The sequence below is a fragment of the Corvus hawaiiensis genome, chromosome 23, assembly GCF_020740725.1.
Source record: "Corvus hawaiiensis isolate bCorHaw1 chromosome 23, bCorHaw1.pri.cur, whole genome shotgun sequence".
In the NCBI taxonomy this organism is placed as follows: Eukaryota; Metazoa; Chordata; class Aves; order Passeriformes; family Corvidae; genus Corvus; species Corvus hawaiiensis.
In genome coordinates this window covers 1,849,986-1,988,994 of record NC_063235.1, presented here as the reverse complement: position 1 = coordinate 1,988,994, position 139,009 = coordinate 1,849,986, and the positions used below count along the sequence as shown (strand labels likewise).

The following is a 139,009-nucleotide window of genomic DNA, read 5'->3' as shown; positions in this document are numbered from 1 at the left end:
CAGGTGTGAAAACTGCTGAGTTTTGGGAGGAGCATGAGGACACCTGGAATAAATGATAAGAAAATATTTCAGGGAAAAGTCTGTGACTGGCCTGTTTCTGCTGGTCCTGGTGATGGCAGTGCAGTGTGCATTTGGCACACACCAGGGCATGGGGGATGTGATAACACCCAGGGCAGGGGGCTCCAGAGGGGCCCTGTGGGCAGCACCCACCCTTGGTGGCAGCTGATGGTCGGGGTTTTACTGGGATCTGGCGCTTTCCTTCTACCCCACTTGCTGGTTCATCCCCTGGGTGTGAGCCCGAGCCAATATACCCGGAAGGAATTACTGAGCTGAGCCTCACTGCTGTCCTCAGCATCTCTAAAAATCCAGTGAGGAATCTCCAGGAGAGAATTGCATTTCTGCCCCGTGTGCCAATCCCCACCATTCCATGGAATCTGCGTCACGTTCCTCTAACAAGAAGCAGTTTTTCTTTATAAAATCCCCCCAAGTCTGTGCTCACCTTGGGGCAGAGGTGTTCTGAGAGTTCGTGGGTTTCCCTGGGGCTCCTGTGCTCTGTCCCTGACTTTGGCTACAGAGGTCCCACGTGGTGGGGTGTACCTGTGCTGTCAATAATCTTGTCTGGCCAAGGTGGGACAGCAGAGCTGATCCCAGGTACTGCACACACAGCTGGGCATGGGGTGGAGCAGCTCCAGTGCCATGAGGTAAATTTTCATGGGATCACTAAGGTAGGAAAAACCTTTAAGATCAACCCAGCACCAACACCACGCTCCCCACCAAAACGTGTGTTTTGAAGCATAGATTTTTGAATTCCTTTCACCTGGTGCAGTTGCACTTCTGTGCTTGGTCTTTGCTGACCTTGGGAGATGTTTTGCAGAGAGCATTTTCCTCAAAATGATGACATTTCCTTCTGGCATGTTGTCATGTGTACCCCAAACACCTCTGCCTGCTGTTCCACTTGGTCAGCCTCTTCAGGAACTGTTGAAAGCCAGTGCTGGAGCAGCTCCCCAACAGCCAGTATTTCACATTCATCAGCATTTTTTCCTTATCAGGACTGTTGGATGCTGCCTCTCAGGTGCTCTGGGCCTGTTGGCTGATGGCTTCCGAGTAAGGGAAAACACAAATTGGCCTCGCCCAGAACTGTAAGTCTGGCTCAAGAACCAGAAGATTTCAACACAACTGATGGAGCACATCCTGCCTTCTTGGGCTGCTTTTATCCATCGCTGTTGCTCAGAGCAGCTGTGGCTGCCCCTGCATCCCTGGAAGTGTCCAAGGCCAGGCTGGATGGAGCTTGGAGCACCCTGGGATGGTGGGAGGTGTTCCTGCCCATGGCAGGGGTGGAACCAGATGATTTTTAAGGTCCAACCCAAGCCTTTCTGTGATTCTGTGATTCCACGATCATCCCATTCCCAATCAGTCCCCAAACCATGTGCCTTGGAAACTTGCGCACTTGAAGGAGCACCAGGGCTCACGTGATGCCGGCAGCAGGGGCTGTGTGAGTGCAGCGTCAGGCATCGCAAGATGCACATGAGATCACCAGATCTGGTCACTCTGCAAGGACTCAGGGCTCGTCTTTGTCCTGCCCAGCCTCCAGCAGGGCATCCCCACGGGATGGGCTCTGCCTCCCAGCAGGTCACTGCCTTGGGCTCCCACCTGCTCCTGGAGCAGCACGCACGGAGGGGTGGCTGTGGGCAGGACCCTGCTGGCTTGGAGCCACCAGGGATGGGTGATCCTTCCCTAATCATCCAGGCACAAGGTGACACAAGTTTCATTTCACACTTGTCAGGTGCTGACCCTCCTCCTGGGACTGGAGTGGCCTCCTGTCCTGACAGGGAGGCAGAGCTAACCAGGCTCAGGGGAGACGGCCTGGAAGAGCGAGGGACCGTGACTGAGGGCCTGCCAGTACATTTCCCTGGTGGCTTTCTATCTGTGACAAGTTAGAAAACAAAATAAAAAGAAGGCAAGCAGTCAGCCAACCCACTTAACTGCAGTTTTCCTCCATCAGGATCTATTTAGTTTTATTCAACCTGACATCTCTCAGAGAGAAGAAGAAATTCTGGGAGCCTAAAGCCAGAGGGAGACCACACAGTGTGTGCTGGCCGTGCTGGGGGAGCTCATCTCCCTTATTGCATCTGACACCAGGCAGGAGGAGCCAGGGTCTGCAGCTGTGGGTGTGAGGAGGCTTTCCAGGGCTGGAGGCAGCCTCCCCCCGCCCGCTGCCCGTGTACACAGCAGGATCCTGATTCCCCTGGCTGCAGAAGCAGCTCCCCAGAGCCTGGTGGACCCTGCACTGCCCTAGACCCCGCATCCCTGGGTCTCCAGCATGCAAGAGGAGGTGGCTTTGGGCACAGCCCTGCTCCAAGATGCTCCAGCTGTCAGCCGGCGAGGATGACGTTAAGCTGATGGCACTGGAATCCACAGCTGGATGTTGTGAGCAGAAGCACATCCGTACTGCTGCTTTCCAGGAAACCCCTTTTTCAGCCCGAGTGGGGAGGATTTGGCAGTCTGGAACACAGAGAAGGGGAAGGAGCAGAGCCACTGGGACCCACTGTTCCCTACAGCACTGCCCTTAGCTGCGGGATTTGTCACACGCCAGTGCCTGGGGGGCGTGGTGACACAGGGCAGGGGGAAGCACTGAAGGCTGCCAGGCCATGGAAGGCAGACAGTTCCCAGTCTGTGGGCAGCACTACACAGGTTGCAGTGTTCCCATCAGATTCCAGCATTTTGGGTATAGCTCCTGCCAAGGCTGGCTCAAGTGATCCCAAGGACCCTGATCCAGGAGAAGGTGCCTGGCTGTGTGGGAGAGGCGATAGCACTGCCAAAGGGATGTTGTGGAGGGCACGTCAGCTTGGAACTCCATAATGATGATGCCAAGGCACCAGCCCATCCTGCCCCACTCCCAGCCAGGTCTGCTCATGCTCCCGGGCTGGAGCAGGCCCTGTGAAGGAGGCACTGCATCACCCGAGGGCCTCTCCCTCTGCCTTGGAGGGAAGCTCAGCCTGTGCCTGTTGACACGACCGCAGGACAAGCAGCTGGCTGAAGAGATGTCTGCACTGCTGATGCCAAATTGTCCCAGGCAGGACAGTCCTGGGGGAGCTCGTCACACCTCTGGCAGCAGCACAGCCCATAACGTAAGAGATTTCCCAGCTCAGCTTCTCCAGGTGTCCTGATCCTCACTCAGGTGAAGTCTCCACCGTTTCCCAGGCTGTACCTTCTGAGAGGGGCACAGATGACCCTAAACCTGAGCTGACCATGTCTGAGAGCTGGCAGAGCCCCCAGACCTGTCAGTCTGGGTCCTTCAGAGCTCCTTCCCTGCTGCCTGCACAGATGCTCTTGCCCAGCTCTCCTTGCTGAGTGATTTTGGTGCAGCAGGGTCACCCCCAGCTGACTTTGCACTGTGATGCTGCATCTCCTGCCCCCCAAAATGCTGCTGCACTCACCCCTGCCCAGCTGATGTTCTCCCTGCATCACACCTCTCTGGTCCTGGTTTCCCTCTTACCCGCATGTCCATCCTCAGATCCTGGGGTCAGTTTTGTGCCCCTCGGGGCAAGACGGACATTGAAATGCTGGAGCATGTCCAGAGAAGGGAACAGAGCTGGGAAGGGTCTGGAGCCCCAAGAGCAGCCGAGGGAGCTGGGAAGGGGCTCAGGCTGGAGCAAAGGAGGCTCAGGGGGGACCTTGTGGCTCTGCACAAGTCCCTGACAGGAGGGGGCAGCTGGGGGGTCGGGCAAGGGGGCAAGAGGAAACGGCCTCAAGTGGCACCTCAGGACATTCAGATTGGATATCAGGAAAAGTTTTTTCACTGAGCAAATGGTCAAGCATTGGAAGGGGCTGCCCAGGGCAGTGGTGGAGTCACCATCCCTGGAAGTGTTCAAAAACCAAGAACTGTGGCACTTCATGATATGGTTCAGTGGGCATGGTGGGATTCAGTCGAAGGTTGGACTTGTTGTTCCTGGAGGTCTTTTCCAACCCCAATGACTCCATGATTCCTAACTACTCACCCCATTCCTGTCCCCCTCTGAATTCCCTGCAGGATCTCCTCTATGCTGGCACCACCCTGAGCACAGAGTGCCTCTAACCCACACCAGCCCTCTTGGAGCAGCACCGTGGCACAACCAGCCTCCCTGGCCCTCTGTCAAATGTCAAAGCCCAGGACACCACCCCCTCACCTGCCCTGATCCCAGGACTTGGTCCAGGCTGGTGCAGGCACAGGGAGGGCTCAGGGAAGAGCAGTGGGAATGGGTAGAGGTGTGCAAGGCCTGACTGACGGGGTGAGATGGAGGGGCTCAGCCTATTTACCTTATCAAGGGGGGTTAAGAGGCAACTTGATCATAGTCTATAAATACTTACAGAGGGAGGAGATTTCTGATAATGGAGGGGTTTTTAATCCAGCAGATAAAAAGCGTAATAAGATTCATTGGCTGGAATCTGAAGCTAGAAAAACCTAAATTGGAAATAAGATGCATCTTTTAAGCAGGGAGTATAATTAACTATTGGAGCAATTTGCTGAGAGATGTGGCGGATTCTCCATCATTTGTGGTCTTTAAATCAAGACTTTCTAAAAGAGATGCTCTCCCCCAGCCAGGTGTCACTGGGTTCCACAGGGCCATTGCTGGGGGAGAACAGTGTCCTGCCCCACAGAGGTCACAGTGGGTGCCCTCAGTGCCCTGTGGCGACACCCAAATCCCTGCTGCCCTCCCAGGCCGGGCTCTCCCTCAGTCACACCCCACGTGCCCAAGGGCAGCAAATTCCTGTACGAGAATGAGAGTGGGTCCCTCTGGGAACTGGGGGACAGACACAGCAGCAGCCAGGCCTTGTGCATCCCTGCACATCTCCTGCCTGCCCAGCTCATGGATCTGGGCTGTGGGTGGGACCGGGAGAGCTCAAGGCACTTGTGGAGAGGATCCAGAGCCGGCTGGTCTCACGCACCCTTGGCATCCATCCCGGGCAGGGGGGCAGGGGGCAGGATCCCTGCTCCATCCCCTGGGAATTCTGAGGGCACCCACCCACCTTGTCACCAGCCCCACTCCTGACCCACAAACACCCCATGAGCTCTCCAGGCTGCAGCACTGAGCCCTGCCCTTGATCTTGGTGCTCGGGGTGGCTGTTCCCAGAAGCCTGGCAGCCTCACGTGCTTCCTCACTGGTGCTGTTACTTCCCTGCCTCTTTTTTCCCCTTGGTTTCTTTCTTGATATTTTTTCCTTGCTGCCCTAATTTTTTTTTCCCCCCCTATAATTTTCTCCATTGACTTTAATTAAGCTCTCCCCAGGCTCGCTCTGTAGGCAGGCTTCCCCGGGTCTAATTAGACTCTCATCATAAGTAATCTACATGGAAAGCAAACATGTGTGTGTGTGAGAGAGCCAGTGAGATTTATAGAGAGCATGCAGGGAGCAGATGGGTGCATAAAACACTACAAATAATTCTGGTACAGATGCAGAAAAGGCAGGCGCTATGGTGAGGACTGGAGCCTTCCCCACATGCTCACATAAGTCAAATCTCTGTCTCACTCTCTCTCTAGGTATCACCACATTTCCCACAATAAAATCAATAGTGCAGATCAGAGTAAATCATCTTTGACTGGGGAAGCAGGGCTCGGTGATAGCAGTGATTCCCAGATGAGACTTAAGGAGATGTCTCACACTGATCTGTTTCTAACCATGTACTTAAGACCCAAGGTGTGTGCTGAGGTAATTACCAGGGGTAGGCTGCCCGTGATGGGAGCTCTGTGCTGTTTGCTCAGGGATGGAGGGTGGTTTATGGTGTGGGGCCAGGAGCTGCTGCCCTCACACCTCCCTGACACGGCGCTGCCAGGAGAAGAAATTGCCCTGAGGGGAAAGAGCTGGGAAACAGGCAGGTTAGAGACAGGAAAAAGAGATTAAAATACCCAGCGGCTGGGAGGCTGGGAGCTGCTCCCTGCCCTGATCCTGCCCCAGGCTGCTTGCTGCCCTGGACCATGCCCTGCCTTGGGATGGGGCTGTGCTTGGGGCAGGAGGGGTCTCGGGATCCCCTGGGCAGCCTGTGGGAGAGGGCAGCCAAGGTCCAGCTCTATCTCTGACCCTTCAGTTCTCCCTGCACTGCTGAGGGCACCTGCTGTGTCCGAGGTGGGGAGGGGCACCCAGCACCCACCATGGGGCTCTGAGCCCCTCGCCTTGGAGCTCCTGGTGCTTCTCTGGCCAGGAGGAGGGGTCTGTCCTCTGCCCATTCCACAGCCTCAGAGAGTTTTGTGCCCCATCCCCCCACCTGGATCAGCACGGGCAACCGTGTGATGCAGAGAGGAAGCCTCCAGGGCTGCCTGAGATGCTCCTCTGTTGGCTGAGTTTGCCAGGGCCTGGCACTGCCCTAGGACGTGGTCTGTGCCCCGTGGGCTGGACTCACCCTTTCCCTCTCTCACTGTGACCCTCCCTTCTTTCTCAGCATCCTCATCCTCCTCGTCGCTGCTGTGGGATAGAACTGGCAGCTGACCATTCCCAGCAGAGTCCCATCACTTCATCCGTGTCCCAGAGGCTGATTGGGAACGCTCTGGTGCCTCTGTAGTCACAGTGACTGTCCCAGGGGAAGGCACATGGCTTCCTAGACTGTGTGCCCAGGACAGGGTGACACCCAGAGCGTCACACACCGGAGCCCTGCAGAGCTCTGCCTGGGTGTGGGGTCACCTCTGCCCTTGGACAACAGAGGCCAAAGTCCCTCAGTGGTGTGCTGGGTGAGCACTGTCCAGAAAGGCAGGGACAACGCTCCCAGGCGTGGCGTGGGATTGTTGGGATTGTCCTGTGCCAGGAGTGGGACTCGATCCTTATCCAACTCAGGATATTCTGTTATTCCCTGATTCCATGGCCTGGGTGTTTCCAAACGGGAGATGAAGAGAGAGGTTGAGATGGGCGAGTACAGGAGTCACACATGGCAAAGGTGTCTGCTCAGCTGTGGCCTCACAGCGTTTGGATGTGTCCCATGTTGGCTTTGCCCCAGGATATTTCTGGCAGGAGCCCCAGCCCTCGTGTGGGTACAGGAAGTTCCTGGTGGCAGCTCCCTGCCCTCTGGCCCTGCAGTGTCCCCCTGTCCATCCCTGGCCCCCTGCATGGAAGGACCGTGTGGGAATGGGTTAACCTGATGGAGGGGCAGTGATGGGTCTGCTCTGCCACACCACAGGGACAGACTGCCCTCTTGGGTGGTCTCTGCTTGCCACTGGCATGGGACCCCCACTTACAGGGTGCAGGGCTGCCCAACTCCAGCCCCTGGGGTGGGTGCCCAGGAGGAGGCTGCAGGCAAGTCCCACTCACAAGGGGAGCAGAGGTTTGGGCTGAGCCTGGCACTGGGATCGTGGCCACTGTGAGCACAACAATGGCCTCAGTTCCTGGGAACAATGACAACCTGGGCCCCAGACGGAAGCACGTGGCTCTTGGGAAGTTGTACTGATGGGACAGCTCTGAGAGAGGAAGGAAGTGCTGCTGGCCGTGGGGCAGGGCCTGTGATTCACTGAGTGAATCCACAGAAGGAACCTTTGGGCCATTGAGATCTGATGGTTTCGGCTTTGCCTGGTGGGAGCCGTCACTGGGCATGTCCTTGGACAGGCAGTTTGAGCAGTTTTGCAGCTTGATCCCGAAGGCTGTAGCTGAAACTCCTTCGGGATGGACTCTCCCCCTTCTGTAGCTAAACTCCCTTGCACTGGGAACAACTGCCTTATTTCCGACAAAACTGGTCCTAGATGAGTGTCCAGGCTGGTCTGGGTTCTGGCCCTGTGGACAAAGATCTCTGCCAGCCATGGGATTTAACCCCTTTCCAATTTATCCTTCCTGTTTAGTTGTGCTTCCTGAATGTCCTCCCACAAGGTGTTTTTTCTGGGTTTTGGATAATTTCTGTGGCTCTTTCCTCAGCACCTGCAAACTTCCCACATCCTCTAGAAAATCCAGACACCAAAGCCACATCCAGCATCCCAGTACCTGCCTCAGCAATGCTTTTCCACGTGGTGTGAAATTAGACTGTGGAACTCATCCCCATGCTGTGTCACGAAGGCCAAAAAGGGCAATGTCTGGGAAGGCAGGTTAGACGAATTCCTGGACAATAGGGCCACCAGTGACTGCCACAGGGCCTGCTGAACTGGCCCAAATGCTATGTGCAGCTCCTGCATCATTCCTGAAGCCAGGAAAAACACTGTGGGAAAGAATGGCTCGGTGCTGGCCTCGCATCTCTGAGCATCTGCTGCTGGTTGGAGATGGCCCAGGGCTTGGATGGAGCTTGGGTCTGGCCCTGTCCAGCCACTCCAGTGTCACTGTGTGGTTTGACCCGATGTTCTTAGAGGTCTTTTCCAACCTAAATAATTCTCTGATTCTCTGATTCTGTGTGTGTGGAAAGAAAGGGATTTCAAATGCTCAAACACCAGCTTCTCCTGTGCGGGTGGATCCCTTGGGCTGCTCAGCCCAGGCTCCCCTGCAGATATTGGAGACAAAAGGGCATTTCCAGGATGGAAATCAGCTGGTCCTGAGCTACTCGTGTGCAATGGGGTGGATAACTCATCCTCTTGCTGCTGACCTGAGATGTGGGAGACACAATTCCCAGGGAAATGCCCTCCTGAACGCCCTTGGGCCTGCACTGCCTTCCAGAAGGGAGGGTGGTGACCTTGCCTCACCCTCTGCAGGGGCCGTGGTCCACCCTGCAAGCTCCTGCTGCAGCTGGAAAGCCTGGGGTAGGCACAGCTCCCATCACCTCCCCACCTCGTGGACCATCCCATGGCCACGCCTGGGATGAACCCAGTGACCTTGAGATGGTTGGGAAAAACAGTCCCAGGCAAACTGGACCTGTCTGCAGACCTCCTCTGGGCCCTCATGGTGTGGGCATTGCCAGAGAGCTCTTCCAGTTGTCTGCAGGGTCTGAAACCACCGAATCCAGCATCAAACCCCTGCTTGAAGGTACCTGTGGCTAGAGGACACAGACATCCACTCAGGCAGTTCAGCCTCAATCTCAGTAACTCATCACTCCTGCAGCTCATGAGCCTCGTCCGTGCTCTTGTGATGCTTGTGGGGTCTGAGCTCTGGACCTGCCCAATATGATGCACCTCATTTCTCTGGTCATAAAATCATTTAGCACTAACTGTGCAGGGCTGCAGAAACCCTCAGCCAGCTCTTTTCAGGCTCTTGACATGTGAAATTGGACTGATTATTGAGATTACTATTATTTTTAGGGTGATTTGAAAATGTTTGTCCCATGTAGATGTTGTTTGACATTCTCCTTAGGTACCGACAGCCTGAAGAGCACTTCATTGTCCTTGCGTGTTGGAAGTGCTTCCTCCCAAACACACAGAACAGAAATGCTCCCTGGTCACGTCTGCCTCTCCTGCCTTGTTATGAGCAATTTTACCATCTCTGTGTAGCAGCACCCTTTGCCATTGCTGGGGTTTCTGTTATTCCTAATAGACTTCTAAAACCTCTTCACTTTGCCAGCCCAGGAGCTTGTCCCAGTCCTTTTGCCACTTGTGATTTGAGGACTGTCACTCTGTGGCCAGGGGAGCAGGCATGGAGAGATGTGAGAGGATGGAGAGCATGAGGAGAGGGATGGAGGGATGGGGCGAGTGCCAGGAGGGTCTGGGAAGGACCAGAGCTGTGACCACAGGTCTGAGCTCCTCCTGGAGGGCAGCTGGAGCCTGCCTGAGGTGAGGGTGTCACCAACCCCACAGCTGGCCCTGGTGGCATGGGCAGACTGAGCACAGAGAGGGGCGAGGCTGGGGTCTGGCAATGTGGGGGCCTTGGGGCTGTGCTGGGGTGGTCACACCCCCGGTTTGTGCTGAGGATGTCTCAGAGCAGCAGAGCGCTGCAGGGCAGGGCACAGCCGCAGCATCCTCACATCAGAGCTCCTGTCACCCTTCTCCTTCTCTCTTGGTGGCACCTGCAGGCTGGAGATTCACAACTGACTGCCAGGGTGGAGGGCAGGAGACATCACCCCTCTCCAGCACGTACTCTGTCCCCTCTTTGGGGTAAATACAATCTCCTTTACAAACTGCCTCCACTCTGGGGGATTGAGAGAGTGGGGGTTGAGAGAATTGGGATTGTTCAGCCCGGAGAAGGTTCTGGGCTGAGCTTATTGTGACCTTTCAGTAGATCCATAGATGCACAGAACCACAGAATCACAGAAGAGTTTGGGCTGGAAGGGACCTTTAAATGTCATCTCATCCTCCCACTCTCCCAGGTTGCTCCAACCTGGCCTTGGACACTTCCAGGGATCCAGGGGCAGCCACAGCTTCTCTGGGCAACCTGTGCCAGGGCCTCAGCACCTCACTGTAGAAAACTTCTTCCTTAGGGCTAATCCAAACTGACCTCTCTGCAGCATAAACCCCTCCCCCACTGTCCTGTCACAACAGGCCCTGATAAAAAGTCAAGGAAGTTTCTCATTCGATTTAGGATTAATCATTTACCTTCAGTTTTGCATTTCAGCCCCCAAATGAAAAGTCACAGGGGTTCTACCTGACCCTGGGATGACTGAGAATTCCCAAAATGCTGGCATTGCCCAGAGGCACCTGTGAGAGGAGGAACACTCCCATTTGCAGCCTCTCTCTGCTCTCAGACTTTGCTGCCTCCATTCCCTGGTGTGGGACAGCCCCTGCCTGGTCCTCACGGAGATGGGGAAGGACACAGAGGGAAGGACACAACCCCAAGCCAGTGTGTTGCTGGTCCCCTTGTCCTGCTGTAGGGTCCCTCCATCCCATCCAGCCCCCACTGCCTCGGTCTGACAAACCACACACTGAGTATTTGTTCCAGATATTTAAATACATCTCAGGGTTCAGATCACAGCTTCTCAACAGCAGTTAAATAAGTAACACATTCATATTTTGTAAACTGTTTCTCACAGCTTGTTTATTTAGGGTTATAACTCGATTTGGGCTCCTTATGGAAGTGTGACTCATTGTTTAATGTGTCAGCTCATTAGCAATACTTGTTTTTGCCTTATATTTCTGTGCTACCACTAATTGCTGAGCCCACTGTGAGCTTCAGCTTCCAATGACACTGTGGAAAATGCAAGAAAATAGATCAGTTACTAGATAAAAGGCAACAGAAATAAACAAACTCATGAACCTGCAGAGGAAGCTTTTTAGCTGCTGTGATTTTACTTCACAAGGAGACCTCCCTCGTTTGGGAAATTGATACCACCAGCTCCTGGGATCTTGTGTCAGGAGGATTTGAGCAAGACCAAGCTAAGGAAAACCACAGGCAAGGTGAATGCATCAGGGTCACATCTTCACATCAGCACAGGTGGGCAGAACACCTGCAGCTTGAAAGCCAGCAGCCTGCCCTCTCTGAGGAGCTGGTGCCCTGAGGAGAAATCAAGGAGCTGGATTTGAGTATCTCCATCGTGTGATGTATTTCTTTGATGCAAGTCCCAGAGGGCTGGGACAGAAGTGCTCAAACCCTTTGGTGAGAAGCCACATCAAGGACTTGCAAATGAGCAAACCTGACCAAAGCATCCCCTCTGGAGAGTCTGCAGGTGAGGCTGGGAGCATCTTCAGCCTCCTGCCACCCAACTGCTGCCAAAGGCACCGTGGCAGGACAGTGGCTTCCCCAGGGCTGCAGGTCTGGGGTCAGCACCTTCTCCTCTTCCATCCTGATCCCTCAGCCTGAAGCAGTCCGTAGGAGAAGTGTCCTGGCCACAGGAGAGGTGGTTTCCACCTTGTGTTTTTCTGCTCAGAGCATGCCACATCTTTAGGAATTGACAGCTGGAGATGGAAGAGCCCATTTTTGTCATTTAGATTTCATGGGCTCTCTGGAACAAGCCTTGAAAGTGCTGATGTTCATGGTCACAGTCTTTGGCAAAGCAATTCTTCTGGACATGTGAATATCAACCTTCCTTGCTTGCGTCCCTGCTGGCTTCCTGGCTTCCTTTATTCTTTATTCTTCCTTTCCTCTGCATCACTTGAACAAGATTTTTTTCTGCTTTGCTGGCATAAGCTTCTTTCTAAGAAGAAAACGGCTGCTTGTTTCCACATAGTTTTATGAGTTTTCATAAGTATTTAAAGGAACAACGGCCACCAAATGAAAAGCGTTTTATGGGAGAGAGAATGAAGGAAAAACCCACAAAACTGGAGGGGTTGGTGATGATGATGAAGAAAGGGGAAGAGAGCCAGACCTGCCTGATTAATGTGTTTAACTTTTTCCTCCTTGCAGAGGCCCCAGGGAGCACTACTGGGAAGGGGTTGCTGGAAGAGGCTGTCAGGTCCATGAAGGAGTCAGGCTGGGAGCCACGCTTTCTGGTCCATCCTCCCACTCCATCCTCTGGCCCCAGCACCTCTGCTCCCTGCCAGCAGAATGGAGCCCCTGCAGGCAGCTCCTTCCCCCTGCCCACAGCACAGCACAAGTGCCAACACTGCCGGTCCCTTCCCTGCCAGGCGCTGTCGGCCCTCGGTGTGTGACAGGGTCCCGGTAGGTCCTGGCTCGTCCTGGATCCCTGTAACTGGGAGCAGGCAGAGGAGACACCAGCACAACGTGACTGGCCTCAAGAGCAGCATTTCGATTCGGAACAGGAAGGCCAGGGAAGGCTAAGCAAACTCAGGCTTTCCAAAGGAGGCTGCAGGAGCCAAAACTCCAGGGTTGCATTTCTGGCCAGAAGTGCTGCAGGTTTGGAAAACATCTCCAGTGGAGCTGGGGAACATCCAGCCCGGGTATGAAACAATTAGAGAGTGTCCAAAGGAGGGACAAGGAGATGGTGAAGGGTCAGGAGGGGCCACAGGAGGAGCAGCTGAGGGCCCTTGGTGTGTCCAGCTGGAGCAGAGGACACTGAGGGCAGAGCTCAGCGGGGCTGCGGCTCCTCCCGAGGGGCAGCTCCGATCTCTGCTCCTGGGACAGGGACAGCACCCAGGGAGCGGCTGGAGCTGCGCCAGGGCAGGCTCAGGCTGGAGAGCAGGGAAAGGTTCTTCCCCCAGAGGCTGCTGGGCACTGCCCAGGCTCCCCAGGGAATGGGCACGGCCCCGAGGCTGCCAGAGCTCCAGGAGCGTTTGGGCAGCGCTGCCAGGGATGCCCAGGGTGGGGTTGTTGGGGTGTCTGTGCAGGGCCTGGGGCGGGACTGGATGATCCCTGTGGGTCCTTTCCAGCTCAGGATGTTCTGTGATTCCGTGACTGATAAGAGGTGCTCCTGGTGGAATCAGATAAAACAGACCCTCTCCTCCGCAAGAGCTGTGCCCAGATATGGGCATCACTCTCCAGCACTCCTTACCTGCTCAGTTTTCCAAGGCAGCCTTTGGGATATGCCAGGGTTGCATGGGATTTCTCAACATCCCTGAAAAAATGGGCTTTTAAATGCAATGTCAAAGCTCTCTGTGACTCTCCCACAGCGAGATCCAGCACAGGGAACTCCATCACATGGGAAGCCTGTTCTAAAACCTGACTGTCCCTCTGTGAGGAGCCACTGCAGCAGGTCCAGTGCTCCTTGAGCTCTGCAGAGGGACACTCACCCCACCTACCCCAGCCCAGTTACAGCCCAAGACACTCTACCTCCATCCCCACTCAGCATCACAGAGAGAAAGCAAAATTCCTTGTCTGGGGGATGTAACAGGGCAGAATTGCGTTTTCCAGTGCTCAGGAGGGCTCTGCAAACAATGGAGATTAAAAATAAATAAAAGCTATAAAAACTGCTCGGCAATGTCCTTTTAAATTATATTTTTTTTCTGAAAATATGCAATAAATCCCATGCAAGAGTCATAAAAGTACCTGAAATGCTCCTAGAAAGATTTATGGGCACCTTACCACTATTCTCAATAAAGTGAATATGCTGGTTCCAAAATAATTTCTCATCACCCATACTTCAAATTCCTGAACTCCTTTCAGTCAGCCTATCCCAAGAATTACTGTAACGTCAGGATGGCAGTATTACATCCCCTCAGAAATAACCCTCCTGCCTGATTTATACACGCTGGGATCTTTCTCCTTCGTCCACGTTGCTGAATCCAGAGATTCTCAGCTTTGACCCTGTGCCAAAGAACTGTCCCTGTAACTTTTCCAGGGAGGTTTGTCATCCCAAAATAATCTCATCATTGCCTCAAAGTAGTTTGGAAACTTGGCTTTTGAGATGAACATTCCTGATATGGAGAAGGAGAGGGGTCCTGACACCTGCAAACAAGATGATGTTGGTCGAGGGAGGTGCCCAGGAGGAGACGGGGGACAGCCTCCCTGTCAGGATGCAAATGGAGACAAAGGTCTTCATTAGGTGGGTCCAACCCAGGCACAAAAAGGGATCCTGTTCCCAGGGCCACCTCGTGAGATCCCTTGGAGCTGAGCAGCCTCTGTGGAGGACAGGGAAGGGCCTGCCTGGCTGGATTTCCCGATGCCACAGCCACCACTGCTCTTCCCTTCTGCGAGTGAGTGCGTGCATGGCTCTGCTGCAGCTGGACTCCACCAGCCAGGGCTTTCCTGGCTTTGCACCAGTCACGGGGCTGTTCCTAACTGCTGCTGTGTGGCTGATGGCCGGGGGCCGTGGCTTTGCCCCACAAACACCTCCCCACTGCTGCCAGCACCGGGCCAGGCTGCGGGGTGGGCTCGTGCCCTCCTGACCCCTCTGTGCCTTCACAGAACCACGGAACAGCTTGGGTTGGAAGGGCCTTTAAAGGGCAGCTGGTCCAGCCCTCATTCTTCTCCACGACTTGCAGCTTTCCTCCCCAAATCACCGCCCTGGGCAAAGCAATGCAGCCTCTGGGATGTTCAGAGACAGCTGCCAGAACCTGGCAGCACCGAGCTCACTCAGGGGTGAAATTTATTGAGGAGAAAGCAATAGCATTGGGGAAGAAATGCCCCAAATGTCTGTGGTTTATGTTCTTTCCCCAGCAGGAAGAATGTCTTTTAATTATTTGATTAAACCAGCCATGACATGGAAGAGATTTGGGCTGTTCATCCTCCTTCTCACCTTCCCCATTTCTTTCATTTCACCACCGGTAACCCCAAAACTGTGATGCCCAGATTTCCCGAGGACTCTGGGTTTATTTTAGCTTTTCATTCTTTGCAGTCCTTTTTACAACTTTTTTAATGTGGAGAAGTTTGCAAAATTGGACATTAGCAAAGGGAAAATTACAAAAAAACCCCAAGGACCAAGGCTGATGCCCTTCATCCTGTGGTAACCAGGGTCTGACAAAAGGATGTGGAAAATAGCAATCTGCTAAAACACCCTGAAAATGGGGAAAGAAAGAAGGAAAATTATCATTTCAACAGCAACAAATGGAAAATTAAAGAAAATCACATCCATGGGGGTTTTGGTGAAATGATGGATTTTTGATAAGGGGAAATTGTTGTAAATTTCTTGGGATAAAAGTGTTGTTCTCAGAAGCACCTGGGGAAAGCGGTACCACAGTCTCCCAGGTGGGTTGTGCCGGGAAGGCAGCAAAGCCTTTTTGGGAAGCTTCTCCCTTGGAGTCTTGGGGTGCATCCCCACCAGGACTGTGCGAATCTCACTGCTGCCTTTGCTGTGGGGTTTGCTGGGGACACAATACAAGGGCGGCAGCACAGAACAGGGAAGGAACCTCAGAAGGGCAATGAATCCATCACTCATCATCCAACAGGTTCTTCACCGGATGGTGAACGACCTTCCTGCCTTGTGAGGTGCTGCTCTCTCACCTCGAGTGCTGGGGGCAGTTTTGGGTGCCTCAATATGAGAAGGATCTAAAACTGTTCATGAGTGTCCAAAGGAGAGACACAGAAATGGTGAATGGTCAGGAGGGGCCACAGGAGGAGCAGCTGAGGGCCCTTGGTGTGTCCAGCTGGAGCAGAGGACACTGAGGGCAGAGCTCAGCGGGGCTGCGGCTCCTCCCGAGGGGCAGCTCCGATCTCTGCTCCTGGGACAGGGACAGCACCCAGGGAGCGGCTGGAGCTGCGCCAGGGCAGGCTCAGGCTGGAGAGCAGGGAAAGGTTCTTCCCCCAGAGGCTGCTGGGCACTGCCCAGGCTCCCCAGGGAATGGGCACGGCCCCGAGGCTGCCAGAGCTCCAGGAGCGTTTGGGCAGCGCTGCCAGGGATGCCCAGGGTGGGGTTGTTGGGGTGTCTGTGCAGGGCCTGGGGCTGGACTGGATGATCCCTGTGGGTCCTTTCCAGCTCAGGAAGGGCCTGATTCTCGTGATTCTTGACCTCTGTCGATTCAAGCACACACACACAGACGTGTTCAGGCACACATGCTGCAGATTTGTCCCTTAAGGTCCCACCAGACAATTTCTGCCACAGCAATGAAGTGCAGGAGTGTGAATTTCCTTGCAGGTGCCTTTGAGCTGCCCAGACCAGAGCTGGGAAGGCAGAGGACTGTGGAGAGCATGGCAGGGTCTTGTCACTGGCAGCACCAGGGGATGAGAATGTCTGCCCTGGTCAGATCAAGCCCAGAATTCCCCATCCTCTGAGTGATTCCTGCTCAGTCCCCCCATCCCTGGGGAGGGCTGGGGCCTGGCAGGGGAGGGGCAGGAGCTGAGTACACCCAAATTCCTCCTGTCGTCACCCTGCAACTGGATTCAGCTCTAGGAAGCTTTGAGGTTTCTCTGCTTTCTTCTGCTGTGCCTGGAAAATCAGCACCCACCAGGAGGACAAATTTCCATGAAACTTAAAAAAACCCAACTGAAACAACAAAACAAAACACCACTAAAACCTCATTGCACTTTCAGATGTATCAGTGCTATTCTCTTTTTAAGTGGTAACTGCAAAGTTGGAAGCTTTGATCTGGAGCCAGGGAAGGATTTGAGGCCTGGGGAAGGGAGAAGGTCCCATCTGGGACAGAATGTGAACCTGTGTCCCAGCAGTGCCTGAGCAGGGGTGAGGGGCACTTGGAGCACAGGGCTGAGCGGCACAAGGGACACAGGTTCATCTCCCGGCTGCCAAAGGCACAAAGATCCTCCTTGCCCAAAAAGCCGATGACAACCTCAGAAATCAGCCTTTTCAGCCCTAACCAAATATCTCTGTGTTGTGAGCACTGAGAAATGTAGCATCCAATTCGGGGCCATTCTCAGATGTCCAGTCAAGCATTTCAGTGGTGGGATTTGGGCGTTTGCTTTTTTGCACTGGCAGATAAATCCTTCCCTACAAACACATTTATTCACCTCCACCAGTGCCTTTGTGAGAGTCCCAGATCTGTCTCTCAGATGCTGCAGGAACCCCCTTGAGTGCCCTGGGCTGTCCAGTCCTGCCCAGGGCGGTCTGCTCTGGTCCAGTGTCTGAACCAGTCCATCCTGTGCTCCCCAGACGTGTCCTGAGGGGATGCAGCCACCCCAGAGCCAGAGCCTGACGTGGACAGGGCTGCCTTGACCTTGAAGCAGTGGTGCCTGATCTGGGGAGCGATTTTCCAGCTGGTCGCCCTTGGCTGCTCCAGTCAGTGCTGGAGTTGACTGCCCTGCTGCACGAGGTGCCAGGCTCATGCCTGGCTGGTGCTTGGAGAGCATAAACACAGAAATAATCAGGGAGGGAGAATCCAGTGTGGAGATGAGAGGAAGGACAGCAGCACATGGCCTCTGTTCTGGTGAGATGGGGAGAAAAGCCAGCATTCAAATACTTCAGCAATTAATTGGTAGTGTGACAGGAAACATGCGCTGACTGTAAAACGCTCCTGCGCGGGGTGGTGTGGCTGGAAGCGCAGGTTGTGAGTGTGTGCCCAGCACTGGGGATGCAATGCTTTCCTGGCATTCCTTGACACTGTGGGGCTTTTCTCTGCAACACTGACCTGCCTTAAGGGAGCTCAGCTGCCCCTCCTGGTCCTCCCTACCTGCCCTCCCAGACCCACTGCTCCAAGAGCATCCTGTGGGCCCTGCCCAGCCCTCAGGGGACTGGCACCTGCTGGCCTCACAGCCCATCCCTCCCAAAGGCAAGTTCTGCCCTCCAGCGTGGAGGCACATGGCATGGAAAGAGCAAGTAAAGTTATTTGGGACGTCTGAGGCTGCACAAAAGGGTGGGTGAGGGCTCGTTGCCCCCTTTCCCTGCATTCCTGCCCCACTCCCCCAGTGAGGGGACGCAGGGCCGCTGCAGCGCCGGGACAGGGAGGATGTGAGTGCTGTGGAGAGGCTCCCGTGTCCGCCCAGGCCCCTCTGGGACCCATGTCTCTAAGAATAAGTGTCTGTGTCTCCATGGCCTCCGGAAAGCCAATCAACAACCCTCGTTAGCTGCCATTTGGGCTCCCAGTGTCTCCAGCCTATAATTCAGTGGCTTGCATGCATTAATTGTCAAGCTTGGAGTGCTACAAAGAAGCCCAGCCTGGCTTTCTTGTGGTTTGCACTGGCGCCTTGCAGCACAGCTCTCCATCCTTCAGCTCAGGGACTTGGCACAGCAGCCTGGGCGCAGGGCTCTGCTCTCTGAGCTACATCCCCGCTCCGAGCTCTGGCCCCAGACAGCTGGGCTGCCCCTGGCCTGCCCCGGGGCTGTTCTCACCCTCCTCACCCCTTTCTCACCCTCCTCACCCCTTTCTCACCCTTCCAAGCAGATCTGCAGGGATTCATCCGTGAGCAGGTCCCCACCCAGGCCCCTTTGAGAGCCCCAAAAGCCTTCACCCTTCCAGTGTCCCTAGGGCTGGGCGCTCCCAGCCGGTGCCCCTGCCCTGGGGACCAAGAGCTGCCCTCAGCCAGGTGCCCTCTCTGGGGGTTTTAGTGCAAGTTGCACCATATTCTTATAGAAACACAGAATCGTGGAATTGTTTAGGTTGGAAGAGACATCTAAGATCGTCAAATCCAAGTATTTGCCTAACGCTGACAACTTCACCACTAACCCATGTCCCCAGGAGCCACAACTCCACGTCTTTCAAAGCCCTCCAGGGACTGGGACTCCACCACTGCCTTGGGCAGCTGTGCCAGGGATTGACAGCCCTTTCAGTGAAGAAATCTTTTCCTAATATCGAACCTAAACCTCCCCTGGCACAGCTTGAGGCCATTTCTTCTTGTCCTGTCCCTTGTTCCCTGTGAGCAGAGCCTGACTTTCCCCTGGCTACACACTCCCCTCATTGTAGAGAACAAGAAGGTCCCCCTGAGCCTCCTTTTCTCCAGGCTTTTCTCTCCTCGTGGCCATTGATACCTGAGTCAGATGATTGTGAGAAGGGAAGGGATTGGACTGCCAGACTTGCAGGGGTGAGTACAAACAGAGCCCTGTGCTGGCTCCAGACCCACCGGGTGTTTCCAGAGCTCAGACCATGCCTGTGGGATTCCCCACCTAAGGAACGGTGTGGCTGCTATTGGGACAGCACAAATGGGTCACAAACCCACCCCCAGCACTCTCAGAGCACAGGGCTCTGCTCCAGGCTGCTCCCAAGCTCTTGGGGCAGGGATTGAATGTCTCAGTGCTCTTTGAAAAGGCTAAAGAACAAAGAACTCAAGTGGTTTGCTAAGTCACTCATCAGTCTCTGTGCCTCCAGAGTGACCAATGTGACAGGAGATCCCGGGCATCCCCCCAGACCCTCACTGTGGGCAGATGTTTGAGCTCTCTGTGCTCAGCATGAGCTGGGACCTGCAAAAACAGCCATGGGTGGGTGCCTGGCAAAAATTGGGCTGTGCAGACGGGAACCTTTTCTGTTGCGCTCTTGGAGCAGCAGCTTCTAGACTTTCTGAGACTGTGGTCACACCTGGGCCACCCTGTGGCACGGATCTGTCATCCCCAGTGTGTCACCACAGTGGTGAAGGCTGAGGTTATACTGGGCTGCACCAGCAGGAGCAAAGCCAGAAGGCTGGGGTGAGGTCCCGCTCCCCTCTGTGGCCCTGAGGGTGACATTTCTGGAGCCCTGGTTTGGACCCTCTGTACAGGAGAGGTGGAGGGAGCGACCAGGATGCTCAGGGGGCTTCAGCACAGAACCCAGGATGGTGGAACACAGAACTTCAAAGGAGTGACCCATCTTCCACTGCTGGGAAGGGACAGTTTGGAGAGGATGGAGCCAGGCTCCCACCAGAGGCGTGCAGGGCGAGGGCCAGAGGCAAGGGCCACATAGTGCAAAAAGGGAAATCCCATGCGGAGGTGAGGAACACGTTCCCCGCCACGAGGGCAGCACAGAGCGGCAGCAGGTGCCCCAGGGAGATGGTGTCTCCATTTTGGAGATTTTTAAAAACTGAGTGGACCAGGCCCCAACCAACCTTCTGTAGCTTTGCAGCTGCCACTGGAGACGGTGGCTGGACCAGAGACCTCCAAATATCCCTTCCAGCCAAAATCTGTCTGTGATCCTGTGTTTCTCTGGTTCCTAATGCCAGTCTCAGCCCAAAGACCATTTTCAATTCCATGGATTGTAGCCATGAATCCCACAGGATGGTTACAGGTGGGTTGGTCTGACCCCATCTGTCTGTGGGGCAATCTCAGCTCCTGCAGTGTGAGAAATACCAATGCTCCCCTCCTGGGGCTGCTGATGGATTTACAGGCTGCTGGCAAACCTCTCATTCACACCTTCCCCAGCCACAGAGAACTTGATTTCTTTCCAGCTGGGTGGAGGTTGTGCATCCCCTCATCCCCAGGCCTGCCTTTGGTGCCCTCCCCGTTAGTGTTTCCCTGTCTGAGGGCAGGGCTTGCTGTGTGTGTCAGCTGCAGGAGGATGTGCTGGGTTCTGTTCTCTGGGCCTTTCCTTCACTTTGCCTTCTGGACCATGGCTGGGTTTTGCGCTGATGGTTTTGCTGCACTCTCTGCCTGCTTCCCTCAGAAACAGGAGGCAATTTAGAGTCATCACAGAATCGTGGGATGGTTTGGGTTGGAAGGGACCTTAAAGCTCCTGTTGTTCCAATTCCCTGCCATGGGCAGAGACACCTTCCACTATCCCAGGTTGCTCCAAGCCCCATCCAACCTGGCCTTGGGCACTTTCAGGGACGGGGCAGACACAACTTCCCCATCCTAGCACACGTTTGTATCCTTTTTCCTTCCCATGTACATTCCTTGTATTCATTGGTGCTGAATTTAACGCAGTTTTATTTCCCAGCAGCTCCTGGTTGTATTCATCCTACAAACACCAGCAGCTCTGTGATCTGTGGCCATCCGGGTTTCCCCACGAGGAGTGGGAGAGCAGCACATCCAAGGCACAGCTCACCTCATCCAGAGGGAAGCGCCTCAGGCAGGGCAGCTGTGCTGCTCCGGGGGCTGAAGGGTCACAACCAGCTCGGGCAGAGGCTGCTCTGGCTGAGGAGCTGGGAAGCAGGCTGGCAACATGCTCTCCTCCTTCTCCTCCTCCTCAGTGAGCAAGGCACGAGGTTCAGGGTGGGTGTGATGGGAGCACAAGAGCTGCAGTGCTGAGAGCAGATTTCCAGCTTTGTGTGCTGAAAATTCACTTCAATAAGCTGATATTGCATCTCCCCCAAGCCTTGCATTCCCCACCAGCCCAGGCCAGGCCCTGCTCTGTCTGCCTGGGTCACCTCCCTGACCTTTTCAGGAGGTGCCAGCTCTGCCCTTCCCACTGCTGTGGTACCATGGGCAGTCACGGCTCAGCAGTTCAGCGGTTTCACCACTGAGCTCCTCGGATCTCCGGAGTGAAACCCACCTGGTCCTGATGATTTGCTCTTGCTTCTGATTGATGTTTCAGTTTGAAATGCTTCCCAGATCCCCATCCCCAAAGAACTGCTCTGGCACTGGGACCTCATGCAGCTCTCCCTGCGAACGATGATGCAGATAATTCATCTGTGTGACCTTTTCCTCACCGAGTGTTTCTCTTACATCTTCACCATCTCTTGGCCCTGCAGACTTTTTGGCAGGCTCTTTGCTTCTGATGTATTTGAAAAAGCTTTTATTACCAGCTTTTACATCATTAGCAAGCTGCTCCTCCAAGTCGTTCCTGGCAGGATCTGCCAGGCTTTAATTTTTAGCTCACTTGCCTTCATGCCATCCCATTACGTGCACATGGAGGGGGGGCTGGTCCCAGCTGAGCTGCCTCCTGGGCCTGCTCTCTCCCCACATCCCCAACCACTGGTGCTCCTGGGGTGAAAAATCTGGACAAAACCTTTTTATTCTGTTGCAACGTTTGGTGCCTTCCTTAAAGCTTCCATTTCTGGAATCAGGTGACTCCCTGGAAAATTCAGCTTTCGCTGTCACTTTTCCCCAGCCCAGAAAGAAGGAAACAGGGAGAGCTGAAAGGTGAGTGTCACAGGAGCTGCCTGGAAGCTGCTGTGGGGACCTGGTGACTGGGAGTAGGGGAGACAGGGATGCTCGTGTGTCCTGGGCTGGGGATCAGAGTTCAGCAGGATTCGGCAGTGGAGGTCCCTGACGGGGGAGCTGGGGTGTGGTATGGGGTCACAGGTGTTGTGGGACCAGCTGCAGCTTCACAGCAGTGGGCAAAATCCAGTTGCTGTGGGATCCCTTCTTCTCTCCAGCCAGGTGATCCCTGCTTGTGTGTGGCTGAGTGATTTTTCATGACACATCCCCTATTTTGTGCAGCTTTCCTTGATACAGAGCTGTTCACAGGTGCAGGGTGGAGTCCTGGTAGCTTTGCCCTGCACACACGGCTTTGGGAAGCAGCTCACGGTGGTGGTTTCCAGAGGACATTTCCCTTCCCTGGCCACGGGTGATGAGCACAGGGCGCCTGTGTCCCGTGTTCCCACCGTGCCTGCAGCACATCACGCTGGCCTTAAGCCTCTCAGCCCACCTCAGAGGAGACCCCAGCCCCAGACAGCACCGCTGGGGGAAGCCCTGCAGCGTTTCAGCCCTGAGGGCTGAGCAAGTGGCCATGGCTCCACAATCGTGGAGGGACCACTCCATGTCACCAACAGCGCTGGGAACTGGTCCTGGTTTCACGTGCCAGTGACGCCCTCCCTGCCCTGCATCCTCAGCCACAATCGCCGTGGAGGGAGGAGAGAGGCCTGGGGGCGAGGGGCCGGGTGCAGGGTTTGTCTGGATGGCTGTGGGGTGCAGATGGCTGATGACAAGATGCTCGAGGCAGGCGCAGGCGGGAGCTGCCGCCGGCGCTTGGCAGCACTTGTGTGATGCTGCACAGAGCCTCCGGTTACCTGAGTCCTTCGGGGTGCTGGGGGGGCACATTGCAGTCAATAAGCAGCTCTGGATATTATTTAAGAAGTCAACAGCAGCAGTTTCAGGCCTTCAGGACCCTCTGATCAGATAGCTGGGGGAAGTGCAGATAACAGCAGGGGGACAAGCAGGTGACAAGGCTCCCAGCAGCACAGCCCCTGTGTTATCTGCTGAGCTGCTACCAGGCATCACTGCTGGTGTTTGAAGATTTTAATGGCACAGCTCGTGAATGAAAATAACCCCTTCAACCCCAAATTTGCTGCCCTTTCCAGTCTTAGAATCAAACTTTCCAGTACTGGCAAGGCACTGATCAATTTTTCATACAAATATAAAAATCTGGACTGGCTGGTGCTGGGCTGTGACTGAAGGCTCGGGCCTGCCAGGGTCTTTATGTAACATTCAGCCTTGGGCTGGCAGCAGAAGAGATGTCTTGGAGACAGCTGGCATTGGATCCGTCGGACAAGGGGGAAGCTTCTGGCAGCTTCTCCAAGAGGCCCCTGCTACCAAAGCCTTGCACACAAACCCCATGGAGCAGGGGAGAGCTGCGGGGTGCTGGTTGAGCTGGTGGCAGGGGATGGTGCTGTGGGATTGTGTTCTCTGAACATGTCCAGAGCTGGGGCAGCCCTGTTTTACTCACAGATGCAGGGCAAGTGCTGAGAGAGCAGGTGGGAGCCTCAAATGCATCTCAAACTGACCTCCTCCACCCAGTCCTTGCCTTTGCTCTGTCCCCTTTGCCACTCCTTTGCATCCCTGTCTGTGCCTCTGCCTTCCCCATCTCCCCCTCCTCATCCCAAACTCTGCCTTCCATCATTGGGGCATCCCAGGCTTGTTTCTGGACTTCCACCATGCACTGGACCCCCATTACTCAAGGACACCCCCCAGAACTGCTCCCAGACCCCCAGCACCTGCTGCAGGAGGAGCACAGACACTTGTTGGCTCTTCAGATCACCCACAGGCAACCTGGCAGCTCCCACCCACCCAGGACAGGGGATGGACTCCACTGCCCAAGCTCTGCTTCCGTGATGCCTCCAGCCTCTGATTTACCTTCCCTCTCTCCTTGCCTGCCTGTTTCTGACCCCTCTCTAGGCTGATGGGGAGGCCACAACCCACAGCCACTTGCCAGTCAGTGGCACCTTCTCCTCTCCATCCTGATCCTGGCCTCGGCCTTGCCCATCAGGTCCTTGTCAGGGGAGGGTTTTGTCTGCAGCAGTCTGGACCCAGTGTCTGGGATGTGGGTGATTGTAGGATCATCCTCTGAGCAGCTCATGCAGAGCCCTCCCTGCCCTGCCCAGCAGCTCTGATGTGCTCAACTCTTCCTTCCCATGGTGTGTGCAAACCTCACCCTCCTCCCTGGGAGATTCCTGCAGGGAGGGTGTTTTTAAAGGGGAGTTTTGGGATGGAAACGTGCCACGTGCTCAGAGCCACTTGCTCCTGACTACTTGTGCCATCTCCAGTGACAGCCTCTCGTGCTGGGCTGGTGCTTGGTGCTCCCTGGGACTGGAAACCCAGCACTGCTGGCAGCTTCTGCCGGTGCTTGTGGTGAGTTCAGTGCTCATAAATACCCGGGGTTGTGGTTAATCCTCCATGTCAGGGGTTCACAGGGGTGTGTCCAGGAAGATGAAGACTTTACCTCAGTGCTCTCCAACAGGAGCTGCTGATTTTGGGCACTGTTGTGAACATTCGTCATCTGGAGAATCGAAATAAGGGATGTCAAATTCCAGAGCTCCTGATCCATGTGAGGTTAAGGGAGCAATTACACACACACACACACACACACGTAATTTTTCCTTCTTGGGCCTTTTAGGCCAGTTTCCTCCAGAAAAGACCAAATTTTGGCCCCAGGCTGATGCAGACTCTGAAGCCACCTGGCTTGCAATCTCTGGTGAACTTTTAGCTGTCTCCTTGGTCCTAAAGAAGGTGGTGAATCCCCACACACCCCCTTTGTCCATCCCAATTACCCTTCTAACCTGTTTCCTCCCTTGTGCCCTCCTGTGCACTGCAGGTCTCCAGGGCTTCCAGGGTTGAGGTGACCAGTCCTGGAGCTGCTCTCTGCAGTCTGGTGGTCTGTGCTCTTTAATACTGAACATTGTGCTCCAGCTTTGGCTGTCAGGTGTCAGGGAGCAGTAAATGAACGGATGAATGGTATATTCCCAGGAGGAGAAGGAGATGAGCCTTCAGCATCGCCTGTCTTTTCCCACCTCCTGCTGCTCAGCAGCTTTGGGTGAGACCCCAGAGCCCGAATCCCTTCCCACCAGATGTCCCCTCCGTGGCTCAGGGGAACCAGCACATGCAGGACTGGGAGAGGAGGGGGTGGGATGGGGGGAATGTGAGACAGGACAGCACTGTCCAGCTGGGGGACCCCTGACCACAACTGGACTCCCACCTTGGTTTCATCCAGGCTGAGCCCTGCTTGACCCAGGCAGCAGGGAGAGCCACGATCCACGGGGCTGGAGGTGCTCAGAGCTTCCCGGGCGTGCTCAGCTCCGTGAGCCCTCCAAGGAAGGACCAGGGGGACTGTGCAGCCCCCACTGCCCAGCAGCAGCAGGAAAGGTCGGGGTTCAGCCCCGTCACTGAGAGCAGCTCAAAGCTCTGTGGTTTAGATCTCCCTGGGAAAGAACACACGACCTTGAACATTTTGGTTTGATCTGGGGAAGGAGGAAGGTAAGAAACAGCATCTGAGCCAGCAGCAGGGTGAGCCTCCCCTGGGAAGGCAGGTGTGGAATTAACTCTCACCTTGCTGCCGTTCCCCTGCCTGGTGTTCCTGCCTGCTCGGGCTCTGGGGGTGACAGAGCCCTCAGTTCAGAGAGGAGAACAATTAACAAGAAATAAAATACCAGTGAGCCCTGAAAATCACCCGCAAGATAATAAAGAGAAAACAAATCTACCCTTTTTCTTTGAGAGGTCTTCTTAGCTCAGCAGATTTATTGTTGCCTTTTTAAATTTAAACAACTTGCAAGGCCACTGTGCTGGCTTTCATTACATTAAAACTTTTGCTTTTTATTCCCTAATTCGGAGCAGAAGGGAAGCTAAATCACCAGGCAGTGAAAGGTTTGCAGTTGACAGGTGCTGCTGTGAGAGGAAATAGATTTCTCTTGCAAGGTGTCCCACTGGGCAGCAGGCGATGAGAGGGGGGCTGCCTTCCTCTGGTCCTCGTGAGGAGTGGGGGACTGGGTTCCTGCAGTCTTCGGTGTCCCTGGAGTGAAATCTTGCTCTGAGGATCAGCTCCAGCATTCCCACGTCAGACAATGGGCATTTTCCAGGGCCTGTGCTGCTCTTGGGGATGCAGCTGCTGAGTCCCTTTGCTCAGCACCCCCGTGTGTGTGGTGAGGTGGTTCTGCACGAGCCACGAGCACTGCTCTGTGTGCCCACGGCTGGGGGCTCTGATCCCTCCCAGCGATGATGAGGCCTCGGCCCAGCAAAAACAAGGTGATGGAAGATGTGCTTGGCCACTCACCTGCTGCAAGACACTTCTGTCAAGCTTCATCTACAAAATGGACCAGCAAAACCCTTTTCCTTGAGTGTCTTGCAAGCTTTCCTCACATGGCACTGTTTGGGAAGGACCTGGGTGGCCTCAGAGGAATCCTCGTGGCAGTTCCCACACCCTGCAGCAAGCACAGGGACATCACACTCCAGCCCCACCGTGTGACACTGCTGTCGTTCTGGTTGTCCCTTGCACCCTCAGTGGTCACCCAGCACCCTGTGGGCGTGTGCAGCATCTTCCATGGCCTTCAGAAGACCTAGGCCATGGGACTGCAAAGAGATATGTAGGCTGCTGGAGCAGGATGAGCTTTAAGGTCCCTCCCAACCCAATCCATCCCGTGATTCTACGATTCCATGCTCCAAGGGGCACAGCCATGCTTGGGGCAGCCAGAGCCACACTGGGGCTGTGAGTCCTGTGCTGTGAGTCCTGTGCCTCTGACAGGTCTCCTGGGGGTGTCAGACTTCCAGGGGGTAGTTCATGCAATTCACTGATCCTGGTGGCAGCACAGTGAATTCTTCGTTGATGAGGGATGAGGACCTGTCAGTCTGCGCCAGTCTGACAGGCAGGAGGCATCCGATCAGCAGCCTGGGGCTGGCAGTGCTGTGCTGTGCCCCCTAGCCTGTCCTTGGGGCTGCCTCTCCCCACTGCTCATCTGACCAGGACACCTTGCTCCTGCCAGGTCTTCTCTTTGCAGGACAGCCAGAGGTGTCCAAAGCAAGCAGAGACGTTCTCACCTCTGGCACCAATGAGGCTAATTCCTGTGGGATTTTATTTGGCCAGGATTCAGGGGAAACTCCCAATGGGGCAGGTTCTCCATCCTCCTCCACGCCCCCCACTTTTTCCATGTGCCAGACACCAAGGTGCATCCCAACACTGCCTTGTCCTCCTCCAGGCTCTCCTACCCTTCCCCATAACCAGCCTGCAGCCAAACAGCTCTAGGGCTCCTCTGTGGGCTCTGGTGAGGAGGGTTCAGAGTCAGGTCCTCTTTCCTTACAAAGTAAGGATATTTCACCTGGCAAACAGGTTCTCCTGACCTGGCAGAACTAGTGGCCCCAGTCTTGCAGGTGTCTTCAGTCTGGCATTACCCACATGCCACGGGGACCTGCCAGCACCAGCCGAGGGTGATGCCCGGGCTTCGGGTTTCGTCAGGGTGGAAAGGGAAGCGAGATGGCACAGGCAGGGGTTGTGCAAGCATGTGGAGTTACTCATGGTCAGATGCAGCATCAGGAACCTGCTTTTCATGAGGAACTTGACTTGCTAATGAGGCCTGAATCTGGGTCAGGCATTTCCCACACTGGGGATGGGTGGACATGGGCACCGGCAGCGCACCCGGGCACCTGGAGACACGGGCAGAGCACCTGGATTGTCTCTGGCTGCCACAGCCACGGGTGAATTTCTGCAAGGAGCCTCTTGGCTTCTGCCTCCTGCCAGTTTCAGCAGGCTGGGGTGTGTGTCTCTGCTGCTGTGGTGAATCTGGCCCTTAGATCATCACAGAAACTTGGCTTTCAGCTGAAGGTGTCTGATGGGGACAAGTCCCTTCAGGCCCTGGCTCCTCCTCATGGCCACAGCTGCCTTGCTCCTGGGAGCAAAGCAAAGTTGCTTCGGAGATGATACATTATTTTCTTTAACACAGATCAGCCAGACTGGGTGCTGCCCTTCCCGAGGTCATCCTGGGGTGGGGAAGAAGCTGACACCAACCAGATCATGGTCCACACCCCAGAGGTGCTGCCAAGAACAGGTCCTGCCCCAGGTGAATGGAGCAGACACCTCTGAGGTGGCCGCCTGGGTCACCACAGCGCCTGTCCATCTCTGCCAGGGTGAGAACTCTTTCCCTGACACCTACAGATTGCTGCTTTCCACCTGCTCCAGAGGATCCTGCCATCCTGGGGGATGCTCCAGCACTCAGCAGATTTGCTGAGTCCCCAGTGCTGCACCATGGGGGAAACAACCCTATGGATGCTCCTGGGTGCAATATAATTTGGGTGTTTCATTCCAGTGTCTCTCTGTTCTTTGACCAACATTTCCAAGACTGGGCCCAGCAGCCTGTTTCATTTGTATGCGTGCCTGGGCTCTGCGTGTGAATATGAAAATGGTGCAGCAAACAGGGGTTAAAGCCCAGGCAAATGGTAATCAGATCTCACATCCCATGTGCTGACTGGGATGCCCCCGCCTGATTTGCACGTTACCCTCTCCTTGTAGTCCTTTAATTCCTTTATCCAAGCAGCACATTCCATGAAAATCAATGTAAATAAGACTCCTGTGGTTCTGCCTCTCGCCATCAGAGCCCAGCACTTGAGTCAGATGGTCCAAAAACTGCTCTCAGCCACTTATTTATTTTTTAAAATGAATCCAGCCTAGAGCAGGATTACACGGATTAGCAGCTGAGCATTCCCCTGCCTACTGAACATGCCCAGCCAGACGGATACACGCTGATGAGAATCCTGCCCTCCAAATGGGACATGGATTTCCATGGCCTCTTGGCTGCTGGCATCTGAGTCCATCTGCTTGGCTGATCCGGGGTCTGCCCAGCCGGTTTGGCCCGTGGCCCTGGGCAGGGGTGCCAGGCTGGGGCAGGGGCTGCTCCAAGCTTCTGCCTGCAGGGAAGCTGTCCTTGCTGATGGCATGGATGCTCATGGAGCAGAGAGGGAAACCTCCTTGGAGCAGGGGGTGCAGGGAGGTGAGGGCTCTGGCAAGCAGCCGGTGCCTTGACCGGTCAAGCAGGCGGCCTTGTTTAGCAGGGAGGCTCTCCCTGGTGAAACCCCTGCAGGTTTGGGGTGGGGGATGAAGCAGGAAGCTACCAGGACAAACCCCAGGGCAGGAGCCATGGATTGGGCTACAAAACTGGGCTACAAAATTTGGCTACCAAAACTACACTGGTGTTTTTCCAGGCCTAGGAAGGCACCTGAGCACCTTGTGTGGGAGCATCCACGGGACACGGTGTCCAGCATGAGGGACTGTGGAAATGGGTAGGAGACCCCCCACCCACACAGAGAAACTCCAGTGGGTCCTGCATGGAGGGAGACACCCCAGCTGCTGCAGGAACAACCCAGGGACATTCAAGAGAAGATTCTCAATCCTGAGCAACCTGAAGGGCTGGGCTGGCTCTGAGCCCCACAGAACACAAAAGGAGCTGGAGCCCTCCTCATGCTGACCCCATGCTGGGTGACCCCCAGGTTCAGAGCCTTGTCCCCTGGAAAGGACCTGTCCTCCAACCAGCTGTTGGGGTGTGTGCCTCTGGGGCCCAGCAGCGAGTGCTGTGGTTCCTGGTGGTGCTGGGAGCCCCTCACTGCGCTGGGCAGGCGGGCAGGGCAGGGTGGGCACACAGGGCGCTGCAAGCAGGACAGGCAGTGCGTGCACAGAGGGGCAGAAGCTCTTCAGAAGGGCCTGCCCCTTCCTCCACCTTTGCTCCCAGGATGATGCTGAGCACTAGAAAACACTTGTAGTTAATAAAAAATAAATAAAAATCAATAAGTGGCAGAGCAAGCTGTCCTGTGGTCCGCTGTCCCTGTCCCTGCTGTGGGGAGCTGCTTGGCCTCGAGTGTGGATCTCACGGCTCTGCCCGTGCCAGCTCCCTCTGCTCCCTGCCTGTGCCTGCCCGCCTGGCACTGGCCGAGGACCACGGCAAAGTGGGGAGATGCCCAGCCCCAGCCTCGTGCCAGGGAAGCCCGTTTGGCTAAACAAGTTTTCACTGACACCTTTTTTTTCCCCTTCAGTGGAAGCCTTCCAGCGATTTTTCAATTGCTCTCCGCTGAGTGGAGTGCGGCCAGCTCCCTGCCCGCTCCTTGCTCGGAGCAGACAGCTGGCTCCTGCCCCGAGCTGGCCTGCCAGGCGCGGTGCCAGGCGGGCAGGACGCGTGTCCCGCGCTCCCCGCATGCCCGTATGGCGAGCGGGTGCCAGGCAGCTGCACAGCTCTGGCACAGCCGCGGGCTCCAGCCCCGGGACAGGCGCTGCTCTGCCCAGGGAAGGAGCAGGGTCTGGCCCAGACCCTTGGCTGCAGCGGCCCTGGGTCCCCTCTGCGAGCCCAGGGCCCAAGGAGGCGCCAGTGCCAGGCTGGGCAGGGGCTGGCCACCTCCCTTCTCGGCAGTGATGACCCAGCTCTGGGGTCTGCATCCCTCTGCACCCCACAGAGCCACACCCTTCGTGTGGCACTGCCCCGCAGCCCGGTCCCCCTCTGCAAAGGAGCTTCCCAGGACCTATCCCCGGGATTAAAGACTAATTTTCTAGAGGTAGATGGGAGGGTGGAGCAGAGGTGAGATGACCAGAGGCTGCATGGAGGAAGGCAGAAATAACTCTGACACTTCTGATGGTTTCCCTTGTCAGTACAGAGCTGGTGGTTCCTGTCCCAGTCATGCCAAGAGTGACACAGGATCCTTCTGCCTGGCTCAGCACAAAGATGGAATAGAACAGAACAGAACGAATGGAACATCCTGAGCTGGAAGGGACCCACAGGGATCATGGATTCCAGCTCCAGGCCCTGCCCAGACACCCCAAAATCCCACCCTGGGCATCCCCGGCAGCGCTGCCCAAACGCTCCTGGAGCTCTGGCAGCCTCGGGGCCGTGCCCATTCCCTGGGGAGCCTGGGCAGTGCCCAGCAGCCTCTGGGGGAAGAACCTTTCCCTGCTCTCCAGCCTGAGCCTGCCCTGGCCCAGCTCTAGCTCGGGTCCTATCAAAGTTTGGACATGTAGGATCCTGTGATTCACTGAACGAGCACCAAGGAAAAGAAAGTGTTGAACAGCTTTGTCATTCCAGACACATCATTCCTCCTCCACTGAACCAGGCAGGAGTGCGTGCTGATAATCTGGGATCTCGTAATTAAATACCCTGCAGCCTGAATATGGATAAGAAGGCACAGTCATGGTTTTGTGGACTGTGTCACTTGTGGCATTTCTGTGGGTTGGAGTTGCTTTGCTTTTCAACTTAAGTGCTCGTGCATCTGCTGCATGTGGCACACTATCAATCATGGGTGTGAAAAATCCCCCAAGCCACCAGAAAATGGAAACAATCTTGAATGCTCCTGAAGTGAAAGCACAAAGCCATTCCCAAGACATTCCTTCAACAGTGAAATGGCTTTTTAAGGAATTCAGACAGAAGATATAATAAGGGGAAAACTGTACAGAGAAAGAAAACCACCCCACCTGCAGCAGCACAGTATGACAGGAAAATTGAGGGTGGAAGGACTCTGAAGGTCTCTCATTCAACCTTCTGCTCCAAGCAGGGTCAGAGCAGGCTGCACAGGGATTTTTTTCCAAGATCCGTCAGGTCCTGAAGGCCTCCAAGGACAGAGGCTGCACAGCCTCTCTGGGCAACTCGCAGCCAGGTTTGACCTTCCCCGTGGTGAAATTTCCCCCCCTGTACCCAGTCCAAAGTTGTTCTGGTTCATGTCTACTGCCTTTGTCCTCCTGCTGGGGACAATTGCGGAGAGCCTGGGTCTGCCTTCTTGGTGAGCTCCTTGTAGGTGGCTGTGGAGATCCCCCTTGATGCTTTCTCATCCCCAGGCTGAACAAACCTCATTCCCTCAGCCTCTTCACACAGTGGAACACATTCCAGCCCATGGACCACCTCAGTGGCCTCCTCTGGATTCACTCTGCTCTGCTGAAAGACCTAGACCCAGATAAGATATCAAACTGGAGTCAATGAGTGTGAGTGGAAGGGTGTTTGAACTCTCTTAAGCACCTTCAGCCCTGTGGTCTGGGTCTCCAGTAATGTCCTCTCACATGTGTGCAGGTGTGAGGTGGCCACAGAGCACCATGTGGGAGATCCTGAGGACAACTGATGAAAATCCTGGTAGGAGAGAGCTAAAAGCACCATCCCGGAGGCTGGATGGACAGAGCAGCAACCAAAGGTATCAATGCCACTTCCAGAGGAGGTAGCAGCTTTCTTAGAGCTGCTCCTGAGGGGCAGCGCAGGGGCAGCTCCGATCTCTGCTCCTGGGCCAGGGACAGCACCCAGGGAGCGGCTGGAGCTGCGCCAGGGCAGGCTCAGGCTGGAGAGCAGGGAAAGGTTCTTCCCCCAGAACTGGGGGGCACTGCCCAGGCTCCCCAGGGAATGGGCACGGCCCCGAGGCTGCCAGAGCTCCAGGAGTGTTTGGACAGCGCTGCCAGGGATGCCCAGGGTGGGATTTTGGGGTGTCTGTGCAGGGCCTGGAGTTGGACTGGATGATCCCTGTGGGTCCCTTCCAGCTCAGGATATTCTGTGATTCTCTGACAGTCCAGGGAGAGCATTTGTCCTCTTTGGGACACCACCAAAACCACAGCACCTGCCACCCCCCCCGAAAAAGCTCCCTGGGGAAGTGGGAGGAGGCAACACCATCCAGGGTGGAGATGCTCAGCGTGGGGAAATCAGCTTGGCTGCAGCTGCTCCGTGGCAGAGAAAGTGCAGCACCACCCTCCCCTCCCCTCACCTCCCCTCCCCGGGCGCGGGGCCAGCGCGTCCCGGCACGAACAGGCAGCTCCTGTGCACAGGGCTGGGGGGGTTTGCTGGGGGACACTGCTGAAAGCACTTGAAGAGCTTCCCAACCCTGTCGTGCCTCCTTAGAGGTGTCTGCCAGAGTGGATGTGCATTCCACCCAGGGGAACGTGTCCACTGTGGTGGTCGGGGCGTCGAACTCCTGTAGAAGTGCTTTGGGCAGTGTTTGCTCCATGATCCTGCAGGTACTCCCAGGACACCGCTTGCACCAGCTGAAAGGGATGATCCAGGGGGTCAATGAACAACCTCTGACATCAATTTAGAGCTAATTTAGAGCTAATGCTGCGAGTTCAGCAGAGGCTGTGGGGGTGCAGTGCTGGCCCCCCTCCCCACTGTGCCACACCCATCGCTGTTACGGGAGCTGCAGTGACAGTGTCCCCCTGAACCAGCACAGACTGGGGTCCTGTAACTCTGAGCAACCCCTGGGGGTCTGACAGCAGCTGTGCTGCGGGCGGGGGCTGGGGGGCTGTGCAGAGCTCCGCAGGCTGGAACACAGCACGGTACCGTTACCATCCCTGGCTGGGGGCTCGGATGCCGCCTGCAGCAGCTCCAACCCGTTGGTGTCTTCCTCTCCGGTGTCCTCTCCACCTGCCAAAGGCCTGCAGAGATTCCCACTGCTCTCCTTCAGAGCCCTGGGTGTCTCTGTGCTGCCTGTAACTCTCACATGGTGAAGCAGATGATCTGCAGGACCCAGTTCCCAGTGCTCCCCGTTTGGACCCATCAATTAGTTCTGGCCACGTGCTGGGATCTCCTGGGAGTGGGGCAGCTGCTGCTGTGTAGGGACATCACGTAGGTGTGAAATGGATTGCAAGGGGAGGGGACAGTGACTGTGATGTGGGGTTCCTCCCCAGCTGTGCCAGTAACCCTAAACAAGGCTGCACTGGCACTGTCAGATCCGTCCTACTGCGAGAAATAAGGAAATGGGTGGGGTTTTGCTTTGCTTTTTGTGAGAGAAACGTGGCAGTTCTCAGGTTGTGCCAGAGGAAGTTCAGGCTGGATATTAGGAAAAATTTCTCTGCTGAAAGAGTGGTCAGGAGTTGGCACAGGATGACCAGGGTAGAGTACTGACCCTGGAAGAGTTCAAAAACCAGCAGATGTGGCACTTTGTTACATGGTTCAGTGGGCCTGGTGGGATTTGGTTGAAGGATGGGCTTGATGGTCTTGGAGGTCTTTTCCAACCGTAATGATTCTGTGGTTCTCCCCTGACTGACCACTTGGCTTGTGCCACCAGCTGGGAGCTGCCCATGCCTGAGCTCATGACGGTTTCCTCTGAGTGAGGACACAGTTCACGGCAACCCTGCTCACAGAGAGGGGTCTTCCTGGGAATTCACATCCTGAAGTCGTCTGACACAAATGAGGGAGCACGTGAATGTTGAGGTGGAGGCACAGGAGGTGGAGGAGTGATTCAGCCCATTTGCTGTCATGAGGAGGAGTGGGGATGGTGCTCTGCTTGGTCCAGGGCAAGATCATCTGCCAAGCAGGGGCTCAGTGCTGCTGGCCCGGGTGCTGCTACAGCTGCTGGAGAGGGCAGGAGAGGCTGAGGGGGAGGCTCAGTGCCAGGGCAGGTGTTCTGGCAGGTGTTCCCTGCCAGCTTCCCATCTCAACTGCTGAACCAGTTTGTCCACAGCAGTCCAGTTCCTCCCTCTTTATCCCGGGGCAGCGGTGCTGCAGTATTTAAATCCAGATTTACCTGGTACAGAACAGTTCATCCCACACTCACTGGTGCTTAGAGTTCATGGAATCACAGAATCCCAGACTGGTTTGGGTTGGAAGGGACCTCCAACCCCTGCCATGGGCAGGGACACCTTCCACTGTCCCAGATTTCTCCAAGCCCCATCCAACCTGGCCTTGGACACTTCCAGAGATGGGGCAGCCACAGCTTCTCTGGGCACCCTGTGTCAGCACCTCACCACTCTCACAATTAAGAATTTCTTTCCAATATCCCATCTAAACCTACTCTCTGTACGTCGGAAGCCATTCCCCTTTGTTCTGTCCCTCCAGGATGATCATGACCACCTCAGCAGGGCAGTGACTCCATCACCCTTCCAAACCAGGAAGGGTTTTCCCATGGCTGCACGACTGGAAAGAGCACCAGACAGGGCAGGACATGGTGCCCATGGCACCCACTTTCCCTGGCCCTTGGCTGGAGCCCATAACCCCAGAAATACCTGGCTGCCATCCCTCTGCGTGGGAGAAGGGCGGGTGGAGAGAAGAACACGGGCTCAAATCCAACAAGAAGGATTCCATCCGAGTCTGGCTGGAGGCGGTGCTTCCCAAAGGTTGGGTCAGGAAGCGTGGGGTCCACCTGACCCTTCCCTGGCCTATGAGATGCTCAACCCACCCTTGGTCCTGGGGTACCTGTCTGTGTATCTCGGTGCTGGGAACCCACCAGGGCTCGAGAGGGGATTGCATGGGGTCAGCATGGGCTGGAGCATGTGTGCAGTGAGGAGGAGCTCCGGGGGTCCTGCACGAGGGGCTCCCCTGTCACCCCTCTGCTCCAGCAGAGCCCACCTTACCATGGCCCCTTGCACTCTCCTGCAAACTATGCCAGGCTTGGGGGAAACTGAGGCAGGCAGGAAAGGAGGGGCTGGGGATGGCAGAAGGTTGCAAATCCTGCAGGCTGGAAGCAAAAGGCAAGCAGCAGGAACTGACCCGGCCATCCCCGCCCCACAAGGCTGTCAGGGAGCAGGTGACCACATCCACCGGGTCCCTCTGGGCAGGGTGGGACCTCCCACCCCGGACCCGAGGGCTGAGGCCGGGCTGTTTGTTTGGAAAGCTGTGGAAAGGAGCTGGTGGTGAGCAGGGCTGCGGGTTTTGAGCCACGTGTCGGTCGGGGCGGGGGCCAGGCTCGCTCCGGGCTGGCCTTTCGGGATGTCTCGGGAGCGGTGCCTTGTGCACGGCTGAGCAACTGGAGCAGAGGATGCTGCTGGGAGCGTCCGAGGAGCTGAGCTCTCCTCCGGCACTCTTGGACAGCGCCGAGTTTCCTCCTCCCCGTGGGCAGAGGCCGGGAACGGCACGTCCTCGCTGGCCGACCTCTCCGGCCGGGTCAGCAGGTCCCCGCTGGCCCGAGCCACAGGAATGCTGCAGCACAGGCCGTTCGGATCCCGCGCTGCTTGACTTCAGCTCATTTAAAAATATCCTCTGACAAATACCTGCACAAACAGGGGAAAAAAACCAAACTCACCTCACCCTTATTAAAAAAAAAAAAAGTGTCTGTAATTTTCCACAGCCCTGAGGAACAGTCTGTGGCCTCCCAGTCCCTCGCCCAGCACCGTGGGGGTCGCAGCCCCCTGTGCCGGTGCCTTTGTCGGAGGCTGGAAGCGGGAGCGCGTCCTGCCCAGCGGGGTGAGGCTCCGGAGATGGGAGCACCCGCCTAAGGCTTCCCGGCAGGCTCTGGCACCCGCTTCTGCGCTGAGCTCAGCCTCGCCCCGCTCCCCTCCTCGCTCGGCGGGTCCCGCTCGGGGCTGCTGCCCGTGCCGCAGCCGGGCCGGCAATGCCGGCGCTTGGCACCGCACCTCCCTCCCACTCGGGTGCAGGGACCACCTGGGGAAGGTGGGCTCCCGGCAGGAGGGGCGGCCCTGACCCCGAGTTGGGGTCTGGCAGGTGAGGGATGTTCCCCGGCCTGAGCCTCAAGCCCAGGTGTGCGGTTTGGAAGCAAGAAATGCCTCCAGCAGCACTGCTGCTTGCTGAAGCTCTGGCTGGGCTTCACGGCACTGGGAGATACGGAGGAGGAACTCCCCAAGCATCCACAGGCTGCCCATGCAACCGGGAAAAGGAGGGGAAGGAGTGACACAGCACAAGGGGACAGTGCAGCCCAAGTGGGGACCGGGCACCGGGTGCAGGTGGGCTGGGACAGGGCTGGGGTGCCCCTGCTCTGGGCACAGGACTCAGCTCCATTTGGTGAGCTGGAGGCAGCCCCAGTGAGGAGAATCCTCTCTCTTTGAACGTGCAGCAGGCAGGCTCTGGGCTGCCCACACCAGCTCGACAGGAAGGGCCACAGGGCTGTCCCTGCCATGGAGCTCAGCCCTCTGCCTCACAGAAGGGTCCTGAGGGACTGGGACACCCCCAGCCCTCCAGCACCTAGCCCTCTGTGCCCCCAGCACAGGCCATCATTGGTGCAGGCTGTCCTGGGGCCATGTCATCCCCGACTGCATCCTCGCCTCTGGAAGGACTCCCCCATCCACGCCCTGTCCTGCCAGGACCTCCTGTTCTCCAAGCAGGGCTGCCCGGGGAAAGCTGGTGCTCAGCACCAGCTGGGGGGTGTGGGAGCGGGCGTGGGCATGAACCCGTTGCTGCGTCCCAGGGGCACAGGGGCCCTGGCCAACGTCCCCTCAGGTTTCCCGGGATCCATGCAGTGCTGGTGCAGGGATGCTGTCAGCTCTCGGTTACCTCGGGGGTGTTGGACCCACCTGGGTCTGGTGCTGTGCTTGGGCGAGGCTCCCTTGGTCACTGCAGGAGCCAGGTTTGAGCCTTTGGTGGCAGTGACCTGCCCCTTGCAGCAAAGTGTCACCTGGCCACACCGGGAAATGCTCCGAACTGGCCGGACACTGACCATGCTCACATTGTCCCCACGCCTTTCCCCACCCCTCACCCCACACACTGGGGGACACCACGTTCCCCCCCCACGAAAGTGGCAGCGCTGCCTCCTGCAGATGCTTCATTCCTGCCCGGGGCCTTTGCTCTCCAAGGGGCACAGGGAGGTGGCTGGGCTGTAGCTGGCGCCATGTGGCACCTGGCCAGCACCGAGGAGCAGTGGCAGCCCAGCGCTCTCCTCCAGGGCTCTCCAGGGAAGCAACAGGGACCCTTAGTGCTGTCCCTTCGTCCTTGGTCCTGGCAGTCCCCATGCAGTGGCCAGCGTGGCTGGGAGAAGGTCCTGAGCACTGCAGCTGGGTGCTGAGTGCTGGATCCCAGTCTGTGCAGAGTAGGACAAGGCTGGTTGGCTGTGGAAAGGCATGGGAAGACCTGGAGTGAGGGGTCTTTGAGGATCTCAGAGGATTTGGGATGTTCCCATCCTGCTCCCGGCTGCTGTGGGGACACAAGGTGCTCTCTTAGAGCCCATGGACAGGAGGGCTCTGCTTCCAGAGGGGGGATTCTGCTTCCAGAGGGAACCCAGCTCTCTTGTCAGAGCAGGGGTGCTGGGGGCTGCAAGCAGGACATCCTGGCTGGGGGATGGAGCCTTTCCCAGCTGGGAGAGCTCTGTCCTTGGTGCAGGTGTGTGTGAGTGCTTGCAGGGAGCATCCTGTGTGCACAGGAGACCACACGTGTGGGGTGTCAGCAAGGTGTGCACGTGTTGCACCTGTGTCTGTGTGTGCCTGTGCTCCCGTGTCCCGCTCCCCTCCCCTTTGGGCAGGGACGGTGAGATCAACCTCCAGGTCCTTCCTGCCACCATGTGCTCCTGCTCTCTCCCTTGGAAATGCCGTTATTTCTATGAGAAAATATGGAAGTGCCTTCAGTCCCTGCTCAGTGACCTTCAAAACCATCCAGCAAATTGGGCTTGGACGCCAAGCCCGGCCAGATGGCCCTTCTCAAACACGCTGGCCGTGCAAACGGGGTTTTACTCCTGGATCCTGCTCCTGCTCCAAGGCAGCCTCGTGAAACGGCGCATTCAGTCTGTGCTCTGGGAAGGCAGCCGAGGAGGAGGCGCTGGGGCAGGGCCAAGCCAGGGTGGGGAGGGACAGCGCCGGCAGCCCAGAGGCTTCAGGGTGGTAATTGAATTGTGAAGGCCAGAGTTAAGTGGGGAGGATCCCAAACTGGAGGGGAGAGAGCTGGATGTGGGCACCTGGGGCTGCCAGCGCTGTGTCCAACTGGGATGGCTGTGGGATGTGTGAGCGAGGTGGAGGGCACTGGAAGACACCTCTGGTGCTGGTGGAGAGGAGCCCGCAGGAGTGATGGGATGGCAGGGAACTGGGCCAGACCAGCGGGGACTCCTGGAGCCCAGGAGAGGAAAGAGAAAACCAAAATACAATCAGGGAAGGGAAGGGAAGGGAAGGGAAGGGAAGGGAAGGGAAGGGAAGGGAAGGGAATGGAAGGGAAGGGAAGGGAAGGGAAGGGAAGGGAAGGGAAGGGAAGGGAAGGGAAGGGAAGGGTTAAAAGACCTGTCAGAGCTGAGCCTCTCTGGAAACATGGGAGACAGCTGGAAAAGATTTAAATATCTCTTTGCTGTGTGTCTGGGAGCTGTGGGTGCCAGCGAAAGGTAGTCTTATTTCTGATAATATCTGGTCTGACACACTCAATGTGTTTAACAGTTTTCAGTTCACTCAGGCAGATGAGCCTAACTAGGAAGCGAGCACGAAGGGACTCCGGGATGCTGCATTAGCATGCAACTGGAGAGGAGGGCTCTGCCTCTACATGCAGAGGGAGGCTGAAGCTATCGCACAAGCTGTGGCTGATCAGTCTGAGGGATCCATCTCCCAAATTCAGGGCTGACCAAGCCCCCGGCACGGATGCCATCCTGCAGGGATGTTGGGGACCCTGGTGCAGTGCCTGGGGGGATGCTGGGGCTGGGGGCCCTTTGTCTCACCCCCACATTGGTCACCAACAGCACCAACCTCCCCCAGTCACTGCTGGTCTCTCACGAGTCATCTCCCTCATCTGTCCTTGGTCACCAGCGAGAGGCACAGGGGGAGGTGGATGATGCTGGTGATTGCCTCCAGGTCAGCAGCACCAGGAACACAGGGCACCTCTTCCATACAGACCTGGGAAGTGGAGGGGGGTCCTGAAGGAGCTCAGCTGACCATAAATGCTTCCAATGAGATTGGCACAGCCCTGCTGGTGACCTGAGCCTCTGGCAAGGGTTTCATGCCCTCACCTGTGGGACACCAGTGTGAGCAATCAACCACATCCCCTAAGGCCTCTTGCTCAGGAGGTCCTCCCTTGGTGGCTGGGGGGCTCTGCCTGGGGGCACGGGGGCTGTGGCAAGTGTCTGTGAGCTGTCAGGGTGATGCTGAGCCCAGAGGAGCTGCTGCAGCCTGGTTGTGTGGAGACAGGGAACTGAGTGCTGGGCTGCAGATTTCCCTGCCCTCGTGCTTGGCCATGGTGGCTGTGCCAGAAGGGGAGATTAGAGGGTGCATGAACTTGTTGCATGACATGCACCATTTTCTAGCCAGCAAAGGTATGTTTAATCACATGGAATTGCTGCCAAGAATTAGCATTGAAAGCTATCATTAGACATTACTATTATTAAAGAAGAGATTTTTCCCTAAATGCAGTTCTGGAGCAAAATCCAATACCTGGAGTGTGCACCAAAGGTTGACCGGAAATTTTCTGCCAAAGGTTGGTCAGAAATTTCCCACCCAACTGGTATCACTTGAAAAATGGAGCCATCAGCTACATGGGACTATTGCTAAAGTATCTGTCTGTTTTTTCAGCAAAACTCCAGCCCTTCAGAATGCAATGATTTGGGTTTTCAACTGAAAAAAAAATTAATGAAATTTCCCCAAATAGAAGTATGGAAATCCAATCCCACTGTGACGCCCTCGGTTTGACATGGTGTCACCTCGAGCATGTCCAGGAAGAGGGGACAAACCCTGCTGCTGTAGGACACCTGTGCCTTGTGCATGGACTGAGGGTTCAGCATCAGTCCTGATGGGCCAGTGGAGAATCCAGCCCAGCGGTGCATCCATCCCATCCCATCCCATCCCATCCCATCCCATCCCATCCCATCCCATCCCATCCCATCCCATCCCATCCCATCCCTCCCTTTCCCAGCAGGATAAAGGCAGATTTCCCTCCCTGCTACGGTTCTGGGAAGCGAGTCAGGTGCTGGTCTCACCTGGAAACCTGTTCTCTGCACAGGGCTGAAGGAAAACACTGCCTGAGATGGTTTTCCATCAGAAAACAGGGGTTTATTGGAATCAAATCTTTCCCTGGGAACTTGTCGATCTCGCTGCCATTTTCCTGGGAAGAAGCCTCGCAGAATCACTTTGACTTTCTTGTTTCAGCAGTGTCAAAATGTTTATTCCGATCATGTCAAAACACGAAGTTCATTTCAGGAAAGTAAAAATATTTCATTTTGAATTTATCATTTCCTTCACTTAACTTCCACTTTATGTTCCGTGAAAGTACTTTTTAATAGGCGCCGCTTGAGATCTCCTCGCGCCGCGACATCCCGGGGAGGAGGCGACGCGGGAGCGTCACACGTGGCATTTCCGAGGCCCGAATTAGCATTTGGGGGAATTTTCATTTCACAGGATGTGCTGCACGTGTGGCTTTGCCTCCCAAAGCAGAGCAGGCGCCTCACATGCTGCTGGGGCTGCCTTGGTACTTCCCCCCCATCCCAGCCTTTGCAGGGACCCAGCAATGGCTCAGCTGCTTCCAACTGGGGCTCTGCCCTGGACACTGCAGCTGCTGGGATGGTGAAGGGGATGGGGGCTTCAGAGCAGCCCTCAGGTGTCTGTCTGGGGTGGGGGGAACGCGTAGAGGGTGCACGATGGGTTCTTGTGGGAACAGTTCAGATGGAGATACTGCTGGCCAGGTGGGGTGGGGTGGGGAGGGGTGGGATGGGATGGGAGGGACACAAGCACCAGGTGAGGACAACAAGCCTAGGCTCTGCCCAGGGCTGCGGGGGAAAAGTAGCTCAGTCTGCCCTGCCCGCCGGGGATCCAGTCTGTGATGAGATGCCTGGGGCAGCAGTTCTCCACCTCCTCCTGATCCTGTGGCTCCTTCTTCTCATCCCACAACTGGCCCCTCTTCCTTCAGGAAGGGGGGATGTGATCCCCCAGCTCTGCCCAAACCCTGCTGTTGCAGCACCCCCTGCCCTCCTAACCCTAATCGTAACCCTAATCCTAACCCTAATCATAATCCTAACCCCAATCCTAACGCTAAACCTAATCCTAAAGCTAAACCTAAACCTAATCCTAAAGCTAAACCTAATCCTAAACCTAATCCTAACACTAATCCTAACCCTAAACCTAACCCTAACCCTAACAGTGTGTGGCAGATGCTGAGGAGCTGGAGGTCCCCCCGTTCACACCATCCTGCGACCACTCAGACCAGTTTTGCAGCAGGTACTGAAGCCTCCACCAGCCCCCAGGCACCGGAGCACTGGAGCAGCCACCAGTCCATGCACCCAGTGCTGGGGGACACAGCTCCAGCGCTGTGTGAGACAGGGCAGGTCCAGCCCCCCTCGCTGCCACGCTCACTGGCAAGGAGCAGTTCACACGTGCAGGGCAGGAGGTGTTAGATCTGCCTGCTCCATCCCCTCTGAGCTCCTGTTTTCCCTTTCAGCTTCATCCTTCCCACCATGGAGGTGCTGGGCACCTTACCGAGCTTGGCCACCTTACCGAACTTGGGCACATCCATGTCACCCCTTCCCTCCCTCTCCTGAAGTGTGAACTGCACACAATAAACCAAAGTATTGAATGGCTTCATCATCATCATCGGGAGCAAATTGGTTCGTGCCCTAGAGCTGGGGGGCAGAGGAGCCCCATTTCCTGGCCAGATGGGCAGAGAGGGGGAAGCACAGCATTCCACTGGACACCTTTGTCCAGAGGCTGCTGGAAGCCACCAGGGAAAGGACGGAGCAGGGAGTTGCATCTGGCATGGGCTGCACTGGCATGGGAAGGATCATAAAATCCCATAATATCCTGAGTTATGGATAGGGAGCTCACAAGGATCATCGAGTCCAGCTCCTGGCCCTGCACAGGACACCTCAACAATCCCACCCTGTGCATCCTTGAGAGCATTGTTCAAATGATATTTGAGCTCTGTCAGGCCTGGGACTGTGGCCATCGGAGATTTGTGTACCCAGACCCTGCAGCATCAACTGCCCAGCACCCCTTCACTGCTGCTGCTGCTGCCCTGCCAACTCTGCCCTGCTCTCTCCCCCTGGTGCTCTGTGCCCATGCTCATCCCTGCCTCGGGAGAAGCAGGGCTGGAGCAGCAGCTGAGAGGTGTGAGAGGGCATTGACTCAGAAAGATCTCTGGAATTCCAGCTCTTACCCCACAGACCCCCAGCTTCCTCAGTGAGCACCTGGCACTGGCACCAGGCGGCTGGGACCAGGGAACCCTGGGGTGTGGGGGACAGATGTGGCAGCTTGGTGCCCCCCAGCTCTGCCCCCTGGCCTATCTGTCCGCATGGGGTGATGGCTGAGCAGGGGGTGCAGCTCGAAGGGGCTGGTGGCAGCGTGGCTGATGGAGACACTCCTGCCTGGTGCCAGGAGGTTGAGTGATAATTATCCAGGTGCTCGGGAACAGGGGCTGGAAGCCAGCCCTGTGCTGCTGCTGGGGGCAGAGGATTCAACATCCTCCTCTGGGCATCCCAGACCTGTGTGTGCCTTGCACCCGGGAATAGGGCCGTTGCACCCAGGAATGTGCTGCTCCACATGCGTGGGGATGAGTGAGGAGGTCAGGGATGAGCCTTGGGCAAGCCAGGGACGGGAGCACCGTGGGACAGGAGCAGCTTTGGTTGCGAGGAGCCACAAAGCCATCCAACCTGTCACCTTCCCCACCAGAGGCCATCCCTGCCTGCAAGGGCTGGCCCTGCTGTGCAGGTGGGGAAACTGAGGCAGCAGGTGAGCGAGACCAGTGGTTCTGCAGCATTAGGAGCTGCTAAAGCTCCAGGGTGACCTGGCAGTGTGGGCAGGGAGCTCTGAGTGCCATCCCCAAGGGGCAAGGTGGCTCAGGGTGAGGGCAGGGAGGCACCTGCTGCAGCGGAGGAGGAGAAGTGCTGAGGGAGAAACGGGGCAGCACCAGGAGGGAGAGGCACCCATGGAGCAGAACGGGAAGGGCTGTGCAGGCTGGGACCCTCTGCTCGGCTCGGCCTTGGGGAGCTGGGCTGGGAAAACAGGGCTGGGAGAGAGGGTGAGAAATGTGGGAGGGTTTTGACTAAGAAAGGCAACACTGAGGGAAAAAACACCACTGGGCTCCAAGTGGGCAAAAGGCTGCAGAGAGAGGAGGGAATGGCGGGCCCTTGGGCAGGGGAAGGAGGTCATGGGTGTAAACCACAGCAAGGGAAATTTGGGATAGATCTCTGGAGAAATGCTCCGGGGAGGAGGGAGGCAAGGGAGATGTGGGGGCTGGCACCACTCTGGGGCCTGTAGGGTTAGGGGATTTTGGGGTCAGGTCTGTCCCAAGGTTGCTCTGGTGCCAGCCTGGCTCAGCCTCCCCGGAGCAGCGGCACCGGCAGATGTGGGGTCAGCAGGTCCCCAGCTGCCGGGCAGGGGGTCAGGAACACACCCCCCAAGCCCCCAGCTGCTGGGATGTGCCTCCAGGAGCAGCTGGAGCCTCTGCAGCCATCACCGCGGGTTGTGAAACAGAGCACTTGTCAAGTCCCGCCTGTGTATTGCATTATATTTATTATATTATATTGTATCTATTAGATTATATTATACTTTATTATATTATTAGAGCTGTCAGGCCGAGCACTTCCAGGCTGCAACCCTCAGCTCCTTAGTTGCTTGGGTAACCTCAGGCCGTCCCTTTGGACCGGGAATGGGGCTGCAGGAACAGGATTGCATGTGACTGTGGCATGAAAGACGCTGTTACAGGAACAAGTGGTGGCACCAAGGGTGACAAAGCCCAGAAGGATGCAGGGAGCTCAGTGACAGCGTTACCCAGGGCTAGCCAGGCATGGCGGGTGGGCAGGGACACGTCTGCAGTAGGGACGGGCAGAGCGAGCAGGGTGAGGCAGGAGGGTCCCTCAGGTGGTGGGGAAGGGACAAAGGTGGGGGACAGACTGTGTGGCTGCTCCAGACACCCCTGTCCCCAGCGCGTGCAGTGCCAGGGGTGTGTCCCCAGGGGATGCGGGAGGAGGGGGATGTTGGGGTGCAGGCAGCGAGGTGGATGCAGGGGGCAGGGATCAGGCGAGTGTCCCAGTGGGCGCTGGGTGAGAGCTGCAGGTGGGTGCACGCTGAGGGGTTTGCACCCTCATCCCCAGCGGGTGCCGGGGTGTGTATGGCTGAGCAGCGTCCGCAGCGCGCCTGAGTCGGGGGGAACAATGCTGTCCTCCAGCCCTGCTGGGCCTCGGGGGGATGCGGGCATCCGACCCTGCCCCGGGTGGGTTTCGTGGGTCCGACCCCACGGTCACCGCGTGTCCAGTGGGGACATCACCGGGGAGTCAGCCGGCTGATGGGCCCGGCGGGCTGCGGGCCGGACAGGCCCCGAGGGGGCTGGGATCGGGATTGCGATCGGGGTGGGGATCGGGATCGGGACCGGGGTCGGGATCGCCCCCAAACGTGGGCGGGGGGGCGTGGGCTGTGCGGAGGGGGCGTGTCCCCCGTGAGGGGCGGGGCCGAGCGGCGGTGGGCGGGGCTCGCTCGGGGTCTCCCCGACCGCGCCGCGGGGGCGTGGCCGAGGCGGGCCGGGGGCGTGGCCCGTAGTAAAGGGGCGTGTCCCTCCGCGCGGCCGCGTTGCCCCGGGTGACGTGCGGATGCAGCCGGCACCCGTGACGTCACCCGCGGGGCGGGGCCGCTCCCCCCATTCATCGCCCCCGCCCGCGGAGCGTCCCGCCGGCGCCCATCCAATCAGCGCGCGCGAGAGGCGTGGCCGCCGGGCCCCTCCAGCCAATGAGGCGGCGGCGGCGGCCCGGGGCAACAATGGGGGGCGCCCGGGGCGCACGTGGGGCCGCGGCGGGGCCGGGCGGGGGTCGCGGCCCGGGGCGGGCGGGGGGAGCGCGGTGCCGGGGCGCGGTGCCGGGGCTCTCCTCTCCTCTCCGCTCCGCTCCGCTCCGCTCCGCTCCGCTCCGCTCCGTCCCGCCCCGCCGCTGCCCCGCGAGGCGCGGGGGCACTCCCCTCCCCCGCCCTCCCCCCGCCCCTCCGGGCCCTCCCCCTGTGTCACGGCGGCGCCCGCATTCGGGAACGGGCACGGCGGAGGGAGGGAAGGAGGGAGCGAACGAGCGAGCGAGCGAGCGAGGGAGCGGCGGCCGCCCCAGCATGTGGCCCGCCCGCGCCGTGGCGGCAGCGCGGCGGCGGCGGCGGCGGCGGGCAGGTGCGCGGCCGCTGAAGCGGAGCGGGGGGGCGTAGGGGCGGGAGCCGCCCGCCGCCGCCCTCGCCGGCGCTGTCAGGTGCGTGCCGCCCGCCAGCATGGCTCCGCCGCGCCGCCGGACCTAGCGCCGGGCTGCCCGCGGGAGACTGCGCCCGCCGCGCCGAGGGCTTCCCCCCATCTCCGTCCCGCTTCTCCCCGCTTAGGTGCCCCGCCGCCCGGCCCCGGAGCCCGCCGGTCCCCGGCCGAGGATGCCGCCCGCCACCGCTCGCTCCGGTTCATCTGTTGCTGACTGACCGCGCCACCAGCCCGATGGATGCGGCCGCCCCCGCGCCCTGCCCGCCCGCAGCCGCCCCGCTGGCTACCGAGCCGGGAACCGCTCCGGAGCTCCGCGGCTGGTAAAAACCAAACCAAAACCAAATCCGAACCAAAAAACATCCCCCCGCTTCGGCCCGGACTGGAGAGGCGGCCGAGGACCATGCAGCGTGTCCCACGGCTCGGCGCTCCCGGCGCGGCGCCGGGCACAGCCGCCTCCTAGAGCCGCCGGACCCGGGGCTCCCCCGGACTCGGGGCTCCCCCCTCCAGGACCCGCGCACCGAGCGGCTCCTCCTTCCCTTCTCCCCTCCAGCCGGGCAGGGAGCCCGCCTTCGCACTCCTCTCCCTCTCTAGATTTTGGGTTTTTTGTTGTGTGTTTGGGGTTTTTTTTTGGGTGGAAACCGCCCGTAACTCCGGGGGGGGGGGGCTGTGGGGTGGCAGCCGGGAGGCGACCATGGAAGAAAAGCTCCAGGCGCATCAGGTGGAGATCGACCCGGATTTCGAGCCGCAGAGCCGTCCCCGCTCCTGCACTTGGCCTCTCCCCCACCCCGACTTGGCGGCGGAGGAGGAGGATGGGGGCGCGGGGGGAACCCCGGCGCTGGCGGCCGGCGGGGACGGAGCCGAGAACGCGGCGGCCCCGGTGGAGCGCAGAGTCGCCGCCGCTCCCCCGCCGCCCCCCGGCGCGGATGTGGGGCAGCTCCGCAAGGCCAAGACCTCCCGGCGCAACGCCTGGGGCAACCTCTCCTACGCCGACCTCATCACCAAAGCCATCGAGAGCTCGCCGGAGAAGCGCCTCACCCTCTCCCAGATCTACGACTGGATGGTGCGATACGTCCCCTACTTTAAGGATAAAGGAGACAGCAACAGCTCCGCCGGCTGGAAGGTACCTGACCCCCTGACCCCAACCCCAGCGCAACTTTGCCCTCTCTCCCGAAGGTGTGCCGGAGCATGGAGCTTTGTGCCGGGGCAGCCGGAGCTTGGTTCTGGCGGGGAGGCTTGGGGGATCCCCGCCGTCCTCACAGCTGGGGAGATAAGGGCTCGGTCAAGTTTTGGGGAGAGCTGGTGTCTCGTGGTGCTGTGTGTTGGAACGGGGTGAGCTTGTCCCTGCGTCACCCGCCGGCCTCGCGCTGAGGGTCGGAGCGGTGCCGCCGTCCCCCGGGAGGTCAGGGCGAGGGATGGAGACAGGCAGCGGGGTCGCGGGCGGCTCTCCCTGGTGTGCGAGCCCCGGGGTACGGTGAGTGACAACCCCGAGTACCGGGGTACAGTGAATGATAACCCCACTGCCACAGCTCTCCTGGCCCTGCCTGTGGGGACCCCGGCCGTGCCAGGTCCCCGCGTGCCGGTGGCCGGCCCGGCAGGACAGCCGGAGGGAGGGCTGTTCCCAAGCAGCTGTCTCCAGACTGGCTTTTACCCGGTGCGTCCCCGCTGCCTCAGCCCCCGCCTTCTCCGAGGCCGCGTCCCCCTCCCGGGGGGCCAAGCAGGCAGCACACGGTCCCCGCGGCTCCAAGCTGGCATTCCCTGGCTCTGCGCTCGGCTGGCACTGTGGGCTCGTTAGGATTCCCTGGCGCAGGCAGTATTCCCCTCTCTGTCGCTGTGAGCTGGGGATCCATGGCACCGGCCATCCCGGCACCAGTGAGGGCACGGAGGGTGCTTGGTCTGGGGTCACCCTGGCCCCTGCCCCTCTGGCTGGGCTCTGCACTGGAAAGGGGGAAGAGATCGGCTCTGTCCAGATGGTGTCAGTAAAAAGGAGCCAGTTTCTCTTAAGTCCTCCCCTAAGCCCTGTCACCTCCAGTGTGATTAGTGTGTTAGCAGGCTCCGGGGGCTCCCACACCAGCCTGCGGCCCTGGCACGTGTGTCCTGGCTCCGTTGGGGGCAACCAGATCCAGCCCACCTCGGGGGTCCTTCTTGGGTGCAAACGAGGCTCTTTTGGGGCAGGAAGGCCGGACTATGTGGCACCTGTATCCAGGCTGTGGGAGCTGGTGTTGTGTGGAGGCTGGGCACCCACTCCTGGTGAGTGGGCTGAGGGCAGCTGGCGTCCCCCTGGTGCGGGAAGGGTGTCAGGGCTGTGGAGGTGGCAGGAAGTGGTGCTTGTGTGGGGTCTCTCAAACCTCCACCTGGGTGAGACCTGCACAGCCCTGGGCGTGCTGGGGAAGAAGGGTCTCCCAATGCTCGCACACCGTGGGGACAGCAGGGGACATGCACTGATGGGGTCTGGAGATGTATCAGGGCTCTGAACTGGGGGCTGGGAGGGCTGGGATGAGGAGTGAAGGGATTCCCAGGCAGTCACATGTGTCACTGGGGGCTTCATGTTGCGTGGTGTGCAAAGGGGGAGGACAGGCTCAGAGTCCAGCTGCTGTTGGGCACCAGGGGCGTTTTCAGGGGCTGCTTGCTCAGGTGGGCTCCCCTGTGTGCACCCCATCATGGGATCCTCTCCCCTTTCCTGGCCCGTCTCTGGTTTGGAGCGCCTCTGCCAGGGCTCTGCCTGGGCTGCGGGCAGGTGGCTCTGCTGCCTGGGCTGCTCTGCTGGGGCTGCTTCCCTCCTGGCAGCCTCCCGTGCCCCCTTGTTTGCACTGGGGTTTAAAGCCCCCAGCTGGGCTGAGGCCCAGTGAAGTGCCCTGCCCAACCTGTCTGCACTCCAGGCTGGGCAGAGCGGGGTGCCCTGGGGCAGAGCAGGGTGCCCTGGAGCCTCTCCTGGTGCTGCAAGTGCCCAGTCCCCAGCTGGGGCTGGTGGTGCGAGGGCTGGCAACAGCCCAAGGTAACAAGCAGAGACCTCCTTTGCGTGGTGGTTTCATCAGGCCACAGCGTGTCAGGAGTTAAACACCTCCCCCACAGCCCTTGGTCCCTCCTGGATGTCCCCTGCCCCAAACCCCCTCGGTGTCCCCTCCCCCGGCTGCCGAGGGAGCCCCCAGAGCACTGGCCAGTCGGTTTTGTGGCAATGAGCTGCTGGTGGCTGATTGCAGGACCCCTGGGGAAGCTGCGTCCCTTGGCTCCAGGCCTGGGAGAAGTGTGGCAAGGCCACAGCTTTGCATTGCCCAGCACGGCAGGGTCGGAGCGAGGTCTCGGCTGCTTCTTTGATTGGTTCCTTCACAGCCTCTTGGTGCTGGACAGAGCAGGATGATGGGGTCTGGGGCCTGGCCGAGGGCCCAGCGTCCCCATGGGCATTGGCTGTGCTGCTGCTCTGGCAGGACTTTGTAGAATCATGGGATGGTTTGGGTTGGAAGGGAGCTTAAAGCTCATCTCATCCCATCCCCTTCCACTAGACCAGGTTGCTCAGAGCTGTGTTCAACCTGGCCTTGAACAGTTCAAATCCTACTCTTGCCTTCTCCAAACCCTCTCTGCCTTGCTCTGGCATCGGAGGGACCTTCAGACCCCTCCCTGCATCCAGCTGGCTGAACCTGCACCCGGCTGTGGTGTCGGATGTGCCTGTCAGGAATGTGTGCCCCAGGCTGGTGGTGGTCTCTTGGAGGGGAAGGCTGTTGGCAGGGGTTGCATTTTGGGGTCAGGCCTCTCCTTCCCCACCAGGCTGCGCATTGCATTACATGGTTTCATAAAATCACAGAATCATGGAATGGTTTGGGTTGGAAGGGACCCTAAAGCCCATTCCATTCCACCCCTGCCATGGGCAGGGACACCTTCTACTACCTCAGGTTCCTCCAAGCCCCATCCAGCCTGGCCTTGGTCCCTTCCAGGGATGGGGCAGCCACATCATTCATGGTGAGGTAAACTGAGGGACAGAACCCAAACACCTTGGCCCTGCCCAGCATCGGGACCAGGACCAGGACCTGTCTGGGTCGGATGGAGAGCACACGGGGGATGCTCGGGCTGCTGATCCTTGGGAAGTGCAACCCCCCATGGGCTGAGCCGGTGTGTCGGGCTGGTGCACCAGGAGCTGCTGCTGCTTCCCGATGCAGGGCAGCGGGCGCCCGCTGACTGACAGTTCTGCTTAATTAGGGAGTTGTTATTTTATCAATTCCAAAGCGCTTGAAGTTTTCTGCTCCAGCTCACGCTTTCCTCTTGTTAATGGGAAACCAACACCCTCCGTCAGAAAGGCAGCGGCACTGATGCATTTTAAAGTGTTCTGCTTGCTCCGGTTTGACATCCAAAATATAACAATCAAGCCATCAGCTGGTGGATGCCTGTTTGATGCGGCTCTGACAGTGCTGAAACCTTAATTTCCCAGCCCTCCCTGCACCTCCTCCTCCTTTCTATTGCCGGGTCGGTAGCGTGGCGGCCGTGCCTGGCATGGGGGCTGGGGCTGCCGTGTGCTCGGGGCTGCCATGCAGAGACACCCCCCTGCCAAGTGCCACCGTCCTCCTGCAGGGCAGAACGGAAATGAATTAGGGAGAAAAAGGTGTGGAAATGGAGTTTGGGTGGGAGTGTGGTCCTAGTTCCCATTGCTGCTCGAGGATTTGGGGGTTTGGGGTACCAGGCTGTTTCCCCTCCCTGCTGCTCTGTGACCCCTGAGCTATGGCCAAGGGGGAGCGCCCTGCTGGGCAGCCCCCGAGGATCCTTCCAGGGAGCAGCTCCTGGCTCTGTGGCTCTGTCGCTGGTGCCCCCCTGCCCATCCCCTCTTGGATGGGGACAGTGCCTCTGGAGCCTTGCCCAGTGTGGCTGGAGAGGCTCCAAGACAGCGCCTGGGACGGATGGGGATGGCTCTCCTCCCCTCGCGGAGGGCAACCCGAGTGCCCCCAGGGCGTGGGTGCTGCCACTGGGGGTGGCACAGCAGTGAAGGGGCAGTTTCAGGGAGGATGGGGTGACCTGGCTCTGGGGTGACCTGGCTCTGAGGGTGCACATCGGGCTCGCTGCCGTTTGTGCTGGGCTCAGCGGTGTGGGTACCGGGGGGCTCGGCGGGGGCACGGCCCCGGGACCCCGGCTGAGGGGGGGTGGCCGGTCAGGGCTGCCCTTGGGGCGGTTTGGCTCGGCTCGGTCACGGATCCCATCCTGTCCATATATGGAGATTTTTTCCAGCGGCAGGGAGAGCCCGATGCTCCCCGGAGAGCTGCCCTGGGCTGGGAGCCGCGGGGCCAGGAGAGCCCGGTCAGCCCAGCGAGCACGCAGGGCCGGCTCCTTCACCTCGGGGAACCCCTCTGCCTCAGCTCCTCGAGAAGCCCCCCTGGCTCTCCTGTCCCCACAGGTGCAACGCCCCCGGGATCCCCTCGTGTCAGGGGACCCCCCCCGCCCTTTCCCACAGCAATGCAGGGTCCCTCTGGATGTGAAGCTGGGGTCTCCCCACCTGTCCCCAGCTTCACCCAGGGATGGGGGAGCCAGTCACACCCCCCTGAGCCGCCCCCATGTGCTGCAGTGCTGCCGGTGGTGTGGCTGTGAGGAATCCCCTCTCCTCCTCCTTCCCACCTCATTTCACTCTCTCCTTTTGGAGGTTTTCGCCTTCTAATTTTTTTTCCCCCTCTCTCCCTTCTTCTGGAATCGCTTCTCATGCAGCGCTAACTGCTGAAGTAACACAAACCTGCTAAATGGTCCGGCTTTATGATAGCATAAAAATGATACTACAGAAGCGAGTGGGGCTTTATTAAACCCCAGGGAAAGGCTCCAAATGAACAGCTTGCTCTGCTCTTAGCTTCCTCCCCCTGCTTCCCCCTTTATTTTTAATAACCACTGGAATATAAACTACAGTTAAGATCCTGTGGACTAGAAGAGTGCTTGCAGCCCGGCATTCTCACCATCCTTCCCGCCGCGGATCCCTGTGTGCATCCCTCCTGCAGTTTCCTGGTGCTAGGGTGGGAGGAGGACCAGCATCCTGGGCTAGGACATGGATTTTGTAATTAAAAAGCCTTGTAAATATTTTTTAGGGAGGCTGTGGGTCGGGCCAGGCGTGTTTTGGGAGTGAGCTGGGCTCCTTGGCCAGGCTTCCCATCCCAGTGGGACGCTCATGGGGATGCTGCTGGCAGTGGGAGGCCCTCGGGGCTTAAGGAGTGGGGTTGGACATCTCTCACCTTGGGTCCTCGCCCAGGGATCCCACAGGAAGGGGATGAATCTCCCCTCCCCATGCATCAACAGGGTCTGGGCATGGTTGGACCCCCATCCCCAGGCTGCCCCCTCTGTCCCTGGAGTCCATCCCCAGCCTCACAGCCACCGTGCCCTTGAGTCTCCCGTGGGGATGCTCTGGAGCTGGATCTGGGTCTCCCCTTGCCCTGACACCCCACCGCACCCCGACGCTGCCTGTGGGGAGGCAGCTGCCGTCCTGTCCCCCGCACCCACCGCGGTGGGCTCCCTGCTCCCGGCTCACATGACTTTTAATTACCCTGACACTTCCCGCCGGGAGCCGGCGAAGGTGCCTGATTAGTGCCGAGGTGAAAGGCACTTTGGGTTACGGAAGGACACGCGGAGGCTCGCCTGTCTGCCGCTGAGGCTCATTTTGGACAGCATCTGTTCATTATTATGTGGTGCCTTGGCGGGGTGCCAGCCAGGGGAACTGAAAGCCCCGGCACAAAGCTCGCTTTCACCCGCTGCGGGGAGGAGGAGGAGGAGGCACCCGGCGCTGGGCGGGGAGCCCGGGGACCCCCAAGGCAGGCTGGTCCCTTCCCTCCCAGCAGGGATGCTTCAGCATCCCAGGGCATCCCGAGCTGCTGCGTGCTGTGGGGTGTCACAGAATCATAACCACAGACTGGTTTGGGCTGGAAGGCACCTTGAAGATCATCTTGTTTCAACCCCCCGCTGGAGATGTCCACCCCTGGGACTGCTGGTGTCTTGTGGGGTGGGGGGGAAGCAGCAGGATGGGGGGATATGGGGGTTTGTGTGGCTGGTGCCCGCTTTGTCAGCAAGGGACTCATTCTTCCCCTCCCAAGACTCCTGTGCCACCCTGTGCCTCCCTCCGTGCCCAGCAGGGCTTGGAGCAGGGCAGCTCTTGGGCTTTTCCACTGGGGTTGGTGGCACTTCGTACACACTGAGCCAGAGGTGCAGCAGTGATGCAGCCCAGCTCCTGCTCCTTGGGGCCTGCAGGGCCGAGGAGGTTTCCCGAACAGCCTGAGGAGGTTTCCCGAACAGCCCGAGGTGCTGGCAGTGGGGTGGCTCTACCCAGATCCCCTGGTGCTGACAGACCCCTGCCTGTGGGGCTGGACACATCGAAGGGGGTGCAGGCAGCGATGTTCCCTCGCGTGTTCCCTCGCATGTGCTCGGGCTGTGCTGGGCTCCCCACGTACGCTCGGCCCATGCCTTGTGGGAGGATGGACATTGGGTGTGCCAGGGCAGCACGGGAAGGACCCTCAAACACCGTGGGCTGGCTTGTACTGACTGCTTCACATCCCTCCTGGGAGTGTGGGCTGATGGCACCGTCCCCCTGTCCTCGAAGACCTTGGGGGACAACATGTCCTTGTGGACACAGCGTGGCCGTGCTTCGGGGCGCAGGCACTGGGGGCTTTTGCAGGCTGTGGCTGGGGGGAGCCCAGACTGGGGCACTGAGCAGCTGCCTTTGATTTACTTGGGAAGGGGACAAAAAGCCCCACCAATTCAAAACCACACAAAACACCCCCCCAGCACCCCCCCAACACCCCCCAAAATAAAAGAGGCAGTGGCACGGAGGAGAAGAAAGGCAAGGGTTGTTCGCAGGCGCCTGGCGCGGTGCCAGCACGGGGACGCTCCGGAGCAGACATGCCAAGCTGTAATTGCAGACAGGCTCATTTCAAGAGACGAGACGGTTATTTTTAACTCGCGTTAAGGTAATGCACTGATCTCCTGCCTGTGGGTTCAAAAGTTCACCCCCCCTCTCCCCAAAATCCCCTTTGCTCACCCACCCCATGGGGGTACCTCTGGTCGGGCTGCAAGTGACCGCTGGGGAACACATGCTGGTCCCCAGAGCCCCACAGCCAGGCAGCCTGACACTGCCCACACCCTCGCCCTCCTCGGGGCAGCCGCGGTGTCTCCCGGGGAGTCTGGCTCATCTCCTGCGGGACTGGGAGGAGGCTGCAGCCAGGCCGGCCCTGGGGTGTGGAGGAGACGGGCATCCGTGGGGCGGTGCCAGCTCCATGCCCAGCCCTGGTGCTCTTGAGGTCCCCAAGGAATGTGCAGGGGATGGGTGCTGCGTGCCAGGGTGCCAAGTCCTGCTGGGAGCCCGATGGGAAAGCCTTGCACTGCTCTCAGTGGTGGCACCACCCACCCCCCAGGTCCCCAAGCACTTTCCAGTCCCGGCCACATGCACTGGTGACTGTGCTGCCCCGGGCATTGCTGGCATCTCCTCCAGCAGCCAGACTGGCAGCAGTGACAGGGCAGTGTGGGGGTGGTAGGACATGGGTTCCCCCTCCTCGGCCTCACTGGCTGCCCCACAGGAGGGCTGAGCCTGCGGGCCGCTCGTGTGGCCGGAGCAGCCCATCATCCCGGTGCTCCCAGTGACATTCGTCAGTCTATACTGAGGATGTATGGCCACCTCAGCCCTGCCTTTTTCCTTAAAACACATTGCACAGTGCCAGGAGGGCACTGGGGGCAGCTTTCCTACCCTGGGACAGGGTGTCACTGGCTGCATGGGACCCATGCGGTGCCAAGCTGGGGAGCCTGGGGGTGAGCCTGGCACCTGCTCCCCAACCCTCTGCCCAAACCATCTGAAGGGAAAGTGGAGCAGGAACGCCCCAAAACGTGTCAGGTTTGGCCCTGTAATAGCTGTGATTAATCCTTTTCCCCCTCCCCAGCCTCTCCCAGGAGCTCGGCAGCTGAGAGCCGGCGGGAATGAGGCCCCGGGGTGCTCCCGAGCAGGAGCAGCGTGTCCGGCCCCCTGTCCCCAAACGCCCTCTCGCCCTGCTTGGTGGCGTCAGCAGTTTGCCAGACGGCCGGGAACTCCCTGCATGGCTGAGATGGCTTTTGTCCTCGGCTGTCGCATGGCTGGGGCCGCCAGCTGCAGGTGCTGCGCTGCTTCCCGCTGCCGGCTCGGCATTTCCCTCCCTTTGCGTGTCGCTGCTTTCGGCAGGAGCGCTGAGCTCCGGGGTTTGGGGGAATCCAGCGGGAGCTGAGGCTTTCTGAACACGTTTCGTGGCCTTTCGCGGCTCGTCCCGGCTCGGTGCTGGCCCCTGTGGCAGCGCAGTGGCCTCCGGAGCCGATAAATCAGGGAGCAGAGCCCGGCTGCGCCGGGGTGAATTGTGGTGCGTTACCCGTAATGAGTTCAGTGGGGATGGCACGGCAGGAGCCGCGGGGAGCCTGGCACAGCGTGAGCCGTGGGAAGCCTGGCCGGGTCATTCCCGGACTGTGACCCGGGCAAAGCCGGGGGCATCTCGCAGCCCGGCAGGCGCTGCGGGAGGGTAGCTGGCCATGTGCTTTTTGTGCAGAGCCGGCGGTGGGAAGGGCTGCCCGGAATCCCCCGCACGGGGATGGGGAGCCGAGGGGTGTGCGGGGTACCCCTGGCTCCACACCGGCGTCTGTGAATGCCGGGGGCGTGGGCAGCACGCTGTGGCACGGTGAGGTTTGGAGCATCCCCGGAGCCTGCCCGGGCTCTTGATGTGTTTGATAGTGCAGGAGTGGAAACATCCAGAGCGAGCTGTAAGGATGGGAGAGCCGGGGAGACCGGGACTGCGACCGTGCTTAGGACCATACTGTGACCTCATTTAGCAGTGGCTCCTTCCTGCTGTGCTTGGAGGGCACCGGGTGACATCCCATCCCACCCCATCCTACCCCATCCCACCCCATCCCATCCCATCCCATCCCATCCCATCCCACCCCGCCCCATCCCATCCCACGGCACAGCTGGCTGGAGCTCTGGTGGCTGCTGGGAGTGGGTTTCAGCAGGATGAAGATGGGCAAGTGCCCGTCTGTGCCCAGCTGCACTGCCAGGTTCGGGCAGCCGGGACACTGGCCGTCATCCCCTCCCTGCATCCTGTCCGGCCAGAGCCACCCTCCCCTCCCTGCCCCAGGTGCGATGTGTGTGCGGGATGCAGGGGAGGAATTCATAAGCTTGTGGAGCGACAGACTCATAAATTTTGGCTTTTTTTTCAAGACTGTCAAACCTATGCCTGTCCCAGGGATGTAAGACAGCATTTTATTGCTGCCTGCTTGATGGTTGTTCCCTTCTCCTCAGTGGTTGTGATTTATCTCTGCACTTTGCGCTGATTGGATTAGAAGTTTAAATGCTAAGGGTGCATAACAATATATTTTTCTTATTAATATTAAAAAATCATTATTGGATTTTTTATAGTTCTGTTTTGAATTGAATCCCCTTGCTTGATTTATTCTCTCTCCCAGAGTAGAATTTAATGCTAATAGGAACAATCATTGCTTTGTTTTGAATCTTTGACTGTTTGGAAAACTTTCCGTGCAAAGGGAAATTACAGCATTATTAAGAGTCCATTAAAAGAGGGTTTGCCCATTCCTGGCTATTACCTGTAAGCTGGAGGGAAAACAAAAAAGCCAAGACAAGGAGTCTCTTCTTCAGGGTTTCTGCTCACACCCTTGCCGAGGTGTAACGCAGTGATGGCGCTGGTTGTTAAAATCGGCTCTGTTCTGTCGCAGGGATTCATTTCGGGTCTTGTTGGGTTGGTGCTGGGTGGTGAAGGTGTGTGTGGCAGTGGAGTTCACAGGTGAAAGGCAGGAGCTGACTGGGACTGGCTCTGCTTCCCGCTGGATTTCATATTTTTAAGGGAAATAGAAGAAGCAGGATGGCAGCTCCCAACTGATGCCTGTGGCAGCACTGTGGGTGCCAGGCAGAGGGGTGGAGGATGCTGAGTTCCTCCCTGTGCTCCCCTTTGCCTGGGGTGGGTGCTGAACCCTCTGCCCGCACTGAACCCAGTGCCCACCCAGCCCTGGGACCCACTACGCCCTTGTGGTTGTGCCCATTGTGCCTCACGTTCCGGCAGCTGCCTGCAACGGCGCTGGGCAGAGCCCCGTGGGCAGCCCCGGGGAGCAGGGGCAGGCAGGTGGGATGGGGCAGGGGCTGGGGACGCGGTGCCGGGCAGGTGGGATGGGGCAGCTGGAGACGTGCCTGGGGCGGGCGCAGCGGCAGCGGGGAGCTGTGCCAGGCTTGGCAGGCAGCAACAGGGCTGGCAGGGCACCACAGCCTGCCCGGGCACGGCGGGACAGGCCTGGGCACCCACGGCCCTGCAGCACCGGGGGAGCGGGAGGGTGGGGTGTGGGGTGTGGGGGGCATAGCTGGGAGCGGCAGGAATGTCGGCCCCAGGCACGCAGGGGCTGCGTCCTTGGCATGAACTTCCCGGCAGGGCTGTGCCATGCCAGGCCACCACCCTGCACCCCAAAAGCTGCAGCTGGCACCCCGCACTCTGCTCCCCAAAGCCTGCTCCCACTGTCCTGCACCTGCTCCCCGTGCCGTGCACCCCTCACTCTGCTCCCCAAAGCCTGCACTTGTGCCCCCCAGAACTGCACTTTCCTCCTTTCACTGTGTGTTGTGCTCCCCAATCTCTGCTCCCTGCACCCCCAAACCTGCACACCGTACCCTGCATTCTGCCCCTCAAACCCTGCAGCCTGCACCCCACCTGCCTGGACCCCTTCCCATATGCACCTCCTGCCATCCCGCACCCTCTCCCCCCGTGCACCCCATACCCTGAACACCCACTGAGAAACCTCCTGTGCTTGCTGGAAACCCCATACCCACACCCCACTGCCTCTGCCCTACACAGCTGGTCCTGGGAGAGCTCCACACCTTGGGGCCAAGACTGGGGCACGGCTGCCTGCCCCGTGGGGGGTTTCCCAGTTGGCCCAGTGCACTCTGAGCACTGGGACATCCCCTCTTGCTGGGACTCTGTGCCAGTGCCCACGAGTGCTGGTGTGCTCAGCTCTGCCTCCCCGCCCCTCCGTGCTCTGTGGGTTACGGGGTGTCACTGGGGGGAACCCCTGACCCCCCTGGCCCCATGGCACACCAGCCCCAGCAGTTGGGATGGCATCTCAGACGGCTCTGGGGGTGCAGGGCTGTTCCTTGCTGCGATGAGCTGAGGATTCCCGGGTTCCCAGATTCCCAGCAGCATGTTCTCAGGTGTCCTGCCACGTGCCAGGACTTCCTGGCTGAGGTTTCCCGCTGCCCGTTCCTGGCCAGGCAGTTCTGGGATCCCGGCAGGATCTGCTCACCCCCCGTGCGGATTTTTTGGCTGACCCCCTCTTGTTTTCCCTCTCTCCTGGAGCCTGAGTGCACCAGCCAAGGAACGGGAAGCTCCTGCCAGGCCCCCGTGCCAGTGGGGAGACTGTCACTGACTGGGGGGATTTGAGGTGGGGACCCAGTGTGGGGGGATATGGGGTTACCACCGGGATGCACAGTGGGGTCTGGGCAGGTACCTCTGTGCCCGTCCCCGAGGTCAGGGACACCTCTCTCTGCCCATGTGGGTCTCAGGGGATGACCCCACGAGATGGGGAGATGTGGGGTGCAGTGCTCTGGGGTGCTGGGCTGGGAGATTTGGGGTATGGACTGTGCAGTGTGGGGTCCTGCAGCTGCCACCAGGCAGCAAGGGGAGACACGGAGGGGGCAGTGCTCGCAGGGGGGCCAGTCTGGCTCCCCAAAGCTCCCAGTTTAACCAGCAAGGCGCCAGCAGGGTACCCGGCTGCGGGGGTCTGGGGCAGGGCTCCCCCAGCCAAGATGCTGAGGTGGCTCCGCAGCAGGGACAGGATTCCTGGGGTCCCCTCCTGCCTCCCTGGGGCACCCCCGTGGTGACACAACCCCGGGGAGACAGGGCCAGCAATGGTCCCTGGGACTCCCCCTGCCTGTGCCCAGCCCTCCCCAGAGCCCAAATCCTGCTCCTGCCGCTGGAGAAGGAGCAGAGCAGGGGCTCCAGCAATTATCCTCGTGCCCTGAATAATGCATGGCAGCAGCCTCCAGCAGAGCCTCTCCCTGCCCTTCTGCCCCTCAGCTGCCCTCCGGCACCGCCTGGCTTTGGGGGTCCGTGGGAGGGGACACAGGGGGGTCTGTCACCTTCGATCTGCTGCCAGGGCTTGGGGGTGGTGCGGGCAGGGGATGGAGAGGCAGGTAGCCCCAGGACCATTGCCAGCCTCCCCACCCCTGTGCCTCAGTGTCCCCCTTGTCGCTGTGCCAGGGATGGGGAACTGAGCCGGTTTCGCTGCCTGGCTCAGGACACCCCGTCTTTGAGGGGGTCTCTGGACAAGTGCAGCCATTTCTGCAGGGCTGGATGTGCTCCAGGGCAGGTCAAGCCCCCATCCAGCTGGGATCTGGCTGCGGGGCCGGGAGCAGCGAGGGATTAAACGCACTAAAGGCGGTGTGAAACTTTTGGCTGGGGAGCTGCAGGCAGAAAGTGCATTTGTAGCCGCAAGTGGCTGCCTTGAAGACGATCCAGATTTGTCTGGGAGCCGTCTGCTGCTAAAACCCTTTGATCCACTTACTTCTCCCCGGGGAGCTCCCTGCAGCTCTGGTGCTAATGCCCCCGTGGCGACAGGGGCTGAGCTGCCAGACGGATGCAGGGGAGACCCCCCTCCTGCTGCCAGGGAAGGGAGCAGCCGCAAAAAAATGGGGGGGGGGGGGGGGGCAAAAATGGAGGGGCTTGGGGATACAGGAGCGATGTCACCAGGATTAATCCATGGGGTGCAGGGAGTGGGAGCAGGTTTGGTTGTTCCTGGGCTGTGGGGAGGAATGGAGGGTAGAGGGATGGGGGCATGGAGAGTGACGGGATTCAGGGATGGGGGGATGGAGGAGGTTTGGCTGTTCTCAGGCTGTGGGCAGGGATGGAGGGAGCATTGCCAGGTGATTGCCACAATGCCAGGGCATGGGGGGATGGTGGTGGTGTTGTGGGGGAGGGTTTGCATCGTTGGTGTCTCCCCAGGACTGCAGATCTGGGGGGTCCCAGCCCCGAGGCCGACTGCCCCAGGGCTCAGTTGGAGGATGCACTGCTCAGCTGCCAGACCCGCTGGGTCAAGTGGCTGAGATGGTGAAATGGCTGAAAGGGGAAGGCAGGAGAGGGGCACGAAGGAGGTAACTCCAGTGCGTTAAATGGGATATTGGGAGTTTGGGATCATAGGGACTCTTGCTTTTACCATAGGAAATGTTTAAAGATCGGGAAGCTGAAATCAGCTCCTGTACTGGACCTCAAATCACAGAATCCCAAAATGGTTTGGGTTGGAAGGAGCCTTAAAGTTCATCCTGTTCCACCCCCTGCCATGGCAAGGACACCTTGCAGTATCCCAGGCTGCTCCAAGCCCCAATGTCCAGCCTGGCCTGGGACACTGCCAGGGATCCAGGGGCAGCCACAGCTGCTCTGGGCACCCTGTGCCAGGGCCTCCCCACCCTCCCAGGGAACAATTCCTTCCCAGTGTCCCATCCAGCCCTGCCCTCTGGCAGTTAAGTGGAAAATTCCCGTTTTCCAGTGGGTGTCAGGATTGAAGGTTGTGCTCAGCTCTCCCGCGTGGGCAGCTCCGTCTCCCGCCCTCCCCAGATCGCCACTGTGGATGGGTGTCGCCCTGTGGCTGTGGGTCCCTGCGGGTCCTGGCAGGGCAGCAGCGCTGTACAGCTGGGACAGCGTCAGTGATGGGGCTGGCACGGTGCTGAGCCGGGCACCGAGGGGGGGGACATCCACCCTGTACCCCCATAACACCCACGGGCGAGTTATGGATGGACCATCACCCACAGGCTGCCAGCCTGTGCCCCGAGCAGGATGGGGCTGTGGGCATGATGGAGGGGACAGTGACCTCGTCCCTCCTGGGGGATGGCGTCTGCGAGCTGGTGCTCAGGAGGGGTTAGGAAGGCGCTGCCAGCAGCCGTGACCGCGCTCGTGGGGAGGGGAAAATCCCATTGAGGCGCTAGTGGAGCCGCGGGAGAGGCCAGGGGACGGTCACGGCCGGGGACAGCCAGGCTGGGGACGGTCACGGCAGGGTCCAGAGGGCTCTGGGAGGGCTGCAGGGGTGGGATGGAGGTGTGAAGGGAGGCGAGCGAGGAGCGAACAAAAGCTGCATTGAGTGACAGAGCCCGGCCGCCAGCGGAGCAGGAGCCCGGCCAGGAAAAACAGGGCCCGGAGCGGGGAGCACATCGTGTCCCTGGCTGCGGCCGCCGGGGCTCGGTACATTCTGTAGCGGAGGAAGCTGGCGCAGGGACGGGCTGGCTCGGGCCGCCGCGGCGCAGCTGACCCGCGGGGAGCGGCACGGGGGGCTCCCCACCGGCGCTGCAGCCCGACCCCCGCGCTCGGGGCTGACCGGGGTAACAGGGAACGCCCCGAGCCCGGCCGGACCCTCGGGGGTGCCCAGCCCTGGGTCAGCGGTGGGAGGAGGCGGGGGGCCGGGGGCCGGGATGCAGACAGCGAGCGGGCGCCGTGCCCAGGAATTCGAGGATGGTTTGCAGGCGGCGCTGCCCGGGCAGCAGCGGCTAATTCAGGCTAATTCAATTACGGCTCCGTGTCACGAAGCCGGGGGCCGGCGGCGCGTGGGGGCGGCTGGGGGCCCCGCGGGGAGGGGTGGCCTCTGAGGGGCTGCCAGGTCCCCCGGACATCGGCGGGATGGGGGTGTCCTGTCCCCGCCACCTCTGCGGGGAGACCCCCGGCGGGGCGCTGTCCCCAGGCTGGCACCACCGGCAGGTGCCTGCAGCTCGGGGACCCCCAGCTGGGTGGTGCTGAGGTGTGACCCCGGGTGCTCAGACCCCTCAGGATGGGCTTCCAGGGGGAAACAGTCACGAGAAGCTGCTTTCCTGCAGGGATGTGTGACTTCCCATCGCTTCCACACCTCCTCCCTGTGCTTTGCCATCTTCTGTCCTCCTCCCCAGCATCTGCCCCAGCCCTGCTGCAACCCCCAACTCCCCGGAAGACCCTAAAACTAACATCCAGGGGAGCTGTGGATGGGTTCAAGCCCCTGGGTCCGGGTTCAGGGCACTGTCACTGCAGTTCAGAGCTGGTTTGCTCTGGTGCTCCGAGCACTCGTTCCTCCTGCCCGTTTTTGGGCATTGTGTGACACCCTCCCGCCCAGACACCTTTTTTTGGTAGTTTTATTTCCAAGTGTCTGATTCCCCTGACTGACACACACACCCCCACTGGCAGTGTGGACCTGGGGAAGGTCCTGGGGCCACGAGCTCCTGCCACGGTGATGGCTGATCCCACAGCCCAAAGCATCGCTGCCAGTTTTTTAGGGGGTGGATTACTGGGGGCTCTTGCTCCGGAGAGACCCATCAGCAGTAGAAAACAGTCCTGAGGATGCTGCAGGGCCTGGCCCGGAGCAACTCCACTTCCTCCTCGCTGCAGGAGGGCAGCTGGTCCCATTGCTCGGGGACTGAGTGGCCCCGTGGGGCTGTGGCAGTGCGGGGTGGATCGGGATCCTCCCTCGAGCGCCACCGGGACCGGCTGCCTCGGCAGCTCTGGCTGATGTAATTTTTGCCATTACAGGTAAAACTGCTCCGCCTCGGGTGGCAAACTCCCCCAGGGCAGGGAGGAGGGGGTTGTTGTGTTCCTGTTGCTTTGCAGCAGCCTACAGGGATCCCGCTGCCTCCCCAGGGTGTCTGCCTGCTTCCCCTCCCCCTCCTTCTCCTCCTCCGCCTCCTCCTCGTCCTCCTCGGGCTGCCTGTGCTGGCTGAGTCCTTCCCAGAGCTGTGTTGGGGGGCAGAGGCTGCACCACGCGTTGCCCCCACCCCGGCAGCCCCTGGCTTGTTACCCCTGGTCCTGCTGGGTTTGTGCCTGGTCTGGCAGCATTCCTGCCTCCCGCTGCCTGCCCCTGGGGAGCATCCCTGTATCCTGCCCGAGCCGGTGCAGGTGCAGCCCAGGGACCACTGCAGTAGCTGTGGCTGTGGCTTTCCTGCCACCCTGAGTGATCAAACGGCGCTCGGAGGAGGAGACACCCTGCCCGGGGTAATGGTGCATCCCTGGTGGTAGAGTTTGGGACATCAGGGAAAATCCTGGGGCGTTCCTGGTGCTTCTGAGCCCTTGGAGGGAAAAGCAGAGGCTGTGATCGAGCTGAAGGAGACATGGGGATGCAGAGCTCTCCCTCCCTGGGGTGAGCTCGCTGCCAGCCCCTGCCCGTGGGGCGATGGGGGGGGGCTGCAGGCAGCGGAACGTGTCCCTCGGTGTTGTTTTGGGGAGACCCAGGGTGGGGAGCAGGGAGCAGAGAGCAGAGTGCTCAGCCAGAGCTGGGGCGCAGTGGCTTCTCTGTCGCTGCTCCACCAGCCCAGCAGAGCAGCCCCAGGTGGGGTGGCAATGTCCCCAAGGGGAAAGTCCCCTGCTCATCGCCTCACCAGTGCCTCAGGGGGATGGCAATGGGAGGGCCAGCCTCAGTGCCCCCAGGGCACATGCCACAGGGCAGGAACCCTTTCGATGAAGCCAGGGTGCACTGCCAGGCCCCCACCCAGCACCCACCTTACCTGCAGGATGTCGCCTGCTGTTTCCCTGGCAACGGCGATGGCATCCCGCACACCTCGGGCAGCGTTTCCCTGCATCCCCTGCGATGTCAGCCCTGTTTCCCGGGTAACCCAGCATCCGGGAGCTCCGGCAGGCAGGTACTGGGGGTCCCCAGCTGCCTTCTGCTGTGCCCAGCCACGCGCCACCTGACAGCCCTGCTGTGGGGGCCCATGGTGGCCTTGGGTGGTGGGGACAGGCACGATCCTGGCAGGTCTGGGGGAGCAGGCAGCCCTGCGTGTCACGACAGAGCTCAGCCCACACTCTGCTCACTGCGGGTGTCTCGTGGGTCTGCCGGGTGTGGGGAGCCATGGGCAGCTCGGGGGTGGGAGGAGAAGCAAGGCTTGGGGCTGCTGTGCCTGCACAAAGGGCCGGAGACTGGCTCTGGGCTTGTGGGCAGTCAGCGTTCCCAAGGGGACAATAGCCAAGGGGTGCTGGCAAGTGTCCAGGACAACTGGTCATGCCTGGACTTTCCTGGTCACCTCGGGGTAACTGGTCTCGGCAGGAGGGCACTGGTGAGGTGGGTTCAGCATCCCAGTCCAGGCTGGAGCTGGGGTGTTTGCCTGCAGCTGCTGATGCCCTTCATGCCATGAGCCCATCCAGGGGTCAGTGCACTGGGCAGAAAGTGTTCTTTGCTTTGTGAACAGCTCTGTGAACAGCTCTCCCCATGCTCTGTGAACAGCTTTGCCCCGTCCCACTCCAAGTGGGGCATGTCCCTGTCCCCTGCTCCCAGTGCAAGGCATGTCCCCCACTCCCAGTGCACATCTCGGGGGGACCAGACACCCCCAAACTCCGTGGCATCAGGGTTCAATGCTGGCTGCCAGGGCAGGGGAGGCCGGGAGCCTCCCAGGATGGGCAGTTCCAAGCGCTTTCTCCAGCAGTGGATCCAGAGCCAGGAAATTCCCTCACTGAGGCGGCAGTGTCAGCCCTGCCCGGGGAATGTGCTTGGATGAAATCGGAGCCTGCAGCCAGCTCTGGCCAGGATTTCCCCGTGGATCCTGTGCTCTGCCCCGTGTGCTGGGCTGGGAGCTGAGCGCAGGCAGGAGCTCCTCTGGGGCGTTTTTGGGGGGCCATGCTGTCAGCCAGCCCCTCTCCTGCACAGACCCCCTCGGGAACACCACCCCTGCCAGCCCCGAGGAGATCCAGCCACCCCATCCTGCCGAGCCCCCGAGCAGGGCGATGTCCCGGGGGTCCCCCTTTTCCCACCCACCGACGGGGCTGTGCTCACAGGGTGCAACCCCACGAGCATGAGTGGGTTTGCCGGTGATATCAGGGGTCTGTGGGGTGGTACCAGGAGCCCAGGAGGTGACAACAGGGATCTATGGGGTGGCACCAAAGATCCATGAGGTGACATCAGGGGTCTGTGGGCTCAGCCACAGGAGTCATGGGCAGAGCTGTGCTCAGGGGATGCCTGGAGGCTGCTGGGTGCTGGCAGTGCCTGGGGGCATCGGGGTGCGGCAATCTCCCCCCCGGGAGGATTTTATCCCTGGCACAAGGCGCCGCATGTTCTGGGGCACGGGGGGGGCTTCAAGGCCACCCTTGGGCAGCTGCTGAGTGTGGGGGAAGCCTCCCCTCCTCCTCCTCCCGGCTCCCTGGGCTGTGAGTAAGCACGGGCTGGTGGGACCCCAGCCCGGAGCTGCGGGGGCAGCAGGGGTGTCTGTCATTAGCAGGTGCAGAGCAAACTAAAATAAAGGGGTCAGCTGAGTCATGGCACAGCTGGCAGGGGGGGCAGGGGACACGGGAGGGGGACTGGGGATGGGGGGCACTGGAGGGGCACAGGGGGCTGTGACTGTGGGTGCCCGTGTGCAGGGTGGTGCACGCTGTGCCACGAGGGTGTGACTGGAGCAGTGTGTGACACCCCGCTGCAGGCTGGGGACATCCCGGGCAGGGCTGGTGCGGGGCCGCGGGCTGTTCTTTCAGCCCTGCTGGGGAAGGGAGGGTTTTCCATCTCCCCTCCCACAGCACCTTTGCCTTGGGCTCCTGCCCAGGAGCCCCCCGAGCTGTGGCTGCCACCCCGGGGCACTGCAGTGGGTGCTCCTCGGGGCACAGCAGGGATGGACTCCCCATCCCTCTTCACCCCCAGGACCCTACACAGGAGCTGTGAGCCCCTCACCCCATCTGCTGTGCCAGTGACCCCTAAGACCGTCCTCCTCGGAGAGACCCCCCAGGGCACCCCAGGGTGCCATCACCCACTCCGTGGCTGGGAAGGGTGGATGTGCGCAGTGGCCTGGGCTGGCCCGGGGGGAACAGCAGGTGGCCACGGCAGGGCTGGCTCCTGCAGCACCGTCCCTCTCTGCCACCACCCCCTCGCTGTCTCAGTTTCCCGTGTCTGCCGCAGTCCTGGGCTGTGGGGTGGGACTCAGCATCCCTCCTTCCCACGGGGCTGGAGCTTCAGAAACGTCCCTGGGGCCTTGTGGTGACCTTGCTCCACTTGCGTGACTTTGGCTGGTGTGCGTGTGCCGGGGGGGGTCCGAGGGGGGTGTGACGTGGGCTGGTGGCATGAGGGGTCTCCAGTCCCCCCCGGCGTGTCAGAGTCTCTCCCAGCAGGGTCTGCGTGCGGCTGGGGCTGCACAGAGCAGCCCCGGGCACAGACTGAGCGACACAAAAGGCTCAGCCCTGCTGGGAGTGCCCATCCCCACACGTCTCATCCCGGGGTCTGCGTGGGTGTGAGGCAGCTGAGCCCCCCTGTCTGTGAGGGACTGGCAGGCAGAGGGACCCGGGGGACAGCGCTGCTTTCCTCGGGCTGCTCTGGGGTGTCTGATGTCTCTCAGATGTCGTGGCAGAGGGTGCTGCACTCGGAGGCACCTCAGCTGTGACAGCATCTCCTTGTGGGGCAGTGGCACACGGATTGGGACCTTCGGGCTGGCCCAGGCCAGGAGGGGCATCGGCATGAGGCCACTTCCTGCTGTGTTTCTGGCCGTGCAGGGACATGGTGACACCGGTGACAACTCGTGCCACTGCCTCCTTGTTACCATCCCTTGCCAGCTCCAGGTGGGCAGCGCTTGCCCCTCTGCCAAGTCGGTGACCCTGGGTGTGCCCCTCCTGCGGCAGCCGGATCCTGCCTGCCCCAGGTGGGCTGTGCAGGGGACATGGGGCTCCATGGGTGCCCTCCACCTCCGGGGCACAAGTGCAAAAAATTAATGTGAAAGTGGAGAAAAGGGAGTTATGTGGGGTTTTCATGGAACCATGTCTTGGGTTTGATGGGACCTTAAAGTGCCACCCCCTGCCATGGGCAGGGACACCTCCCACTAAACCAGGATGCTCCAAGCCCTGTCCAACCTGGCCTTGGACACTGCCAGGGATGGGGCACTTCCAAGGGTGATTTGGAGGACTTTGGAGGGTATCAGGATGTGCTGGCATGGGGGGCTCTGGCTGGAGGGCTGGCTGGGGGCAGCTGGCCCTGGGGGAGGGGCTGGGGATGTGCTGTGCCATGAGGCTGAGTGAGGAGGGGGCTGCAGCCAGCCCACGGTGTGTGCCACGATGTGTGCTGCAGTGGGCTGGGCCGTCAGCACTGAACAGCAGCTTGGGCACAGCAGGGACAGCCCAGAGCCTGCCGGGGTGCCATGGGCTTGACCAGATGGATTTGACCCCACCACTGGCTGGAAACTGCTCCTTACTTTCAGAGATGTTTTTTAAATAGTGCTTCCTGCCACGTTTCTGCACAGCAGGTCCCCGTGGTGAGGATTTTCTCCCTTAGAGGCATCACTGAACCCTCCCCTGCTCCACCCCCTGGGCCTAAAACCTGCAAACTGGGACAAACATTTGTTTGCTTGAGCAACTGGGATTTTTTTTCTTGGAATAAAACTGTTCCATGAAGAATCTCTCAGCCAAGGGCATTTGGTGGCGGGGATGTCCCTGCTGTCCTCGTCCCCATCCCCTTCAGGGCTGAGAGCCCTGAGTTCTCCCAAGCCTTTGCCATCTGTGCTTGCTGGTTGTGGGGTGAAATCTCTTGCAGGAAGAAATTCCTCCCTGGGAGGGTGGGCAGGCCCTGGCACAGGGTGCCCAGAGAAGCTGTGGCTGCCCCTGGATCCCTGGCAGTGCCCAAGGCCAGGCTGGACATTGGGGCTGGGAGCAGCCTGGGACAGTGGGAGGTGTCCCTGCCCGTGGCAGGGGGTGGGATGGGATGGGCTTTAAGGTCCCTCCAACCCAAACCAGTCTGTGGTTCTCTGATTCTACTTGAGAAGCAAAAGGCACCTTTCCATGCATGGCCAAAGCAGCTCCTCATCTTCAGGAGCTGCCCTGAGGGCACGGGGAGCCTGGGCCAGCTCCTGTGGGAGTCCTGGTGGGACACAGCTTTGCTCCGTGGCCCCTTGAAAGCCCCGTGGCTGGAGCTGGAGGCCACGGCACAGAGGGAGTCGGGGCACCCCCGTGGGGCTGCTCCCAGGGGTGACGTGAGGACGTGGGGCAGGCGGGGAACCGCCGGGGCAGAGCGAGTCCCTGGGGAACACGAGTGCCCCGGTGCCTGGCTCCGTGCCCAGCCCTCCCCCTTCACTGGGAACGGGCCAGCGCCGAGGCAGCTCCCAGGCTGGAAATCAGGACAGCCTGCACGGAACAGACAGGGGAGGATGGAGCTGGACTCGCCCCGGGGCTGGGGCTGCTGCTGCTGCTCGGCTCGGGGGCTGCGGTGCTCAGTGCGCTCCCACGGGACAGTGGCACAAGGGTGACACGTGGCTGGGACCTGCGTCCCTCCCGGGTGGCCGAGAGGCCCAGAGACGGTGTTTGACGGCACCCCACAGGAGGGTCACCTCCCCTGGCTGTCAGCATCGCTGTGGGTCACGGGATGGTGCAGGCTGAGTCCTGCTGCTTCCCTCTTCCTCCCGCGGGCGGTGAGGAGGAGGCGGCCGGTTTCCCTCCTGGGAACAGCCAGCTCCTCTGCCTGCAGGGGTTGGAACCCCCCGCGGGGGCTCAGCATCCTGCTTGGGGCACCTCCTGCATCCCTGGGGTCTCTCGGTAGGTTTGATGTGCCTTGCCTCAGATTGGGAGCAGCTCTGGGTTCTCCCAGTGGGTACAGGCAGGACTTCCGGGGGGCACTGGGGCACCCGCTGTCCCCAGGCAGCCCCAGCCCCAGTGCCAGCAGCGGGGGGCAGCCAGCAGGGAGATCAAGAGGTACCCGAGGAAAAGGGAGTGCGGCTGCTTTAATGATTTGGCTGCGGTGAGAACTTGGTGTGGAGGAAATTGAACCCAGGGGAAAAAATCCTGTAATTTCATGCAAAAATTACATGGCAGCTCCGGGTGATTTACTGCAGCTATTTCGGTGGCCAGCTCTGGGGTGTCATTAGAGCGTTACGGGGTAAGTGACTGCTGGTGCACAGGGTCTTCCCAAGGCACCTGGCCCGGCCTCACCTGTTGGAGAGGGGTCCAGGCAGCCAGGGAGTGCTGAGGGTGCATTTTGTCCCCAAAGGCGGGGAGCCGATGTCCCTTAGCTGGGTGTAGGCACCTTGCAGAGCATCCCTGGCTGTGGTGGCACCTCAGGCAAGCTGGGCTGCTGGGGCTGGAGCTGCTGCTGCAAAGGGAGGGGCAGAGTCCGACCCTGTGCTCCCCCCTTGCTCAGCACTCCCTGCCCCACAGTCCACCCTCAGCACCCCTGTGGGGCTGGGTAAGAGCTGGGCGGGCGGTGGGATCTGGCACAAGTCCCCAGGGCGGTGCTGTGCCCGGTGGCACTGCAAGGTCCCCATGCCAGCTGCCCAGGGCAGGTGGCCCAGCTGCTTCCAGCTCTGAGGGAGAGTGGGCAGCCATGCCAGGGCCACGCAGCTGAAATGGGCAGCACATCAGCTCACCCCCCTCCCCTCTGGTGGCATTCCAGGGCAGGGATAGAGGACATGAGGGGGGCGGGCAGGAGGTGGGCAGAGGGCTTGGCTGTCCCCTGCCTCCTGCCAGCTCTGCAGTGGCACCTGCAGCCTGCAGGCAGGGAGCCCATGGCCAGGGAGGGTGTGGGACCAGCCCATCACCGTGGCACTGGGGCCATGTCCCTGGGAGGTGCCTGGTGCCAGGCTGAGCTGCAGCTGGCTCCTGGGTGCCCACAGCTCTCAGGGGCTCCTGCCCGCTGGCAGGGAGCAGGGAAAGGCTGGGCTCTCCCAGAACCCCCCCCAGCCCCACAGGGGGATCCCCAGCTCCCCAGCCCTGCCCGTGTTCCCAGGAGGGAGCGTGTGCCTGCTCATTATCCACAGCCCTGCTCTGATCTAATGAGCCCTTTGGGGAGCACGTGGGGCAGGAGAGGGTCCCAGGGGATTCACAGATGTGGTTCTGCACGCAGGGTGCACGGGGATCACTGCCTTCCCCACCGCCCCCGGGCTCCTCCTCTGCCCCTTTGGGTTACCCCTTCAAGGGTGGACAGTCCCAGCAAGCAGGGCAGCACAGACCCTCGGGGAGGTGGGCCAGGACAGGGCTTGGGGTGGACACTGGGATGATGGGACCTCTCCCAGCTGTGCTGGGACCAGCTTGGGAACTGCTGTGGCTGGAGGAGAGGTCACACAGAGCCCCAGCACTGCCAAGGCGGGTTTGGGGCTGTGCTGGCCCCATCAGGAGAAGCCCAAGGCAAGGGGTGTCTTTGTGGGAGCTGGATTGACTGTGCAGGTGTTGCCCCAGCACTGAAATCTCTCAATACCAGTCGTGATCCTGTCTCCATCCATCCATCCATCCATCCATCCATCCATCCATCCATCCATCCATCCATCCATCCATCCATCCATCCCTCCCTCCCTCCCTCCTCCTCCCCCTGGGCTGAGGTGGCCCAGAGCTCCAGGAGCATTTGGACTATGCTCTGAGGCACAGGGTGGGATTGTTGGGGTGTCTGTGCAGGGCCAGGAGCTGGGCTGGATGATCCTGGTGGGTCCTTCCCAGCTCAGGACATTTTGTGGTTTTCTGACCCCTCCCCTGAGCTGCCTCACTGGGACCTGGTGGCCGAGCTGGTGTGAGCCCCACTGACCACAGTGGGATGTAGAAAAGATGCTGGTGCTGTGTCTGTCCCCTCTGGGCTGCAGGGAAGAGCCACTGCACAGGGATGGGCTCTGCAGGTGCTCCCTGGGCTCTCCCCAGGGCAGGGAGGATGCTCCTGGTTTTGAAGGGGACAGGGAGTGATGGCAGCTGGCTAAAATAAAGCGGCTGCCATGGCAACAGCAACAGTCCCAGTGCTGGGAGAGGGATGCTGGGCCGTGTGTGCCACCTCTGCCACGCTGGCACTTTGGCTCCAGCCTGGGCATGAGGAGTGTCCCCCTGTGGCCAATGTGCCCTCTGCCAGCTCCCTCCTGGCTGGGGGGTGCAGGGGGGTCTCACCCCTCTGTGCAGCCCTGGGTGCTGATCCAAGCACCCCCCATGGGCTGGCAGCCCCTGGGACTCTGCCAGGGCAGGGGCACAGAGGCTGCAGAGTGCAGGTGCCCTGGTGTCCCTGGGCAAGGCCTGTGGAGCGAGTGCTGGGCATGGGGGGCTGCTGGGGGGTGTGGGGAGCTGTGGGTGGTTTGACTGGTGTCACTCATGTCTCTGGAGAATTTGGGATCTGCTTGTGATCAGGAGGGGCAGGGAGGCACGAAGCCAACTGTGGAACAACCTCAGCTGCCAAGTGCACAGCAGGGGTGAGGGGCAGCTCTGTGCCAGAGGGTGCAGGCGGGCAGCACTGGGGGTGCATTGGGGGCTGCACCGAGGCTTTACTGGGGCTGGACCCACTGGGAACCACCGAGATGTGTGGTGGAGATGGGCCAGGACCAGCACGGGGCCAGGCAGGGAATGGGCATCACCCCAGGGACCTGTCCAGTTCCGCAGCACCTGTACTGGTTCTGAAACCAGCCTGGAGCCCAGGCGGCCACAGCCAGGCTCTGTCTGAATTTGGGGGTCGGGATGGGGCTGGCGAGTCCTGGTAGAGGACCGCGGTGGTGGTTTCCTACCTGGACCTTCTCCTCCAGGAGAGGCCGGTCTTGGACTCACCATCCCCCAGCCCTGGGAATGGCAGGAGGACGTGGGCAGGGCTGGCACAGCTTGTGCCCGTGATGTGGGATCCCAGCCCCGCTCCCGCGTTCCAGAGAGCGGAGCTTGTCCGGACCCACACGGCATCGCGGGTCTGTATGCCCCACAAAGGCAGCGCTGGGCCCCTGGGGGGGTGGCACAGGGGCGGCACAAGAGGGGCCGAGGATATTCAGGGAGGGGGCTGCAGCACGGGGATCCGCCAGCCCCAGCTGTCCCTCGGCCCTGCGCACACCTCGGGGTAATTAGCGGTCCCTAATGAGCTGTCGGCGGTGCTCGGAGCGCGGGGGGGAGGCGGGGATGCTCCGGCCGTGCCGCCCGGGGCTCCTCGCGTGTCAGCCACCTGCGCCGGGGCCGGGCGGCCGCGGCCCCTCGCGCCTCTAATGGGCATTTGGTTCAATTAGCAGCACGTCAGCCCCGCTCTGCTCAGCCGGAGCGCTGACCCGAATGCGCTGCCTCCGCTCGCCGCCGCCGGCGAGACCCCGCGGCGGGAGGCGGGTGCCTTCCCCTGCCGCTGCCGTGCCCTTTCCCGAGGCACCGGGCGGCCCCTGCCCGGCTGCACCCCGGGCAAGGACGTGCCGGGGAGCGGGGACAGCCCCGGGCCCCGAGGGGGACGTGGCAGACGGGACCTGGGCATCAGCTGCTGGTGGGGTGCTGGGACAGAGCGAGGGGCTGGGGGGGGCTTATGCGGCATTGAGTGGGGCTGGAGGGGCTTATGGGGCGGCCTTGCAGGGGGCTGGAGCGTTCTGGGGTCTGCTGGAACATTGAGGGGGGCTGGAGGGGCTTATGGGGGGGCCTTGCAGGGGGCTGGAGGGTTATGGGGCATTGTCTTATGGAGCACTGAGGGGGGCTGGAGGGGCTTACAGGGCGTTGTGGGGGCCTAGGGAGCTTGTGGGGCATTGAAGGGGTCTGGCTGTGGGCTGCCACAGGGCACCAAGGAGCTGACGGAGCAGTGCAGGGGGTTGCTGTGGGATGCTGTGGGGCACAGCGTGGGTGCTTTGGGGTGGTGCAGAGGGCTGGTGTGGGGGTCGTGTGTGGGGCAGTGCCAAGGGCTGACTGTGGGGCGGCTGTGTGGCTGCAGGGCACTGTGGCGGGCAGCATGGGGGCTGCTGTGGGGCAGTAACACCCCAACAGGCTGTGGGGCAGGGCTCAGGAGACCCCACACACCTGGTAGCTGCTCCTGCCAGCACGGCACCGTGTGCCCTGGGACAGCGGGGACACGGGGAGCTCACGGGCTGCTCGCAGCACAGGGGCTGTCAGGGTTCACGACGCGGCTGGGTCCCGTCCTTGGGAGCCCGGTGTGAGGCTGGGGGAACCCTGACACACGCTGGGCTGGATTTACAGCCACCCCCTGCCCCCACCCCAGCTGGCTCCGTGTGCTTCCCCTCGCTGGGCTCGCCCACCCGTGCAGGGAGAGCTGGTGTGGGTCAGGACGGTGTGGGGTGGGCTGGTATGAGTCGGGCTGATGTGGGGTGGGCTGATGCACCTGCAGGCACGGGAGGTGCTGGGGTCTCATCCCGCTGCGTGCCTTTGGCACAGCACTGGGGTCCACTCCTGCCACCACGGGCCATCCGTCCCTGTCATGAGCACCCAGGGTGCTTGCCATCCCCAGCCTGTGGGCAGCGCTGCCACATGTGCCAGCTGCCACCTGCTCGCCAGGCAGGCCTGGGCCCCTCTCGGGGTGGCAGTGCCACGGCTGCTGGGCTGCACTCAGCCACCGGCTGCTCTGGGCAGAGTGGTGGCACCAGTCCAGGGAGGAGGGCTGGCCGTGCCCAGGGGACGGTGCCAGGACGCTGCTGGTGCCCACAGGCTGAGCCATTTTTTGGTGAATATGATGTCTTTGGCGGTGTTACCATTGACTGTCCCATGCCACCACCCTCCCTGTACAGCTTCCCCAGGGATAAAGCCCATCCAGGCTGTCAGCAGCCTCTGCCCTCTGCAATATTTCCTCCAACAGTGGCAATTTTCATGTGCAAGAAGTGAGTAAGCATCAATTAACCCCTGGAGCCGTCCTTGTGCTGCCGGCAGAGCTCTCGTTAGTGGCCCTGTCCCTGTCCCTGCTTCCTCCTGTCAACGGCGTGAGAATCCCCACCTGCTAACAACCAACGGGCTCCTTTGCTGGATGGCCCAGCAGCCTGGACAGACAGCCAGACAGCCCCCGACACACCCTGACCGCGGGGGTCTCTGAGAGCAGGACTGTGAGCTGTGGCATGTGTGGGGAGCAGCTGGCATTGGTGGCTTTGCTCGGAAAACTCTTGGTGCTGGGCAGGCAGCAGGGAGGGGTGACAGCTCCGGGACAGTGCAGGGGGCAGCAGAGGGGTGCGGGGCATGTGACAGGGACGGGGAGATCCTCAGAGCGCCTTGTTTGCTCTCCCCAGCTCCGGCCAGGACCTGCTCTTGCTCGAATTGCACACGTTTGCCCCCACCCCGCTCTCCCCAGGGCACGCAGAGGGGTGTTCAGCCCCACTCCCTGCACCCCGACACCCGCGGGCACCCCAGGGGTGGAGGTGGGACCCTGGGACGTGCTGCTGGGGCGGGCATGGGCAGCGCTGCCCGTCTTGGGGGTCAGTACCCGTCTGGGTGGCTCATTTCGGGGTTCGAGGTTCATCTCGGGGGTCGATGCTCATTTCAGGAGTCCGGCCTCGGGGAATGGCTTCCGGCTCCCACCGCATCATCATCATCATCGTCATCATCGCCGCTGCCAGATGCCCATTGACAGTCAAGTCACTCTCCCAAACAATGGGTCCGGCTAATCCTTTTACAATGGGACTAATTGCTAATCAGACCGATTTCACACTGCCTGTTCCCCTGACAATGAGGCCCGCCGGAGGAGGGCTCCTGGGGGGGTGAGGGGCTCTGTGGGTGCCCACAGCCCCCCCTCAGGCCCCGCAGCAGGACCAGTCCCCGGCAGACGGGCACCGGGATGGCACTGGAGTCTTCCAGCTTGGCAAAGCCTCCGGCAGCTGGTGGCTGGGGGCTGGCACGGGCTCAGCCTCGTCCTGCCCTGGTGCCAGCCAGGGCTGAACAGGGGGTCCGGTGCAGCTGCAGCCCTGGTGCCACCTCCAGCCCGCCCCTCTGCTCCCCAGAGCGTCCCCGTCCCCGCGGCAGCGCTGCGGGGCCGTGCTGGGGCCCGCGGTGCGGGTGTCACCCCTGGCACGGGCTGCGTGTGCCCTCGGGACCGATGCTCCCTGCCCTGTTCGGGGTTTGGGTACCGGGGGCTGCGGGGCCGTGTGGGGCCGGGTTACCAGTGAGGGGCTGGGCCGTGGGAGCGGGGGGAACAGGCAGGGGTGACAGGGGTGACACGGGGACAGAGGGGACGGGCAGGGAGGCCCAGCGCGGGCGCAGGGCATGGCCAGCCCTGCAGTGGTGCAGGTTGCTGTGGGAGGTGCTGCAGGGCAGAGCCGTGTCGTGGGGGCCCTGGGACTGGCACCATCCTTCCCTGCACCCCCTGCCTGACCCCAGTGAAGCCCCAGCCAAGGCAGCTGCTGTCACGGGGGACTGCCAGCCCGGATGTCCCCCGTGTGTCCCCACCTGTGCGTCACTGCCGGCGGGGCTGGGGGCTGCGGGACGCTGGGCGCCCGTGGGTGAAGCAGGTCCCTGCCTGCCTGCTGCTAATCAGCGCAGCCCCCGCCCCGCTCCGTGCGCCCCGAGCCGCGGCCAGCCGAGCATGTCGGGGTGCTAATGAGGAGAGAGCCGGGTGTGCTGCACCTTGCACTTAATTGCTGCTGTCTTCTGGCTCTTAATGAAGCTCGGCTGCAGGAGAAGCAGCAGCCTCCCCTTCCCTCCTCTCCCTCGGGCAGCCTGACCCTGCCAGCCCTGTCCCCTGCCGCGGGGGGTGCAGGGTGCCCTGTGCAGACGCTGGGGTGGGAGGGGCCCTAGCAGGGGATGCTGAATGTCACCCCCATCCAGCTGTGACATCTCCAAAGCCCAGCCCCTCTCCCCGTGCTCTGCATGGCAGTTCCATCCCCGCTGCACAGGCTGCAGCATCTCCTTCCTCCCGGGCTGAGCAGACCCGGCAGCGCTGGCAGGGAGAGACTGCGGCCATGGGGGGGTCCCCACTCCTGCCAGGGGCCTGGCAGTGCCTGGGCATCACTGCAGCAAGCCCAGCTTGGGCATCCCCAGCTCCCCACTGTCTGTGGGTGCAGGGCAGCGCCGTGGGGCTGGGCTGGCTGGTGGCCCTGGCCTTGCCAGGGCGGTGACAACCACGTGCTGTGCTTCTGTCCCTGCTGCTTGCAGGGCAGCTCGGTCATGGAGGGGAGTTTGGATCATCCTGTGGCTTAGGGAGAAGTGCTGGAGGGGTCAGGGGGACTCTCCCTGCCAGGAAGGCTGGCCAGGGCTTGACTTGCTCTGCTTGAAGGTGGTGAGCATTGGTTGGGCAGCTGTGTCCCAACTACCCCCTGGGCCCCCTCTCCAGCCTTGCAGGAAGGGGTTAATGGCTGGCCCATACCTGCAGTTGCATTTTAAAGATGTGAAATTAAAGCCCGTAATTTATTCTCCCCACACACGAAGGAGCAATTAGTTCTAAACACGGCTTAATCAGTCAGCGCGAGATTGATTTCTGTAGACTTGGATTTGGTGGCTGCTGGCGAGGAGCCAGCCTGGGAGCAATCTCCAAATAAATGAAGTGCAGAGAAGTAAGCCATTACATAATATGATAGATGAGGCTGGAGCTCACTTGCCTCTTCATTAGTATTCCACTGTACTCCACAACAGCACCAAACTTTCTCCCCTGTACCTCGGGTTCCTCCCGCTCCTCGTCCCTCTGCCCCTCCTGCAGCTGGGAAGGGGCTGGGGAGGTGCCTCCCCTCTCCAGCAGCCCCTGGCCAGCCTGGAGCCCTTGGGCAGAGCAGGGGGAGGGGTCTCTACACTGCGGGCTGAGGCTCCTCCCTGGGCCCTGAATCTCGCCTTTTTCCTCTGAGGAAACTGAGGCACAGGGAGCTGGGGTGGCACCCGTGAGCTGCACGTCAGCAGGGAGAAGAGGCGGGTGTCAGAGAATCCCGGAATGGTTTGGGTTGGAAGGGACCTTAAAACTCATCCAGTCCCACCCCTGCCATGGGCAGGGACACCTCCCACTGTCCCAGGCTGCTCCAGCCCCAGTGTCCAGCCTGGCCTTGGGCACTGCCAGGGATCCAGGGGCAGCCCCAGCTGCTCTGACAATTCCATGCCAGCCCCTGCCCACCCTGCCAGGAAACAATTCCTTCCCAAGATCCCACCCAGCCCTGCCCTCTGGCACTGGGAAGCCATTGCCTGGGTCCTGGCCCTGAATCCCTTGTCCCCAGTCCCTCTGCAGCTCTCCTGGAGCCCCTTTAGGCCCTGCAAGGGGCTCGCAGCTCTCCCTGGAGCCTTCTCCTCTCCAGGTGAGCACCCCCAGCTCTCCCAGCCTGGCTCCAGAGGGGCTCCAGCCCTGCAGCAGCTCCATGGCCTCCTCTGGACCAGCTTTAACAGGTCCATGTCCTTCCTGTGCTGAGGATCGCAGGGCTGGAGGCAGCTCTGCAGGTGGGGTCCCACAGGAGCCAAGGGGACGAATCCCCTCCCGTGCCCTGCTGGCCTCTTCTCTCTTTTGCTGCCCAGGAAGGGGCTGGTTCATGTCCAGCCTCTCACCGACTGGAACCTTCTCCGCAGGGCTGCTCTCACTGGGCTCCTCTCCCACTCTGTACTCACATCCTCATCCCCTCTCTTCCCCAGGCCAAAGCTGTGAAGGTGCATGGCCCCAGGGCCACCCCAGCCTGGCAGGGACAGCTGGGGATGCTCGTGTTTGGGATGTGCCCCCTGCTCCTGCCTCCTGCAAGCCCATCCCTGCTCCAGCCAGGGCGCTGCTCAGAGCCAGGGCTGCCAGCACAAGCCCAGGGCACCGAGTGCTGCTCTCAGCAGGAAACCCCCTGGGGTGCTGGATGTGGGTGAGGGAGCCAGAAGTGTCCAGGGTGGAAGCAGCCCCCAGCCAGTCCTGCTCTGGGCAGGGGGGGTTGTAGTGGGTTTGCAGACTCACTGCTATGGGTTTGTGGTACCTGAGCCTCCCAGGCAGGCTGGGTGTCCCTGTCACCAGAGCCAGACAGGCAGGGAGCCACAGCCTCTCCTCATGGGTCCCCAGTCCTGCTCACATGAGGTGACAGGCATTTGGGGACATCAAACTCGCGTGGTTGTTTTGGGCTGTGGTGGTGCTGACGTGCCCTGCACAGGGTATGTCCTGGTGCTGAGGGAGGAGGGGAGCACATCCCGAATGATGCCAGGCAGGGGAAGGGGCTCGGAATCCACTCCAGAGGGTTGGTGCCCAAGGGGATTCCCTCTGCCTGTGGAGCTGGTGGGGAGTGGGCTGGGATCTCTGCAGAGGTGCAGGCTGTGCTGGAAGCATCCCGCGGGATGTGCTGGGCATGTGGTGGGCTGGGGCTGGGAGCGATGGAGAAGCCCTGGACCTGTGCGTGGTCCTGACTCTGCCACTGCATTTGTTGCATCCTCACCTTATCCCTCTGCAGGCTCCTGCCAGGGAAGGAAGGTCCCCTGAGAGCTGGCCCTGGCTGCTGCAGGTCCCTGGGACACGTGCTAAAGACAGAGCTGGGACGTGCAGCAAGGGCTGTGACCCACGGGATGTGGGAGGGACCTGCCAGCTGAGCTCTCCCAGCCCCGACCCCTCTGGCTCAGACAGCCCAAGTGTCCCACGATGCCCCATGCACCCCCCAGCCCCATGGGCGTCCCTTTCCTTCTGGGGTGCTGTCCCTGCTGACCCTCCCCCTGTCCTTGCTGTCCCTGCAGAACTCCATCCGGCACAACCTGTCCCTGCACACCCGCTTCATCCGCGTGCAGAACGAGGGCACCGGGAAGAGCTCCTGGTGGATGCTGAACCCCGAGGGCGGCAAGACGGGCAAAACGCCGCGGCGGCGGGCGGTGTCCATGGACAACAACAGCAAGTTCCTGCGCATCAAGGGCAAGGCCAGCAAGAAGAAGCAGCTGCAGGTGACGCAGGAGCGCGGGGAGGACAGCCCATCCTCCCAGCAGGCCAAGTGGTCGGAGAGCCCCGCGTCCCACGCCAGCGACGAGTACGACGCCTGGGCGGACTTCCGGACGCGGGCCAACTCCACGGCCAGCACGATGAGCGGGCGCCTCTCACCCATCATGGCCAACCACGAGCCGGATGAGCTGGAGGACGATGATGGTACCCCCTCGTCCCCGCTGATGTACCCCAGCCCCTCCAGCACCATGTCTCCTTCCCTCAGCGCCCGCTGCTCCGTGGAGCTGCCCCGGCTGACCGACCTGACCGGCACCATCAGCCTGAACGAGAGCCTGGGGGAGAGCATGCTGGAGGACCTGCAGGACGGCTACAGCATGAGCCCCTCCCAGCAGCTCCCCCCGGCCGCCCTGCGGCAGCGCAGCTCCAGTTTCACCTTCAACTCCAAGTGCTCCAGCATGGGGGCCGCCTCCAACACCTACTGCGGGACCATCTACAGCCAGCCGGCCATGAGCCTCATGCGCCGCCTGCCCATGCAGACCATCCAGGAGAACAAGCAGGCCACCTTCTCGCCCGTCAGCTCCTACAGGAACGCCTCGCTGCAGGACCTGCTCTCCTCCATCTCCTACGCGCACAAGGAGAGCATGGTCCCGGGGGACCTGCCCCTGCCGCAGGCCAGCCCCATGGTGCCGGCCCGTGGCCACAGACACAACCCACTGCTGTGCGGGGGCGGGGAGCAGGGCTTGTCGTCCTACCCGCCCCACCCGGGCGCTCTCATGAAGAGCAACGCGTTGTACCACCCGTCACCAGCCGGTCACCACCCTGCGGTCAACACCAGTGCCTTAGCCAATCCTGTCAGCCTTATGAGCCTGCCCAGTGACTCGTGCAGCATGGCGGCCATGCCGCACCACGGGCACCTGCATTCCTACGCTAATAACCAAGGGGCACACATGAGCTTGCTGGATTCGCTGCAAGGCCCCTACCCGGGGGCTGTCCACCCCCCCGTGTTGGGCCAAGACAGGTTCCCAGCAGACCTGGACCTGGACATGTTCAACGGGAGCCTGGAGTGCGACGTGGAGTCGATCATCCTGAATGACTTTATGGACAGCGATGAGATGGACTTCAACTTCGACTCGGCCCTCCCGCCGCAGAACGGGCTCAACGTGCCTGCGCTGCCCGGGGGGCCGCAGCCCACGAACCAGAGCTGGGTGCCCGGGTGATGCCCGCCCCAGCGCGGGCTCACCACCGGGAAGCCACGAGGGGAACATTGAGACTAACTTTTTTTTTTCCTTTCTCTTCTGCCTTTGTTTGTTAAGATGGGCGAGAGCCATCGGTCTGAGCTTGAGGTTGAACACGAAACACAAACCGGAGGGTCAAATATTGAGATGGGGGAGGACCCCCAGCCCCATGTGTGCCCGGTCTGCGGGTCCTGCCAGCATCCTCTGGAGGACGCAGGGCAGGTGGGTGGGAGAGGCAGCCGGAGCCAGGCAGATCCAGGGGGGTAGCAGGAAGGGAAAGCCTTTCCAGATGGTCTCAGTGCCCCACAGTGATGGTGCCAGTTGATCTGCCCTTGGGCTGGGTGATGGAGTGGTGATGGCTGGTGGTGTGGGACCCCCCCCCGCGTGGGCATCCCCCCTGGGAAGGGACTCTTCTCTGAGCCACCTTGGGAAATGAGTCCTCTGGGTAGAAGTGTCAGGAGTGGGGACCCTGCCCCAGGGCAAGGGGGGCTCATGACCCCCCAGTCCTGGTGGAGATCAGAGCTCTGCCGAGCCCATGGCCCCCGGCCACCTCCACTGCGGGTCCTTGTGTGGCTCCGGGCAGGTTTCCTTAGCGAGCAGTGAGAAGGGGGTGGTGATGGAGGCGGGTGTGCAGCCAGCAGCCCTGGGAGCAGCATCTCGGCAGCCCTCGGGGCCTGAGGGTGCCACGGGAAGGCTGCAGCCCCTGCCCGGAGCAGGCTGGGCATGCTCCAGGGGGGTCCTGCTGGGGGTCCCCCCCTCCGTGCTGGGGGCTCAGGGGCGGCTCGCAGGGGCGGGGAGGGGGGCGTATTTATTTGATTTCATGCACTCTTTTGCCATTGAGTTTTTGCATTGGAAGCAAGAAAGGGTTGAGCTTAGGGAGAGGAGAGGAGAGAGAGGCCGTGGGCAACGCTGGTGGCAGTGTCCCATCACACGGCTCGTCTTGGCTTGGCCACGGGTCTGGGTGTTGGATGGTGGATGAGAGCTGGGGGGCTGTGATGTGGGTCATCCTCGAGGAGGAGCTGTGTGCGTGTGAGGAGGGAGGGGATGTGGTGGTCAGGCCTCTGGATGCAGTGTGGGGTCCATCCTGCCCCAAGCATGGGTGACCCACATTGCTCAGGGAGGGGCCACAGGGCTCCCAGCCAGGGCTGTGGGGGGTCAGTGGCACCATGCCTGTCCCAGTGGGCTCACTGCCCACCCCTGGGGTGCCAGGAGAGCTGTCAGCAAGAGGGGTGCACCCACCTGCCAGGGGCTGGGGCTCCATGGCGATGGGGACCACGATTCACACGTGGTCCTGCTGTGTGTCAGGACCCCAGACTGACCCCACTGCTCTGTGGGGCAGGAGTGGGCCAGGGATGTTCCAGCCATCCCACACATCTGCCAGGAGCAGCAGGGTTTTGGAGGGGTCAGGCTGGTGGGCAGCAGGAGCAGCTGGTCTGGAGATGATGGAGGGGCTGGGAGGAGGTGGTTGAGCTGCTGCTCTGTCCTGTGGGGTCTCTGCTCAGCCATTCTTCCTCCTGGGCACCACAGGCTCTCTCTGACCCCCAGCCCCTGGGTGCAGCAGGGTCAGTGCACTGAACCAGCACATTTTCCCAGCCCCGCTGTCCCTGCTTGCCCCAGCACAGCTCCTCTGCCACAGAGCAGGCGCTGGGTCCCAGCCAGCAACAGGGACGGCACGGCTGCCCCGAGTCAGGGCAGGGGGACCCGTGGGTGGGCACCTCCTGCTGCTCTCCTGACCCACATGGCTGTGGCAGGGCGTGACAGAAGAGCCCCATGTGCCACCGCTCATCTTCACCCGGGGCACACAGCAGGCACAGTCTCTAAAGACATTCTTACAAGTTAATTAATTATGTTTACATTATTTGATCATGTACAGAATTTAATATATTCTATTATATATAATCTTTCTTGAATGCTTTTTTAAAAAAGGATTATTCTTTGGTCAGGATCATTACCGCATTCCTTTTATACACCACCTCTCGTTTCAGGCATCTTTCAAATCCTTGGAAATCGATTGCAAATGGCTATTTAATCCCCGACCCCCCAGTTCAGCACGTGGGTGTGAGGGACCCCGAGGCAGGAGGGCAGCTGTGGCTGCCCTGGAGGAAACGGGGGCCTCCGCCCCCCAGAAATGGGAGAAAGGGAAGGGTCCTGGCTCTTCCAGGCATCTGATCTCCAGGCACAGATCCAGCAGCACACCATCACGCCGGGCAGCAATCGGGCATTTGGAGAACGGGCTTCTCCCACGCAGGGGTCCCCGAGCCCCCTCCGGTGTCACAGACACGGGCCGGCCACCACCGCGGCGGGGGAGCCGCCCAGCAGCAGGAGGAAAGTGTCCCCCTGTCCCGCGCCCGCCCTGCTGCCCCCGCGCCCCTGCCCCGCTGCGTGGGCACGGCCCATCGCCAAGCTGTCGTCGTGGTTCGTGACCGTGGGGTTGTCGTGTGTGCGGTGCAGTCGTGTTGGTAACGTCGTGTGTTCAGTCGTCGTGCGGGGCCAGGGGCGGCGGGGGCAGGCACGGACGCCCCCAGGGCGGCTGGGACCCCGGGGGACGGGGTGGCTGCAGAGGCAGGTGGCACAGGCTGGCCCCGCTGCGGGACCAAAGGACCTGGGGATGTGGGGCCGTGGTGTCCGGGTGGGCGGCGGTGGTGGAATGGGGGTGTCGGGGCTGTGCTCCGTGCCTGTGCGGCAGGCGGGCCCTGGGGGTGCTGGGGGTGGCTGGCACGGCTGTGCCCCCTGTGACTGCGAGTGTGGGGAAGGGGACACCAGCGCTTTGTGCCACTGTGCAGGGTGGCCAAGGCTCCAGGTTCCCTCTCTGGAAACAGCAAGGCCACCTCATGTCCCACCTCACTCAGCTTCACCCTCCCCTGCCCATCACCCCCTCCCTCCGTTCCCCCACCCCACAGTGCCCCTCTGGGGACCAGGAGCTCCCTCTGCTCCTGCCCTGCTCCCGCCCTGCCCTGCCTGGAGCCGGTGTGGGGGGACACCGCAGGGCCGCCCCGGTTTGCTTCCCCGGCGGTTTTGGGTCCGTCCTTTCCCTCGTATTTATAACTGTACAGACTGGGGGGGAGGGTCTCGGAGGCGTCATCTCTCACACGCATCTATCGTAGGCAATGGTAACTTTCTTGGTTGTGCTATTAGAGTTTGTGTATGTGGCAATGTAAAGAACTGTGTATAGTGCATTGTACAGCATATTTTCATGAATAAAATTGTTTTAAATATTATAAGGTGGGGCTGCTGCCATCAGTGCTTGTGTTCCTGGGCTGAGGGAGGGGGACGGTGCCACCAGGGAAGCTCAGAGGGACGGGATGGTGCCCCAAGTGAAGCTGGGGAAGCTGGGGAGAGTTACCGAGGGGGAGATGTGATGTTTGGTGAAACTGAGCTTGAACCTAGAGCATGGGGGTGGTTGGGCTGTGGAGGTCGTGGAACCATAGAACCATAGAGTCATCAGGGTTAGAAAAGCCCTCTAAGACCAGTGAGTCCAACCATTCCCCAGCACTTCCAACCTCAGCACGAGCCCAGGTTCCCAAGTGCCACATCCACACATCCACATCTTTTAAACCCCTTCAGTGGCTCCACCCCTGCCCTGGACAGCCTGTAGCTTACAACCCTTTCCATGAAGAAACTTTGCTGAATATCCACCCTGAGCCTCCCCTGGCCCAGCCTGAGGCCGTTCCCTCTCCTCCTGTCCCTGTTCCCTGGGAGCAGAGCCCGACCCCCCCTGGCTGCCCCCTCCTGTCAGGGAGTTGTGGACAGTGAGCAGTTATGGTCTCACCTGGACAGACCTCTGGACATTGTCCTGGGCAGTCTATAAATAAATGTATTTACTGACTTCTACCAATGTTTTCTGAGACACGTCCTACCTCAGGGTCACTGCTGCCCGGTGCAGTGGTAGGGGAGAATGTCCAGCTCGTGTGGGTGCTCAAGCCCTGCACCCCAGTGCCCCGAGCCCCCTTACCCTCTGCGAGGCTCCCTGGGCACAGCCCCCAGCCACTGGCCTGGAAATAGCCTGGAAATTCCCCTTTCCATCTGCTGTTGGAGCTGTTTGGACCAAAACTTCCCCTTCACATGGCTGAATTTATTTCCTGCCCAACCTCATCCCACCCCCTGCCATGGACAGGGACACCTCCCACTGTCCCAGGCTGCTCCCAGCCCCAATGTCCAGCCTGGCCTTGGGCACTGCCAGGGATCCAGGGGCAGCCCCAGCTGCTCTGGCAATTCCATGCCAGCCCCTGCCCACCCTGCCAGGGAACAATTCCTGCCCAAGATCCCATCCAGCCCTGCCCTCTGGCACTGGGAAGCCATTGCCTGGGTCCTGGCCCTGAATCCCTTGTCCCCAGTCCCTCTGCAGCTCTCCTGGAGCCCCTTTAGGCCCTGCAAGGGGCTCGCAGCTCTCCCTGGAGCCTTCTCCTCTCCAGGTGAGCACCCCCAGCTCTCCCAGCCTGGCTCCAGAGGGGCTCCAGCCCTGGAGCAGCTCCATGGGCTGTTCTGGACTCTCTCCATCAGTGTTATTAGCCCCTTCTGTGATAATCTGTTGCCTGATGCTCCCCTCTCTGCAAATCACATCTGCCCCAGCAGCACCAGTGGTGTCCCAGCAGAACCTCTCTGCTCCCAGTGATCTGCTGGGCCATAGCCCAGTGTGTCCTCCCCAGCACTGGTGGGACTGGCCAGGGGCAGAATCCCCTGCAGGGTCAGTCTGTGCCCACTCAGGACCTCCTACATGTGGTCTTAAACCACCCACCCCACATGGCTGGTTGGGTTTTCCTCTATTTTTTATAAGAAAACACACAGTGTCCAGGTGATCCGTCGCTGTTCCCATGTCCTCAGCAAACCTCACCTTGCTGGAGAAACTTGTAATCCTGTTTCTAAACAAAAAAAAAAAGAAAAAAGAAAAAAGAAAAAGAAAAAAACCCCAACAGGAAGAAAGCTGTCAAGTTGGTTTAACAGGATCTGTTTTCCATAAATCCCTGTTGATTGGCATTAATTATATCACCCTTTTGGATTCTCTATTCCTTGCGTTCAGTATCAGCCGTTCCACTATTTTCTCCGGGATCAATGTCAGCCTGACAGACTTGAAATCACCCACGTCGCCCCGTTTCCCCTTTTGAAATATTAGGCCGAGCTCCACTTTTCTCCCAGGGCCCCAGAAATTCCCGTGCACTCCTCACCAGAGCAGAACTCAGCAGCAGCACTGCAGGATGTGCTCCCTGCTCCTGTTCTCCTCCCTACACTGCAGCCCCCCCGTGCTGGGCATCTCCAGACAGCTCCGGAGCGGAGCCCGTTCTCTGCATCCCGTGCTTGTCCTCCCCGCAGAGGCTCAGCAGAGCTGTGTGCTGACAGCCTGTGCCTGCTCTGCACGCACTGACCTTCTCCCAGTGCCAGCTCCGAATGCCACCACGTCACCAGGAGCCCGCCAGGCTCTGCACCCACAGCCCTCATGCAAGCTGGGCTGGCAGCCTGTTGCGAGGGTGGGGTTTGATTTGTGCCAAGAGGTCAGAGGCTGTTCTGGTCTGAAATGTGGTGGGAATGCAGCCTGGCTCAGGGACACCCTCCCAAAGAGGGGCTGCTCTCCTGCAGTGGGGCTTGGAGCGACCTGGTGGAAGGTGGCCTTGCCCGTGGCAGGACAACCGGATTGTCTTCAGGGCCCTTCCAACCCAAACCATTCTGTGATTCTGTGATTTGCACCCCACCAGTGCCTCCGTCACGGTACACTGACACCCAGGACACAACAGCCTGTCATGCCAGTTTCGGAGTCCTGGCTGCTGGTGAAGCCCTGGTGTTCTGCCCTTTGGAAACGCCTTCCCAGGCACGAGCCCAACCCACCCTGCAAAGCCAAGCCAGCAGCCAGACACGGTCCCCAGCGGGGCTCTCAGGCCGTGGCTGATTTCCATGTGGCTGTAGGGATGGCCTGCTCAGCACATGTCCCACCCCGTGTGCTGCTCTGGGCACTGGGAGGAAATGGGGGAGCAGCTGCGCACTCCCGAGCCAGGAACAGCTGCACACAAGGTGCTGGCAGTGCCCCGTCGCCACAGAGGTGCTGGGACTGCCACTCTGCCAGCTCTCCTCGTGCCCCACTCTGCCAGGACATGCTGGGGAGGCACTCAGCGGGTGGACAGCAGCTGGAGGCGGCAGGGCTGGGCGGAGACCTGGGCTCCAGGTCAGCTCAGGTCCTCAGGAGGAAAGCTCTGGGGGTGCAGAACGCGGCCGAGACACCAGGAGCTGACCCAGCTGTTCTGTCCAGGCTACACAGGATGGCCCGACTGCCCAGGGAACCCTTTGAGGGGTTACACAAAGGCATGAGAGACTTCTCCCCCCATCCCAGCTGTCCAAGGGAGCTGGCTGAAGGCAGCAGGGCTGGGCAGGGCAGCTGGCTCAACCCATGCCTGGGAGACTCCGATTAATGGCACTGGAAGGGGATGCCCAGGACCTGTGCTCGAGGATGTCCCAGGCATCCCAGCGAGGAGGCCTCCACAAAGGACAGGAGGTACCTGTGGACCCCAGACACTGAGCTGAGGGATGTGGGGAGGTGCTGTGAGGCAGCAGGAGGGGGAATGGACCAGGCAGGGGCAGAAGGGGTTTGGAGACTTCCAGGTGATCTCCTCCTGACACGGGGAGCTCTGGGGTGTGAGGAGCTGGAGGATGGGACAGCCCAGACAAGGAGCCCCTGGTTCCCAGTGACCCTGGAGCCCTGACCCTGCCCACAGCTGGCCTTCACTGGGCTGCTCTGGGTGCTGCAGGGGAAGGGCAGGGGAAGCCAAGCACCCACCCTGTTACCCCATCCCATTCCCGCAGGCCGAGCTGGCCCAGCACAGCAGCACAGGGGAGGAGGGTTTGGGGCTGAGAGGGGCTGAGGACGCTCCAGCAGAGCCCCACGAGGGATCTGCCTGCTGGTGGGAGTGGGGCAGCCCCTCGGGGAGCAGTGCCTGGTGAGAGGTGCTGCTGCTGAGCAGGAGGGACAGGCTCATCCCACAGCAGAGCTGAGTCCCCCTGGCACTGTCTGTGCCCCGTCCCACCCCAGGAGGAGGACAGGGAGCTCGGCACCCCCATCAAGATGCAGGGAATGGGGAGAGGTGGAGATCCAGCATCTCCCCTGCTGTCCCCGCTCTCCTGCCCCGTGCCAGCTCCGCTCTGCCTGCACGGCAGGAACATCCCTGAGGGACAAGGGACACATCTGGAGCCACGCAGAGATTTGTGTCATTGACAGGCTTTGGCTGGGTGAGCGGAGGGTCTCTGGCAGCTGGGACTGTGCCACTGACCCTTCCCACCCCATCCCACCGAGACGCAGCTGGCTCCTCTCAGGGGCACTGGCTGTGGGCTCGTCCGGAGAGGATCCTCTGACATATTTCACTGTTCTGTGAGATAACACTCGAGAGGCTTAACTGGAGAGCTGCAAAGTGTGCCGCTTTCTGCCCCTTTGAAGACAGCAGTCCCTGTGTGGCCATCAGTGCTCTCTCTGCTGCACCAGAGCCCTCCCCCTTTGCCCCCTGCTCCGTTAACTCAGCTCCAGGATGAGCCGCAGGGATCCAGCCCACAGACACTGTGTTATCCCGGAGCTGCGGCCATGTCCTGAGGGGGACAGGGGCTCCCTGGGCCGGGGGCCAAGCCACCGTGCAGCATCCCCCTCCCAGCAATCCCACGGGCAGATGTCCCCACAGCCGCCCCTGGAGCACACGGAGAGGACAGGGACAGAAGGGTGCAGACAAATAAGCAGGAAAGCCTTCAGGAGCACGTGTCTGTCATAAGATACTCCCTTGCAGAAATCTTGGAAACCTTAGAAAGAGTTTTTGCTCAATGTTATTAATTAAGGCAAAAGAATCCCCATATGGAAAGAGAAACAGTCGAGTTATATTTTTGCTAAATACGCGGCACCATATGGTAACATACAGAAAATTGGCCACATAGGCAGCCTAGAATATATGTTACCATATGTTCATATGTACTTTATAATTTCTTTGTTTTTGAAAAAGGGCATTGTCTTATGGGGCAAAAATGAGCAGCCCACCCCAGGGAGGAGGAGAAACAGCACAAGCTGCTTGTGCTGAATGAAGCCCAAGGAAGCAACCCAGCCACCTGGCTTGGGGGCTGCCAGAGGAGCCAGCACGAGGGCACGGAGAGCTCCTTTCCTGCTCCTCATCCTCCGTGGCACCCCCTCGGCACGGGCTGCACAGCTGACACACCGTGTGCAGGCTGGGGACACCCGGAACAGGAGCGGGAGGAGGAGGAGGAGGAGGAGGAGGAGGAGGAGGGGCGAAGAGCTGTCCCCAGGAAATCTTCATTTCCCTGCGGCAAAAACAGAGAGGGAAGGATCTGCTGGGAAAGCGTGGAGACCCTGGGAAAGTGCAGAGCTCCTCCGTCCTCAGCCTGTGAGCGCAGCGCTGGAGCCCGTGCGTGTGCGGGGTGTGTGAGGGGTGCCACGGGGTGTGCCAGCACCTGTGTCCCCGGGGACGTGGATCTGTGTGTGTGTCCTGCACAGCTGGGGGTGAGCGTGCCCCACACACCCTGGCTGCTTTCGGATCTCGAGGCTGCCCCTCCCAGCCCCCCGAGGGGCTTGGTGAGCTGCCAGCTCAGGAGGAGCTCGCAGGGAGCGCAGCTCCAGCCGGAGCCTCTGGCAGCAGGTGCTGGTGCTGGTGCTGGTGCTGGTGCCACAGCTGCAGTGGTGTGTGTGCACAACGGGGCTTGGGGCTGTGCCCACCTGTGCCAAGCTCCGGCTGAGCTGGTCCCACAGAATAATTGGGCAGAGGGTCCCTCTCGTGTGTGTGTGTGCACAGGGAGGTGTCATTTACTGCTCAGGGGGCTTGGCAGGTCCCAGAACCAGAGAACAACCAGAGCCCCAGGTGTCCCCAGGGGTGGAGGGCCCAGTGCTGCCTCCCTGCAAGGGCAGAGCGCTGGCACTGGGGGCAGCTGGGCAAAGGTGTCCCTGCATTTGGCCCTGCTCAGGACAGCTCCAGTCATTGAATCAGGGAACGGTTTGGGTGGGAAGGGATCTTAAATCCCATCCAGTGCCACCCCTGCCATGTCAGGGACACCTCCCACTGTCCCAGGCTGCTCCCAGCCCCAATGTCCAGCCTGGCCTTGGGCACTGCCAGGGATCCAGGGGCAGCCACAGCTGCTCTGGTACCCTGACTATCCCATCTAGCCCTGCTCTCTGGCAGTGTGACGTGCTGTCACTCCAGGCCCTCGTCAAAAGTCACTTCTAACTGCCTTTTCCCTTGCTCCATTTTCCCCTCCATCTGCCCTTCATCCTCCTCCAAGGACAGGCTGGAGCTTTGTCTCTCCCTCCCCTTGCACAGCCCCAGCCCCAGCAGCACTGCTGGCTTTGGGGAGCAGCCGCTCCTCAGGAATCCAGGATTTAATCCCAGCCCCAGAGCAGGGACTCAGTGCCTGTGGCTGCTGGTTAACAGTCCATGAGTCTGTGGGATTCCGGCTTTCCCGAGTGCCCTGCGGATTCCAGGATGCTGCAGGAAGCTCTGCCAGGCTGGGACTGTGCTGAGCACTGCAGGAGATGCTGTCAGTGGAGGCAATGCATCCTCCTCCCCAAACCCATCAGCATCAAAAATCATTCCTGGGTAGGACCTGTGGGGCCACAACCCCGTGGGCAAGGCAGAGGTCTCTGCTAGCACACGCCCTGGCTGCTGTCACTCCCCTTGGTCCCAGGTGACATCCCAGGCTGGGCCCTGCTGCAAACACACCTGGCAGCTGCTCAGCCCCTGCTGGGAGCACAAAGCCCCTCTCCCTGCTGAGCGCCTCTTGCTGAAGTTCCTTGGCTCTCTGGTGCCGCCCGCCCTGCCCTGTGCATGGAAAGGACTTGATGGAGAACATCTCTTGGTCCAAGGAAGGTGAAGGTTGCACTGGGATTCTGTGTCCCAGAGGGCTGCTCCTGTCTCAGTGTGAGCTGAAGGAGTGGCACCCAGTGTCCCCACCCCACCCAGCACTCTGAGGGCTGTCCCCACTCCCCCGTGTGGCTTTTCCCCAGCCATGGGTCAGGACCGGTGCCAGAGTCCCTTTGTCCAGGAGCACCTTGTGATCTGCGCGGGCTCTGGCACCTGGTGCTGCGGCTCAGGGAGTGGTGGTTCTGCCCAGCCCCGAAGCCCTTCAAAGGCTACGGCAGGCTCGGCTCGTGCAGGGGGGGTGTGCTGGTGCTGGGCTGAGCCCCCAGACCCACTCTGTGTCCTTTGTCCTGCGGGCCATCCACGAGGTGCCCGGGGTGGATGTGAATCCCAATCCCTGTGTGCTGCAGGATGAGGACAGAGATTCCTCTGCCCTGCCTTCACATGGGATGTGTTTTTAAGGCATGAGCTTTTCCTCACTGATCTCCCAGAAGCAGGAGGGTGGGCTGTGCCTGGGGGAGGGGGGCTGCGGCAGCACCCAGGCCTGGGGTGGGGTGCAGGGAGCACAAGGAGCCCAGGGAGCCCAGGGAGCCCAGGGAGCACAGGGAGCCTGACCCTGAGCTGCCCCTGTGCCCTGCAAGGCAGCTCCGAACCCACTGCCCTGCCTTGATGTGGGTCCCTCTGGGTGGTCCCAGCCGCACCAGTGAGGTGGGAAGAACCCTTGGCAAGGGAAATGGGTGGGTGTCCACCTGCCCGCAGAGAACAGACACTTCGGAAAGGGAAAAAGCTGGGTGCAGCCGCAGCCCGGCCTGAGCAGAGCCCCCGTGCCCCCAGCAATCCCCCACCCCAGGCCACAGGCAGGGACCCCAGCCTGGAAGGACAGCGGGACCTCCCTCTCTGCCCCTCCCGGCACGAGCAGCTGCGAGCGAGCCTTTGTACCGAGGGCTGGGTGGCTGCGGCCGCCCAGCCAGCCCGTCCCACTGCCCTCCCAGCCTCCCCCACCGCCCAGCCAGCCCACCCAGCCCTCCGCACCTCCCTCCCAGCCCTCCCAGCCCTCCGCAGCGCCCGCCGCCAGCCGGACTCCACACGCGCAAAGGCAGGGTTTGCTTCCAGCCCCACTTCTGAGCCCCCCCTCGGCTTTGGAGCAGCTTCATTAAAAGGAAACACAAACCAGAAGCAGAAGGAAGCACTTTTAAGTTGCTGGCAGCTTTGCCTGTCTATGAGTTATGAGGTCTTGCTTTATTCATGGGGCAGGAAAAAAATGCTTATCTCCTCGGAGTCCATTATGTTTCATTTGGAGCCCGGGTGCAGTCGGTGCTTTGGCAGAAATATCCCGCTGCCCCGCTCACCCTCCCGAAACTTTATCTCCCTATTTCATTACTGGGAGTTGCACTCGCCCCGGTTTATCAGTGGTGATGGAGTGGATTGCTGACTTCTCTGCTGTCCTAGCAAAAATGAGGATGGAGACATTCTGCTCCAGGTTCCTGCTATTTTCAGAGACCTTGGCTGCATGATTTATTCATAAAAAAGCCATTATTTATGCCAAAGAAAGAAGACAGAATGGGTTAGCTTTTTAAGTGCTTATAATGCATTATATGGTACCTTAGCCTGCCAGACATCATTTATAATTGTAGAATCCCTTAACCTCCTTTTTCTGTTTTCCCTACCCTTCACATCAGTGCAGAGGGTGATAGCAAACTCGGTAATTAGCAGAAGTTGACAGATGTGGCAAGGAGAGGTAAGGTGAAATATCATCGAAGGAGACGTTTCTCCAGCACCTAAAGTGAAGGAAGACCCTCCCTCCTCCCAGCCTTGATCTCCCAGCACAGGCAGAGCAGGGAGTGAGCACCAGCACGGAGCAGTAGCTCATGGGGCCTGACTCTGGGGTCCATCCCAGCCTCTGCATCCCGGCCTCGGTCTGTTCTGATGGCCTGCAGATCTCCCAGCTGGCTTCTGTCCTTAGAAACCCATTCCTGCTCTTGCAGGCAGGTCCTTGGGATGCTCCGGGTTCCTGCTGAAGCCACGAGTGCCCCGGCCCCTGGCCATCAGGGCAGGGACTTGCTGTGTCACAGGGCTGTGAGGTCCCATCAGCTGCTCCCCCCACTGCAGGCCCCAAGCTCCTCTGCCTAAGCTCTTGCATAACGAGAACAAATCTCAGGACAGCATCAGAAGAAAAAAAAAAATGCCCCAAACCTTCAAATGTGGTGGAGCTGAAAAGCAGAGAAGCTCTGGGCTGAGGCTGGCAGAGCTTGGGGCTGGAGCTGCAGCAGGAGCTCAACTGACACCATCACAGTGCCAAGGCCACCTTTTGTCACCAAGCAAGGTTGTGTTTGTCACTCTCGGGGCTGTGCTGTGCTTCTCCAGGTGAGAGCAGGTCACACCTGAGCTCGGCTGGGCAGGTCCGTGGCAGCCAAAGTGCTCCTTGTTCACTGCTCCTGCCACCAGCCCCCGGCACGAGGTGGGAAACGCCTGCACGCCCACCTGCCTCCAGAGCTGTCACCCCCTGAAAACAAGGCACTCGGGGGGACTTTAAACCTCTCACAGAATCATTAAGGTTGGAAAAGCCCTCCAAGATCATCGAGTCCAACCATTAACCTCATTCCTGGGCCTGCTGCTGTCAGTCTGTGTCCTCTCATCACTGCTAAGGGTCTCATCGAGGCTGAAAGCAGTGGGAAAGGGATTTAAATCCCGGAGGAGAGCACAGCATTCCCAGTATAAGCCATTCTGGAGTGGGTGCAGATATGATTTTAAAAGCAAATTTAAATCACAGCTATCAGATCTAGGCTGGAACACCTGCCCTGTGCCTGTGTCCAGCGTTGAACGGATGGAAGGAGGGAAGGGGCTGGTTCTCCATGTGGTGGAGGTCAGGGGGCTGCCCAGTGTGTTCCCCATGGGGTGCAACGTGATGGCCACGGGGCCAGAACCCCCCACTGGCTCACCCCATGTTTGGGGGGGTTGTGCTGTGTTTGTTCCCACCTGGAATGAGACGCCCACGCTCTGGACTGTGAGACGAACCACAAGGAAAACAATTAGTGATTGGAGGTGAGAGGCAGCCTTCCCCTCCGGCTGCTTGCCTGGGCTGGATTCAAGTAGGAGAAAATCCCCATTAAAAGGCAGTGCCATTTCCAAGCTTCTTGAGTTCAAAAGCAGAGACAGAAATCTCAGCTCTGATTTTGCCTTTTAAGCCTAAGATAAATAAAAATGTAAGAGACGGGAAATAATGTAATGTAATCATCAAGGAGAAGAGAAACCAAAGGCTCGGCTCTCACACACACACGCAAATATAAACACACACGCAGAACACATTTTAAAACCAATTAAAATCCCTTTGCAGAGAAAGCTCTTTCACCCACTCTCCGGGATACAGGCTATCTGCTTCCTTGGCGCGCTGGATATGAATAATTAAAAGCTAAACATATGTTAAAAAATGCAAACAGTACATGATCCTGGAAACTTCCTCTCCTTATTATTATTTCCACTAGAAAGCTGTTAAATGGTTATAAAATTCGTGAAATGCGCCAGCCTTGGCATCTCATGTGATTCCCTGCTCTGGCTAGGAAGGAGTTAAAACCATTTGGCAGAGACTAACCCATTAGGCCTAATAATTATGAAATTATAGAGGTACTCAGGTGACTGTTAATTTCACACATACTGTTCAGCTCGGTGGCTAATGAGAGCCTGAAGAACTCAAGTGCCTCATCTTTCTTGTTGAATGGTGACCTGCAATTAATGAGCTTCTGCAAGAAAAGGCAGCATTTTGCACTTGGGGCTAATAAGATGGCTTTTGTGCAGCAGCATTGTGATACCAGGAGCTTTTGAATGAAGATTAAGAACTTTTCTCCTTATTTATTTATGAGCTCTACGCAGTCCAAGAGACCACACATGCAGAGAGGCAGCCCTGGTGTGAGTCTTGGAAGAAACTTAAGAGCACAGTTGCTCCGAGGCAATGGCAAAAATCCTCCTTCTCCTGCACTGAGTAATAATGAGAGGGAATTGTGGAGCCCCATCCCTGGAAGTGCTCAAGGCCAGGCTGGATGAAAGCAGCCTGGGAGAGTGGAAGGTGTCCCTGCCCGTGGCAGGGGGTTGGAAATGAGATGGGCTTTAAGGTCCCTTCCAACCCAAACCGGTCTGGGATTCCGTGATTCTCTCGAGCTAACAGGGAAACAACTGCAGGGTGATCACCCGGGGTGGGCAGGACAGGGCAGAGAGGGTCTGGAAAAAGAAACAGGCCAAGATCCCCTTTTCCCTCCTGGGTTCCCACACATTCACCCATCCCGGCCACAGAGACGCCAAAAGAAGCCCCTCCTGTGACCGAGCACAGCTCCTGCCTTCGTGACAAGTTCCTGTTCAGGACCTGAAATCAATGCCAGAGGTTTCCAGAGGTGCCAATGCGTTCTCTGGCTGTTTCCAGCCTTGCAAAAGTGCTGTGGGAACTGCCGGGCTGGGATGTGCATAGAGGAATCCCCAGGGCTGCAGCTCCTGGGCTCCAGAGCCCAGGCCCCAGCCAGACCTGCCCAGCCCAAACAGAGCCACTGAGGCTGGAAAAGCCCTCCAAGACCCTCGTGACCAGCCTGTGACCACTCCCCACCTTGTCACCAGAGCACTGAGTGCCATGTCCAGTTGTTTCTTCTCCAGGGATGGTGATTCCACCACTGCTCTGGGCAGCCCCTTCCAAGGCCTGACCACCCTTTCTAGGAACAAATTCTTCCTAAAATCCAACCCTGGCCCAGCCTGAGGCCGTTCCCTCTCCTCCTGTCCCTGTTCCCTGCCAGCAGAGCCCGACCCCCCCGGCTGCCCCCTCCTGTCACGGAGTTGTGCAGAGCCACAGGGGCCCCCCTGAGCCTCCTTTGCTCCAGGCTGAGCCCCTTTCCCAGCTCCCAAACCCAAACTGGCTGCAGCTCTCCAAGCACAGACACTTGTCAGAACCCGGGACGTCCCTGCCTTCGCTCTGGCAGTGTTTGCACAGTTATTCTTGGTGGCAGCATTATCATAATCATTATTATTAACACCAATTTTGTCTTTAAATACCTGCTTGCATTGACATTTGCTTTATGCACACACACGGAGCACTAACCCCCCCCAGAGCCGAAGCCAACCAGCCCTGCGGGGTGTTCCCACCATCACCTGTGTTAGGGCAGCTCGGAAATGCCTCCTGCCACAGTCCTGGCCATTCCCCCTCCCTGAGGTGCCCCTCTGGCTCGTGACTTCGCTCCAGGCTCAGGCATTCACGGAGAGAGGAGAAGCTGGACCAGGACACAGGTGTGTGGAGCACTGAGGTGGGATCAGGAGGCGGGGGCTGCTTGCATGGTCCTTTTCCATGGGCTGGGAGCCCATCCTGAGGAGCTCTAGCAATGCCTGGCTCTGGTTTGTGCTCCTGCAGTTCCCCGTCACTAAAACCTGTGGCCTCTCCAACCTCCTGGAGACTCCAGCTCGTCTGTCAAGAGTTTCCCAGACAAAAGCCAAATGGGGAAGAGTTCTGGACACCCCAGCAAGGCCTGTCCCCTCTTGCCAGGTTGGTCCTGGCTCTCCATGGGTTCGTTCTTGTGCTGCTTTTCCAGAATGAGCTGAAGATGGTGGGTCCCAAGTGTCTCTCAGTCCTTGACAATGCACAAAAGAATCAGAGCACGGTTTGGGCTGGAAAGGACCTTAAAGATCACCGACAGAAGCTGTTGACCCTGCTCCAGCACATCCAGACTTCTCTTTGAAACCACTGAGTGCAGCTGTGCTTTCCTTGGCCCCAGTTTTCCTTTGAGGCTGCAAACAGACCACTCAGGTCCTGGCAGGTCCTGGCAGGTGCCTCCTCGCAGTAATTCTCTGCCATTATTTCACAGTTTATTCTGCAAGGGCCTGACACAAGAACAAACCTCTGCTCATGGCACAGAAGAGCCCAGGGAGCCCCACGCTGGCCAAGGGGGGCCAAGGATGATCATCCAGAACCTGCAGCCAAAGCAAGACCTCCTCTCTGCAGAAAGCAGGTGCCGGTCATAGAATCATGGAATAATTTGTGTGGGAAGCGACTTTAAATATCATCTAATTCCAACCCCCCGCCATGGGCAGGGGTGCCACTCACAAGATCAGGTGTCTCAGGTCCTCCCTGTCCCTGCAGAAGCTTCTCCTCACCTGAGACATTGCCCATGTCCTGCTCTAGCTGACACTGGAGGCTCATCCTGGCCTGGGTGAGGCACCAGGACTCAGGTGCTCCAAAGCCACCCCACAAGCCCCAGCTGCTCCAGTGAACTGCGGGGAAAAGCGGCATTTGGGGAGCTCAGGGAGGTCTCTGGGGCACTGCTGTGCCCAGCGTGTATCCCCCGGTGCCCTGGGTGAGGTGACAGCCAGGCAGGGGCCCTTTGCTGTGCAGGGACCACTGACGGCAGCAGGAGTGAGGGCAGAGGTACCCACCAGCTGCTGCTCCCTGTGGACGCTGTCACGCCCATGGGGAAACCCCTGCAGGCAGTGCCACACCACAGAGACACCTGAGGGCTCCTGAGGGCTCCCTGGCCCTGTGGCTTCCCTGGGGACATCTCCTGTCACTGTGAGTGTGACCTCGGCCTGCAGACACACAGCCACAGAACCACGGCCGTGCCACTGCAGCCCAGGGGCAGAGCTAAGGTCACCTGTGAGTTTGAAGGAAATGATTTTCCTTTCCAGGAGCACTGCACTTCACTCTGACTTCCCACTGCTTCCCTGCCCCCCTGCCTCCATCTCCGCATCACAGAATCACAGAGCGGATTGGGTTGGAATGGATCTCGAAGCTCATCCCACCCCTGCCATGGGCAGGGACACCTCCCACTGTCCCAGGCTGCTCCAAGCCCCATCCAACCTGGCCTTGGACACTGCCAGGGATGGGGCAGCCAAAGCCTCCCTGGGCACCCTGTGCCAGGGCCTCCCCACCCTCACAGGGAAGAATTCCTTTCTGATATTTAATCTAAATCTACCATCTTTCATCTTGAAGCTGCTCCCCCTTCCCCTGTCACTGCTTTGCCTCGCAAAATCCCCAAAAGCCCCACGAGATCCCCTCCCAGCACCTTGTGTTTCTTTCTGGCGGTGCCTGGGACGCTCATTCATGAGATACCCACAGTCCCTCTCCCTCCATCCCTGCTCTCTCCCTGTGTGACAGCAGCGCCCACCCTCGTGTCTGTCAGAGGAGGCTCATCCCCAGCCACCCCTGAGGTGCTGGAGCACAGCCGGGGCAGCTGCCCCTCGCCGGGTTTGGGACCAGCCAGCCTGAGCCAGCGAGATGCTCATCTGCGGAGCAGCATCCGAGCTGGCACCGCCCCGCCTGCATCCTGCCCCCCTCCTGTGGGGACCTGGCAGGGTGACTCCTGCCAGCTGACAGAGACAGAGAAGTGTCACATCAGGGGGAGCTGTGCCGTGCTGATGAGCTGGCGGGAGGACGTGGGAGCTGTCAGGAGCTGGCACTCGGCTTTCCATGGGTGGCCTTTGGTTGTTTTGCCGCCTTCCATTCAGAGTCAATCATGCGGCCACGAGCAAGGCACCCTTCACCGGAACCGAGGAGGAGAGGCACTGAAATGGATCTGACAGGGTGGGTGACGGCTGCCACCCCGCTGAGGCTCGGGTGAGCAAGGGGAGGGAAGGGAGAGCTGGGAGAAGGTCTGAGCCCTCAGCCTTGCTGGGATGGGGACAGCTGAGGGGACACAGCCACCTCCCAGCCCTGTCCAGCATCTGCTGCTCTCCTCCAGGCCCGGCCAGCATCCCCTCCTTCAGCCAGAGCCAACCTCTGTCCCCGCCCGCCCCCTCTCCTCGGCTCACCTGTCTCTGCTCCCTGGCTGCTGAGTCTCTCCCTCCTCCAAAAAACCGTATTCAGACATTTTGCTTATGTGTGCAATGACTAATTGAGCACGTGCGTCCGAGTCCCTAAAAATGTCATGTTTGGATGTCTTGTGTTGGAAGCCCAACGTTCTCAACACTTTGGTGGGGTAGGGACAGGCTCCTTTCCACATTGTGCACCGACAGCCCTGAAATGAAGGCATTCAGGTGGAAAAAATTGCTATTTCAGGGGTGTCTGGAGGTCCATGGGAGCTGCTGTAGCCCTTTGTAGGTCCTTGCTCTCCTGCTGTCCGGCAGGGGTGAATCTGGGCTCTCCTTGGCTGGAGAAGAAAGAGCTCCCAGTGTCCATGCTCAGGTGTCCAGCAGAGCTGGGGGCAGGTCTGGAGGGTGATCCCGGGGGCTGAGTGACCAGAGATGGTCCCTAAAGTGGCTGCTTGAGTGTCTCAGGATGGACAATGAGGCTGGGCTGAGCTCCCATGGTCCTTGGGGCCTGCTGCCCTCAACATCCTCATCTTCCCCTCCTTCTTTGGGCTCAGCCCATTTTGGACAGGGCTTTCTTTACCTGTGGCACCCAAAGCCCACGGCTCCCTCAGCAGAGCCCAGGCTGAGCTGGTGCATCCCATGGGCTGCTCCTGCATGCCCATCCCAGGAAAAGCTTGGCCATGCTGTCCCATGGGATTGCTTCAGCTCACTGTGGGGTTTGCCTCCACGTGCCCCTTCCCTGTCTCATTCCCAGACTGCTCATGAAGAAAAAGGAGCACTGGAGGCAAAGAGCCAGTGCTGAGCTTCCCAAACCCCTCACACTGCCCCTCACCTGGCTTCTCTCCCATCCACATTTCCAGAACTCGCCTGGGAGAACATCTGGAGAGACCTTGCCAAGAGCCTCGTGCATATCTGGGTACAAGACGCAGCCTCTGCCAGGCCACCACTTCCTGGTGAGGAAATGGGGTTGTGTGACACACTCTGCTCCTGACAGAGCCAGGCCAGACTCATTTCCTCGTTATCTGCTGCAGACTTGCAAGAGCTTGTTTGATTAATTGTTCCAGAGCTTTGGGGGAATCAGAAGCTGACACGTAGGGAAGTCCTGGCTGTCCTTTCCTGAATATGCCCTTTCCCAACCCCAAGAACTCCAGATCACCACCTGTTGCAGCCCCGGGATGGCCCTGTCCCAGCTCTGAGTCCCCTGACCCCCCTGGCTTGCCTGCTCCCGACTGCCATCCATCCTGTTGGGATGGAGACACTGGGAATGTCTCCTCCTCCTCCATCCAGCCCTACCCTGCCTCGCAGAGGGATTCTCAGACATCCCTAGAAAAGATGTAGGGTCTTGGGAGGGTTAGGAATGGCTCCTGTCCTGCTTTGCTTACTGCCTTTTCCTGGGACCTCAGCACAGCCCGGAAAGGGGAAGAGCAGGTTTCTGCTGTGCCACCACCGTGTGAGCCCCATGCTCCCCTCGGAATTCCCAAAGGCCCTGGGTCACACGTCTGGTGCCACTGAAACCACACTGTCCTGAGCACCTCTGCTGGGCAAGAGAGATGAAGGCTGGACCTGTCTCATGCCCACCAGCAAACGTGTCCCTTGTCATCAACGATGGGACATCCTGCACAGAGCAGAGAGCGTGCGGAGCACTGGGGCTGAGCTGCTGACATGCTGCAGGATGAGCTGACAGCGTGGGGTCGTGGCCCTGCTCGGCCAGGGGCAGAGGCCAGGGAGATGCAGGAGGAGCTGGAGGGGGCTGAGGCGGTGTCCCCAGGCAGGGGTGCAGAGGGCTCTGGGGGGCTCAGCAGGGCAGGCAGCGAGGCTGGGCCCACCTGGGGCTCAGCACTCTGCACTCCTCTTTGTGTGGTGGGAGGCAGGGAGGAGGAGGGCACGGGGCCAGACCTCCCCTGCAGTCCTGCATCCCCAGAGCACAGGAGGGGGAGCTGGGGACCAGGTCTGGGTCATCCTACAGGGTGCTCTGGTGTCCTTCCCTGAGAGGGGCACCCCTGGGGCCACAGGACAAACCCAGCACGTGTGTGAGTGCTGCCCTTCAGGGGGGTCCTTCTGCCCCTTCGTGTTTTGTCCTCGATGGACTCTTGTTTCCCATCTGGCCGTTTGGGCTGTCCTGTGGCACTGCCAGGAGCCAGCCCGGCCCCAGGGGCACTGCAGCCCCCCGTGCTCAGAGCTCCCTGCCAGCATCTCCTGGGGGCTGTACCTGAGGGGCGTGACCCCCCTTCCACCTTGGCAGACTCTGAGGATGTGGTGAGAGCAGCTGGCCCTGGCTCTGCCAAGGAGCCGGGGCACCAGGGGCTCTTCCTAGAGCCATGAACTTCCTGGCTGCCCTTTGCCTGTTTCCCCGTCCCCGTGTGTGGGCAGTGAGCTGTCTCAAGGGGTGGTACTTTTACCTGTGAAGTCCCTGCACCAGGCAGAGCTGGAAAATGAATTTTTATGTGACCAAAGAACGCTGAAGGAACGGAGGTGAGAATGGGAGGCCCCTCAGCTGCACAGAGACGAGCAGGGCAGCAGAGCCATCGCTCCAGGGCAAGGGCAAACCATGGGGGCAGAGCCGTCCTGGGGTGAAGGGAGCCCTGAGAGGAGCCCCCCGTGCCGTGGAGGGCTGGACAAAGCCTTGCAGAGACACGCAGTGCCTGGGCTGCTCAGCTCGTCAGAGGGAAGGCTGAGAAGTGTTTTGATTGCAGCATGTAAGTGCCTTCATGGGGATAAAATCCCAGGTACTAAAGGGCCCTTTAATCTGGCTGTGAAAGACAGACCAAGGACCAGCAGCTGGAAGCAGATCCACGGGAGATATATTTAGAAATGAGGCACGGTGTTAATGGAGGCACAGAGAGGGGAGCGAGTGCCCGGGGATGACTCAGACCACGGTTGGACCCCCTTGGCAGAGGAGCTGGAGCCAGCCCGAGTCAGGGGGTGCAGATGGGCTGCCTGGAGGACACGCCCGGCCCAGGTGTGGTGGTGACAAGGCCCTGTGGCCCCATGACATGGATGGGAAACTGAGGCACGGTGGGGCGGATGTCGAAAAGCCACGCACACGGGTTGGGAGGGCCGGGTGTTTGCACACACGGATCGGGTGTCTGTGTTCAGGTGTGTCCCCGGGCAGCCCGCTGCTGACACCCAGTGCCGCCTGAGGCACCCCGGGGTAGCCCACCTGGCCGCCATCTGCCGTGCCAGAAGGGCACAGGTTTCCTGTAGATCCTGTGTCACATCTGCCAGCCCTGTGGAGATGTCTCAGAGCCCCCAGAGCTTCTTGAATTGCACCAGGCACCTCTGCCGAGGGCCTGGGTTACACCCCTCCCCTGCAAACCCCGCTTTTGGCACAGTAATTATTCCGCACAGACGCTCCGATGAGCGAGGCCCCGTTTCATGTACCTCTCCCCAGGCACTTCATTACAACAGCCCGACATGAGGGCTGCTCTGATCCCAAGCCCCTGGCAGGCTTGCTCCTGCCTCTGGAGAGCTGGTGCTGCACGTGTGGCCACTTCCCCTCATGGCACAGATGTTGAGGCAGGACACCTGATACAGGAGGAATAGTTCAGCTGTGTAACGAGGGGTGTAAGGACTCAGGTAGCCCTGGCTCCTCTGAGGTACTCAGGGCTCTGAGCCCTGCTGGGTTCCTGTGGGTCAGACACTGCTGTGAAATGGGGTTGGTGGGGTGAAAGTCATCCTAAAATCATCATAGAGATATGGAATGGTTTGGGTAGGAAGGAACCTTACAGACCTTCATGTTCCACCCCTGCCATGGGCAGGGACACCTTCCACTACCCCAGGTTGCTCCAAGCCCTGTCCAACCTGGCCTTGAGTATTTAATCTGTGGGACCTGGCTGCTCCTGTCCTCTCTGGTGCTGGAGCAGTGCTGGGAGGTCAAGGCAGGAGCTGAGGCAGCTGTGCTTTAAGGCTCTGTTAACTTTAGGGGACAGAGCAAGGTGCCAGTCCCACTCCCCAGGAAATGGGCACGGCCCCGAGGCTGCCAGAGCTCCAGGAGCGTTCGGACAATGTTCTGAGGCACAGGGTGAGATTGTTGGTGTGTCTGTGCAGGGCCAGAAGCTGGACTGGATGATCCCTGTGGGCCCCTTCCAGCTCAGGATATTCTGTGATTCTCTGATTCACATGGATTCCCGCCCCTGGAGATCCCAGCTAACACAGAAGGGCTCATGTGAATCGTGGGACTGTGCTCTCCGTGTGCTGGAAAGGCTTTGACTTTCTCCTGTGGGAAGATTTGTGGGCGCAGAGCCAGATCGGAGCCAGGGAAGCAGCAGGAGCTGCACAAAGGGCTATGCAGTGGAAAATGTGGGCTCGTAGCCACCCGAGTCACACCTGTGAGCTGCTGAGAGAGGCCGAGGCAGCACCAGCAGTGCCCTTTGAATGAGCTGTGCACAAGCAGGTGTGCCATTTACCCATTGTCTGGAGGCACCAAGACAAATGCCCGGCATGTCTGTCCTGACAGGCTTCCCATGGAAGCCGCTGTGTCAAGCCTCAGCTGGGTGGGGAGGGCAGCTGGGAGATGCCCTCAGCCCTGGCATACCAGCCTGGGGAAGGGCTGCCGTGCCCAGGGCTGGGAGCTGCTGAGTGCTGCTGCCTGCCAGAGGAGCAAACTCAATGCCAAGCTTGATGGAGAGAGAAGATCCTGCTCCTGTGCTGGTTTGCAGCAGCAAACTGTGGATGAAGCTGTAAAACCCCAGGTAATCCCTCAATCCGCCCAGCTCTCCAGGGCTGGAGAGGAATGGTGGGATCAGGGCAAGCAGGAAGCTTTCCAAAACTGTGTCAGGGCTCTGCGTGTCCCCCCAGCTCTGTCCCTGGCTGCAGAGCTGGGAAAGCACCTGCCAGCCTGCCTGGGAGGTTTGGGGATGCCGTTTGCTGGCAGGTCTCCATCTGCACAACCTATGGTGCTGACAAGCCCCACTGAGGACTGGGAGGGAGCCAGCGTCTGGCTGCCGACCATCTCTCCCCTCCCTGGCTCCAGCAGCACAAAGGGCTGCAAATCACCACTAAAAACTAGCTGGTGTGTGTGCGTGTGTGCCCTGGGGACACCCTGCCACCTTGTCACTGTGACACACTCACAGGTTGCTGCTCCGTGGCACATCTGGTGCCAAGCGTGTGCCTGTCCCACAGCGGTGCCAAAGAGGGGCCTGGTTTTGGCTGCTTCTCTCATCAGCCTCCTCTGGGAATCCTTGGCTCCCTCCCCAGCAAAGGAGCCCCTGCGACCAGGCTGGAAGATGACACTTCCAGGATTACCAGCCCCGCTGGAGGCCTCTAAACCTTCACCCGGGGGAAGGTGCGGCAGCCAGGCGTGAGTTACAGTGGGAAAGGTAACTGTTCTTTAGAAAACCCCAGCATTTATTAGGTGTGGGGGCTGGGGGCAGAGAGGTGTTTGGAACAGCATCACAGCAAACCCTGCTGTGATCCTGCATGCCCAGCGCACTCCCCGCAGCTCTGCCCCAGCTTTTTTTCTCCCTCAGGTGGTTGTTTTGGTTCCCTGGCTGCGGAGAGGTGCCTGGGTCAGGTAATGAAGGCTCTTTGCAGTCCATGGTGCTGCCACCCCCTCCAAACCCACGCTGTGCTTCCATTCCAGACACAAAGCCACTGGTGTGTCCCCGAGCTCAGGAGCCCAGTTAGGTGACTCCTGCAGCCACAGTTAAGCTGCTGGTGCTTTGAGACCCCCCAGAGCAGCCCGGACGGGAGTTTTGCTCCGTTCTAAGCTGCGAGCGCGGCATGGAGCCGGCGTGGTGACAGCCACAGCGGGGCTGGGACATCCAGAGCATCGTCCTTGGGATGGTGGGCGGAGGTGCGGAGCGGGACTGCCGGAGCAGGGGGGGGGGATTGGCCTGGCTGACATTTAAAGGTCCCTTTCAACCCAAACTCCTCTGCGAGTCCGGGCTGGGGGGAGCAGGGCCATGGGAGGTCTGGCTCGTAGCGCTCTCCTAACGACAACCATCTCTTGTGGCTTCCCCCCAGGGCCCCGCGGCGGTCAGGACCTGCTGGAGAAGGGCTGATGAGCTGCAGATGGGGCAGCCTGTGCCCATCATGGCCAAGGCGCCGGGAAAGGGAACGGCAGAATCCTCCCTCCCTCCCACCGCCGTCCTCGGCAGGGCCAGGGGGCCGGAGGGGATCGTTGCCCCTTGCCACGGCAGCATCGCCCTCCCCAGCCCTCTCCCCAGGAATACTTGAAGCACCGGGGGAGACTGGAATTCACAGGAAAGCTCACTGGCCTTCCTTCAGTCTCATAAGCATGACAATTGCTCTCTCGCCTGCTCTGTTTCAGATCCTACCCTTAACATTTAACCACTCCCCGTTAATTTCCAAATTGCCACACACATCGCGGAGTCATTCCTTCCCCGCGCTCTTCTCAATGCCGAGGCCAGGCTATTCCCAGGGAGGCCGGGGCCGGGGGCAGACCTGGCTGCGGACCCCCGGTCCCGGGAGGGAGTATGGGAACAGGAGGAGAAGGGAGCTGGGGACCCGCCACTTGGCTTTGTCTGGTGGCAGACACATGGAGCACATTAGCAGCCTTTCAGTGGAAGTTTGATCGATGGGGAAGGCTTTCTAACTGACTATCAAAGCACGCATGGTATGTGAGAAGCAGACACCAATTAGTGATGTCTTTTTAAAGGCTGCCTTGTTAAGAGGGGAATAAGGGGAAAGAATGAAATTGGCCAGAAAACATGGAGCTATTTAACCTTAATTAGAAGAAAGGTGTGGGCTTTGTGAAAAGGCCATTTCTGAAAGGGGTTTTTCTCTCTGGGTATAAAGAGATCCTGCCTACTTGTTAGAGACTTGTTAGAGTTTATAAGGCTGGGCAGGAGGCTAACTTGTAGAAATGCCTTTTATGCCACTTGAATGTGTGGCTTGCTTATTATAGTCTGCCATCCTGCCAGGGTGGCTGGTGGAGAGGAGAGGAGAGAGCAGCACTGCCAACTGGCTATAAATTTCATGAACATCATAAATGTAAGTGCTTTCTGGAGAGCTGTACAGATTGCACATAAAAGTCCCCCTTCTGTCCCTGTAAACTAAAAAGAGGGCTTTTTTGGCAAATTAAAAATTGTAGAGTGTCTTCCATGCTGAGCTAGGAAGCAGCCAGGCTACAAATCCACAGCTCCAAAGCCACGGCCGCGCAGGGAGGTCTCCCGCACACGCTGGCACCGCCGCTCCCAGTGCCACCGTGTCCCCGGGGGGAGCGGGGCGCCGAGCCGGGGGGCTGCAGCCAGCGGCAGGACCTGGGGGATGCTGTGCTGCCAAAGCTCCTCAGGGCTTGTGGACGGTGCATCCTTGGTGCCTGTGCCGCTGCCAGCAGCGGGGACAGGGCACAGCGCTGGTGGACTGAGGCTGCGGAGACAAGAGAGGGGCTTTTCTGGGAGCCGTGGGACCGAGCGCTTCTCCTGGCGCTTCCCCAGCCCTCTCCGTGACCTCGGGGACTCACGGCACCTTTGGGACTCGCTGTCCTGGCTGGCGGCCGGCCTGGGGCGGGCAGTGCCGGACACGAGGCGCGGCGCACGCAGCGCTGGCACCGGGAGCGCTGGGAGAGGGGCACACGTGCTCGTCCCCTGCTGCGGACCCCGACACCGGACGCGGTAAATAAGCACAGAAAGAGGCATTTTCTCCGTCAGCTGAACAAGCCCGTGCTTTATCCCCGCCGCTGCTCCGCTGCACGCTGCTGGGCTGTGCAGCCCTGCCAGGAACATTCCCAGCCCGCTGCTGTTAAGGACGCAGCGCTCGTCCCTCGCGGGGCTGCGCGGCCCTCGAGGGTCCGTGTTGGGATGGCGCCTGCTGTCTGCACAGCCAGGCGAGTTCAGCTCCTCACTGCACGGATCAGGGCTCTTTTATCCCCTTGCTGTTTAGTAAGGACCATAAATATCCTCTAATGACTGCACGGAGCTGGCGTTTAGAGCAGCCGTGGCGCGCACACACACAGGGACAGGCTCCCACCAAGCACCTGAGGCCGGGGGCGAGGTGTTCCTGCACAGGGAGCGGGAGAAAGGGCTTCCAGGCCAGGCTGACAGGCACAGCCGGGCTCCCAGCTCCCCGCACCAGGGAGGGCAGGCGGAGGACACAGCACCTCCCTGGTCTGGTTCTCTGCTGGCTCAGCATCCCTGCACAGCCATGAGGGCTGAGCTGCCTGCTCAGGGTCAAAATGGATTTTGGGGGCACGGCCAAGTGGGACTGGCCAGGAGTGCCCCAAAAACACACACACAAAGTGGTGGGGCCCTGCCACCACCCTCTGCCAGTGAGGGATGTTTCAGTCCCCTGAGGCAGCTTCAGCCATGGGCTGAACACCCATGGGCTGTTCCTACCCGGAGCCTTGTGGAGGTGGGTGAAATTTTATTTGGAGACCACAGTGGGCACAGGTCCCTGATGTTTTGCAGCTTAGTTCCAAACCATAGAATCCTATAATAACCTCCCCTGGAAGGGACCCACAGGGATCACGGATTCCAGCCCCAGGCCCTGCCCAGACACCCCAAATCCCACTCTGGGCATCCCTGGCAGTGCTGCCCAAACGCTCCTGGAGCTCTGGCAGCCTCGGGGCCGTGCCCATTCCCTGGGGAGCCTGGGCAGTGCCCAGCAGCCTCTGGGGGAAGAACCTTTCCCTGCTCTCCAGCCTGAGCCTGCCCTGGCGCAGCTCCAGCCGCTCCCTGGGTGCTGTCCCTGTCCCAGGAGCAGAGATCGGAGCTGCCCCTCGGGAGGAGCCGCAGCCCCGCTGAGCTCTGCCCTCAGTGTCCTCTGCTCCAGCTGGACACACCAAGAGCCCTCAGCTGCTCCTTGTGTGGCCCCTCCAGACCCTTCATCATCCTCGTGTCCCTCCTTTGGATGTTCTGTAATATCTTTGGATCCTTCTTTTGTTTTGGTGTCCAAAACTGCCCCCAGCCCTCGAGGTGAGGCCACAGCAGTGCAGAGCAGAGTGGGACAGTCCCCTCCTGTGACCGGTGCTCGACGATGGCATTGCTGGGGCTCCTTCCCTCAGCCATGAACCTTGTCCTGCCTTCCCACCCCCTCGAGCATCTCCTGGGCCAAACAGAGGGTGAGGGTGCCAAGCCCTAGGGGCTCCTTTCCCTTTCTGCAGAGCGCACGTGCCTGCGATCCCAGCAGCAGCGGGGAGTTGTGGCTTCAGCTAAATCAGAACCAGGGCTCAGCAGGGCTGCTCTCCAATGTGACAGCACGTCAGTGTGCACAGGAAGCACCCTCACTCTCAAATCCAAGGAAAAGCACGTTTCTTGGGCCTGAGAGCTGATTCCCTTGCAGCCACCCAGTTTCCCAGCTGTGACACATCCCACAGGATCCCTCAGCCACCGTGCTGTGGGTTTGGGCAGCCCTGAGCTGTGCCTCGCTGAGGTGCTTCCCCAGCAGGGTGCTGGAACTCCCGCTGTGTGCTGGGGTCTGGGATGAGCAGGAGAGACGGTTTGTGCTGGGAAAGCAGCCTGTGGTCCTGTGGTGCTGTGCACGAGCACTCAGGCACTGGCACAGCTTCATCCCCAGCCAGCCAGCTCTGGGACACCGAGGAGACGCATCATGGGCACGGAGCCACAGCACACTGAGGACCGTTCCCAGGTGGCAGGTTGGACTCAGCATCTCTCTTTGGAGGCTCAGGGAATTCCCTGGAAATCAGGGGAACTTGTGTTGAATTTTATCCAGCCTCAGTTTGCAGCAGCTCTCCCAGGCACGTCAGATTTGCCCCACAGAGGGCGAGCCCTGTGTGTGCCCCTGAGGCCATGGGGCTGGGCTGGTCACACTGGGGCTGTGCCAGGACGTGCCAGAGGTGACCTGGAAGCCCAGGACACACCTGCCCACCCTGCCGTGCCACCCCACACCCCTGCACCAGTCCCAGCTCCACTTTTGGGCAGCTGAGTGTCAGAGGGGACCATTTCCACCTCTCTGCCAATGCTCTGGATGCTGCAGCCCCTCTCGCACTCCGCTGCTCCCCCGTTTCCCCTGCATCCCAGGGGATGAGTGGGTGGCAGCTGCGGAGGAAGGCAGACGTGCCGGTGCCAGCCGCTCCGGTGAGGCCCATGCAGCCCTTCCGGAGGGCGATCCTCCCCCAGCCAGGCTGCAGGGACCTGCCAAGGGGCAGGGACATCAAACTGGAGCAAAGCCCGGTGTTCTGGGTGGGCAGCTGCCCGTGACGGTGGCTCAGGACAGGGCTGTCACCAGCAGGGCTTGTGTCAGCCCGTTCCCAGCCCAGGAACGTGCTTGGGAGCATCCCCAGGGGAGCTCGGGTGGCTGTGCCGGGGTGAGGATGTCCCCAAACTGCATCTGGAGCCCTGGGCAGTTTTCCTGAGGGCCTTGTGCACCCCAAAGCTCTCCCTGACCCTCTTCACGGACCCCCTGCACACCCCTGCCGTGCAGAGACAGGCTGGGTTGGAGCGTGACCTGTCCTCAGATGACTGAAGCTAAACCAAAATAACCCCGGCCCAAGCCAAGTCGGACTGCCAGGACAGCCTTTTGCATCAGTTCCCTAAATTAGAATAATACTGAAGTGAAGCTGGCACGGGGACAAGCCTGGTGCTGGGAGGGAGGCAGGAAGGACACCAGCACATTCCCAGGCCCCTCTCACAGCAGCGGGCTGGGGTTTCTTGGTCGGGAAGGGGCTCTGGAGGCAGGGCTGGGCTGTGGCAGTGCTGGCAGCCCCCGCCTGGCCCAGGGAAGGGGCTCTGGAGGCAGGGCTGGGCTGTGGCAGTGCTGGCAGCCCCCACCTGGCCCAGGGAAGGGGCTCTGGAGGCAGGGCTGAGCTGTGGCAGCGCTGGCAGCCCCTGCCTGGCCCAGGGAAGGGGCTCTGGAGGCAGGGCCGGGCTGTGGCAGTGCTGGCAGCCCCTGCCTGGCCAGGGAAGGGGCTCTGGAGGCAGGGCCGGGCTGTGGCAGTGCTGGCAGCCCCTGCCTGGCCAGGGAAGGGGCTCTGGAGGCAGGGCCGGGCTGTGGCAGCGCTGGCAGCCCCCGCCTGGCCCAGGGAAGGGGCTCTGGAGGCAGGGCTGGGCTGTGGCAGTGCTGGCAGCCCCTGCCTGGCCAGGGAAGGGGCTCTGGAGGCAGGGCTGAGCTGTGGCAGTGCTGGCAGGCCCTGCCTGGCCAGGGAAGGGGCTCTGGAGGCAGGGCTGGGCTGTGGCAGTGCTGGCAGCCCCTGCCTGGCCCAGGGAAGGGGCTCCGGAGGCAGGGCTGAGCTGTGGCAGTGCTGGCAGCCCCTGCCTGGCCAGGGAAGGGGCTCTGGAGGCAGGGCTGAGCTGTGGCAGTGCTGGCAGCCCCTGCCTGGCCAGGGAAGGGGCTCTGGAGGCAGGGCTGGGCTGTGGCAGCGCTGGCAGCCCCTGCCTGGCCAGGGAAGGGGCTCTGGAGGCAGGGCTGGGCTGTGGCAGCGCTGGCAGCCCCCGCCTGGCCAGGGAAGGGGCTCTGGAGGCAGGGCTGGGCTGTGGCAGTGCTGGCAGCCCCTGCCTGGCCAGGGAAGGGGCTCTGGAGGCAGGGCTGGGCTGTGGCAGTGCTGGCAGCCCCTGCCTGGCCCAGCAGGCCCAGGTGTGCGGCTCCAGGGCCCTGCCTGCAGCGCAGCACGAGTGGCTCTTCCCTGGGAGCACTTCCCAGCTCTCGTGCTCTTTTTTCCCACCTGGAGAGAGCTGAGGGCTGATGTGCCGGGCTTGTGAGTGCACCGGGCCCTGCAGGCACCGCAGGTGTCACCAGGAGGGATCCTGCCCCCAACACCTCACAGGCCCCGTGCCACGTGCGGGGGCACTGCAGGGACAGGCTGGTCCCCCTGCCCGGGGCGAGGGGCTGGAGCTGGAGCCAAGGCTGCTGTCCCAGCCCTGCTGCTGTGACATCCCGGGGGCCCTGGCCTGGGCACAACCCTTGTCTCCAGTGGTGCTTTCAGCCAGCAAAGGGCGTGTGGGGACAGTCCCTCACGTGTCTGCAGGGCTGGGGAGGGGCTGCCTGGCCTCGGGATCTGGGGGATTTGGAGCCAGGCAGGGATGAGTCCCCAGATCAGAGGGGCTGAGCTCACCCCTCCCTGTGAAGGGGATGCAGTGGGCAGGGAGCACCCGCTCCATCCTCAGCCCCTCACCTTGGCTTTGCGCCTCTGGCCTGCAGCTTCAGGGCTTGGCAGAGGAGTTCGGGGAGAAATGCAGTTTGGGATGGGGTTTGAGGAGGTCTGAGAGCCCCAGGTCTGCTCCCAGGGCAAGGGAGAGGGGCAGGGGAGTGTCAGGAACTTTTTAAATCTCCCACGTCAAAGACATCGGGGTTCTCCCTTTCCTTCCATGTGCCAGGGGTCCTGCTTGGAGCCACCCTGTGACTCCAGGAGAGGCTGGATGGTGTCTGTCACACCGTCCTTGCCCCTCTGCAGTGGCACAAGGCTCTGGGATGCTGTGAGCACGATGAGCTGTGCCCCCCAGCCTGTGCCGCAGCGGCAGGGCCATGGGCAGAGCGTGGCACTGGGGGTGCACGTTGGCACAGACCGAATGTGCTTAAATGAGCTCTGCCAGAGCTGTGCAGCCTTGTCCTGCTGCTCGGCCTGGCATGGGGGCCAGGAGCAGCCAGAGAGGTGTGGGGGTGAATCCCTGCCTTGGCCACAGAACCATGGAATAGCTAATTTGGAAGGGACCCACAAGGACCATGGAAGTTCAGCTCCTGGCTCTGCACTGCTCGTGCCATGCAATGCACTGGGGGGAGCAGAGTAGGGTCAGACCCTCCCACAGGGCTTGGGGTGCCTGTGGTTCTCCTCAGGAGCCCCCTAAACACCCTGGGGTGTGCCATGTTGGTACCACCATGTCTTGAAAGGCTGGATCTGGACAGTGCCCAAGGGGCTGCAAAGGTCAGGAACAAATGGGTGCTGGATTTGGGCTTCAGGTGGGGCAGAGGGTCCACAGCTGGCTCCACACAGCATCCTGCCACCCTGAGGTGGCACCGTGGGGACCCTGCAGCTCTCATGGTCGCAGCTCTCATGGTGACAAGATCCAGCTTCAGACCCCCAGCCCCTCCCTGGAAAAATGCCCTGGCTGCGAGGCACAGCTCAGTCCAAGTGAGGCTGCATGCAAAACATCAGGGGCTTGGCAGGAAAGGATTCCTGGGGGAATTCCAGCTCAGCACGAACAGGAGGGGGCCGGGTCCCTGGAGGCAGGGACAGGGCAGTGCTACTGTGAGCTTTGCCCGGTTAAAGCAGGGATCAGCAGGGGATTGTCCCCACAGAAGCGTCTCTGTGTTGGAAGTGCTGCCAAGGAGCCATCGCCATGCAGGGCAGCAGGGCTGCCATCCTGGGGCTGTGCAGGGCACACAGAGCAGCTCAGGGGCCACCTGCTGCTCAGCCACCAGTGACACCAACCCCTGTCACCAGGGCAGTGCCAGCTGCTGGCAGGCACAAGCCTGGTGGCTTTAGGGACGACGTTGTTTTGCTGCAGGTGCGATAAGGAAATTGGGTGTCTGGTGTGACAGGGCACAGGATCTGCACTGATCCTCGCAGGAATCAGGGGGTGTCCTGGGGGCTCAGGGGATGTGCAGGGCTGAGGCAGAAATCAGGGGTCACAGAATCCCAGAATGGGTTGGGTTGGAAGGGGCCTTAAAGCCCATCCAGTGCCACCCCTGCCATGGCAGGGACACCTCCCACTGTGCCAGGCTGCTCCAAGCCCCATCCAGCCTGGCCTTGGGCACTGCCAGGGATCCAGGGGCAGCCACAGCTGCTCTGGGCACCCTGTGCCAGGGCCTCAGCACCCTCCCAGGGAAGAATTTCTCCCTGATATCCGATCTAAACCTCCTCTCCTTCAGCTTAAAGCCTTTGCCCTTCAAAGCCGTTACAAAATGGTTTTACTGCATATGTGCAGTTTGAAAACGCAGAGAAACCCCTGAGCTGATTCTGCCCTCCCTCCAGTGGCACCCGGAGTCACTTCAGGCTAGGCTGTGCTTTGGAGAAGTTGCCTGGAGCCTTCCCCGCAGCACTGGGACCTGCAGGAACCTAGTTCTTGCTCTGCTGTGGCATCCACTGCCCATCACCCCGGCAGGAGTGATTCTCCAGCTTCAGGTGTCCTGAAAGTGGCCCGTCCGCACCTGGGAGGGTGAAGGAGTCCCCGCAGGGCACACAGAGACCCCCATTAGCAGCCCCCAGAGCCTCCCCTCTGGGCAGTGTGGTGTGAAGGGGGAGGGTGGAACACCTCAGGGGGAGGAGGAGCAGCTGGATCCAGCCAACACCATGGCCCCTGGGCACCTTGCTGGGAGCTCTGAGTCTCTCAGAGGCTCTGGTGGACATCCCAGCTTGCTGGCAGTGTTGGGCCCTGCCTCTGAGGCTCTGAGCAGCATCCCAGCCTATGCCTCCTCTTCCCAGGGCTGGCATCTTCCAGGTCCTGCACTCCCACTGCCTTCATGCTGCTGGACACAGTCACCCCATCACATTCCTGGGATTTTTGTCCCAGCAGTTGAGTTCCCTGAGCTGAATCAGTGAGTCCATGGACAGTGGCTGATGTGTCTGCCTTGGCTGCCTGAGGCAGATCTGTCCTGCCAGGGGAGGTGAGGATGGGCAGTGCTGTCACACCGAGGGGTTTCTCTGCCCCAGCTCGGGGCGGCTGGGTCGGGAGCAGTGAGGAGGAGGAGTTTGCAGCCTCCCACTCCCACCCCAGCCCACCCTGGCCTCAGCTGCCGCTGAACATTTTTTGTGATGCTCAGAACTCCCAGAGAAAACCCTGAAAATGTGGCAGAAAGGTCAGAAACCAACGGGGCCTTTGAAGGACATGTCCTTTAGAGGATGAGCCAGGCCATGTGAGCTCTGTCTTCCCACGGTCTCGGTGCCCCCATGGGGAACTGGGGGTGCTGGGGAGGTGCTGGCAGCTGCTGTCCCCAGCCTGCTGCCTCTGTGACCTGGAGATGCTCCTGAGGCTACTGAGGGGCAAAGAAATGGGTGACAAGGCAGCCCTGAATCCTCAGCGAGGGGCTCAGCCCAGCTGGGAACCGCAGGGAGCTGCATGAAGCGCTGCTGAGAGCAAGGACAGGGTGAATCTCCAGCCCCATGCACAGCTCCTGCCTGTCAGGGTGGAACTACACCCGGCTGGTGGATCTGGCACATGGGACAGGATGGATGAAGGCAGCACTGGGCAGAGGAAGTTTTCCCTGCAAGGAGAAGCAGGAGAAGCATTAAAAGGTGTTGCATTAAAAGGATGGGAATTTGGCAGAAAATAACCCCCATTGCTGGGTGATGCTCAGAGGTGAGAGGGGCTGGGTGTGGCTGGGCTTCGTTTCTGATCAGAGCCAATCCTGCACTTCCATTCTGGCTGTGTTCCCAGTGGGTCACTCTAAGCCTGGTCTCATCCATGGTCACAAGTTCACCAATACTGAGCTTTACTAAATCAGCACTCTGAGTCTGGCTGAGCTCAGTAAGAACTTTCACAACAGGTTCACCAATAATGCAGTTTATCGGAGCAACGGACTCCAGGTTCATTTAGATTGCTGGTGATAAATCACCAGACCTGCAAAATGTAAATGTGCAGCTCTGTGTACCGGTGTTCCTGGGGATACTCTGACACAGGCAGAGGCACAAATGTCACCAGAGAGTTGTCCCCGCTCTGAGGAGGAGAGAGGTGCAAGCCCATGCACTGTGTCTGTAAGGTGGTTTTGATCTCCTCCTCTGCAAATCTGAGGATTTCAAATGCCAATTTATACTTTTGGGAGAAGCGGAGGCGAGGCTGGAGTCAAAAATTCTGTCACTCTGTCATGGATGGTGGGGGGGCAGCCTCTTTGTATGGAAATGGGGGACACTGAGAGTTCCAAAGACAGAGATTGTAAAGGCTCTGGGTCTTGTGTGAGGGCAGAACTGTGACACTGTGACATCAGTCCCTCCCCCACCTGTCTGAGCGCAGCGAGAGGGGTCATCCCCAGGCTCCACCTGATGTCCCACCACCCCCTCAGCTGGACACCATGGCCACAGAAGTCCCTTAGCCACACATCTCGTGGCATAGCCCATGGGCATCCCTTCCCCACGTCTCAGGACATATCCCATGGCTCCAGGCCTCATTCCAACCAGAGGGTCAAGGCAGAGGTGTGGGACAGCCCTGAGAGAGCTCTGTGGATGGGACCAAGTGGGGCAGGGCAGGACAGGGAGGCTCCAGGGCTGTGGGTGTGACTGGACACAAACCCTGCAGGTCCCAGAGGTTTCTGCTTTAGGCACAGCCCTGCTCCAGAGCTGTGGCTGGGCCAGCCTCATCCTTGGGGGCTGGTTCAGAGTGGCCCTAAACCCGGGAAAGCTCTGGCACATGGCTGGAGCTGGCCCACCCGGAATGTCACCGTGCTCCTGCTGGGGTGAGCTGGGATGTGCTCCTCCAGCAGCTGCTGCCTTCCCAGGGTGCAGCAAAAGGTGGATTTTGCAGTTCAGGAGGGATCCATCCTGTCCCATGGCAAGCCCAACTGGAATTCCGGCTCCTGGCAGCACCAGGCTCCCCAGGGGCTCGCTGAGCACTGAGCAGGGATGTGCTGCTGAACCTGCCCCCTCACAAGGCTCCTCGTCAGCTCACAGAACCACAGAACTGCGGAATCTCCTGAGCTGGAAGGGACACACAGGGATCTGTGAAGTCCAGCTCCTGGCCTTGCACAGGGCAATCCCATGAGTCACCCCACGAATTCAGGGGGATGAGCACATGGAGAGCAGCCCTGGGGTGAAGGACTTGGGGGTGCTGGGGGGTGAGAGCTGGACAAGCCCTGGCTGTGAGTGCTGGGACCCAGAAACCCCCCTGTGCTGGGCTGAGCCCCAGCCTGGGCAGCGGGGGAGGGGAGGGGGTCCACTCTTCTGCCCCGCTCAGGTGAGGCCCCACCTTGCAGAGCTGCCTCCAGCCCTGGGGAACAACATCAGGAGGACGTGGAGCTGCTGGAGAGAGTCCAGAGGAGGCACCAGGATAATCAGAGGGATGGAGCAGCTCTGATGTGAGGAAAGGCTGGGAGAGCTGGGATAGTTCAGCCTGGAGAAGAGAAGACTTTGTCATGACCTAATTGTGGCCTTCCAGTGCCTGAAGGGACCAACAAGAAAGATGGAGAGAGACTCTTTACAAGGGCCTGGAGTGACAGAGCAAGGGGGATGGCGTCAAACTGGAAGAGAGAAGGCTTAGACTGGATATTGGGAAGGAATTCTTTACTCAGAGGGTGGGCAGGCCCTGGCACAGGGTGCCCAGAGCAGCTGTGGCTGCCCCTGGATCCCTGGCAGTGTCCAAGGCCAGGCTGGACATTGGGGCTGGGAGCAGCCTGGGACAGTGGGAGGTGTCCCTGTCCATGGCAGGGGGTGGAATGGGATGATCTTTAAGGTCCCATCCCTTTCAACCCAACCCATTCCATGGTTCCATGGTTCCATGGTCCTCTGATTCTCTGATCCCACCACGTGCACGAGAGCGTTGTCCAAGCACTCGTTGACCCGTGGCAGGTTTGGTGCTGTGTCGTTGGCCTGGGATGACAGAAGGGTTCTTGTGTCATTCCCCCGACCTTGGGGTAGGTGGGATCCACACTGGCTGTTGGCTCCCCACGTGGAGCTGCGAGCTCAGAGGATCAGATGTTCTGTACCGCAGAGCTCTCTCCAACTTGGTCATTTATTTGTGCCTTAAACAGCAATTAAGAAAAAAAGTGGAGCTGCCTTAGCCTGCAAGAGGCTCTGCCTGACTCCTGTCTCCTCACTGCGGTGCTGCTCTGATTTCCATCTCATGCATATCTTATTTAACATTCTGGATACTGTTTTGAGTGCCCCAATATTTTAAAATAAATTGCTGCATGTAAAAGACTTAATGTCACATTCTGTTATTCTGACTGTTAAAAGAAAAGTGAAATCTTCAATGGGGCCAGTGGAGCAGAAGCAATCACACAGAGGGAGGTCCTATTAATGTGTATTACGTTTCATTATTGCAGCTCTGCATGTCAGGCAGCTTCTCATCAGAGCTCACGCAACACATCACAGACTTAACTCCTTGCAAGCAAACAGGGGGGCAGCTTTGAAACTCCTGCTCTGTTCCTCGCCTCCCCGGCATCGTCTCCGTGCTGCTGTTCCCACTGTTCCCGGTTCCCCGGCTCCTGTTCCCGCTGTTCCCGGTTCCCCGGCTCCTGTTCCCACTGTTCCCGGTTCCCCAGCTCCTGTTCCTGCTGTTCCCGGTTCCCCGGCTCCTGTTCCTGCTGTTCCCGGTTCCCCGGCTCCTGTTCCCGCTGTTCCCATGTCCCTGGCTCCCGCGTGCACTCCAGCCCCTCCCGGCCTTCCTCCCACGAGGAGGAGCTGGGCTGGGAGCGGGAGGAGGCACCCAGGGAGATGACAGGGAGGATGGGATGATGGAGTGGGAAAGGGGTGATGGAGAGGGAATGGGGTGATAAAGAAGGTACAGGATGATGGATAGGGAAAGTGATGCTGGAGATGGAAATGGATGATGGAAAAGGAAGGATGGAGAGGGAAGGGGATGATGAAGAGGGAAAGAGAAGATGGAGAGAGTAAGGGATGATGGAGTGGGAATGGGATGATGAAGAGGGAATGGGATGATGGAGAGGGAGTGGGGATGATGAAGAAGGAATGGGATGATGGAGAGAAAATTGGATGATGAAGAGGGAATGGGATGATGGAGAGGGATGGGAATGATGAATAGGGAAAGAGAGGATGGAGAGAGTAAGGGATGATGGAGAGGAAATTGGATGATGGAAAGGGAAAGAGATGATGGAGAGGGAAGGGAATGATGAACAGGGGAAGGGATGATGGAGAGGGAATGGGATGATGGAGAGGGACACATGGGAAAAGCAGCAGGGAGAGGGGATGGGAGGTGGTGAGCAGAAGATTCACACAAAGCCCCCTGGTGAGGGAAAGGGCTCAGGGTGGGCAGTGGACTGGGCTGAGGTTGGCACAAAGACCAAGGAAGGCATTGGAGAGGGACCAGGGTGGCATTTCCAGTGCTCCCATCATGGCCAGCCCCAGTGTGACAGTGAGGAGCACTGAGGTCCTGGCAGAGCCTCTGGGTGCCTGCCTGCCACAGGGGCTTCCACCCTCCTGTCCACAGGGGAATAAATGTGAAAGGTTTGCCTCTAATCCCCCATTTTCCCAGGGCATCCCTTCTTCCTTCCCACCCTGCTCCAGGGCACAACCCCCAAGGTGTGGGGTGGGGCACCAAACACGAGCTGGGCAGAGGCAGAAGTTTGTGGAGGGGGTGCTGGGCAGAGCCTCCCCCAGGGGAGCGTGCAGGGATCAGGGGACAAACTTCCTCCCTTGGTCTGAGCTGGAAACCCCAGCTGCGCCTGAGCCCCGAGTCCCTGGGCTCTGCCAAGTGCCCCTGCTCTGCAACAGATTGCAAAGCATTTGTATTTAAATCACCGTGCAGAGCCATCCCTACAGCCTGTGGGGAGACAAAAGCCACCAGAGGCCGGGACGTGGCTCGGTTCGGTGCCACAGTGATGGCCTGGGAATGTGGGACCCGGGCCATAGCCAATGGCATGTGCCCCAGCCCTGGGGATCCCACTGTCGGGAAGCACACAGGGGAATGGGCAGGAAAGGCTGCAACAACCACGGGAAAGGAGATTTTAGGGCAGTGGGGAAGGAGAGAATGTGGCAGGGCAGGGCACAGGTGGGTGCTTTAGGCCTGGAGGTGTCCGTGTGTGTCCTTGTGGTATGAGGGGATTGGAGAGGCATGGGGGATGGTGAGCGCTGAGCCTCTGCTCCCACTCCTGCTCTCCTTCCCAGTGGTCTTGGTCCCACAGAACCATTAAGGTTGGAAAAAACCTCTGAGATCATCGAGTCCAACCTCCAAGCGAACAGCAGCCTGTCACTGACCCGCATCAGGGAGTGCCACGCGCACTTGGTGTTTGAGCACTTCCAGGGTCCGTGGCTCCAGCACTGCCCCGGCAGCCTGCTCCAGTGCCTGACCACCCTTTCAGTGAGGAGATTTTCCCTGATATCCAACCTGAAGGAGCAACAGGCTCTGAGTCAGGAGTGTTCCACCCCCAGCAGGCACTGGGAGCACACAAACCCCTCACTGGGAGCACAGCCACGTGTGGGGGTCACCTCTGACCTCCCCACCCGGCACAGGCAGTGCTGGACCTGCTCCGGACGTCTTGGACTCAGTGGGAGCATGTTCCCCTCCCCAGAGATGGAAAATCCACTTGGGATGGGCACCAAGGGGCTCTTCCCTGAACTTTACTCTCCCTCTCAGCATCCTGCCAGTGCCAAGCTGGAGGGTGATGCCTAAGCAGGCGGTGTGAGCCCATCTCCAGGGTGTCTCCTTGGCAGGGAGCAGGGGAGTGGGAATTCTGCGGCTGTGGCCTGGGGAAGGGGTTCTAGGAGTGAACTTGTCAAGGTGCTGGGGCTGCTCCTGGAGTGGCAGAGGATTTCTTCTGTGGGAAATAAAAATCCTGAAAAAAATGTGTATTGTTGTAGCAAACAAAGTTGGGTGGGTTTTATTTCCATTTTCTGTAGGTTTGGTTTGTTTTCTGCCCCAGCTTTTCCCAGCCTTTCTTTCTGTATTTGCTCTTTTTATTTTTTCCTCTTGTGGTTTTGAGGGATTGAGGCTTTTCTGCTGCAGCAGTTAAAGTTTGGGTTAGGAATTCCATGGGAAAAGAGCTTATTTTCCACTTCAGTCCGTTTCAAGTTGAACACCTGATGCTCCCAGACCTCCACCCCAGCTCAGACCTGGGACTTCCCCAACGCTGCAGCAGGAGGATGATGCAACTCTGCTGGGAGGTGCTGGTGTTGGCCAGGACTGCGGGTACCGAACCTTGGGATGGTGCCCCTGTACCCCAGGAGTGCCCCAAACCCTCCTGATGTCCCTTGATCTGCTCCCACTCCAGAGTGGGTCCCTCTGTGCTGTGGCAGGGATGAGGGGATGGCAGTGCCACCTCTCACCACAGCTGCCTCTCCTTTGCTTAAGATCAGGAACTCTCCTGAGCTGGAAGGACCCACAGGGATCATCCAGTCCCACCCCTGGCCCTGCACAGACACCCCAAATCCCACCCTGGGCATCCCTGGCAGCGCTGCCCAAACGCTCCTGGAGCTCTGGCAGCCTCGGGGCCGTGCCCATTCCCTGGGGAGCCTGGGCAGTGCCCAGCAGCCTCTGGGGGAAGAACCTTTCCCTGCTCTCCAGCCTGAGCCTGCCCTGGCCCAGCTCCAGCCGCTCCCTGGGTGCTGTCCCTGTCCCAGGAGCAGAGACCGGAGCTGCCCCTCGGGATGAAGCTTTCAGTCTTTCAAAGAAGATGTTAAAACCAGAAATGAGTCATCTGCCCAGAGCTTGTGTGTTCCTCCCCCTCCCCTTTCTGTCTCTCCCCAAGTGCTGCTAGTCCTGCTGGCCTGACTCTGTCCCACTCACGGTCCCCCGCAGACCTGGTCCCCACCCTGGCCCCTCACCTCCACCCCACAGAGACCCTGCAGCGAGCTCAGGGTTTGGGGACGGCGGGGGGACTGAAGCCAAGCCCGACAAACACACACGGGGAGATCTCCGTGGATGAGGGGAGGGCTGAGGCTCCGGGGGCAAGGCAGGGCAGTGTGTGCTCAGCGCTGGGGAGGACGAGGGAGGGATCCTTGCTCTGCTCGTGTTGGGGTTACAAAATGTGGCACCAAAGACACTTTCTCTTCATTGTCATCTCCTTCATTTCCTGACATGAGTGAAGAGTGCAGAGAGAATGTGAGATCAAGCACATCAAGGTTCTTCCAGGTCCCTCCCAACCCAAACCATTCCGGGATTCTGTAATTTTATGGTGTAGAGGTTCTGTTTTTGGAGCCATGACCCCCAGTAAGGCAGGAGAAAGGTCCCCAGCCCCCTGGGACTCCTTGCTCTGCCCTGGTGTCCTGGCAGTCCCTGATCTCCAGCCCTGAGATCAGGACTGATCCTGGCCCATGATCCTGGGCCTGCCTGCTCTGCCTGCACCGAGCCCCTGCCAGGTCCTTCTCACGCAGTCTGGTTTGCCCAACACCAGCTGGCAAACGCCAGTCGGACCTGGAGGAGTCTCACCCTGGGCACGATGTGAGACTCTGGTTAAGGTAGGAAAGACTTTGGCTGAGTTTTTGCTCTCCCTGAGCCTCTCCCAGCCCCATTCAGAGCCCGCATGTGGACGTGGGAGAGGATCAGAGATCGGATTATCCGGATTATTGTGCACTGAGCTGGAAGAGCAGCAGTAGCAGTCCTTGGCCAAGCACACCACGGGACAGCTGTGGGGACACATGGGACAGGAGCTGGTTGGACCCTCCAACAAGACTGGTCTGAGCTGTCCACGTCCTGGTCACTCTGAGGTGAAGCACAGCCCATCATCCTGGCCAGGCTGCTCCCCCAAGTCACACTGGGATGTGCCTGACCCAGGACACCCTCCAGCCCTGCAGCCGCCTCTATCCCGGGCTCCAGAGTCCCCTGGCTCCTGCTTTTGTCCCCCAGGGCTGGCCTTGCTGTGATGCCTCCCGTGGCTGAGCAGGAGCTGCGAGGTGACCCCTGACATTAACCTAATTGTTCCCTCTCTTTGATTAGATGCACCACAAAGTTGGTAAATGGATCAAATTAAATTTGAGTGGCGGCAGCACAGCTTTGGAACGCTGATTAGATTTGAAAATACCACATTTAAATATCTTAGCATTTGTGGGGATTAGGAGAAAGAGGGGCAGTGTGTGAGTGGGGGGGGAAGCGGAGGAGGGGGCGGTGGGGGAGAGGCAGCGCCAGCCCCCCACGCACAGCCCTGGGCTGGGGTGCTCAGCCTGGGCCTCCCACCTGATGGGCATCAGCACCAGCTCCTGGCTCATCAGGTGGGAGGATCGGGGGCTCTGCTGTGGGTTCTTCGAGGTTTGGCATCGCTGCCAGGGCTGGGCTCCCCCCACGCCGCTGTGCCCCCATCCCCACTGCCGGCTCTCAAATGTCACCCGGCCTCGCCAAGGTTTGTGCTGCACAATGAACTGTGAACAGCAGCACAAGTGCAGGAGTGGGGAGGAAAACTGGAGCCCGGACAAGGAGGCTGGTCCTGGGTGTGGGTGCTGAGTGTGGCTCTGGGGCACCGAGCCCTCCCTCCTGTGACACCGAGCCCTCCCTCCTGTGACACCGCACAGCCCCTGGCACCCGCCACGCACAGCCCCCAATGTGCTGGGAACACAAAACCCTGTTCTTGCCTCTCTTCAACCCACCCAGGGCTGGACATGCCATCCCAGTGAGTGCTGGGAGGGCTGGGCCTGGGCTGGGGTGTGATCCTGGGCAGGCTGCACTCCCCAGAACCCCTCCCAGGGCATGCAGGAAAGCACATGAGGAAAATATTGGGGTGCTGCACAGCTTGTGTGCAGGTGTGTGGGGAGGGAGGGCGGGCTGGGTGCTGCTCGGAGGCGTGTGTGTGCTCCATGGAATGGGCCGGACATCGCAGGGGGTCACTGACAGGGAATTTGGGCCTGCTCTGGCTCTGAGGGATCACATGGATGGTGGGAAGGTGTGGAGAAGCACAAGTGGGCTCAGCTCCTGGTCCCACAGGGGACAGGGAGGCACAGCTCCCACCTGGATCTGCAGGGATGGTGCTTGACAGCCTTGCTGGGTGAAGGAATCTGCCAAAGGACATGGACCTGTGGGGAGGTGTCCACTGAGTTAATCCCAGGGCTGGAGCCCCTCTGGAGCCAGGCTGGGAGAGCTGGGGGTGCTCAGCTGGAGAGGAGAAGGCTCCAGGGAGAGCTCTGAGCCCCTTGCAGGGCCTAAAGGGGCTCCAGGAGAGCTGCAGAGGGACTGGGGACAAGGGATTCAGGGCCAGGACCCAGGCAATGGTGTTTAAGTTGATGGAGAATGGATTTAGATGGGACATTGGGAAGGAATTCCTGGCTGTGAGGGTGGTGAGGTCCTGGCAGGGGTTGTCCTGAGACGCTGTGGCTGCCCCTGCATCCCTGGAAGTGTCCCAAGCCAGGTGGGACAGGGCTCAGAGCAACCCAGGATAGTGAAAGATTCCCTGCTCATGGCAGGGGTGGGATGAGCTGGGCTTCAAGACCCCTTCCTACCCAGCCCATTCTGTGATTCCATGATCTGAAAGGAGCTGGTGGCCAGTCCCCTGCCTGCTGCCCGTGCCACACCACTGTGTGCCCTGTGAGGGGTTGGACGAGGACAGGGCTCAGTCAGAGCTTGGTCTCAACTCAGAGCAGCCGCCCCTGCAGCCCACGCAGGATCTGCCCATGCCTGGAGCCGGGGCCTGCGCGGGTCCCTGGGGATGCAGCCCCATCTGTGCCCTCACACACCTGCCCCAAACGCTGCCTGTGCCACACCCGCGTGTGTGCGGTGCCCAGGTGAGGTGCGGTGTGCCCATGCAGGGCTGTCCCTGCGCCACTGTGTCCCTGTGCCCCTGTGTCCCTGTGCCGCTGTGTCCCTGTGTCCCTGTGTCCCTGTGCCCGTGTGTCCCTGTACCTGTGTGTCCCTGTGCCACTGTATCCCCATGCCCATGTGTCCCTGTGCCCGTGTGTCCCTGTGTCCCTGTGTCCCTGTGTCGCTGTGTCCCTGTGCCCGTGTGTCCCTGTGCCCGTGTGTCCCTGTGTCACTGTGTCCCTGTGCCACTGTGTCCCTGTGCCCGTGTGTCCCTGTACCTGTGTGTCCCTGTGCCACTGTATCCCCATGCCCATGTGTCCCTGTGCCCGTGTGTCCCTGTGTCCCTGTGTCCCTGCGCCGCTGTGTCCCTGTGCCACTGTGTCCCTGTGCCCGTGTGTCCCTGTGCCGCTGTATCCCCGTGCCCATGTGTCCCTGTGCCCGTGTGTCCCTGTGTCCCTGTGTCCCTGCGCCCGTCTGTCCCTGTGTCCCTGCGCTGCTGTGTCCCTGTGCCCGTGTGTCCCTGTGCTGCTGTGTCCCTGCGCCGCTGTGTCCCTGTGCCCGTGTGTCCCTGTGCCCGTGTGTCCCTGTGTCACTGTGTCCCTGCGCCACTGTGTCCCTGTGCCCGTGTGTCCCTGCGCCACTGTGTCCCTGTGCCGCTGTATCCCCGTGCCCATGTGTCCCTGTGCCCGTCTGTCCCTGTGTCCCTGTGTCCCTGCGCTGCTGTGTCCCTGTGCCACTGTGTCCCTGTGCCCGTGTGTCCCTGTGTCGCTGTGTCCCTGTGCCACTGTGTCCCTGTGCCCGTGTGTCCCTGTGCCCGTGTGTCCCTGTGCCACTGTGTCCCTGTGTCGCTGTGTCCCTGTGCCACTGTGTCCCTGTGCCGCTGTGTCCCTGTGCCCGTGTGTCCCTGTGCTGCTGTGTCCCTGTGCTGCTGTGTCCCTGTGCCACTGTGTCCCTGTGTCGCTGTGTCCCCGTGCTCATGTGTCTCTGTGCCTGTCTGTCCCTGTGCCGCTGTGTCCCTGTGCTGCTGTGTCCCTGTGCCCGTGTGTCCCTGTGCCCGTGTGTCCCTGCGCCCATGTGTCCCTGTACCCGTGTGTCCCTGTGTTGCTGTGTCCCTGTGCCACTGTGTCCCTGTGCCACTGTGTCCCTGTGCCCGTGTGTCCCCGTGCCCATGTGTCCCTGTGTCGCTGTGTCCCTGTGCCCGTGTGTCCCTGTGCTGCTGTGTCCCTGTGCTGCTGTGTCCCTCTGCCGCTGTGTCCCTGTGCCACTGTGTCCCTGTGCCCGTGTGTCCCTGTGCCCGTGTGTCCCTGTGTCGCTGTGTCCCTGTGCCCGTGTGTCCCTGTGCCACTGTGTCCCTGTGCCCGTGTGTCCCTGTGTCGCTGTGTCCCTGTGCCGCTGTGTCCCTGTGCCCGTGTGTCCCTGTGCCCGTGTGTCCCTGTGTCACTGTGTCCCTGTGCCACTGTGTCCCTGTGCCCGTGTGTCCCTGTACCTGTGTGTCCCTGTGCCACTGTATCCCCATGCCCATGTGTCCCTGTGCCCGTGTGTCCCTGTGTCCCTGTGTCCCTGCGCCGCTGTGTCCCTGTGCCACTGTGTCCCTGTGCCCGTGTGTCCCTGTGCCGCTGTATCCCCGTGCCCATGTGTCCCTGTGCCCGTGTGTCCCTGTGTCCCTGTGTCCCTGCGCCCGTCTGTCCCTGTGTCCCTGCGCTGCTGTGTCCCTGTGCCCGTGTGTCCCTGTGCCGCTGTGTCCCTGTGCCCGTGTGTCCCTGTGCCACTGTGTCCCTGTGCCCGTGTGTCCCTGTGCCGCTGTGTCCCTGTGTCGCTGTGTCCCTGTGCCCGTGTGTCCCTGTGCCACTGTGTCCCTGTGCCCGTGTGTCCCTGTGTCGCTGTGTCCCTGTGCCGCTGTGTCCCTGTGCCACTGTGTCCCTGTACCTGTGTGTCCCCGTGCCCATGTGTCCCTGTGCCGCTGTGTCCCTGTGCCCGTGTGTCCCTGCGCCACTGTGTCCCTGTGCCCGTGTGTCCCCGTGCCCATGTGTCCCCGTGCCACTGTGTCCCTGTGCCCGTGTGTCCCCGTGCCCATGTGTCCCCGTGCCACTGTGTCCCTGTGTCGCTGTGTCCCTGTGCTGCTGTGTCCCCGCCTGTGCCTGTTCACGTGTGCAGCACCCCCGGAGCTCTGGGCACGCTCAAGGTGTGGGAAGGGGACAATGACAACTCCGTGGCCAGGTCTGTGGCTGCTGTCACCGAAACACCCGCGCGTCCTTCAGGGTGTGCAGTGCTCTGCGAATCACAAACACCTGCAGCACATCTGGCTCCCATCAGAGCAACTCTGAAGTATCTTTACAAGAGCCAGAGAAAGAAAGGAGAGAGCAAAACTCCTGCTGGGGCATTCCTGAGCACCGAGTCCAGCCACTGCCTGGGGCCAAGTCCCTGCTCGCCTCCTTCCAGCCCTGCTTCAGTCAGGAGAGTTCCAGGAAGAGGAGAAGCAACATTCAAAAGCAAAACCAACCCACTGGGGTAAGGGGCAGGAAGGGAGGAGCAGCCAGGGCTGGAGAGAAGCTCTGTGCTCCCAGAATTCCCGCAGCAGGCAGAGCTGGAGCTGCTGGGAGCAGCTGGGAGGGCAGGTGGCAGGAGCCCGCGAGGGGGCTGGGAGCTGGCTGGGCACTCCTGTCCTGGGAGGAACGGCAGCTCTGCTGACCCCACAGCCTGGCCACTGAGATGGCCAAAACGAGTGTGGAGTCCTGCTCTGTCCTCACCCTGCCCAGTCCCCGTGTGCCCATCTGCCACCAGATGTCCAGGTGGCCCTGGTCCATCTCTGAGCATCCTCTTCCTCTTGGAGAACACTCGGACACCAGAGCTGGGGGTCCAAGAAGAGCTTTCTGGTAATGGCAACAAGATGTGGGGGATTCAGTTGTCAGCAATAAATCCCAGCCCGGGGAGGACGGTTAAATAGGGAATGTCCCACTGAAAATTTTGACATTTCAACACTATTTCCATTCTGAGAAAAAAATAAATGTGTAAAAGTGCAGAGTCCCAACACCTCCATGAGGTGTGAATGCAGGGGTGGGATGGAAGGACGTGACTTCACCTGAGCAAAATGCTTTTGTCTTTCTGAGCAGGAGCACTGACTTCAAAATGGGGTGGTTTGGGTCCATCACAGTCTGTGGTGGAAGCCACGAACTCTTCCTCCCATCCCAGAGGGCCAGGATGTGTCTGGACAGGCTGGGAGATGTTGGGCGGAGTAACTGGGATCCCACTTTTTGGTCCTGCCTGGATCCTTGTCCTGAGTGGAAGGCTCTGGCTCCTCCACCCTGAGGTGCTGAGTGCAGGGACACCGAGTTTGTGAGGACCAAGGACTGGGCAAGGCAAATGTCAGATTTATGGGGCTTGTGTGAGGTTTGCAGCCTTGGTGCTGGCAGATCTGAGAGTAGTGGGGATGGCTTTAGACTGACAGAGAGTACATTTTATTTGGATCTTAGGAAGGAATTGTTCCCTGTGAGGGTGGGCAGGCCCTGGCACAGGGTGCCCAGAGAAGCTGTGGCTGCCCCTGGATCCTGGCAGTGTCCAAGGCCAGGCTGGATGGGGCTGGGAGCAGCTTGGGACAGTGGGAGGTGTCCCTGCCCACGTCAGAGGGGTTGAAATGGGATGATCTTTAAGGTCCCTCTGAACCCAAACCATTCTGGGCTTCTGTGACTCAATCCAGGCACAGAAAGGCTGAGCTGAGCGCTGCTTCCACTGCTGGGCAGGTGAACTGTGGGTGCTCCAGCTGCTCCTCACCCCTGTCCAACCTCTGAGACCTCCCCTGCCCGAGTGAGGGCATCCTGCAGGGAAATGCATGGACAGACTTTGCTTCGCAGTTTCCAACCTCCTGCAGCCCTGCTCCATCCCTGCCCCTCCTGGGCTGCGGGCACCCAGGAGCTGCTGGACACCACGCTTGCCCTGGGGCTCTCCCGTGTGCTGGAAGAGCTCAGGAGGCAGTGCAGGGACGTTCTGCAGGGGAGGGAGGCGTTTGGGCCGGATGTGTTGGTGTGTTGGGCCCGGGGCTGTGTGGGCAGAGCCTGCCCATGCTGCCCGTGCAGGGCTCAGTGTGGGTGCGTGCAGAGGGCTGGGGGTGCCTGTGTGGGTGGATGTGTGGGGCACACGGTGCTGGCAGTGTCTCCTGACCAGGAACATGGCCCGGGTGCTGGTAGGTGGCTGTGCTGTGGGTGGGGTGCATGGAGAGTTAGAGTCACATTAGGGTTAGGGGTGCACACAGCTCTGGGGCTCAGTGCCTGAGCTTGGGCTGTCAGACCCGCCCCAGGCCCCAGAGCAGGACCCCAAACCAGCTGCAGAACCCCGTGGTGTGGGAGGGATAAAAGCCTGGCCCCGAACAGGAGGGTCCTGCACATCCCCATGTCCCCCTGAGCACTGTCCCCAAGCAGCAGGGAAAGGGCCCAGGCATTTCCAGCGAGAGCTGAGCAAGGCTCAGATGAAAAGCTGGGAGAGAGGGAGCTGCGGAGGCTGGGAGGGGAGTGGCGGGCAGACAGCAGAGTGGATTTCTGCTTGAGTGGTTATTATACCGTCGATTTGAAGAGACAGATGACGGCAGTGGCAGAGGAGGCAATAATTGAAAGCGCCATGAAACATTAATGAATGCCCAGGGACTGGATCAGGAGTTGTTAACGCTCACTTCGCTCTCTCTGTCTCTCTCTCTTTTTAAAGTCAAAATTGTTCCACTGCCCTCTAGGCGAAGGATTTATTTTATTTTTTTCTCCCTGATTTAAAGGTGTAGGCGCCCACCAAAGGAACCCTGGCTCGGTGGCTGATCACATCTGCTCTCCAGTGGCTCTTCCATGGTGTGATTATGGAGAGCAAACTGGAGCTCGCATCGCTATGGAATCAACAGGTCTGGCTGGCATGGAGCTGATGGGAGAGGCGAGAGCAGCCCAGGTCAGCGAGGGGTGGCAGCGAGGGGTGACAGCAGCGTCCCCTGTCCCCTCTGGATGTACATCCACAGAAATCATCACTCCAGTGGGACTGGAGCCAGCCCTCCCGACCTAAGGGCTCCTGCATGAACCCAACTCCCTCTAGGGAGGCAGGGTGAGCCGAGGTGCTGCCCGTGGCTGCTCAGAGGAGCAGGGCAAGCAGCCTGGAGAGCATCCCTGCGCCAGGAGTCCCTGCTCATGGCTCCGCAGATGCTCTCCGTGCCGTTTGCCACTTAGCAGGGCCTTAGGGGTTGAGGAACAAAGAGCTTTTAGCAGAGCTGTCAGCAGCACCGGGGAGGTCTCTGACCTGCAGGTACCGGGCTGTCGCTCAAGCAGGGCTTAGCCAGAGGCTGGGGATCCTCCAGCTTCGCACGGAGGGATCTGACATCATTAAGTGAGTGCTGCTCTGGCCCTAAAAGGAAATTAAAAGCCCTTGCCTAAAGGAAGGGTAAACCGGAGGTGAAGCAGTAAGTACCTCTTCCCTCCCGCTTTTCTCCCTGGAGACGAGAGGAGGGATGACACAGAGGGTCCTTATGTCCCCTGAACAACCAGGGCACAGGGAGAGAGGGGGCTGTGAGAGGGAACAGAATCTATTCAAGGCACAAGGACATAGGAACCAGCTCCCTGGGGAGCGCCTTCCCCAGCCCCCATGAGCCACAGTCCCAGGGAGATGGCACCCCTGGATGGAGCAGGGAGCGGTGATGGCCACATTCCAACTGCCTGGGGACAGGACAGCGTGGCAGGGACACGGCCAGCCCAGGCTGTGCTCATGGGGACACGAGGTGGCCCCGTGTCAGTGGGATGTGGAGGCAGCTGCACGGATCCCCACGAGACACATCCAGGCTGGAATGGGTGCACTGGGTGCCAGGGTGGAGCAGAGCAGGGCAAGCACTGGCCAGGATGGGGCACTGGCCCCATTTCACTGTGTTGTAGCCCAGGACAGCAAGGAGCTGTTGGGGACAGTCCCGGACACCTGCTCACCCCAGGAAATCCTGTGGTGGCTCAGGACCCCCGAGCACTCAGTTTGTCTCCTCCAGCAGCTGATCCGTGCCGGGGCAGCCCCGGCTGCTGCGGGGCCAGCGCGGGGGCAGGAGCGGCGGATGCCGCGGTAATGACGCGGTAACAGCTCCTAATGAGGCGCGAGCCCAGGTGCTCTTCCCCATCGCCCAGGTGAGGCCTCGCCGTGGTGACAGCGACTGGCAGTGACAGCGTTCAGGAGCCCCGCTGCAAATCGACACCGTCATTTCTCCGCAGCGTCACCGCGGACTGCGCTGTGCAGCCCCGGCTCACGCAGGGAAGCTGCTCACATCCCAGCTGGGTCCCTGGCGTCACCCAGTGTCCCACAGCTTTCCCACACTGTGCGTTCCCACAGGCTGGGCTGGGAAAATGCTGGTTGGGAAGTGCCATTTCCCCGTCCCTTGGTCCCACCCAAAGCGTCTCCACCACGGGAATTGCTGTGGAGGGATAACCTCGGCTCTCGGGCTGGGCTCCCGGCACCACAGCCCCAGGGAGCAGCTTGCCAGCCCAGGCTGGCCCCGCAGCCCTCTGGCCTCCACCCACACCACCTCTCCTCAGCCTCTGCCAGCAATCCCAGGAGGGTTTGGGTTGGAAGGGATCTTACAGCTCATCTCATTCCACCCCTGCCATGGGCAGGGACACCTTCCACTATCCCAGGTTGCTCCGAGCCCCAACCTGGCCTCATAAAAACCCCCTTAAATATGAAATACAAGAGGCACAACTGAATTTTGGCTGTGAGGCCAGGAGGTCACACACCCTTTGCTGGCACTGGGGAGCCGAGGTGTTCCAGGGTCACAGAGGAGCCGTTTGTTTCTGAAGCTCTTCCCAGCTGTGGTGCTGGGCTGAGGGAGGAGCCGAGCTGGAAAGAGCTGTGCTCAAAGAGGCACGGCAGGGGCACAGGGAGGTGGGAACAAACCTGCTCCTGTCTCAAGGAAGAACACAGGACGACTGCAGCATCACTGAGAAATTCCTTCCCACCACGGCTTTGAGCATGGCAGAGGCAGGGCAGGTGTAAGGTGTGAGCTGATGGATTTGCTGCACCATGGGAAGCACCCAGCCACATCCAAGGGCTGTGGGCAGCTGCTGCCTGTGCCAAGGGAGGTGGGGAGGTCCTAGTGGAGAAAGTCACCTCTTCTTCTCCAGGAGCTTTGTCCCCAGGAGCTGATGGGATACTCTGCACTTCTGGAGGGCTTCAAAAAGCAAGGAGATGTGGCACTTTGTGATATGATTTAGTGGTCATGGGGGCACTTGGTTGAAGGTTGGATGTGATGATCTTGGAGGTCTTCTCCAACCGTAATGATTCTGTGATTCTCTTGGTGGGACTGCAGTGTCGGGGGAGCGTGTGCTGTGCGGTTCCTCCCAGAGCCATGGGGTGTATCTGAGTGTGACCAGGACCCTCCTACTTTGAGGGACAATGTCCTGTGCCTGCACACCCTGGGCCTGGCTGCTGTGGGGGTCCCTGGAGCCAGACCAGTGGGACAGAGGGACAATCACACTGGCTCTTTGCTAAGGGACCATGTCTTGTGTCTCCAGCTTCCCACCTGTATCCTCCAGGGCATCCTGTTACCTCCTTGTTCTTCCCTCTCTCCTGCTGCTCCCTGATGTTTCAGCTCTGGAGCAGTTTCCCCCCTCACCTCCTGCACACTCTGACTTTCAGCCTGGCTTTCCAGGCTGCAGCATCAGCCCCCTCCTGCCTTATCCCACCCATCCCAGTCACCCTCAGAGCATCTCTAATGCCTCTGGTGGTGTCACTCAGCCCTTCTCTGGTGGCACAGAGGGGTGACAGAAATGGGGAGCTGATCCAGGCTCCCATCCAGAGGTGCAGCAGCCCTGTTCCCATCCCACACCCCTTTCCCACCAAGCCATGGCTGTCACTTCCCGGGAGACAATTGCCAGGGAGGTGCTGAGTGTATTTTTAGCTTTGCCGTTCATGTCTGATAAGTGTTTTGACCTTTTTGAGCAGAGCTAATCATGCCGTCTGCTCCTCATTGCATCTCAGCTCATGCTCTGCCTGTCAGGGAGCCGAGGGAGGAGCTGCTGGCTCCCCACAGCACCCTGGTCCTGGTGGGAGGGGGTGCCTTACCTGGGAGTGCTCGGTCTGCTCCAGGTGTGCGCCCTCAGCAGCCCCGCAGCCTCGGGTGTGTGCTCTGGGAGTGGATGGGATTTGAATTCCTGAAGGGATGGGATCAGAGCACCTCCTCCCTGGGGCAGGGTGCTGGGTGGGGAATTGCATGGGGTGCTCAGTGTGGTCAGTGTGGTCAGGAGGCTGGGCTGTCCCTGGGGCTGGTGTTTCTTGACTGTTATTACCTGACACCCAAACCCTGGAATTAGTCCAGGCTGAGGATGAGCACATGGAGAGCAGCCCTGGGGTGAAGGACTTGGGGGTGCTGGGGGGTGAGAGCTGGACAAGCCCTGGCTGTGAGTGCTGGGACCCAGAACCCCCCTGCGCTGGGCTGAGCCCCAGCCTGGGCAGCGGGGGAGGGGGAATTCTGTCCCTCTGCCCTTCTCAGGTGAGGCCCCACCTGCAGAGCTGCTCCAGCCCTGGGGGTGAGCACAGGAAGGACCTGGAGCTGCTGGACAGAGGCCAGAGGAGACCGTGGAGATGATTAAAGGGATGGAGCAGCTCTGCTTGAGGAAAGGCTGGGAGAGCTGGGATAGTTCAGCCTGGAGAAGAGAAGACTTTGTCATGACCTAATTGTGGCCTTCCAGTGCCTGAAGGGGCCGACAAGAAAGATGGAGGGAGACTCTTTACAAGGGCCTGGAGTGACAGAGCAAGGGGGATGGCATCAAACTGGAAGAGAGAAGGCTTAGACTGGATATTGGGAAGGAATTCTTTACTCAGAGGGTGGGCAGGCCCTGGCACAGGGTGCCCAGAGCAGCTGTGGCTGCCCCTGGATCCCTGGCAGTGTCCAAGGCCAGGCTTGACAGGGCTTGGAGCAGCCTGGGACAGTGGGAGGTGTCCCTGTCCATGGCAGGGGGTGGAATGGGATGATTTTTAAGGTCTCTTACAACCCAGGCCATTCTGGGTTTCTGTTTGATGATCCTTGTGCTGGCTTTTCTGCCTTGTTTAAATACAGCCCTGTTTTCAAGGGACATATTTTGCCTCCACCATGGTGCTCAGGGGTGCCCGGGGGCTGTGTCCCAAGGACAGCCCACCCAGGGCAGAGTGTGATGGCTGTTCCTGGTGTGGACACCACAGCCCTGCCGCTGCCAGCAGCCAGAGCTGAGGTGTGGCAGCAAAGCACCCAGAGAGAACATCAGCAGCCTGGGGACCACTGTGGAGGTGATGACAGGGCACTGAACCCTCACCTGCTGCTCCCCTGGCTCTGCTGCTGCTGCAGAAACGCTGAGCTTGCTTCCTGGGCTTGCACCAGCCCCTGCCAGGGTGGGTTTGGTGCTGAGGGGCTCCCGGAGCCTCAGAGCTGCTCTTACACCCTGGCTTGGCAGGCAGAGCTCCGGGCTCTGTGCCACCAGCACAGCCATCACATCCCAGGGCTCGGGGGCTGCCTGCTGGGGACACCACTGCTGCACGTCTGCTCTGAGAGCGTGCACGGCTGCGGGCAGGGCGAGGTGTGCTCCGGGCATCCCCTGGGCAGCCCTGGGAGCCGGGGGCGGGTGGGCTCTGCAGATCACGCCAGGCAAGCCTCCAGCCCACACTTAATCTTGCTGCCTGGGAAATTAGGCAGAAAATGCTCCGATTGAGTGTGAAGGCCTCTGCTGTAATTTGGAACGAGCAGATGACACACACTCGTCGTCGGAGGGAGATGAAAGCTTTTAGAGATGGTGAGCACTAGCAAAATCTGTGAAAATCTCTTTTTTGTCAGGAGTGGTAGATACACAGGCAGATGAAAGACAGAAGATAAAATTAGCCCAATGCTACAGAGAGAAAGAGAGAGGGAGAAACAGGGAGGGGGAGGAGGATATTTCTCAGAAGACTCTTGGCAGGGAAGGTTTCAACACTGGTGACTCAAAGGCAAAGGGGATATATATATATATGTATATATATGTATGTATTTGTGTGTCTGTGTGCATGAGAATAAACACATCGGGCTGTATTTGGCTGCACTCCCACAGCAGCAGCATCACCTGGGGCTGATCCTTTTGGGACTATGAGCTTGTCCCCATCTCTGCTGTGGCAGGCAGGGAGCCCTGGCCCTGCTGCCCACAGCGTGGCCCCTCCATCCATGGTGGGACTGCAGCGTGTCCGCAGCTCTGGGCTGCAGGGCAGCTCCTGGTGAGGAGAAGGACATCCCGCCTCCGACAGGAGCAAACCACAGTGCCCACACCGATGGATGGTGCGAACGTGCCAGCGCCACACTGTCTCTGAGGTGACTTTAATTCCATTTTTCCCATGGTTTGGTGGCTCAGATGGAAGCCTGCAGCAGGACCCAGCTGTGCTCAGAGGGGCATGAGCAGCAGGAGATGCCCTGAGCACCAATCCTGGCTGCCGGGGCTTTGCTGCTGAGGGTCTTCACCCTGGGACAGCGTCTGGCCAGTGGTGGGGCAGGAGGGACTGGGATGGCCATCCCAGAGCAATTCCCAAGTTATTGGCTGCGGGTGACTGATCTGGGTCCACAAAACCCCTTCACTGCTCCTGCCTCTGCCGCTGGAAGGAACGGGGTGCTGGTGGCTCTGCTGCCTGTGGGAGAGTGCCCGTGAGGATGCTGCATCCCAAAGCGCCAGTGGGGTCAGGAGAGAAGGTCCCTGTGGGGTGTCCCACTGAGGTCACAGCCAGCCCTGCTCCCCTGGCAGGGTTGGGGTGCTCTGAGCCCAACACTGTCTCACAGGCTGTGGGGACAGAGGAAAGCAGAGAGGGAAAACCCCTCCACAAATCCCTTTGGCACTGCTCGGGACTGTCTGCTCCGTGGTGGTCGGCAGGGGAGTGAGGGATGTGCACTAAGAGATGGAAAAAGGGGAATCTGCTCTCAGATCTTGCTTTCTGCATTGGTGGGCTCCAAACCCAGAGGAGTTTTTTCGCCCAGCCCACTTTTAGCTGCCCAAGGACAGGTTGCTGCCATCAGCACTGATGCAGATGTGACACCCCAGGGAGGGTTCGGTCCCTCCTGGGACGCTGCAGCCACACTGACCCCACCCCCGGGTGAAAATGCTGAAGGACAACCCCACGGTGGGTGGGTGTAAGGAGCCCTGAGGTCCAAAACCACCCCTCCAAACCAGCCAGGCGCCGTGGGCAGCAGGGACGCTGTGGGTGCTCCCCGTCAGCCCAGGCAGCAGAGGCGGGAGGACTTCCCATTGTCCTCACGGAGCTGCGGCATCAGGAGACTCCCTCGAGCCGCAGACACCCACCAGCGTGAGTCAACAGCAACATTAATAACAACCAGAAAAATCCCAGCGCTCCCTCCCCCGCCTTTCTCAGTGTGCCATCCAGAGGGACGTGGGCTGCCGAGGAGTCACAGGATGGGCATCTGGGGACACGAGGCTGGCTCCCGCCCCACTGCCTTGTCACACGGTGCTGTTGGGAACACGGAGGGGATGCAGGTGGTCCCTCAGGAGGGTGGGTGATGGGTGGGAGGTGTCCTGAGCCCGGATGAAGCAGGGGATGCCCAGGGGTGTGCGGGAGCGCGGTGCCAGCGCCTGGAGAGCAGCACAGAGCGCTGCCTGCTCAGCGGTGCAGGCGGCTGAATGAAAGAAATAAATAACCCAGCCGTGAAAGAGAAGCATTGGCCAAAGCCTCCCAAGAAACCGTCTGTACTTCCCAGCTGCAGCCCCATTCCCTGGCTCGGTTATCCCTCTGGGAATGACAGCAGGCATGGCAGCTCCTGCAGCCCGGCAGAGATGCAAGCCTCTCCCTCCTCCAGCCCTCCGAGTGCTCCGCGATGCCTTTCACCAGCAGAACAATTAGAAATCTAATTCCTATTTCTCCTGCTCAGCTAATTGTCTGTGGACAATTTGATTGTAAGAGTGCCCAGTGATGCAGAATAACCATCTTATTCCTGCTAGACATTGCCTTCGCAATTAGCGCTATTGATGGCATCGCTGGGTTCTCTCACCTGCCGGGGCCCAGGGGAGCGGCTCTCACCTGGCTCATCCCCCCAGGGTGACGAGGCCGTGTCCTCCCCGTGGCAGCGCTGTCCCTCGGCCATCGGGTCCCGCTGTGGGCTCAGCAGGAGGGTGAGGGCTGTGCTCCAGCGTGCTTCTGACGCTGCTCTCTGCTCCACAGGGAGGAATTTCTCCCCCCCAGGACTCACAGCCAGCCAGGAGGGTCCCCCCAAAGCCACCAGGGAGCTTCCACTGAGGACACGTCTCTGCCTGCAAGGAACTCTGGCTAGAGCTGGGAGGGCTTGATCTAAAAAAAAAAAAAAAATATATATATATATATATATATATATATAAAAACAAAAATTCAGATTTGACAACACCAAAAGGTTCTGGATGAATATGTCAATTCTGCTGAATGGTTTGTTTGGAGGGAAAAAAAAACCCCAAAAGATCAAAACATTTCATTTCAGCCTATTCAGATTGAAATGTTTTGATTTTTTTTCCTCTTCCAAATGACTTTGTTTCAAAGTTTCCCTTAATTTTATTTTGCTAAACATAAAAAAAAAAAAATTCTGTGAAATGGCTGTGGTTGGAAGGAAATGCACTGGCTTGGGCACAGCCAAACCTTTGGTGTAACTGCCACCCTAAAAATTCCCCCCTCCCTTTTTTTATTTATTAGAATTTCCAGGGATTTTTGTTTTCAGGCCAGCTCTAAAGGACACATGGTTGTGCTTTCTCTGTCACGAAGCAGTCAGAGATCTCCTGCTGTTGACAGGGGCTGAGTTGTCTTGGGGGGCTGCAGACCTGCTCTGCCCCCCAGCTTCAGCCCTCCCTGCCAGGGCTCAGTGTGGGACCCACTTTGTCCCCAGGATGTGCCCAAAGGGCTGTGGCAGACACCGATTTTGGAGCCAGCCTGGCTCTGGGCACCATCTGGGGAGACTGAGGGCCTGCCGGTGCTCAGGGGAAGCAGGGCTGGGAAGGAGTGGGGTCCCTGGTGACGCAGCGGGATGCGGAGGCAGCTCCCAGCTCTGCTGCAGGAGCTGGAGGAGAAGATGCTCCTCTGATTCAACCCATTGAGTCACCCCCAAACAGCCACCAGCTCCGGGCCAAGGCAGCTCCAGGCTCCAAGGCCCAGATGGCTGCAGCAGGGAAGAGCTTCCAGAGCTAGAGGAGCTGGGTGTAAATAGCAGACTGCACAATTCACTCCCCCCACACCAGATTTCTGTCCCAGCAGAAGGAACAGCCAAAGTGTTCTGTCCATCCTGCTGCCTCCGGGCACTTGGGAGATGCTGCTGGGCCACACGGGCAGGGCACGGACCCAGCTCCTCTCCTGGAGGTGCTGCTGGGCCACACGGGCAGGGCACGGACCCAGCTCCTCTCCTGGAGGTGCTGCTGGGCCACACGGGCAGCGCATGGACCCAGCTCCTCTCCTGCAAGCCCTGCTTGGAGTTCCACCTCCACCTCCACGGCCTGGAGACCCTCAGCAGGGAGCACCTGGACACCCGAAATTCCTACAGCCATGATTCCTCGTTAGGTGGAGAATGGGACATCCCAAGGCATGGGTCATCCTGGGCTGGCCACAGGGTGCCCCAGCAGCTGGACACAGGCAGCAGCCTCGGGCTGGGAGATGCTGGAGCTGAGCAGGGAGGAGCAGCTCCAGGGGAGGGAGAGGTGCTAGGAAGGAATTAACGTCTGGATCTATAAAACACTTGGTCCCAATTATTATAATGCACTGATTAGGGGAACTCAATAGTTCTGCTGGTGGTTAATGGCAGTAATTACCCAGATATGACTACAGTGGCAATATTAATAACTCTGGGCCATTAGTATTTGTGAGCAATGAACACAATACACAGCCCTGAGCCTCCGGCTGGGCCTCGCTCTCCCCTCCAGCTGCAGCCTGGAGCAGGGCTGGCAGAGGCTGGAGTTCAGCTGCAGAGGAAGCAGATCCAGGACCTGGCTGAAGTTTGTCAGGTCCAGAAAAATCCCACAATCATTAAGGTCGGGAAAGACCTACAAGGTCACCAAGTCCAAGCTTCAACTGAATCCCACTACACTGAATAAACCGTATCACCAGTGCCATGCCTACTCGTTTTTGGAATACTTGCAGGGGTGGTGACTCCATCACTGCCCCGGGCAGCTGTGCCAGGCCTTGACCGCTCTTTCGGTGAAGAAATTATTCCCAATATCCACCCTGAGCTTCCCCTGGCCCAGCCTGAGGCCGTTCCCTCTCCTCCTGTCCCTGTTCCCTGCCAGCAGAGCCCGAGCCCCCCCGGCTGCCCCCTCCTGTCAGGGACTTGTGCAGAGCCACAAGGGCCCCCCTGAGCCTCCTTTGCTCCAGGCTGAGCCCCTTTCCCAGCTCCCTCAGCCGCTCCTGGGGCTCCAGCCCCTTCCCAGCTGTGTTCCCTTCCCTTGCCACGCTCCAGCCCCTCTGTGTCCTTCTTGTCCCAAGGGGCCCAAAACTGACCCCAGGACCGGAGGTGTGGCCTCTCCAGTGCCCAGCACAGCATGGCTGAAGCCACCTGTGCATACAGGGACGTGGCCTCTTGTCCCTCTGGTGAGGCTGGGAATGTCCCTGCTGGGAGCAGAGGTGACTCGCTGTGATGGTGCTGCTGCAGCCTGGAGCTCCTGGTCACTTGGGATGGCACAGCCCCCCCGTCTCCCTGTCGAGGTGCTGTCCTGCAGTGTGGGTCACTCGTGTCACACAGACACCTCATTGCCTGAAATATTCCCCGGGGCTGGGACACGGACAAGGGCTGAGGGCTGGCCTGGTGGAGAGGAGGGAGCTGGGATGGATCCACTGCAGGGAACTCTTCCCAAGTGTGATGAGCCACCACCCTCGGGCAGGGACGATGGGGAAGGGCCCCTGAAAGCAGCTTGGAAGAGTCTCAGAGGCCGAGGGCTGGGAGGGGTGGGCGCTGTTTCTCTGAGGAAGATGCAGGATGGGACGAGAGCAGCCACCCCTTCTGGGACACCCTCACCAGGAAGCTCCAGGTCTCTGTTGAAGGTGCGCACAGAGGGCCCCACAAGTGCTGTGCGTGCATGATCCCGCCAGACTGCAGATCCCCGCCGTGCTGCCATCCCCGAGCCTCGGGCTCGCTGACCCGGACCCGTTCTGGCTTGTCACAGCACGGAGGGGACAGACGGTTCTCTGTCCCAGCACCCTCTCTCAGAGCAAGGGGCTCAGGAGGGGGAAGCAGCTTCTCCATGTCCAGCCCAGCCTCCCCCTCGCCGCCTAAAGCACCGTCCTCGGGGTCAGGTTACCCTTGTGGTTGTCTCCGGTTGTCTCCTCGGCTTCCCGGCTCCCTCCCCATCTGCGGCCGAGACACCCGGCTCCTCCCGCCTGGCATCTGCGTCCCCCAGGGAGCCTCTGCGACCGCACGGCCCGGCTCTGACTCCAGCCTCGGGCTGTGGTTTCTCAGCTATTTCTCAACAAAAGGGGCGATTAATTGCTCCCTGCTTTTGCTCTCAGCAGAAGATAACTCCCACCAGCCTCCAGGAGTTTGGAGATGGTCAGGAGAGCGAGGACATGCTCCTGGGGAGATGCTGAAACTCCATCCAGATGCTGTCAGCTTCCAAAGGCCAGGAGGGCTTGGGGGTGGGGACAGGAGGGTTTGGGGACGGGGTCAGCAGGACTTTGGCCACTGTGACCAGGCAGGGATGTTCCCTGCCCTGTGCACTCCAAATCCAGCCTCCATCCTCCTCCGAACACCCAGGGAACTTTGGCACTCGGTGTCTCCAGCTCAGCCGTAATGATGGGAGTATTTAGCACACAGCGCCGTGTATTCAAACACTCGGCAGTCAGAGACACCCTGTCACCCAGGTGACACGTCTCGTACATGCTGCCAATTTAGCAGCCGCGGCAGCAAGACGCCCCTGGAATCTGGGTTAGCGCTGGCAGCCGCTGCTGGCGGCCCCGGCTGCGAGGGGAGGAAGGGATGGGAACACATGGCATCCCCTCGGCCCCACGGACAAGCCCCCAGCACACCCGGGTCGGGTGGGATGCCTTGGCAGCCCCTCCAGCAGGGAGGCTCAAAACAGGCAATTTAAAATAAAAATGATTTTAAAAATTATCTCTGGTTATTTTCCACTGAAATTTTGTGAAGAAATCTTTTTCTCCTTTTCCCTGCACTGCCTTCAGATTCTCCCCTCCCTGCCAAACTCTTTCCTTTCACAAATGAAAAACCCCAAACAAAAGCTGTCAGGACAGAAGATGGTGAACATGCCTGGCTTCCCAGCAGCCAAAACCTGATTTTCCTAACCAAGCCCAGAAATATTTTTTACCCTGAGAATTTCCAGTCTCTTGGTTCCCATTACAAAAAAAGGAAAGCTTTTCCACAGACCCTGCAGCAGTCCCTCAGTGAGTGACCAATGCTTTGGCATAATTACAGTGATTAAGCTGTTTGCAGCGGTTTCACTCTGGATGCCAAAGGACAACACCCTGTCCCTGTCACATCCCTCTGGATCCTGTCTCCTGCCCTGGGCAGGGGCCAGACCCCGGGGTCTGGGGTCACCCTGTTTACAGGTAGAGCATGGAGGGTGCAGGCACCCCATGGCCTGCATGGACTGGCCAAAATGGTCTATCCCAAAGTGACCCACCCCTGGTTCTCACCCATGGGTGATGAGGCGCAGGTTGGAATTAGGAAATGTCACTGCAATGCCTGATGCACAGCCTACAATTACACAGCTCCTGGAACCCAAAGCTCACCTCTCCTTGGTGAGCTGGAGTGGTGGATTAGACCAGGGATTTCTTTTCATGTCTTTACTTTGTGCCTTTTACATCATTCCGTATTCAATTTTTAAGCTTTGTCAAGGCTCCTCTTGGCCATTCCCTAATTTCTGCTGCTTTTTAATATGTCTCAGCTCCCACATCCTCCTGGCCCAGCCCATCTCCAGGGCTGGGGACTCGCAGCCCACTCTGGAGCCGTGCAAGCAGGCACGGCTGGTGTGGGCTGTGAGGGTGGGAGGCTCTGGAGATGTCTCCCCGCTCCACTCCACGTGCACCAGGAACACGCTGGGATGCTGCAAACCCTGCGCCTTCCCTTCTGCACGCTCTGTTCCTATTCCAGGCCACCTCCAATCCCCATCCTGTGGCTGGGGCTTGCAGAGGGCTGAGTAACTTTATGATCGATAATAACACTGGTAGTTATTCTTGTCAAGAGAAGGTTAATTGCACCTCCTGCCTGGGGGCACCAGCTGATCACCGCGGGGGCTGGGAAGGCATTTTCCTTCTGTGCTCAGCATTTCCCAGCCCCACAGGCTGCAGGATGCAGGGACGGACCATGTGCTGGAGCATCAGGTGCTGAGGGGGGAGGGGGAGGCAGGGGAGCACTGCTGTGACCCTGCTTTCAGGGGGCTTTGGGGGAGCACTGCTGTGACCCTGCTTTCAGGGGGCTTTGGGGGAGCATTGCTGTAACCCTGCTGTCAGGGGGCTTTGGGAAGCACTTCTACGACTCTGCTGTTCAGGGGCTTTAGGGGAGCACTGCTGTGACCCTGTCCTTGGGGGGTTTTAGGGGAGCTCTGCTCTGGCCTTGCTTTCTGGGGGAATTAGGGGAGCACTGCTGTGACCCTGCTTTCAGGGGGCTTTGGGGGAGCACTGCTGTGACCCTACTTTCAGGGGGCTTTGGGGGAGCACTGCTGTGACCCTGCTGTTGGGAGGAATTAGGGGAACATTGCTGTGACCCTGCTGTCAGTGGGGCTTTAGGAGAGCACTGCTGTGACCCTGCTCTTGGGGGGCTTTAGGGGAGCTCTGCTTTGACCCTGCTGTCGATGGGGTTTGCAGGTGTCAGGTCCCACACAGTGATGCTGCCCCAGGTGGGA

At 59.8% G+C, this 139,009-nt stretch overlaps 1 protein-coding gene and 1 long non-coding RNA gene across 2 annotated transcripts; one reads left to right on the top strand and one right to left on the bottom strand.

The window, feature by feature from the left end:
* Positions 1 to 45,852: 45,852 nt before the first annotated feature.
* Positions 45,853 to 82,665, top strand: FOXO6 (forkhead box O6). The gene is made up of 2 exons (XM_048327113.1): positions 45,853 to 46,953; positions 78,017 to 82,665. Exons 1-2 carry the CDS (start codon positions 46,525 to 46,527, stop codon positions 79,427 to 79,429), a joined length of 1,842 nt encoding a protein of 613 aa, XP_048183070.1. The 5' UTR covers positions 45,853 to 46,524; the 3' UTR covers positions 79,430 to 82,665.
* LOC125337415 lies at positions 56,281 to 63,371 on the bottom strand. The gene is made up of 2 exons (XR_007208040.1): positions 63,283 to 63,371; positions 56,281 to 56,611 (listed from the first exon to the last, which is right to left on the bottom strand). It is a non-coding gene; the product is annotated as an uncharacterized LOC125337415 (long non-coding RNA).
* Positions 82,666 to 139,009: the final 56,344 nt, after the last annotated feature.

Bases quoted from the DNA above. Each gene is read 5' to 3' on its own strand.
- FOXO6 (XM_048327113.1), top strand. From the start codon at position 46,525: ATGGAAGAAAAGCTCCAGGCGCATCAGGTGGAGATCGACCCGGATTTC. The intron at 46,954-78,016 runs GTACCTGACCCC...CTGTCCCTGCAG, and splicing joins ACAGCTCCGCCGGCTGGAAG to AACTCCATCCGGCACAACCT.